Source organism: Ovis canadensis, chromosome 19 (genome assembly GCF_042477335.2).
Source record: "Ovis canadensis isolate MfBH-ARS-UI-01 breed Bighorn chromosome 19, ARS-UI_OviCan_v2, whole genome shotgun sequence".
NCBI classification, from domain to species: Eukaryota; Metazoa; Chordata; class Mammalia; order Artiodactyla; family Bovidae; genus Ovis; species Ovis canadensis.
The window spans coordinates 72492643-72621206 of record NC_091263.1 but is presented as its reverse complement, the minus strand read 5'-3'; the positions used below and the strand labels follow the sequence as shown (position 1 = coordinate 72621206).

General features: G+C 54.1%; 4 protein-coding genes and 1 long non-coding RNA gene across 11 annotated transcripts; 3 read left to right on the top strand and 2 right to left on the bottom strand.

The window, feature by feature from the left end:
* Positions 1-7708: 7708 nt before the first annotated feature.
* On the bottom strand, positions 7709-14431 carry CHCHD4 (coiled-coil-helix-coiled-coil-helix domain containing 4). Of its 2 annotated transcripts, XM_069561765.1 has the most exons (4): positions 13564-14431; positions 9449-9547; positions 8601-8778; positions 7709-8291 (listed from the first exon to the last, which is right to left on the bottom strand). In XM_069561765.1, the coding sequence occupies exons 1-4, from the start codon at positions 13583-13585 to the stop codon at positions 8219-8221; spliced, it is 372 nt and encodes a 123-aa protein (XP_069417866.1). In that variant the 5' UTR covers positions 13586-14431; the 3' UTR covers positions 7709-8218. The 2 variants fall into 2 exon arrangements, with proteins under 2 accessions (XP_069417866.1, XP_069417865.1); XM_069561764.1 differs by having other exon boundaries at positions 7709-8778; positions 13564-13733.
* Positions 13852-34159, top strand: TMEM43 (transmembrane protein 43). Of its 3 annotated transcripts, none has more exons than XM_069561762.1 (12): positions 13852-14096; positions 22870-23019; positions 23919-24053; positions 24597-24691; positions 25057-25106; positions 25339-25408; positions 26128-26198; positions 27129-27250; positions 27475-27549; positions 27988-28089; positions 28663-28780; positions 30666-34159. In XM_069561762.1, the coding sequence occupies exons 1-12, from the start codon at positions 14085-14087 to the stop codon at positions 30866-30868; spliced, it is 1203 nt and encodes a 400-aa protein (XP_069417863.1). In that variant the 5' UTR covers positions 13852-14084; the 3' UTR covers positions 30869-34159. The 3 variants fall into 3 exon arrangements, with proteins under 3 accessions (XP_069417863.1, XP_069417864.1, XP_069417862.1); XM_069561763.1 differs by having other exon boundaries at positions 13870-13942; XM_069561761.1 differs by lacking the exon at positions 13852-14096 and adding an exon at positions 22285-22670.
* On the bottom strand, positions 34127-57583 carry XPC (XPC complex subunit, DNA damage recognition and repair factor). 4 transcript variants are annotated; one of them, XR_011250875.1, is made up of 16 exons: positions 57402-57567; positions 51213-51408; positions 48788-48906; positions 46043-46166; positions 45106-45190; positions 44056-44213; positions 43670-43790; positions 42112-42201; positions 40459-41340; positions 39062-39222; positions 37879-37960; positions 36887-37021; positions 36636-36805; positions 36067-36316; positions 35624-35713; positions 34127-34866 (listed from the first exon to the last, which is right to left on the bottom strand). XR_011250875.1 is itself a non-coding variant. In XM_069561758.1 (16 exons), the coding sequence occupies exons 1-16, from the start codon at positions 57487-57489 to the stop codon at positions 34660-34662; spliced, it is 2802 nt and encodes a 933-aa protein (XP_069417859.1). In that variant the 5' UTR covers positions 57490-57583; the 3' UTR covers positions 34127-34659. The 4 variants fall into 4 exon arrangements, 3 of the variants coding, with proteins under 3 accessions (XP_069417859.1, XP_069417860.1, XP_069417861.1); XM_069561758.1 differs by having other exon boundaries at positions 36067-36160; positions 57402-57583; XM_069561759.1 differs by lacking the exon at positions 36067-36316.
* Positions 48649-50978, top strand: LOC138424586 (uncharacterized). Its single transcript, XR_011250876.1, has 5 exons — positions 48649-48929; positions 49134-49331; positions 49819-49905; positions 50293-50384; positions 50782-50978. It is a non-coding gene; the product is annotated as an uncharacterized lncRNA (long non-coding RNA).
* Positions 57402-66276, top strand: LSM3 (LSM3 homolog, U6 small nuclear RNA and mRNA degradation associated). The gene is made up of 4 exons (XM_069561767.1): positions 57402-57823; positions 58997-59107; positions 61632-61727; positions 65872-66276. Exons 1-4 carry the CDS (start codon positions 57803-57805, stop codon positions 65950-65952), a joined length of 309 nt encoding a protein of 102 aa, XP_069417868.1. The 5' UTR covers positions 57402-57802; the 3' UTR covers positions 65953-66276.
* Positions 66277-128564: the final 62288 nt, after the last annotated feature.

The window sequence follows — 128564 nt, the reverse complement described above, 5'->3', positions numbered from 1 at the left end:
TGGGTAAAATAAAACATGGTGTTTTTCATGGTTCAGCATAGGGATATTATCATAGATAAGCACAGGGGTCCATTTATCTGACTACATTTTATATGTCCTTGGGGAGAAAAGGAGAAATTTTTCTTTGCTATCTGGGGCTTCCCAGGTGGTGCTAATGGTAAAAATTCCTCCTGCCAATGCAGGAGATGCAAGAGAGTCAGGTTCAATCCCTGGGTCGGGAAGATTCCCTGGAGAAGGGAATGGCACCCCACTCCAGTATTCTTGCCTGTAAAACCCCATGGACAGAGGAGCCTGGTGGGCTACCGTCCATGGGGTTGCAAAGAGTCGGACACGACTGGGCGACTGAGTATATACATACAGCACCATCTCTTAGCTGATCTGTTAACTTTATTCTTTACTAACGCATAATCATGGAGGAGAGGATATGGAGTTCAGCTCCAGATACTATTTTAAAAGATTTCATTACATTAAATGTATTAAAGCCTCTAGAAATAAGACATTTCTTTGTTGTAGTCTCACTGAATTTTCTGTAATAAATAAGGAAATGTATCATAGTTTAGACAAGCTTATTTTATCTGTTGCTCAATAATAGTTTATCTTCTAAAGGATTTTTCACTGTTCCTTCCTCCCAAATTTTAAGTGATGATGTTCTCATTGAGAACTTTCTTCCCAAAATACTGGTTAAGTAGAATTTTAATCCAGTCATTGAATTATCACAGATTTCAAATTTGGGGTATGCAAATTAGGCAAATTAAGCATATTTTCCATTAAGTGATTTTGAAGAAGAAGAAAATGACTCAGTAGTACCAGTCTGAAGTGGGTGGGGAAAGATATATGCCAAGACCCCCAGTAGATGCCTCAAACCATGAATGGTACTGTTCCCTACCTATACTATGCTTTTTCCTATGCAAACATAACTATGAAGATGTTAAATTTATAAATTAGACATCAGTTCAGTTCAGTTCAGTCGCTCAGTCATGTCCGACTCTTTGCGACCCTATGAACTGAAGCATGCCAGGCCTCCCTGTCCATTACCAACTCCTGGAGTTCACTCAGAGTCGCATCCATCGAGTCAGTGATGCCATCCAGCCATCTCGTCCTCTGTCATCCCCTTCTCCTCCTGCCCCCAATCCCTCCCAGCATCAGAGTCTTTTCCAATGAGTCAACTCTTTGCATCAGGTGGCCAAAGTACTGGAGTTTCAGCTTCAGCATCATTCCTTCCAAAGAAATCCCAGGGCTGATCTCCTTCAGAATGGACTGGTTGGATCTCCTTGCAGTCCAAGGGACTCTCTAGAGTCTTCTCCAACACCACAGTTCAAAAGCATCAATTCTTCGGCGCTCAGCCTTCTTCACAGTCCAACTCTAACATCCTACATGATCACTGGAAAAACCATAGCCTTGACTAGACGGACCTTAGTCGGCAAAGTAATGTCTCTGCTTTTGAATATGCTATCTAGGTTGGTCATAACTTTTCTTCCAAGGTAGTAAGAGAATATCCAATTTGCCAGAGTATCACTACTTTTGCACTTTGGGGACATTGTTAACTATTATATAAGGGTTGCTGCTGCTGCTGCTAAGTTGCTTCAGTCATGTCCGACTCTGTGACCCCATAGACGGCAGCCCACCAGGCTCCCCCATCCCTGGGATTCTCCACGCAAGAACACTGGAGTGGGTTGCCATTTCTTTCTCCAATGCATGAAAGTGAAAAGTGAAAGTGAAGTCACTCAGTCATGTCCGACTCTTCTCGACCCCACGGACTGCAGCCCACCAGGCTCCTCCATCCATGGGATTTTCCAGGCAGGAGTCCTGGAGTGGGGCGCCATTGCCTTCTCTGATATAAGGGTTACTTAAACACAAACACTGTGATACCATAGATCTGATAATGGAGACTGCTAGGTAACCAGCATGGATGTGCTGGACAAAAGAATGATTCACGTCCTGGGCAGAAGGGAACGGGATGGTGCAAAATTTCATCCTGCTATTCAGAACTGTGCACAGTTTAAAACTTAGGAATGAGTTTTTTATTTCTGGAATTTTTTAATGTAATATTTTTGGACTGAGATTGGCAGTGGTAGCTAAAACAAAAAGTGAAATTTCAGATAAGGGGGAGTCGCTATAATGGCGTCATCATAATGGAGACTCCTCCCTTCTCGGTTCCAAATATGTGACCATACAAATTGGCAGAGAGACTTTATAGGGAAATTCAGAAAATCAAATAAAATGGGAATGTGTCCATTCTACAACTGAGTAGTTCTGTCTCTGGAGAGGCATCTGTGCACAGAGAGACTGTACCAAGGTGTCCTCACCAGCATGAACTTCAGTAGGTCAGAAATAAGATAGAAACCATCTAAAGCCATCGAGAGAATAAAGGCATAAAAGTTTAAGAGATATATTAAAATGTTACTAAGATACACTTACCTTATGTTGTAAGAATGCCATCAAAAGTCAGAGTGTTAGTCACTGAGTCATGTTCGACTCTTTGCGGCCCCATGGACTGTAGCCCACCAGGCTACTCTGTCCATGGGATTTCCCAGGCCAGAATCCTGGAGCGGGTTGCCACATCCTTCCCAGGGGATCTTCCCGACCCTGGAATTGAACCCAGGTCTCCTGCGCTGCAGGCAGACTCGTTACCGCCTGAGCCACAGAGAAGACCCGAAGAGCGCCGTGAGGAGCGCCGTGAGGAGCGCCGTGAGGAGCGCCGTGAGGAGCGCCGTGAGGAGCGCCGTGAGGAGCGCCGTGAGGAGCGCCGTGAGGAGCGCCGTGAGGAGCGCCGTGAGGAGCGCCGTGAGGAGCGCCGTGAGGAGCGCCGTGAGGAGCGCCGTGAGGAGCGCCGTGAGGAGCGCCGTGAGGAGCGCCGTGAGGAGCGCCGTGAGGAGCGCCGTGAGGAGCGCCGTGAGGAGCGCCGTGAGGAGCGCCGTGAGGAGCGCCGTGAGGAGCGCCGTGAGGAGCGCCGTGAGGAGCGCCGTGAGGAGCGCCGTGAGGAGCGCCGTGAGGAGCGCCGTATGCTCCTCAGAATGGCCCAGCAGTGCACAGACTTCAGTGATTGTGTCCAGTGTGTTGGTGCCAAATGTTTAAAAAGTTAGTATTGCCGACAGATGTGTTAAAAATAGATCGGAAGGTGTGCAGCCATGTCACAGCAGCACTATTCACAGAAGCCAAAAGGCGGGAGCCACCCAAGTGTCCATGTGACGACATGGATGAGCCTGGAGGACATCATGCCCAGTGCAATAAGCCAGTCACAGGAAGACAGACGTTATGTGACGCCACTCATGTGAGGTCCCTAGAGGAGTCAAAGGCAGAGTCACGGGCAGGGCGAGGGGCTGGTGTATCACGGGGACAGGGTTTCCGTTTGGGAAAATGAAACAGTCCTGGAGATGAACAGTGGCGTTGGCTACACAATGTGAATGGATTTCATGCCACAGAGTTGAAACAGGTTAAAATGACAAACTTTATGTTGTGTTTCTTTTTCCACCGTTTCTTAAAAAAGCAGAAGAATAGGGACTTTCCTGGTGCTCCAGTGGTTAAGAGCTGCTTGCCAATCGATCCCTGGTCTGGGAAGATCCCGCATACCACGGAGCAGCTAAGCCCGTGTGCCACAGCTACTGAGCCGGCTCTCCAGAGCCCGGGCCCTGCAGACCGCCGAGCGCGGGCGCTGCACCTGCGGAAGCCGGCGCGCCCTGAGCCTGTGGTCGCCGGCGCGCCTTGAGCCTGTGCGCCACAACGAGAGAAGCCTCCGCGGTGAGAAGCCCTCGCACCGCAGCAAAGAGTAGCCCCCTGCTTGCTGCAGCTAGAGAAAGCCCGTGTGCAGCAATGAAGACCCAGCACAGCCAAAAAAAAAAAATTCTAAAAATATCATAAAAATGTAGATTGGAAAGAGAGCCTAAACTATAAGTTACATCTGAAGTCGCAGAGGACAGGAATGGGGGCTAAAGGGATGTCAACCTGATCAGTATCTTTTTAAACGACTTTTCCCGTCAGCCTTGATTTGAAGCTTGGAGTGTTAATTATAGCGGAGGTCAGGCAGCCACCATGTGGGACAGAGCGATGTGGCCCTGAATCTCCCCCAGCATGGTTCAGCAGTGTTGCTTAGCCTGTGCCTTTTTAACTTTTTCCATGGAAAGTTTCAGACATGTAGGAAAGTAGAATGATTCAAGTGCCAGCACCTGGGGGCCCTGGCTCTGTTTTCTTCCTGCCCTGTTTGGATGAACTAAGTGTCCCCTTTCTCTGCTTTTCAGGTGAGCAAAGGAGGAAGTCTGTCTGCTTATCCCCGTCAGCTGTCTTCCAGAAGCTCTTCAGACCCAGCGGATCCTGAAAGTTATTGGTGAAACCATCCAGGCACACATGACTTTTCTTTGGTGCTTCCAGGTGAGTGAGGAACCTTTTATTTTACATGAGGTCTATAGTTTCTAATCATTTGAGACAATACGGGTTACTAAAATATTACTAAGTCAAAACATGTGCAGTCACATAACTTCCTGAGGACTTAAAATCCAGGATCCTGCTAAAAAGCCTGCCTGGTGCACTTGCCTACGTTACAAAATAAAACTGGCACAAAGCACTGGGCAACCGGCACTTCCAAGTCAGCTGGTCTTGAGCTGCCGTTCTCCAGAAACCAGTTGTTGTGCAGCCGGTTTGGTGTTGCTGAGTTCTCGTCGCTTTTGCTTTTCTGTATAAACTTTTGATTTCTCTATCAAATCTGAACAGGAGCCTTGTTGGGTAGAGAATTCTTGGTTGTAGGTTTTTCCCTTTCATCACTTTAAATATATTATGCCACTCCCTTCTATCGAGTTTCCCTGGTGGCTCAGCGGGAAAGAGGAGAAGGCAGTGGCACCCCGCTCCAGTACTCTTGCCTGGAAAATCCCATGGACGGAGGAGCCTGGTAGGCTGCAGTCCATGGGGTCGCTGAGGGTCGGACACGACTGAGCGACTTCACTTTCACTTTTCACTTTCATGCATTGGAGAAGGAAATGGCAACCCACTCCAGTGCTCTTGCCTGGAGAATCCCAGGGACGGGGGAGCCTGGTGGGCTGCTGTCTATGGGGTCGCACAGAGTCGGACACGACTGAAGCAGCTTGGCAGCAGCAGCAGGAAAGAATCTGCCTGCCAGTGCAGGAGATGGGGTTTTGATCCCTGGGCCAGGAAGATCCCCTGGAGAAGGAAATGGCAACCCACTCCAGTATTCTTGCGTGGAGAATCCCACTGACAGAGGAGCCTGGCGGCTACAGTCCACAGGGGTCACACAGAATTGGACACAACTGAGCAAGTAAACACCACCCCCTTCTAGCCTGAGTTTCTGCTGAGAAACCAGTTGTTAACCTTATAGGTATTCTCCTGTATGCTCTTTTTCCTTAGTTGCTTTTAATATTTTTCTCTTTGTCATTAATTTTTATTAACAGCAATTGATGTCTGTGTGTCTTGGAGTGTTCCTCCTTGGGTTTATCCTGCCTGGGATTATCTGTACTTCCTGGACTTGGGTGACTATTTCCTTTCCCAGTTAGGGCAGTTTCTAGCTATTATCTGTTTTGAGTATTTTCTCAGGTTCTTTCTCTCTTCTCCTTCTGGGACCCCTATAATGTGAACGCTGGTACGTGTAATGTTGTCCCAGAGGGCTCTCAAACTGTCCTCGTTTCGTTTTTCTGTTCTGCTCCACAGCAGTGATTCCCGCTCACGTGTCCATCCGGCTGCCTCATTTGCTCCAGCGATCCCTTCCGCTGCATTTTTCACTGCAGTTATTGTTCAGTTGTGTTTGCTCTTTAAGTCTCCTAGCTCACCGTTAGCCGTTTCCTGTATCTTCTTAGTCTGTGCTTCCATTCTTCTTGTGAGATCTTGGATCGCCTTTGCTATCACCACTCTGAATTCTCTCTCAGGTGGATTGCCTGTCTGCACTTGATTCAGTCATTCTTCTGGGGTTTTATCTTGTTCTATCGTCTGTCACGTATTCCTCTGCCGTCTCATTTGCGGTCTCCATTCTGCAGCCTGCAAGACAGCAGTTCCTCTTGCTTCTGTCTGCCCTCTGGTGGGTGAGGCTAGTCAGAGAGGCTTGTGCAGGCTTCCTGGGGGGACGGACTGGTGCTTGCCCACGGGTGGGTAGAGCTGGGTCTTGAGCCCCCTGGTGGACAGGGTCATGTCAAGGATTGTTTAGAGGCGGCTGAGGGCTCAGGAAGGCTTTCAGCAGGCTGTCTGCTGACAGCTGGGGCTGTGATCCCGTCTGCTGGTTGTTTGGCCTGAGGCAACCCAGCACTTGAGCCTAAGGGCTGATGGGTGGGGTTAGGTCAGTGCCTACTGGTGATCTCCAGGGCAGCTCAGACCAGTGAGCGCTCCCCAGTACCTGTGTCACCAGTGTCCTTGTCCCTGCAGTGAACCACCCCACCTCCCACCTCCCAGGAGACCCTCCGGGACCAGCTGGTAGGTCTGGCTCAGGCGCCTAGGAAGTCAGTTTTCTCCCCCAGGTCCCGGTGTGCATGAGACTTGTGTGTGCCCTCTGAGCGGCATTTGCTACCTCCAGTCCCATGGGGTTCCTGTGGTCAAGCCCTGCTGCTGCTGCTAAGTCACTTCAGTCGTGTCTGACTCTCTGTGACCCCATAGATGGCAGCCCACCAGGCTCCCCCGTCCCTGGGATTCTCCAGGCGAGAGCACTGGAGTGGGTTGCCATTTCCTTCTCCAATGCATGAAAGTGAAGAGTGAAAGTGAAGCCGCTCAGTCGTGTCTGACTCTTCACGACCCCATGGACTGCAGCCCACCAGGCTCCTCCGTCCACGGGATTTTTGCCCCTCAAAGCCAAATGTCCTTGGGGCTCCTCCCCCCACTGCCAGACGCCCAGGCTCTCAGAACTCTGACTCCTGTGGGAGAACCTCTGCAATATCTTTTTCATTTGTAGGTCACCTGCTCAGTGGGTGTGATACTTGGTTATATTGTGAATGCACCCCTCCCTACCATCTTGTAGTGGCTTCGTTTTCTTTGGACATAGACTATCCTTTTTCGTCAAAGGCTGTTCAGCAGTTATTTGTGATTTTGGTGTTTTCATGAGAAGGTGAGCTCAGGTCCTTGTACTTGGCCATTTTTTCCTAGCCCCTGGGATCTGCCTTTCTCCCTACTTTTCTGCTTTTAAGTAAATGCTGACTCCTGGCTGGACTGTATCTTCATGCAGTTGGGGACAAGACGGGTCACCTCCTTACGTCCCTAGGACATGCACCGTAGAGATTTCCTGAATGCATGGGATGCGTGGGGTCCAAGACACGGGCACAGATCAGTGACGCCTTGGTCAAAATGTTTCCGGAAAAGGTATGTCTGTTAAACGTGCAAGGCTCTGCCTGCAGTTCAAAGAAGTCCCAGGGCTTCTAGGTGTCAAGGCTTCCAAGCCTGGCCACTCCAGCTTCCGGCCCCCATGCCCTCGCCCTGAGCTGGGCCTGCAGGCTTACTCTCTGGTGTCAGAGGCAGCCTCCTGTGCCGTCTCCATGTCCCTTGGGCACTGTGGGCTGTTGACTCAGTTCTGATAAATACAACAGAAACATCGACAGCAATGCCCATGTGAGAGCATCTGCTCACAGACAGAATCACCTGAGCTTTGTTTGAATGCAACACGGAAAACCTGACTCAAACTGATCTACCTACCGGCGTCTTCAGAGAATTTCAGTTGGGTTTTTCACAACTCCTATTTCCTTGTATCAGAAATACTTTTAATTAGTAAACACAGACGACATACTCACAATCAGGTAAAAACCATGTTTTCCTTTTAATTGACAGTTTCATCTCTTGCCTCCCACTCTGGTAATGATTAGGTCCCCACATCTCAGGAGCGCTGCATCTGGACAGGCTGAGACAGAACCAGTGTGAACACGGTCCCAGAGCAGAGCTTTGGGAATAATAAGAACATCAAAAATCAGCCCTTCTTTTCACTTACACAGGGATTCACTCAGAGGGTCCAAAGCTCTGCTTTCTAACCGCAGAAAACCTGGAGCTCAAGGCAAAACTGGAAACCAGAAGGAACCGGAAATGAAGCATAGCGCCTCCTCAAATACTCGAGGCCTGATCATCTCACCTCTGCTCACAAGGAATGGCCCCACCCCAGCATTTGTAAGGGAAAACGTTTTGTTTCTATTTCACTTTCCAACTGGGTATAAAATCTACTAAAAGGAACACAAAGAATCAAAACAAATCAGCTCACTCACAAGAGTCCCTCCCAGATAGTGATTTGTGGTTGCTGAGATGATTCAGCACGTTATTTCCAGGTGGCAAAGTTCAGGACAATCTGAGAACTCAAAAAAGTGGCAGCTGTATTCACCAACAGGTTCCTGTGAGACACACATACACGCAACCCCATTTTTCAGTGTAAATACGGCAAGGGGCCAAGACCCCCGATCAGCACAATAACTTATTTTGTACATTACAGTGCACGGAACAACGGAGGGAAAGACACTTTCTTGGAGAGGTTCGTCTGGGCTCTGAAGGCGGCTGGAGCCCAGCGCCCCGGCCATCATTAGCTCGACGCCGCCGCCTCTTTGGCTGCGCTGGCCTCGGAGGCAGCTGCTTCCTGTGAGGGATCTGCCGGCCTCTCCTCCTCCTCCTCCTCCCCCTCCTCCTGGGGGTAGAGGTCTGGGTACCTCTGCATGCACTCCTGCATGGCCCGGAACTGGCCCACACAGTCCGACCCCTTGACGTCCTCCTTGCTGTAGTGGAAGCAGGAAAAGGCCGCCTTGAACTGCTCCCCGCAGGGGCCGCTGGCCATGCCCCCCAGGCACGGGCAGTTCCAGTTGATGTCTCCGTTTGGCAGGATCAGCCCTGGGGAGGGAAGATGGGCAAGGAAGCGAGACAGGTTTCATAAAAAGCACCTCACAGGAATAATTGTAAGATGAACTGCTGCCTGGCTGGCACTGGCCGGTGGCCCTGCCTCCCCCTCGGGATGGGGTTTACACTCCCGGCAGAAACCCACCGAGCGTTCTTGGCTCAGCTGAAGAGAAGTCACCGCGGGCGACTTTCTCCAGTTGCAGCTCTGCCAGTGTGCTAAGCCGGCCCCCAGGGCTGTGCTCAGGGCTGTGGCCGTGCCTGTGCTCAGGACTACACAGGGGAAACTGTTCAGTCCAAAGGCTTGAAGGAGGAGTCCTGGTCTCCCCCTTCCACATGGATGGTCAGGACCCCCCACGCCCTCCAAGCCCCTCCTGCTCCTCGACTGCTCTCAGCACAGCGTGAGGACTGGAAAGTGAGGCTGGACGGTGTCCAAGGGGCGCTGGGCGTGTCAGAGCACTGAGGCTCCTCTGTTTTGTCAAAGTGGAAAACTGTTCACAACTCAGAAGCAACTCCTAGGTTTGGCCTGATGGCCAGGTCAGTGCACGGCCCCTCCCAGCTGAGGGAGACGCACTCGTGTCCTGGGAGCAGTGCTGGCCGAGGCGGACACCCAGCTGTGGCCAGGAACATGGGACTGCCACCCGCCGACCCCGGCCCTCTCGCTCACCATGCTCCTCGTACGGGTCATTGGGGTCGTCGGCAACCAGCTCTGCGTTGCTTGGAGTCTCGTGGTCCTCTTTGGTCACAAATATGATTCGATCCTTCCCTAGAGTTTGGAGAACAGAGGGAGCCACGTTTCACCAGCTGTGACGCATCCTGAACCCAAGCAGCCACGGAAGCCTTGTCCCATCTGAAACCTTGATGCGCTCCCCCAGGGGACCCGCTCACTGCCGACCTGGGGGGCAGTCTAGCGGCACCAGCGCACCACGTGCCTGTGGCTGGAGTGGGGAGGCGGGAGACGCACGTCTCGGTGCCACCGTGCGTCCTCGGTGGGGAGACGAGACGCCCCAAGCCCTCAAGTGCAGCTGCCCTCAGCCCCCAAGCTGCTGGCGTCTCACAGGCTGGTCCTGCCTGGCTCAGAACTCCCACGGCTCCACAGCTTTGCTCCTTCCCGTGGCCTAGAGCACCTCGTCCAGGTCCCGAGGGGCCTGCCAGCGGGCGCCCTCAGATGACACTCCGCCTACCGGGCTCCCCCGACAGAGGCTTGGGAAGAGCGCCAGGGTGACCGTGTGGAGCTGAGAGGCGTGCGGGAGAGGGCGGTGCGGGGAGAGGGAAGGTGCGGGGCGGTACACCCTCCCCGCTGTCTCACGGGCGGGTGACAGCGGTGACGGCTGATGCTCCGCACACACAGGCCCACGCCCGCTCCAGCACCCCACACTGGACCTCAGAGAAGGCGGCTTGTCCCACACGGCCTGGGGCAGGACTGGGGCCAGGCAGCTAGGGCGTGCTGAAGAACCTAAAGACCTCGGGGACTCCGGCCAGAGTTCAGAACACTCGAGAGCAGTCCACAGAAGTGCTGCACTAAGCAGAAGACAGAAGCTGACACGACCGCTCGGCTCCGCTCTGACAGTTTTGTTCACCAAGATCTCAGCCAGGCCCAGCCAGTACAGAGGCTGGTGTCAGGCCCAGAGCCAAGGGGTCCAAGCCTGGGCAGTGACTTATCTTGTATCTCTAGCCCTGGTGCTCGATGGCCATGCTGGTTTAACAGACCAGCTGACAGGGCTCGACACGGTCTGCAGCAAGAGCACACGCGCGGCCCTGCGCGAGAGGGAGGGCCGGCTTGGGAGGCGCTGGCTCCCGGGGCCATCAGCGTGCCAGAGGCTCAGGACGGGGGTTCAGACTGGGGCTCAAGCACACAACAGCTGCTGAGCGCACGCCTACCTCGGGGACCTGCCAGGCCGTGCTGTCGTCCAGGAGCGCATTCAGACACCTCACAGCCACCTTTCCCTGACTTCAGACCTCCTGCTCAGATGGCAGCTTCCTTCATCCCTCCCCATTGCCTCTAACCCGCCTTCTCTCACCCACAATTACTTATCTGTTTACCACCCATCTCCTCGACTGACATGTCAGCTCCTCGGGGGCAAGGGTGCATCTGTTCCATTCACTGCAGTAGCTCAGAGCCTAGAACAGTGCCTGCGACACAGTGAGCAATCAGTATTTGCTGGAAAAGTGAGTGGGGAAATGAGCTCTGAGCTCAGACAAGAAGATCCCAGGCCCCGCTGAGTATGGAGGAGAGATGGCTATCACCATGAAGCAGGTCACAGGGACAAAAATAACACCTTGCTCGGGTGGTCTCATTTCCCCTAGAACACATCACCGCTTGCCACACCCAGCCTGCCCCCTCCACTGCCTCCACCATGCCACGGGGCAGACTACCCACCTGTGCCAACGGCCTCTGCCATGTGGTCAGGGCCGGCACATCACAGGTGCTCGGTAACTGTCTACTGACAGAACAGGAAAGAGCGAGGCCAGCTGGAAGGAGGACAGCGACAGGGGCAGGGCGGCCCCGGGCCAGGGAGCCGGCCGGCGTCCATGCTGCCTAACGCCCTGACTGACCCCAGGGCTGGGGGGCGGACCCCTGAAGTCAAGTGCATGGGCAAGTGATTCCCTCAGAAGAGAGGGCAGCCGTGTGTACCGGTCCACTGGGTGACGCTGCGGGGAGTGTGGCCCATCTAATGCTCTCAGCCTGCTGCAACGCAGACAAGCCGGAAGAGGACAAAAGTACACCAGGGAATTTCCGAGAGTTTAGGATGTGGAAGACAGGAAGGCAGGGAAGACCTCACTGAGGAGGTGGCATCTGCACTGAACCCTAAAGGATGAGGAAGCAGCCGTGAGAAGAGCCGGGGGAGGGACGCACCAGGCCAAGGGAATAGCCAGAGGCCGGCCTGGCTGCACAATGACAGGTGCGTAGAGACCAGCAGGAGCCAGGTCAGGCCTCAATCACACAGGCCTTAATCAGGAAGGAGCTGGGGTCAGTGCTCTAAGTCCCATGGGAAGCATAAGGAATCCATAGATAGAAAAACAAGAAGTTCGGGACTGAGGGGACAGTGGCGTGGATAGATAAAAACCAGGCAAGGCCTAAAGGGAGTGCTTTTAATTCTTATCCCCAAAGAAAGAAAGTGATCTTTGATCCAGGAAAAGATATGGGTCTGAACACTTACCTCTGCTTCCCAGATAACATGTGACTCCTAGAAACCCTCAAGAATGAGGATTATAGCCTCATTATACTCAAAAGACTAAAAAAAATCTGCTACATAAAGGAGTAAATTAGACTCAGGACGATGAAATAAAAAACTAGAGACCTACTCTCTAACAAACTGGTGAGGGCAGAGGACTTCTGCTCATGGCAGAGTTCAATATCAATCAATGGGAACTGCTTCTCAGAGAGAGACATCACTGTGTCGTGGCTTTGCGGCCCAGGGAAGGAGGGTTCCTGAGGCAGAATGGGGTACTGGGAAATTGGTCACTCAGTCGTGTCCAGCTCTTTGCAACCCCATGGACTGTTGCTCTGTCCATGGGATTTTTCAGGTGAGAACGCTGGAGTGGGTTGCCCTTTATCAGAATTCCATGGACTGTATAGTCCATAGGGTCACAAAGAGTCGGACAGGAGGGAGCCACTTTCACTTTCCTCCTCCAGGGGATCTTCCCCACCCTGTGACTGAACTCCAGTCTCCTGCATTGGCATCTGAGCCACCAGAGGAGGCCACTGGCACAAAGGCTTAGTGTTTTAAACTGAGCCGTGAGCTGAAGCTTGACACACTTCTCCTAATTGAAGCATGACCTTGGGCAGGTCACCTCCATCTCTGGGCTCAGGATTTCCTGAAATAACTGAGGGAGCTGGAGTATTCACTAGAGAATTTCCTGGGACTTCCACTTCTCTCTGGAACTTCAGTCTCAGATATCCACCCTCCCCCTCACCCGGCATGGAGAAGGTGCTTCATGAATATCTGCGGAATGAATGAAGACTAACTTCTCATTTTACAAGACTGGACAACTGGGCCTGGAGGGCCTGGGTGTCAGCTCAGGGACAGTTCGTGGTTGCGCGGGGAGGCCCGCGGACCGCGGCCTGGAGACTTCCTAGGTGAGAGACCGCAGGCGGGGACCAACTTTTGTTTTTTTCTGCGGGATGTCTTCCCAGCGGAGGGCTCCCTGGAGTCCTCTGGGCACCAGACGGAGAAGCTCTGGAACCAGACCGCGGGGCTCCAACCCCAGCTCCGCGAGTAGCCCGCCGCGTGGCTCAGCCAAGTCACCTCTGGGGTCTTGGTTTACTCTTGGGATAAGAGCAGGGCCTGATTTAGGAAAGTCGCTGCGAGACAGGCCACTCAAGGCTCCTGGCGCAGGGCCTGACCCGTGCCCGCCGGCGGCACTCCCACCGCCAGCGTCGCGCCCACCGAGGGGCGACCTTCCGGGTCAGTAAGAGGCGGTGCAAACGGGAACACGTGGTGCGTGGCGAGCGGCGTAGCAACATAATTAGTAATCAGCACATTTCCCGTTACCAGCCTCAGGCAGCGCGCTCGCGCCGCTCTAACCCCCGGGCCCAGTTTACGAGTCTCCCCACGTGCTGTTCCCTCCGAGGTCCAGGTTCGAGTCTCTCCGAGACCCGGGACAGCCTTACTGCTCCGTGGGCCTCGGTTTTCTCATCCGAAAAGTGCGGCTGGCGACCCCGCCGCCAACCCGCACCCTCCTCCCGAGAACTCGTGCCCCGCGCCCTCAGTGGGGGCGCTGCATGGACCGCGTGTCGCAGGGCCTCGGAGGCCGTCTCCACGCAGCCCGCCCTCCTACCTTCCTGCCGGCAGTAGGCCATGATGCAGCCCGGCGCTCCGACCTCGCGGCGGTCGCCTCACGCCGTGACCTCTCCGCGGCGGGGCGGGCGGCTCGGAGGCCCGCACGGACCCGCCCCCCAGGCCTGCCCGCCGCGCGCCTGCCTCGGCGCTTCCAGCTCGGCGCGCTCAGCCGGTAACTACATTTCCCGGCAGGCTGCGCGCCTCGCGGCCACGCCCCAGGCAGTAGGAACTACATTTCCCAGAATGGCTTGCAGTGCGCGGGCGCGTCTGTGAGGCGTCAGTGGGTGGCAACTTTCGGAACGCACCCAGGACTACGTTTCCCAGGAGGCAGTGCGGCACGGCGAGCGAGAGCCAAAAAAGCCCGGGCTCCCTGGGCGGTAGGTCTGTGGCGCGTCCCGGGCTCTGGGTTGCGCCGCTGTCTGCCGCTCTCGGGCGGGCGAGAGGTCGCGGACTCAGTGCTGCGGCGTAAACCCTACTCCGCGCTGAGCCGAGCGAGGCGGGCGGCGACCGGGCCCCACCATGGCCGCGAACGTGAGTGTCTCCTGGTCCGCCGGCCACACCCAGGCCTCCCGGTCCTCCGGCCCCTCTTCCCGCGGGCGTGTCGCGGCGCCCTGCCGGGTGGTCCCCTCCGTCCACTCGCCCGCCTCCCTCCCGCACCCGTGTCCGCGCCTTCCGGCAGCTGTGCCGTCTGTCTTGCTCAGCCCTGCCCGACTCCTTGGGCCCCGCGGTGTTGGGGATCGGGCCTCTGGCCCGTGGCTCCGGCTCGGGGGTCCTCTGGTGCGGGGCGCCTCCCCGTAGCCCTTCTCTTCGTTCCCGGTTCCCTCCTGGACCTTCAGGGTTGTCACGTGTGCGGACTTGGAGGGCCGGACGGGGCCGCAGAGAGGTGGCCAGTCCACGGGGGCGGTGGGGAAGCCGATCCGCCCTGCTGGAGCTGTCCAGCGACGTGCTGTACGGGGCGGGCGGTGAGCTCCGTGCCCAGCGGGGTATGTAAGACCGGGGCTGTTATGATACAGGAGCGCAGGCCAGGTGGGGAGCGGAGACTTCAGGGCGGCGGGCAGAGGGGGGCATTTCCCCACGGCCGGGCGCTCGTCCTCCTAGCAGGGGTTTAGTTGCAGAGCCCCTCGCTGAAGGTGGTGCCCCTGGAAAGGCTGCTGGCCTCCTGCCAGCAGCCAGCCTTTCTCAGGAACCTTTCTATTTAAGCCAAACATTCATTCAACAAACCGAGGGGCACCTCCCACCAGGGTGTTGGGAGAAGGAGCTGGTGACTCAGGCTTCGCTCCTCTGTGAAAGTGTCTGGAGCCAGCTCGGAGCCCTGCCAGCCCGGGCACTCCCTCCCTCTTGCTTTGGTTGAGCGTCCTAGCCACTCTCCGCTGCTCTGTTACACCCTTCCAGGCTCCTCCTCTGTCCCCAAGCGTCCTCTCTGCCTCCCACACCCCCTGAGAAGCCAGGGCTTTCGTCACCCACAGTCTCAGTACACCCTGCCTGGTGTAGAGTTGTTTGGGAGGCCGAGAAGCCTTAAGCGGTGCACCTAGAGGTGGTCCCCCAGATGCAGGGTCTGCCGGGGGAGGCCTGGGCTGTGTCAGGAGACAGGCGTGCCCTCAGACCACCGCCACCATACCTTACAGATGAGGGCTTCCCAGCAGGGGTACGTGCTTGCCCAGGGCCCCACAGCCAGCTCGGTGGGTCATGGGAAGGTGTGACAGGCTTTGGAGTCAGGCCCACCTGGGGAAAGATCCAGATTCTTCCTCAGTAGCTATGTGACCTTAATTTCTTGGGATTTTTGTTTCCGCATGGGCTCGCTTACTGTGAAGTTTAAGGAAGACTCTGCTTTTAGCACAGTGCCTGGTGCACCGCAGGTGCTTGCTATGTTAAAAAGCAGTTTATCTTCAGTCCTGATGGGCAGAGAATCTCCGATACATAGGGTCCTGATCTTTGCCAAAGAGTGTAGATGAATTTGGGTATCCTCTGGCACCAAACCTTCGTTGATTGACCCAGTACTGGGGTGCACATTTACAGGGACCAGAAGGCCCGGTGCCGAAGAAAGATCAGAAGATTGTGGGCTGGAGCAGGAAGGACACAGGATTCTTAATCACTCTAACCTCCATCCAGTAATGGAGTTACTGCTGACATCTGTGCTTTATAAATGAGTGAACAGGGTCAGAGGGGTAAAGCAGCTGACCCTGGGTTACACAGGAAGTGATTTTCAGGAGCTGTAGGTCAGCCCCTATCCCGCCACGCACTGCTCATCGCTTCTAAGCCTGGAGTAGGGCAGCGGGCAGAGGGGAAATCGCCGCCGCCCTCGTTTACTGGGAATCTGGCCTAGAAAGTGGGCCGGGTGTGTCATGCCAGCCTGAGGATCGCCTTCTTTCTTCTCTTCAAGGCCGTCTTTGAGCCGCTTATCTTGATGTTGGCTGTTAGGGGTGGCTGGGGGGAGGCCCAGGAGGAAGCCAGGCCTTCCAGGGCCCAAGTTGGGGACTGGCTTCTTTTCCCATCCTACGTGCCTACCTCGGGCTCCCCGTGTTCAGCCCCTGTTGTGGCCCCAGGCGTGAGGAAGGCAGTCTGGAGTGGAGTGGCAGAGAGTGGCCCCCAGTTGCCCAGATAGGAATCCTGCGTCCGCCTCTTAGAGGCTGTGTGGTGTGGACTGGCGCTGACGGCTGACCACTGTGTGCCCATCTGTGACGTGCGGTCGTGACGGTGCCCACCTCCTCGGGCTTGTGCAGGACTGGCGTCTGATAGACTGGCGTGCTTGCCGTTGCCATCATCATAATGGCTGATGCTCACCTACCTGCCCGCAGCGAATTGCTCCACTCACGTTTCCAAATGGCCTGGAAAGTCAAGACCGTCGGTGATGCTTGTGTTAGAGGAAGCTGGGCGTAGAAACGGGTGAAGTCCATTCAGGTGGAGGGGCCTTTTCAAAATGAGAGCCTGGAATCCATGAATGAATGTTCACTTTGAGCAGAGATAAGTTAACAACGGATAAAGCACTTGCTGTCTGTCGCGGTTGCAAAGAATCATTTATTTGATGTCCTTTTCAATAGACAAAATTTCTGTTATAATCTGTGATCTGTAGGGTTTTCTGGAAGCTGTAAAAAAAACTCGTTACCAACTTTTTTTTTTAAAGCGTCTCAATAAGACCCTGACAGTAATGTAAAGTGTCCCTTGAGCCACCATGGGGGAAAGTTTCCAAAAATACTTCTTTCCCCCAAGAGCCGTTTTCTCGGGTGCACAGTTAAAGGAGATTCGTGCTAGAGTAACGGCGGCTGTGCTCCAGGCGTGAGCCTTGTGTGCTTTAACTAGGTCTAAACCGGATTTGGGTGGTGGGGTCAAAGTCCCCCTTTTTGTGGCCGTGTCTGTCAGTTTTTTGAGCCTGTGAAGGAACGCTTTGCTGGGTTAGGAGCGTTCCCTGCGAGCAGCAGGCATTCTGGAGGCTGGACAGCGTGGGGATTTAAATCACGGCCTCAGCGCGCTGATTGCTTCTAGCGTCCATAGCGTTCACATTCGAACGCCCAGTGTTTTCAGCAGTTAACTGTTTTGGCAGTTGTATAACAATAACTCTTACATTTTTTTTTATTAGGTTGTCCTGAAGAGGTTAGTCACCTCTGTGTTTCCATAGCATTCCAGAGTCATGTGTCACCCCAGAGGCATGGGGTGTCAGTGTGAATATGTATCACCGGGTCCGTAGCTAGAGTTGGGGCAGTTCGTTCAGCTTGTGCTTTGTTTCCAGTAAATAAAAGCTTGTATGACGTCCACTGTGGGCGTTGCTGTATTTCCATCTTGGTAAAGTCCCTGCTCCTCCCTTCAACAGGACCATCTGTAAGTTAGATTAGATCAGCATAATCGATACGGGCTTCCTGGGAACAAGAAGACGATCTAACTGGTTCACAAAATGCAGTCGTGGCTGTTTTCTGACTGGCGCTGGCAGCAGAGCTGCAGGTCAGGGCTACCCCGTGGAAGCCAGGCAGCGCCAGGCAGCCACCCTCACGGGGAGCTGGGCAGCTCACCGAGCAGCGCTGCGGTTGGCGAGAGCGCAAAGGAAACGCAGCTGGGTGCAGGACCGAGAAGGCAGCCTGTTGCCCTTTCCTCAGGGCCTTCCGGAGAGCTGTGGCCGAAATGGCCCTCGAAGGGGAGGGAGTCCCTTGGCTGCCGAGTCTAGTTTAGTTTGAGAGCCTAAAGCAAGTCATGAAACAGTTTTGTAAAAGCGTCAGTTACTGTATAGACATAACTGTGTATAAATGACAGAAGACTTAAAATCTTGGTGAAAGACCTGGTTACAATACAGTTGTCAAGGAAACTGGCTATTTCTGTAGCATACAACATTTTAAGAGAGTACCCAGAATCATGACTGACACATACCAGGAGATTTCAAATTTTAGGAACTTCTTGCAGTTTCTAGAATGTTTATATTAATATATTTATCCACACAATATGACCTAAGAATTTATCATTACTCAGTGTTTCCTAGGTAATGTAACATACCAAATGAGCCCAATTAGCTTAATATTTCTCTTTGAGATGTTTAGGGGTTTTCTGAAGCATCCCAGAGTTAGCTGGAGGTCAAAAGAGCTTCATTAAGAATTTGATTCTAGGAAGTTTGTGAAAGATATCAAAAAGTTTTAAATGTTTGACTAAGTAGGATCATAAGTCACTGTGAAACAATATATTAACATTCATTCATTTAATTAAATTTAGTCTGATCTTAGTCAGTCCTGGCCATGTACAAAAACTTTTCTCAGGGTTCCCTTTTTAAAATTGATTTTTAAAAATATATGTTACTTTATAGTTCAGTCTTTGAGTAAAGCGCAGAGTGTATTTATTAATAGTCTCAAACACATTTAGTCTCTGTGTGTGTGTTGCTCAGTCGTGTCCGACTCTGCGACCCCACGGACTGTAGCCCGCCAGTCTCCTCCATCCATGGGGTTTTCCAGGCAAGAACACTGGAGTGGGTTGTTATAAAAGCAAGTAATTACAGACTTATTTAGCAGTGAATCTTGCAGTGTTTTCTTATTAAGAAAATGATCTAGACATTCAGTGAATTCCATCATTTGACTTAATTTAGCAGAACTCCAACTCTAAAATTTCAAATGCCCCCAAATTGGGAGAAACTGTTTTTAGGCATGAAAGTGAAAGTCACTTGGTTGTGTCTGACTCTTTGCGACCCCATGGACTATACGTTCCATGGAATTCTCCAGGCCAGAATACTGGAGTGGGTAGCCTTTGCCTTCTCCAGGGGATCTTCCCAACCCAGGAATCAAACCAGGGTCTCCTGCATTGCAGGTGGATTCTTTACCAACTGAGTTATCAAGGAAGCCCTGTTTTTAGGTACATATACCCTAAAACAAAATTATTCTTAAAAGAATTCACCCCAAATCTTATTCATTATTTATGAAAATATTACCATACCAAGTTAATTTTCTTGTTGACACATTTTATAACCACAATAACATGAGCATATTAACTTTCAGGAAACCTAAAATATTACACTGAATGGTGACTGTAAAGCCATGTCTGTATTAATTAGACCATCAATTTTAACTTGTTTTCTTCCATTAAAGATTAATCCTAGATTATGTGATCCTTTGACATTTTGGTCTAGTTTAAGTGAAATATTTGATTTGTAAACATTTACTTTTAAGTCCATTAAGTAGAACTCTTTTACATTAATGTTGATGGTGACAGAGATGGACCATACTTGTGTATACAGACATACACACAGATGTATACATCCAGATGCACAAAGAAATAGCTGTCCTGCTTGAGTTTCACAAAGATCTGTTTTCACACACAGATGCACCCCCCCTTTTTTTGCTTTTGAGTCTACTAATTAAGCCAAATAGACTCTAAAACTGGAAAGAAGAAAAAAGGTCAGTCTTCATCCCAGTTCCCAAGAAGAAAAGTACTAGAGAATGTCGAGACTATCGGATGATTGTTCTCACTTCCCTTGCTAGTAAGGTTATGCTCAAAATCCTTTAAGCCAGCTTCAGCAGTACTTGAATTGAGAACTTCCAGATGTACCAGCTTAGAAAAGGCAGAAGAACCAGAGATCAAATTGCCAACATTCATTGGGTCATAGAGAAAGCAAGGGAATTCCAGAAAAACATCTACTTCTGTTTCTACATTAAAGCCTTTGACTGTGTGGATCATAACAAACTGTGATAAACTCTGGAAAAAAATGGGAATAACATCTTACTCGTCTATTGAGAAACTTGTATGCAGGTCAAGAAGCAATAGTTAGAACCTTATATGGAACAACTGACTGGTTCAAAATTGAGAAAGGAGCATGACAAGGCTGTTTACTGTTACCATGCTTGTTTACCTTATGTACAGAGTATACCACACGAAATGCTGGGCTGCATGAGTTACAAGCCGGAGTCAAGATTGCCAGGAGAAATATCAGCAACCTCAGATGCACAGATGATACCACTCTAATGTCAGAAAGCAAAGAGGCACTAAAGAGCCTCTTGATGAGGGCGAAAAAGCTGGCTTAAAACTCTGGCCACCTGATACGAAGAGCTGACTCATTGGAAAAGACCCTGATGCTGGGAAAGATTGAAGACAGGAGGAGAAGGGGACGACAGAGGATGAGATGGCTGGATGGCGTCACTGACTCCATGGACGTGAGTCTGAGTGAACTCCGGGAGTTGGTGATGGGCAGGGAGGCCTGGCGCGCTGCGGTTCATGGGGTCGCAAAGAGTCGGACACGACTGAGCGACTGGGCTGACTGAAAGCTCAATATTAGAGAAACTAAGATCGTGGCATCCGTCCCGTCACTTCATGGCAGACGGAGGCGTAGGAAAGGTGGGGGCCGTGACCGACGTCCTCTTCTCGGGCTGTACAGTCACTGCGGATGGCGACCGCAGCATGAGGTTGGAAGACAGCTGCTGCTTGGGAGGCAGGAAAGCTGTGACAGGCCTGGAGAGTGTTTTAAAAAGCAAAGACGTCACTTTGCTGACAAAGGTCCATATAGTCAAAGCTGTGGTCTTTCTAGTAGTTACGTACGGATGTGAGAGTTGGAGCATACAGAAGGCAGAGTGCCAAGGAACTGATGCCTTCGAAATGTGGTGCTGGAGAAAACTCTTGGGAGTCCCTTGGACTGCAAGATCAGACCAGTCAATCTGAGAGGAAATCAACCCTGAATACTCATTGGAAGGACTGGTGTTGAAACTGAAACTCCAGTACTTTGGCCACCTGATGTGAAGAACTGACTCACTGGAAAAGACCCTGATGCTGGGAAAGATTGAAGGTGGGAGGAGAGGGGGGCAATAGAGGATGAGATGTCTGGATGGCATCACCGACTCAATGGACATGAACTTAGGCAAACTCCAGGAGATGGTGAAGGACAGAGAGGCCTGGCGTGCTTTAGCCCATGGGGTTGCAAGGAGATGGACATGACTTGGCAACTGAACCACAACAGTTAAGCCAACACTATAGACTCAAGGCAGTGTGGGCTGTGTTCACATTTCAGGAACATGAAAAGGGGTGTAACTTCAGGCTTTCTCCTAGGAATGCTTCTGTTCCTCAAGGTCTGAATTTGGAAGATGTTTTATCAAGCCAGCTTTCTCTATGGGGCTGGAACATCTAAGGCGCTCCCTCCCGGCCGTTTACGAGTTAAGTGTAGGCAGGCATTGGTTCTGTCAAGAAGCCAGCCAGGAGGCCTTTCGGCCTTTGAGGGGTGGTTTCCCGTTATTACGCCCAATTCAGATAGGATCTCAACAGCTTTCTGAGGCCCAGTGATGGGACGTACCTGGCTTCCTGAGGGGTTCCCCTGGGGCTGGCGTGACTCTCCGGTGTGTTGGCTTCTCTCTGCAACAGTTGAACCTGCTGCAGGTGCTGGGAGTGCCAGGTGGCCAGCTGCCACGGCGCTCCCCAGCAAGCAGAACTTACTTAGTGGCTGTAGTGGGCCCTGTGGGGCCGCTGCGCGGCACGTCTGCTAGGTCCCCCGCCGCCTGGGGGCTGCTCCTGGCTGAGGGAGCAAGCGTCCCTCTACCGTGGAGCTGCGCAGGCTCAGTCTCGTTCCACTGGCGGTTTGTTCACACCACATATACAGAAGTCTTTCCAATTTAAGTCAATCTGTTAAGAAAGACCAGTGAGCAGAGATCCCAGGTCTCTGCCTAGGAGACGGTCCAGTAACCCCTTTAAGACTCCAAGTCCCAGGAGGAGCAGCTTGAGTAAAACTCAGAGTGGGATTTAAAGCGATGATGTCCAGGCGTCAGGAGAACTCTCGAAAGCACTGAAGGAACAGAGAAGCCGGTGGTGCCCCCGGGGCCCATGCTGGCACCAGGCCCTGGTTTGGGCTGGACTCCAGCTGTCCGCTGGTGGATGCGTCTGACAGCCCCCCAACTACACCAGTCAAATGTGGATGAAAATTTAGTTAACAATCAAATCAAGAAGAAACAAGGGCATTTTATTTGAGCCAAACAGGATTATAGCCCTGGAGACAGCCTCCCGGAGGCTCTGAGAACGTTGACCTGCTGGAAGTTGAAGACACAGCTGTGTGCATTTCTGGGACGGAGGGTCACACAGGAAAGGGGCACACTGGTGGTTCACACACAGTTCACCAGGGACGCACAGTCCAGGGAGGCCCGTGGACAAAGCGAGCAGCGAGTCACCCTGGCCCCCTGCAGAGCTGCAAAAGAACGCTGCTCCTTTAAGGAGTTTCGCTGCTGACGTCAGAAGAGAGGGGAGCAGGTCCTCACGGCCTGCCGAGCAGGCGCTCCGCCTTAGAGAAGGCCTGGCCGTGATGCAGGTGTGGGCTGCGTGCTGGGGAGCGGGGAGGCCCGCACGGCACAGAGTTCTCTGCTCAAACTTTCACGTCCTGCCCTCAGATAGAAATTACATTTCACCAGCTTGTAAATGAGTGTTCCTAGAGGCACTGTTCATAATCGCTAGGAGCTGGAAGTATCCAAGCTATCCGTTGACTGGAGAGCAAACTGACAGACGTGGAATTCTGCTCGGCCATAAGAGGGAGCAGACTCCTGATGCCGTGACAGAGGCGGCCCCAGGCGTTACGCCGAGCCCGAGAATCCGGACAGGAGCTGGTGCTGTGTCATGACCCGTTCGCACCACGTTCGGGAGGAGGCAGGACAAATCGCAGTGAGACAGATTCAGGTCACTGTCACCTCTGGGCGATGGGGAGACGGGATATTGGCAGGGAGGGGCACAGGGAGCTTCTGGGCGAGAGACGTGTTTCGTGTGTTGACGAACTTGGCTCTGCACTTGTCAAAACCGAACACTCAGTCTGTGCATGTAACTGAGTGTAAAGGCAGTTTGGTTTTTATAAACGAGTTTCCTTTTTTGTGTTTTTCAGTATTCTAGTACGAGCAACAAGAAGGATCACGTCAGAATCACAAACAAGGCCCAGCCAGGCTTCTTGGAGCGGCTGAGCGAGACCTCGGGTGGGATGTTTGTGGGGCTCATGACCTTCCTGGTCTCCTTCTACTTAATCTTCACCAATGAGGTACGAGGTTTGGGGTCCCTCTGTGCAGAGTGAGGGTCCCTGCAGCATCTCCATGCAGAGGCTGGATATGGTAATAAGGGTCAAGGTTCTATGGGGACGAGGGTTGGATCAGTCAGCTTGTTCTGTTGTGCCCCGCTTCGTGACTGACAGAAGCAGGAGGGGAATGGGTCAATTCACATACCTGAAATGGGGTGAAAGAGCAGGTGAAAAGTGACAGTCGCTCAGCCGTGTTTGACTCTTTGCAGCCCCATGGACTGTACGGTCCCTGGAATTCTGGCCAGAATACTGGAGTGGGGAGCCTGTCCCTTCTTGAGCAGACCTTCCCAACCTGGGGATTGAACCAGGGTCTCCTGCTTTGCAGGCGGATTCTTTACCAACTGAGCGATTCACACTCTGAAATGGGGACAGCCTCGGCCGCAGGCGTGGCTGGATCCAGGCATTCACGCTGGGCCACCAGGAGCCTCCGTCTCTCCATCTGCTGCCCATTTTCCTCTGTTGTTCCGCGGGCTCTTCCCCTGTGGCAGCAGAGGTGGTCCGGCAACAAGCCCAGAGAAAAGAGGCTGCGTCTCTGTTCCTAAGTCAGTTTAGCCAGAGGCGCAGGGAGATCTCTGAGTGTCCTCAGTCCGCTCTGAAGCACTCCTGGGGGACAGTGGACACAGGATGTGGTTGGCGAGGCCTGGGTCACACTGAACAGCTATGCCATCAGCCCTAGTGAAGCACATGGATGGAGGGGAGGGGAGGGGAGGGGAGGGGTGCAGGGCAGAGGCAGCCGCTGTTCTTCCTGGCGCGGCTGGTGCTGCGTGGGTGCGGGGAGGCCTGGAGAGCGGGCATCCTGGGTCCTCCTCACCCCAGGCAGCAAGCATCCAGCAGTTGAAATCCTTGCTCTCCGGCGTGCACAGGGCCGCGCGTTGAAGACGGCGACCTCGCTGGCCGAGGGGCTCTCGCTGGTGGTGACTCCCAGCAGCATCCACAGCGTGGCTCCGGAGAATGAGGGGAGGCTGGTGCACATCATCGGGGCCCTGCGGACGTCCAAGGTAGGCTGGCGGCGCCCGCTGACCGCAGGGGCTCGGGCACCTCGTGGGTGTCATCTGGAGGCCTGGGCCTCGGAAACATACTTTTGGTGTGAGTCAGGCTGCACCGCTTGGTGGCTAGGGACCCGTCTCTCCAGGGCCTCAGAGGCTTCCTCTGTCGAATGGGGAGAAGCCTTGTAACAGCCCGAGTGGGCTCTGCAGATCAGCCCAGGTTCAGGAGCTCCCGTCCCGGCACAGTGGCCCTTGGCCGGAGCCTCACACGGAGGCGCTTAACAGTGATGACGAGCCTTCGTGCCTGGGGCAGCGTCTCCTGTCTGAACACCCTTCATGCTGCCGGATCCTGCAACCCTGGGCTCGCAGCCTGAGCCATGCGTGCAGCTTGGGTCACAGGCTCAGCTCTTGGGGCGGCGGCTCTGCTTGGCGCCCATACGAGCAGCGCAGAGTTCCCTGGGCTGTCCTGCCCTCTGGACCTGTTTCTCCCCAGCCTAGCTTCCCCTGAGCTGAGTATTCTTGTCCTTTGTTTTCCTGGTCTGTTTCTCTGTGAAGCTCCTGTCTGATCCTAACTACGGGGTCCACCTCCCGGCCGTGAAGCTGCGGCGGCACGTGGAGATGTATCAGTGGGTGGAAACAGAGGAGTCCAGGTGAGGGGCTGGCTGGGGCTGCGGGAGGCACGGGGTCAGGGGGACGCGCAGCCGGCCTTCACTGCGGCACTGCTGAAGGCCACCGTGGGAAGTTTTCCTTTCGGAGGAACGTCAGATTGTCCCTGAGGGACTGGCCCATGGTCTCGATTAGAGGCAGCAGGGGTCTTCTGCAGAGTGCCTGGGGGAAGAAAGTGGCTGGGCTAGTTCCCGGGGATCACCGCGTGTCTGGGCTGATGTGGACCAAGCCTGCGCCATGTGGGGAGAGTCTGGCCTGGGAGCCCCGAGGCCGCTTCAGGCTGGAGACGCCTAGAGGTGGGGCCGCCTTGGGGAAGGCGGGCTGACTCGGGCGCCTGTTTTCCCCGCAGGGAGTACACGGAGGACGGGCAGGTGAAGACGGAGAGGAAGTACTCCTACAGTGAGTCGCGGGCCCCTCCCTGCTCTCCGCAGCCTGTGTCTTTCCTCAGCCAGCATCAGGCCCCCGGCATGCTGGTCCTCGGAGCCCTGCTCCCCCGTCTGTCCAGCGAGGCTCCAGGAGCTGCCCTTTTGGCCCGCGGGTGGTCCCAGGCTTGGATAAGAGGACGGGCGGCCGGCGGGCCTCAAACCTGAGGCTTACCGTGGTTTCCCCATGTTCCTTCTGCTCAAAACAGACACAGAATGGAGGTCGGAGATCGTCAACAGCAGAAACTTTGACCGAGAGATTGGCCACAAAAACCCCAGGTAAGAACCAGCCCCTGGCAGGCTCCTAGCCCCGCGTCCTCATCTGAGTAATGGGGCTGAGTTACTTCTGTCTCTCGGGCTGATGAAATGTGGGCCAGGGTTCGGAGGCCCACTCCGGCACCGTGAGCAGAGGCGGGGCCTGGCGCCCCTGGCCCTAGGGCCTGGGTATGAGGCTGGGCCGAGTGCCCAGAGGGGTGGTCAGCGGTGGGTGTGGGGAGGCTGTCCGCAGGGCTTCAAGAGCGGCCGCATTTGACGCCCCCGCTCAGGGGTCCGGCAGAGGATTGTTAGCTCAGGGGCAGGGGTGAGGGTGTTGAGACGGGCGTGATGCTGGACAGGGCCCGTGTGGGCTGTGTGCTGTGATGACCTGGGCAAGGCCAGAAAGGGCCTTGAACGTTCCCAGTGAGGCTTGGATGCTGGCAGGAAGGGTCTGGAGGGGAGGGTGTGAAGTCCATGGCAGGGCCGTCTGACAGCTGCGGGGGCAGGGTGGGACAGGCTGGCAGGGGTCCAGGCAAGATTGTAAGAAGCTCTGGGCGACGGGAAGCCATCGGAAGCTGCCCTTCCTCGGCAGGGGATGGGATCAGGGGAAGACAAGACTGCAGAGCCGGGCTGGGCTGGGCTGGCGGGAGCCCCCTGGGTGCGGACCCTGCCGTACACCTCCCCTGGGATGGTGGCAGCTCCCCTGGTGCCCCACATCGCCAACAGCTCCCCCCTCTTCCCAGCGCGATGGCCGTGGAGTCGTTCACCGCAACAGCCCCCTTCGTCCAGATCGGCAGGTTTTTTCTCTCAGCGGGTGAGTCTCAGGCTGTTGGGTAAGCCACCATGGACCCAGAACCCTGCACTTCCACCCGGTTGCCTCCCAGGAGCCGGGGCCCTGACTCAGTCCTTGGGTGGTTGAAGGGGTCTCCTGCGGCCCTGGGCAGGGGCCAGCCAGCACTTCTCCAGCGTCATATTTTTGGGCTGGGGCCAGAGGGCAGGTGTGTTCCCAGGAAGGGGCCCCTGTGTGGAACCCCCCGAAACCTGTTCAGGGAGCAGCTGCCAGGTGTGGGTCCTTGCTGGGCTGAGCAGGCGGGGCTGAGAGCCCCTCCTCAGGCAGCCCTGGAGGGCAGCCCACATAAGGCCCCAGGCTCCACTCCTGAGCCCCGCGGGCCCCCGGCCCTGAGCCAGACCCCGGAGGGCCTCCCACAGAGAGGGGCTTGCAGGGGACAGCATGGCTGTGAGACTGCCATCGAAACTCCTGGGGCTTGTCCCTGGCCAGACCTGGCGAGGGAGCGAGGACACCTAGGGTCAGCGCGTCGAGGGGCAGGGAAGAGATCGTGTGAGCAGGGCCTGGGCTGTCGGCCGTGTGCTCTGGCCCTCAGCTGGTGCCAGCCATGCCAGGCAGCCCGGCCTCGTGCTGCGGGGCGGCAGGGAGCCAGGCTGGGACGCAGGTGACTGGCCTGGGGAGCAGAGGCCACAGGGCTGAGGCCCTCCCGGGCGGCCGTCACTGCCTGACGGGGTTGGCTTCCTGGAGGCGCTGGAGGCTGAAGGGGCTGGCCCTGTGGACGCATGGAGCTGGAGCAGGGCCTCCGGGTGGGAGAGCGGGTGTCCAGAGGCCCCGGGGGATGCGCCGGCAGGCGACCCTGCAGCCGGGCTTGTGGGGCCAGCTGGGAAGGCGTCAGGCTGCGGGTTTGCAGGCGGGGCTGCAGCAGACATGCACTGTTCTTGACCACCCGCCTCCCAGGGCTCATCGACAAAGTGGACAACTTCAAGACGCTGAGCCTGTCTAAGCTGGAGGACCCGCATGTGGACATCATTCGCCGGGGGGACTATTTCTACCACAGTGAAAACCCCAAGTACCCCGAGGTACCCAGCGGGTTCGGGCGCTCAGTGGCAGAGGTCGGGGCCCCTGAGTCCCGCCGCCGACAGCTTGCGCGAGTCCGAGCCGGCAAGGGTGGAGGGAGCGGCTGTCTGCGCAGTGGGGCTGCCTGGGCGCGGGTGGGGGTGATGTGACTCCCTCGTGGGCGGGTGGGCGTCCTGGGCCCCAGCTCAGACTCCCACCTCCCTCACGCGCCTCTCTTCCACCCCAGGTTGGGGATCTGCGCGTCTCCTTCTCCTACGCGGGGCTGAGCAGCGACGACCCTGACCTGGGCCCGGCTCACGTGGTAAGCGGCTCCCCAGGCGGACAAGGGGGGGCCTCCTGGGTGCAGACACCTGGGCCCAGGTGTGTGCTTAGGGCATACCCCTCCCCGTCGTGTGTGCGCACATCCACGGGCCCCAGGCGGGCAAGTGGCCCTGGAGGGTCTCAGCGCGGTGCCTGGAGAGGGTCTTCCAGCCCTGTGCAGGCGCTCTCCCTGGGCGCTGACCTCTGCTCTGTAAATGCTTGGTCCTGCGCCCCAGACCCTGTCACCCCCGCCCCGCCCCCGCCGGGTCCTCCCCGGGGCTGTGGAGGGAGCAGCCCAGCGGGAGCGCCTCCCCCAGGCCCGCGTGGCGGCAGGGGCTGGGGCGGCCCGGGGCTCCCTGCTGCCTTGGTGCACAGTGAGGAGGGCAATGGCCCCACGGGCAGATGGCCCCACAGCTCTGAGCCAGAGGTCTCTGACCAGGTCACCGTGATTGCCCGGCAGCGAGGCGACCAGCTGGTCCCCTACGCCACCAAGTCGGGGGACACCCTGCTTCTCCTACACCACGGGGACTTCTCGGCAGAGGTGAGCGGCCGCGGCGTGCCGCGTGGCGCACTGGTGCAGCTCCAGTGCTCTGGTCACCAGCCGCCCCCACGGAGGCAGAGCCAGGGCCGTGAGGCAAGAGAAGGCAATAGAGGGTGAGGTGTCCAGAGAGAGGGAGCGGTGAGCAAAGCAGAGAATCCCCCGGATGCCCAGAGGTGGCAGACGTGGTAACAGGAGCCTCCTTAGGCAGCGGGTGGCGAGCAACATCTTTGCTGAGTCCCAAGTGAAGAGCCGGGTGGGTCAGTCTTGTTGCAGCCCAGGGCCCCCATTGCCAGGGCCAGGGCGCCGTGTGGCCCTGAGCACAGAGGGGCAGGCAGAGGCCCCTTCGAGCTGCGTGTGAGCTGGGGTGAAAGAGTGAGTTTTGCAGGACCAGGTGAGTGAGAGCAGGCGCCCCCAGGGAGACCCGCGTACCCCCATCCTCAACATAGGGTCAGGCCTCACCCTCGCCACGAGGACAGGGTGCAGAGAGGGGCCTCTAGTCCAGCGCCTGCCGGCGGGGCGGCGTAAGACCCCTCGGTGGGCTGTGGCCACCTCCCCTCCCTGCTTGTCCTGCAGGAGGTGTTTCGTCGGGAACAGAAGAGCAACTCGCTGAAGACGTGGGGCCTGCGGGCGGCCGGCTGGGTGGCCATGTTCATGGGCCTCAACCTCATGACACGGATCCTCTACACACTGGGTAGGTGGGCAGACGGCCTCTTTGGCCCTCACCGCCCACTGGGTGCGCTCAGCCCCTGCTGTGACCTCAGGGCCTTGGGATGGGTGAGCCGGGGGTGGACGCTGACCCCCGAGGCTGCGGTCTCCCTGCCCTGCCCAGCATGCATCCCCTCAGCCTTCACCCCTTCACCCACAGCTGAGGTGCTGTGCTGCGGGGCTGGCCGGCCGGGAGATCTCCAGGTTCCCTTCCTGCCCCAGCCTCAGTTTCCTCACACCTAACTTGCTGAGTTTTGTGAAGAGCTTGGCAAATAGGAAACACTCAAGAGCTGTCATCCTTCACACCCCACCCCCCAAACCCTGAACTAGACTTGGGACAGCCCTAGCAGCTCTGGAACGCAGGGGAGGCTGTGCCAGGCTGCTCATGGGCCCCAGGTTGGCCTGCTTGAGCCCAGACACTCGGCTCCGGACCCAACCCCAGGGTGGGTGACTGGCGCTGGGCCTGGCTGCTGTGCAGGAGGATGGGGCTTCTCGGGGGACTGAGCCCTGTCCAGTCAGGTGGTTATGGTCCCAGAAACCCCTCCTCCGCTTAGCCTTTCCAGCTGGGAGTCTGGCTACAGCCCCCAGACGATCAGCCCATTTTACAGGTGGGAAGACTGAGGAGCAGTGGGGTGGGGGAGGCTGCTTCCCCCAGAGGGTGGAACCGCACCCAGGAGCGCAACCCGCGCGGTCGTGAGGCCCATCGTGGCCACGACCTCGGGTAGGCCCTTTCCTCTCGGGGCCCGGTCCCCCTCGTCAGGTCTGTCTTGGGGGCTGCCCTCTGACTGGTTCACTCCATGCCAGAGGCTGAGCCTCTAGGGTCAGGACAGAGTGAGCACACAGAGGGACTCGGTGCAGGGGAGGGGCGCGGAAAGCTGTCGGCGGGGCACCCGTCCACCCCGCTCCGCCCTCCGTTCCTGTGACAAGGACCTTCTGAGAGCCTGCTGCGTGAGCATGGGCTGTGGGCCCTGGAGGCCGAGCCGCCAGCAGGACAGGCAGGGGCCCCGTCCTGGAGGCCGTGCCACGAGGACGGGCAGGGTCCTGGTCCTCTGAGCTTAGTGTGGTGGCTAAGAGCAGAGGCTCTGCACTCAGACAGCCTGGATTTAAATTGTGGTTCTGGCACCTTCTGTCTGTACTTAACTGCCAGGCCTCGGCGATCTTGTGGGTGAACCGAGGTTAGGAATAGCACCAGCCTGCAGGAGGGCGGGGTTGGATGAAATGCGTGGTCCCCCAGCCAGCGCCCACACACGACCCCTGCTAGTTGCGGGGTCTGTTGCGCCTACGTGGGGCTGGACCCAGATGGGCCCCAGGAGGCCTGTGAGCCGCTGCACCTCGCCGGCCTCTTGGGAACTGAGTGCAGGCAGGCTGGCCGGTGCATGCCGGCCACGGAAGGCCTGCCTCAGCGGTCCGCAGGTGAGGACAGGACTGATGAAGGGCTGATGGAGCCCACGTCGGGTGGCAGCCTGCGGGGGTCTCCGGGTGGGCGGCTCCTCCAGTCCATCGAGCCCTCACAGGTCCTCCCTGGAGCTGGCACACAGGTGACTGGTCACAGCTTGGGTGAGCGACAGGCTCCTCCAGGAAGGGCTGGGCGGCCCAAACAGGCCTGCGGGGGGTTCAGCCCTGCTGCTTTGTCGGGTAGCAGAGAGGTGCTCGCCAGCATCTCTCACCTGCCCAGGACATGCTGGGGCTGGGCTGGGCTGAGCCGGCCGTGCGCGGGGCTCTTCCGCGTGTGTCCAGCCGCCGCGGGCCATGTGTCCCACCGCTGCCTCTCCCTCCGCACCTGGTCCAGAGACAGGTGGGCTGCCGGCAGGGGGAGCAGAGGAGCCGAGTTGGGGGCCTGGGAACCCTGACCGCTCTCTCTCTCTCCACAGTGGACTGGTTCCCCATCTTCCGAGACCTGGTCAACATCGGCCTCAAGGCCTTTGCCTTCTGCGTGGCCACCTCACTGACCTTGCTGACCGTGGCCGCCGGCTGGCTCTTCTACCGGCCCCTGTGGGCGCTCGGCATCGCTGGCCTGGCCCTGGTGCCCATCATCGTTGCTCGGACTCGGGTGCCGGCCAAGAAGCTGGAGTGAGCGGGTGCAGCCCCCGCAGACACCCCCGCGCCTCAGACCCAGGCCGCCCTCCCCCGAGCTGCCTGGGTCTTGGATTCCACACGCGCCCCGCCCCAGCCGCACACACGGGCGGCGGGTTGGTGTCCGTCGGTTAGCCCTTCACACCCCTTCTTGCCGCCGGCAGCTTTGCTGGCAGGAGGCAGCTCCCGTCTGGCAGCGTGACCTCCGCCCTCCTCTTGTCTCCTTTTCTCTCTGGGCACCGCGTGGCCGCCTGTGTCTCTTAGCTGATGTCTGTAGAGGTGGTGACGCTCAGACCAGAGACGGTGCCAGGACCCACCACTGCCACGCCAGGGTCCAGGACAGGGTGGCCTGGGCACCACAAACCCGCTCTGTGTGACTCAGCTCAGTGCTCAGAGGGCCACGGGGTGTCCCGAAGAGTGTGGACGTCTGTCCGGCTTCGCTCGCATGTTGCAGTTTGGCAGAATCCTTTTGGTGTGCAGGACCTTCCGAAGGTCTGGTTACTTAATGTTTCTTATCGCTTCGTGTCTCTGCATGAAACTCCCTGACAAGGGGATTGTTTGGGGGGTTGTTAAGTGGGGGTTGTTTGAAATAAGACTTAAAAAACAAAACCCCTCCTGAATGATTCATATCTCAGACTGTTACACAAAAGCCCTCTGTGATCTGTCTGTTGAAGTCAGTTCAGAGCATGGAAAGTTCGGTGGGGCTGTGACTTACCTGGTTGAGGAAGTTACCCGTCCATATTCTGGGCCCCTGGGAAGGTTGTCAAAGCTTCAGGTGCTTTGAAACCAGTGTTAGCAGAAGGCTTGTTTTCCCTCAGAGAGGAGATGGGTGTCTCTGCGTCTGAGAGAAAATCATTTCCTTTCTTCTCTGGCATCCAAACGCACTGTTTTCTTGAAGGTGATTTTGCATTATTCAGCTATCCCAAGTGTGTTCCTTCATGGTGACCCCCTTGCACGCGCGCACACACACACATCGACCACAGTCGGGCATCAGAGGCTGCGTGTTGGGAAGCTCTCACCCGGCTCTGCTCACCACACGCTTTGCCGTTAGCACCCGGCCCCAAGTGGCTGCTCCGGGGGCCTTATGTGCTCAGTGACCACAGCTTCATTCCTAACTCAAATCCACCCACACTTAGTTCACAGTTTCTAAGTTTCCTAACTGCTTTCACACCCTTCGAAAGATAAGTATGTCGATGTCTTAAGAGATGGTACGTCCTTTGACTATTGGAACTTGCTATGCCTTGCTGGGGAGAAGGCGATGGCACCCCACTCCAGTACTCTTGCCTGGAAAATCCCATGGATGGAGGAGCCTGGTAGGCTGCAGTCCATGGGGTCGCTAAGAGTCAGACATGACTGAGCGACTTCACTTTTCACTTTTATGCATTGGAGAAGGAAATGGCAACCCACGCCGGTGTTCTTGCCTGGAGAATCCCAGGGATGGGGGTGCCTGGTGGGCTGCTGTCTGTGGGGTCGCACAGAGTCGGACACGACTGAAGCGACGCAGCAGCAGCAGCAGCAGCAGCATGCCTTGCTGGGGTGGCTGCTTTAGTGAGTAATCTCTCTCAGTGTCCTAGGGGACTTGAGGTGTAAACTGAGCTTTTTCATGTACAAAACAGCCAGCCCCAGGGATGTTATCTGGGTTTAAGGACTGAAATCGTGTTCACTACTGCTTGTTAAATCAGTGGTTTCTTTTATCAACTCCTAAAGGTGCATCTGGAAAGCACAGCGACAACATTATGGCCAGATACAAAATCCTTGACATTCGTGTAACTTTTCTAGTACAGATTTTAAATTACTGCCAATTTCAAGTGTTCTTAAAGAACAAAAGAATGGTAATAAGTATTTCAAGCATTTGGAAAATCATAATGAAACTTTTATTACCTTTGTATTTTTGATAAACATTCAAAATAAACTTCTATCTTTTGATATAGAACTTGCCATATTCCCTTTTGCATTCTTTCTGAAATTTCTATCTCATAAGAATTCAGCCACAGAGTTTATTTAGAACCTATGAATTTTGCAACTTATGTATTGCTTTTAGTAGTTAAACTTGGTTTAAGTTTTTTAAAACAGCACCTCGATATTCGCTGCACTTGAAAACCTACCTTGTTCTGCGTGGACTGAGTGGCTCCTGAGGCCCCATCTGTAGGTGGTTCTAGGAGGTGGGAGGGAGTGAGCGGGGCCCAGCGCAGAAGGCGTCCCCGCCTGGGCAGATGAGCTGTGTGGCGCCTGCTCTGACGGTGACCTGAGCCTCAGCTTCCTCACCTGTGACGCGGGGGTGTCTCTACCCCATGGGTGGTGGCAGGCATAGAACGAGAGGAAGCCCCGAGCCCCTGTTCTGAAGCAGCGGACGGCCGCCAAGCGTCCATCCTGCCGTTTGAACTTCTTTTCCCCTTATTACAGGATTCGAGGCAGGTGCGTGCTAACTTGTCAGAACCCGAGGTTGGGCTCCATTTCCACGATGTGTCCCCAGGAGCTGCCTGCCGTCTGCCTGAAGAACAGGTTATTCCTGCAGAAAGCGGCAGTGCTCGACTCCACTCCCAGAAAACAGGGCGCTCACCTGCAGGAGGGTGAGACCGAGCTCTGACTCAGAAAGTGCCGGAGCTAGTGGTTTCCATGGCAACCGCCCATGTTTCTCAACAAGAGGCTTCCTGCCAGTTCCTGCCACATGAGTCACACTCCAAAGGGTTTTGTTTGTTTCCCTTGGATAAAACAGACTCTGATTTTTAATGGCTACTGTCAAGACTAAGTAATACCTCCTCAACTAAACAGAAAAATATTCCTCTGTAACGCTAAGTTCTCAGCCTGCGGGAAAACAAACTCCGGTCTTTAATGTAGTCCTGAGCTGTGTGCCCGCTTCACGGACCAGACTTGTGGAGCCGTGAGCCATGCCAGTCAGTCCTAAAGAAAATCAACCCTGACTGTTCATTAGAAGGACTGAGGCTGAAGCTCCAAGACTCTGGCCACCTGATGCGAAGAGCCAGCTCACTGGATAAGACCCTGATGCTGGGAAAGATTGAAGGCACAAGAAGGGGGCAACGGAGGATGAGATGGTGAGATGGCATCACCGACTCAATGGACAGGAGTTTGAGCAAGCTCTGGGAGACAGTGAAGGACAGGGGAGCCTGGCGTGCTGCAGTCCGTGGGGTCACAGAGTCAGGCGACTGAGCGACTGAACAGAGACAACGTGTGTGCAGATCGCCGTCACCCAGGTGTCCTCAGCGGATGTAAAATGTGAAAGAAAATGTGGAGCCAAGACTTTTTAGATAAATGCTTTATTTTTTTCTCAAAATGTTATAAAAGTTATTTCTCCTAAATATCTACAGTGTTTAGGGCTTTATACATGTATCCAATAATGAGTAGAATCGAGTTAAACACTGATCCATTCTTCCCAACTTTTAAGTCACGCCCTCCTCCGGGGATCTTTTTGACCTGAGGATCAAACGCTATCTCTTTCGTCTCTGCGCTGGCAGGCGGGTTCTCTGCCACCAGTGCCACCTGGGAAGCCTCTTAGTGACGTGCAGTCTCGCTGTTTTTCCTCATTGTAGCTCTTTGTTCTAGTCCTCTGCTGCCCTTAAGTGTTCCTGGCAAAGCAGGCAGCAGAATCGCCTGAGGGGGCCCGCGCTGACCCGCTCTGCCTGCACGCAGCGGCAGGGAGCTGCCTGGGAACCACAGGGGCCCCGAGGCCGGGCCTGAGCCGTCTGCAGCGGCTTGAGTGCATACGCGGGCGGGACTCTGCCGGGGAGCAGGGTCTGGGGCAGAGCCGAGCCACCCAGGAGGTGACTGCCCGCGTCACAGCTTCTCAAACGGGAACAGCTGGGCAGCCGCTTCCTTCTTCTCCCTCCTGGTCTTCCTGGGGCACTTTGGCTTCTCGGCCTCTCGGTTTTGGGGCCAGGAGGCCGCCAGGATCCTGGCCGCTTCCGCTTGAGAGCTGGTCCCCTCCTCCTCGTCTGATGAGAGCCCGCCTCCCGCATCCGTGTGGGGAGCGGCCGCCTCACTCTGGGGGGGCGGGGGAGACAGGAGAAGCGGCGGCATCAGGAAGCCCGCGAGTCCCGGAGCATGGCCGTGGGACGCAGGGGCCAAGGTCAAGGGACTGCCCACAGGGAGCTGAGCCCCACCCAGCAGGCAACTGCCAGGGGCACCCTGCACTTACTTCCTGGGTTTTGAACCAAAAAAGTGCCCAAATGCTTAGCCCTAACACTCAGTGTCGGATGCTCTGAGGAAGCAGCCCTGGAGGTCTCGAGTCTGGGGAGGAAGGGGCAGAAAGCTCGGGTGGGAGGAAGGAGCCCATGGGAACACGGAGCTGGGAGAGGGGGCATCAGGGATCTGAGGAGGGAGCAGATGCAGGTGGGGGGGCGGTCAGATGCTGCCAGAGCGTCTCCACATCCGTGACCCAGCACTGACGGACCACTCCATGTGACTGTGCCCCCGACGGGAGCCCTCGGGCCACAGTACTGCAGAAGGGCCTGAATGAGCACCCGGGGTGGGCAGGCCTGGGGCCGGTAGCAGCCCCAGGGGCAGTATGAGGCCAGGAGGTGCAGACACCTGTCCGCCCGAGTGGGCTCAGCACCGGGTCCAGCCCACGGTGGGCACCCTTGTGTAGACAGGGCAGAGCCCACGGCCTGACTCCGGGACACCTTTCTCAACACGGACAGAGCACAGGCCTGGGAGACACAGGTCTGCGGCACCGGGACAGAGCGGCCCGCGGTGCCCGAGCCCTCCCCCGGGCGCGCCGTCATGCGGGGGCCACACTGACCTGGGCCCCGTAGCGAAGCTTCAGCCGCTCCCGGATCAGCAGCCCTTTGACGAGCAGCTTCCAGTTCCCCAGAGCCCGCTTCTCCCTCTTCTGCAGAGGCGGACAGACAACGGGAGACGCTGAGCACGGCCACTCAGGAAGATATGGGGGACACGGTGGGTCGGCAGAGTCGCTCGGCCTGACTCACGAAGCGATACGCAGGAGAGGCACCAAAACCAAACCCCTCTCCTTAACCAGCACCAGCTCTGAGGTGTTTTGGGAGGATGAGGGGGGTGCCCTGGACCACCGCAGATGCCTTTAGGAGGCAGGTCGCTGCTCAGCGCCCCCAGGGAGGCAGTCAGCCAGAAAGCGTGCTGGGCCTGGCTTGCCGCTCCTCGCGGCCGTGGTGCAGGCGGCCTGGGGGGAGCAGCCCCGCCCTGTGTGCCCACGGCCCGCCCGCTCACCTCCTTCTCCTTCTTCTCTATGAGCGCCTGCTCGTTCTCCCAGGCGGTCAGGAGCACGTCTCTGTACTCCTCGCAGACCACGTAGCCGTCGGTTCTGCGGGGTCAGCACACGTGGTCCTTGAGCCCGCGCCTGCTCTGGCCTCTCTGCTCCCCGCCGCGGGGACAGCCAGCCGCCCCTAAGCACTCGGGCCCTGAAGGACTTCCTGGCTGGTGGTCCACCGTCCTGGCCAGGGCTGCTGGCAGACACCACCTGAGCGGAAGGCGGGGCAGTGGACCCTCCCCTCTCCTCCTCCACCGCGGGAGTGGGCAGAGGCCACCAGCCAGGAGGCATGCTGCTCGGTCGCCCTGAACGCCCCCAGAACAGTGTTTAACCCGGCACCTCAGGGTGCTGGTTTCACCGGCTTTACAGCCTCTGGACAGAAGCCCCAGAGAGAAAGTGTGAAAAGATCAAGGATCGAGGCTGACCCTGCAAATCCAGAGGAAAACCCTGAAAGTAAGAGCCGGGGGCCTCGCCCCCACGCCAGCCTGCCGCCCCGTCTTCGCGCCTCGGCGGAACGCCCCTCACGCACATGGGATGGCAGTAGCCTTTGTGGAAGTCGAAGCCGGTGACGGCCTGCGCACAGTCAATGTTCAGCTTGCGGGCCACGCGGTGCAGGTTGGGCAGGTTCAGCTGGACGCAGCCAACGGGCATCATGCTGGGCAGGAAGAGGTACACGTTCCCAAACTCGTTCCGGGGCACCTGCGGAGGGAGGTGCCCAGGTCCAGCCAGCCGCAGAGGGAGGCAGCCCGTCCCGGCCCCTGCGGACGCGGCCCTCCTTGCCTTCCCGTCCACGGCCACCGGCGGCTGGTACTCCTCGGTCTGCCATCTGCCAAACAGGCCCAGGTCGTTGTGGTCATGCAGCTGTGGCTCGGCCTGGCGGGCTCTCCGGGCACGGTTGGAGTAGCCTTTCACCATCTACACCAGAGCGAGTGGCCACCGCTCACACCGCCACTCCCGGCATGCTGGGCACTGAGCTCAGTGCAGCCTTTCCAGCAGACCCGGAGGTGGGGTGCGTCATTAGCAAAACCTCCGTACTAACAGGTGAGCAATCTAGGAGGTATAAGCAGTTCACCCCCCGTCACGGCCTTAAACCGTGTCCCGTGTCCATCACTGAAGGGCAAAGTGGCCTCGAGATGTTTCCGTGGCTGGTGAGTGACAGGCCTGCTTTGGGCCGTGACCAGCTCCCTGCGCCTCAACCCCTTCCCATGAACCAGGGGCCCGCTACCCGGCCCAGGTCTCAACAACCCAAAGGGCTCCTCCCAGGGATCTCTCAGAAGCGCCCATGGCTCACGACTGCCCACTGTCCTCTGCTGGCTGAACTGGGCCCCGCATCCTGTCCCAGCCTTGCAGTCTGTGCTGAATTCACATGTCTCTGGGCAGCCGACCGACCCGGTGTAGCACTGAGGCCGGGGCAGGGCCCTGGGGCCGCTGTCTCACTAGCTCAGGCCTCAGACAAGCTGCGCTTTCTCAGCTCCTGCTTTCCTTGTCTGTCAAATTCATGCGTGATGCCAGCTCCAAGACTCAGCAGAGACCGCAGAGCTGGTGTGGGCGTGTCCACACTAGGCAGGGTTGTGGCCTCTCTGAACACGCAGGGGACACCAATCTGACCCCAGGGCCTCAGGCACACACCAGGGGTCAGAGGGCTGCTTTCCGGCCCGGCTCTCCTGCGTGCCCACCTCTTACGAAGTCCTCGGTGCAGACGGACAACGTGCCCATGCTCCTCCCCCATGACCCCCAGGGCGTGCAGCCGCCTTCCGACCCGCAGCTCTCACCTTGTATGGCACTTCCCCAAGCCGCACCACACGCGCTTGTTTCAGCCACGTGTCCCTGGAGTGCAGGGTGTGAACGCAGTCCCTAAGGAGCGGACGGGAGACAGAGGGCTGCTCACACCCGCTGGAGCCTCAAGCGCCCCGCTGCCCCGCCCAGGGCACTGGGGAGGCCCCCGTCAGGCCCACGGCCTGCCGTCTTGTGGGGGACGCGTCCACTCAGACCCCAACCCCAACGGCTGCACACGGCGCCTCCTTCCATGGGGAGGTCCCGGCAGCCGGGTCAGGGGGCGGAGCACCCCAGCAGTGCAGGCGAGGTGCGTACCCCCTGCCTTAGGGTTTGGTTGGCTGCTCAACACCAGATAAAGAGAGGGACAAGCATCTAGGTGGCGGCTGGGGCCCCTGACCAGGCAGCGGACAGGGAGCTCCCACACAGACCCTAACCCCTGGGGGTTCACCCACAGGAAGGCGCTCCCAGGCAGGGGCCTTGAACCACCTACTCCTGTGCATTTCCCAAAGCTTCCTCTTCTGCCTCTTTTCCCATTTACCAAGAACATCCTCTATTTTGGGGGCTGGTGGGTTACTGTTTTTAAAAAGTCACTTATTTCCTATTACCATTTCTTAAATTTCTTCTGGTTGTTAAGTTTTACTCATGTTATTAAAACTTTGTTCAGTTTTAACTACATATATTTCATGTTCATTTCCCATGTTTATTTATCTCCTTGCTCCTTGGCCATTTCTCTTTACTGCAGAAAAGATACACATGACATAGAATTTACCCTGAGTCATTCTCAGGTCTGTGGCTCAGCGGCACCGTTACGTAACCATCACCACCATCGTCTCCTGAACCTCTCATCTTCCTAGGCTGAAACCCTAAACCCTTTAAAATATCCAGTCGTTTTGATTTTCACTATCAAATCCTTTATTCCTTCCTTTTATGTTTGTTTGACTTCAGTTTTGGGGTTTTTTTTTATTGCCCATATAAACCTTACCTGCCCTACTTATTTGTCCTCCTATAAAATCGGCCTGCCCCCGATCTTTTAATCCCTGTGGTTTTAACTTTCAGGCTTTAAGCTCAGTTACACACTCCCCCATGCCCCACCCTTGCCGCTGCACACGGCACGCACGCGCAGTCAAGCTCATCTCCCAGCCCTTGGAAGGCCGCAAGCCCCGCCGGGCGGCTCCGCACCTGGAATAGACGGCCTCCCCACGGCAGTACCCGAGGATAGCGGCCGTCTCAGGGTAGATGGCCTCGAACTTGAGGAGGTGCCTCTTAAGGGCGTAGAGAGGGTGGTTCTTATATGTGCCGATGACGGTGGGCAGAGGCTGGTCCAGGTGCTTCGCCCGAAACTGCAAAGGCCAGAGAGACAGTGCCGGGTATGCTATACGCGTGCTGACTCTGTGCGACCCCACGGACTGTAGCCCGCCAGGGTCCTCTGTCCATGGGATTCTCCAGGCAAGAAGACGGGAGTGGGTTGCCACTTCCTTCTCCAGGGGATCTTCCCAACCCAGGGATCAAACCCACGCCTTCTATATTGCAGGCTAATTCTTTACCACTGAGCCACTGGGGAAGGCCCAGGTTTGGCAGGGGCAACCCTCAAACAACTTGCTCGGGTAGCAGATGGTGGCAGGGCTTTCGGGGCCCCAGGCTGCTGCCCTGGGCTGTGCCCCAGCGCTCTGCTCTGCAGACGCCGATGTGTCGAAAGCGCTGCACAGTCTGGTGGCTTTGCAGCTCCCGGCGCTGGAAAAGTCACCCCTGCCCTTCGACAGCGTGGCCGGCCCGAGCAGAGCCTTCCTCGGGAGAAGGCTGCACCATAAGTGACACCATGATTCTGTGATGCGGGTTCCAGGGCCCGGCTCCCATAGAGACCAAGACAGTACCCACAGCTTCTCCATCCGCTTCGATCCACGCCTGTCCCCTCCGCGGCTTCCAGGGCCTGGCTCCTCACAGGCAACCGCACTGCTCCCACCCTCATCCCTCTCCCCCGCTCTCCTGCGCTTGCCCTCAGCGTCTCTTCAAATCCCCGACAGACAAGGAGGACCAGCACGTGGGGAGGCGGGAGCAAGCCCGCGCGGCCAGCTTCTGAGCAAGCCCATGAACTAGGTGAGTCACAGCAGGCTCGGCACGGATGCGAGACCCCGTCACCTCGGAGCCACTCCCTGAGTGAGCTCCTGGAGCGCCCTGCAACCGACAAGGCGCCTCCTCAGCACTCCGCGCTCCTCCCCGGGGCTGAGTCCAGGGTCGCGGCAGCGATGCTGGTTTGCACACCTGTGCGCGGGCGCATGCTGAGCGGGGGCTACTGAGTGTTTTCCTCTTTCACTCGGGACGACTTACCTGACTTACATCAAGCTCCACATTTGTTACCGGGCAATAACTGCAAGGTCACAGGCTTAGGAGCCAGCGCAACCTTGGTTCCCATACCGAGTCAGCTCATCTCTCAGAGCCTCAATGTGTAGCTGGTGAGATCAAGGCTGCAATACCCCAGCTTGATTTTAATAACCAGAGCGCCCCGGCCGCTCTGACCGTTAACTGAGGCAGCACTCCAAACCCCCCAGCGCGGGCCCGGCGCTGCCCCCGGTCCTCACCTCCTGGTCCTCCCGCTGCTCCCTGTCCACCAGCGGGCTCCGGTAGGGGCGCAGGGTCTCTGCCCACCAGGCAGCGTCCACGCGGCTCTTGCGAGTCGCCGTCAGCCAGGCGGGGTCGTACCTCTGCGTGACGTCGCGCACGCAGCCGGTGCCGTCGATGCCCACGACGTAGGTCACGGGCTTGGTGGCGTACTGGTAGCAGGTCAGGGGCTGGCCCACCACGCCGTGCACACAGTCCACACACACCCACTTCTCCTCGCGCTCCGAGAACACCTCCAGCCACTGGTCCACGCCGGGCGCGCCCTGTCCGCTGCCTGCCTTCCCACCGGCCCCCGACGGTTTCTTGCCCCTCTCCAGCTTACTGCCCGCAGCGCTGGCCGATGCTTCTGCGAAGCCAGGGGGCGGATGGCGGCTTCCGTGCTGGGACTTGGACCTGCTCTTGGACCCCGCCTTCGTTCTCTGAGGGGCGGGGGCGCTCCGCCGCCTGGGCAAGCCGGGCTCGGAATCCTCATCGGACGGGCGGCAGCTGTCCTCGCTGGAAGGCTCAAAGTCAGAGCCGCTGCTGCCTGCGCCGCTCCCGCTCTCCTCCTTGTAAGACACCCTGGCAGCCGCCCGCCGCCTCCGGGACTGCGCTCGCCTCCGGGTCCCCCGTCTCTGCCCCCGAGCCTGGCCCGCGTCCTCCCCGCTGGACGGGGACTCCCCCCGTGGCCTCCTGCCTGCGGCCGCCTTGCCCCCCTTCCCTCTGGCACGGGCCCCACCAGCGCCCCCAGAAGACACGTCGTCTCCTCGGCTTCCTTCGCTGGGCTTTCCCGGAGCGTGGCTGGAGGCTTCTGAGGAGCCCCCAGGCGCCTCTGTGGATCTTTCCTTGGAAGGTTTCTTTCCCTTAAACAGAACAGGAAATTTCTGCTTTTTATCTTTAGCTAATGATACGATAAAAATTCTGCCATCTAACAGGCCTAAGTCCTGCTGGAGCGCCGGCATACACCAGACGTCCCCAGCTCAGTGACGGGCTGGCTGCCCTCCAGCGGGGGTGAGAAAGCGCTCACTAAATTCTACAGCACCCGAGAGGAGCCCACAGTCTGATTCTTCTCACTGTCAAGTGAGCACAGGATGTGGGACCAGACAAACCCGGGTTCAAATCCACTTCTGCATCTTAGTTTTCTGTGACGTGGATAAATCATGTCAGCGCTGAGTCTCAGTTTCCTCAGCAGGAGTACCCATCTTACACATAAGGCACTTTGCAAGCACAATCGCATTATTAACAATTCAGAGATTATTAAAACTTGACTTCTGGACCAAATTTCAGACAGTGCCCCCACCCCCAGGGAGCACTGTTCATCCCCCTTCCTGGATGACGGCAGGGTCCAGAGGCTCCCCACCTCAGCCCACACCGCTGAAGAGGACGAGCAGCTCTCTACCGTACCATCCGCAGCGCAGAAACGAGCGCGCCAAGGAGCCCGGCCTACAGGCCCCTCTACCCGCCCTGCACACAGCTTCCCTGCACAGCGCCCGAGCCAGGCCCACTCAGGGGAGCCTGCTCCGCAAAGACTGCCTTTAAAAGTAGCCTCACGAGCAGGTCTGGCTAAATCTCAGGCAATTTCTCACTCCTCCCTGACCACCCATCCTTTCCTCTGGGAGGCCCGGGAACGTCACCTTCGCTGCTGATAACTTCAGAGGAATTGGCTGCAGAGACAGTACGAGGCGGGTAGGGAGATGCAGGGCCCGGAGAAGCAGTAAAAATATCTACAATGAGAAAGAAGAACATGCTTATCCTCGGGAAAGAAGGATCGGAGTGATCCCGTGTGGTGAATGAACGCTGAAGACATGGCAAGTCAAAGGAGCCGGACACGGAAGGCCACACGGAGCTGCCCCTCGGCTACTGCGAGGACCGCCCCCAGGACCCGCTTGGGTTCCAGAACCTGGGATGCCGCCCCACAGCCGGGTACAGCAGCCGGCCCTCTGTTCCCTCGGGGCCCGCCTCTGCGGGCTCAACCCCTGTAGGGAGACGTCTGATCGGCAGGCAGTGAGTCTGTGAACGCACGGGTGGGAGACAATGAGCGCTGAAGTATCCAAGCTGTGCAAACCCACAGACAGAACACAGGCCGGTGGCCGCCAGCCCCCGGGGAGGTGGGTGGCTGTGTGGTGGGCAAGGGGCTCCCTTCTGGGGCAGCAGCCGGAATTTGGGAACAGGCGGTGGCTGGACAGCACTGTGAACAGAACTGCTCACTTCTTTTTCTTAAAAAAAAAACAAAAAACGATTGTTTTTGCTTAATAAAACTGCAGGAAGAAAACGTGCACACAGATACACAGGAACACAGGCTGGGAGGATGCTGCTGAAACACCACCGTCCTCCTCTGGCTGGTGGGTAAACAGCACAGTTCCTGGCCAGATCCTCAGACGTCTTCATGCCAAACCAGAAGAGAAAGTAAAGATGCCGGTCATACGGTCTCTAAAGATTCAAAACGTCTGTCTCTCTCCCTAAACAGAATCCGAGGCTCGGACACAAGTGCATACGTGCTGACAGGAATCTTCGAGGACAAGACCACATTTCTACCTGTTTCACTGAGACGGAGCTCTACCTGAGGGGACTTTGAGCGTGTGACGAACCCTGCGTGCACAGAAGCTCTTCGCTACGGCTCCTGGACAGAACCCTCCTCGCCGCACAGCGGTCTGCCAGGTCACTGCCCAATGTGGACGGTACGGAAACACCCTCTGCAGGATTTCTGCAGCCAACATTAGGCCTTTTTTTTTTTAATGTTTATTTTTTATGGCTGCACTGGGTCTTACTTGTGGCATCTGGGATCTAGTTCCCAGACCAGCGTTCGAACCCAGGCCCCCTTCACTGGGAGCATGCAGTCTTAGCCGCTGGACCACCAGGGAAGTCCCTCCTTGGGACTTTTGAACACCACTTTTGAACACTGTAAACAACTGTAGGGCACCTGACCACGAGCTAAGTGCTTTACTCCAGGACGCCGAGTGGAGACGGGAGAGGGCCAGCTCTCAGTGCTCAGGCTGGCCCCAGGCCTGACTCCAGTGCTTAGACTGGCCCTAAGGAAGTCATTCCGCTCCTCTGAGCTCCGGTACCTGCTTTTATCTTACGAGACCTGAGCGAGGAAGCGTCTGTACAGCAGTCTGAACGGTGCACGGCACACGACTGCCACTGTCGCCGGCTCACAGACCCACAGAGCAGCGCTGCCAGGGCGGCACTCACGTGGACCAGCTCCTCATTGTCTCTTGCCGAGTAAATGGCGAACCTCCGCTCCAGCGTCGTCTGCAGGCCGTCCTGGTCGTTGGTCGAGAGCTCCGCATTCACTGTGAACGTCCCGATGAACCTGGAGAGAAACCAGGTACTTCTCTGTGTGAGAGGCCAGGGCAAAGAGAAGCCTTGTCCTCCTACGGCCAGAACTCACAGCGGGGAGCCTCGAGAGGGGCTCAGAAGCCCCCCTCCCCGTGTTCTTCTTCCCAGCCTGTCTGGCCAACTCCTGAAGACCCAGCTCAGACCTTCCCCTCAAGGAGGGTCTGTGGGACTGACCTGCACCCAGTCCCTGAGACCCAAATCCTGCCCTACGCTCTGTAGGACAGCCCGCAGGGCCCTACCATTTCACCAGGTTGGACAGGTAGGAGACGTCCACGTCTCGGGGTGGCACTTTGGTGAAACGCGTTGGGATGATGGAGAGGCCAATGGCTTGCAGGTCTGGCTGGTTGCAGATGCTGTTTCGGTAGAAGCCGTTTGCCAGCAGACACAGCAGGTGAACCTGAGAAGAGGGAAATGGGAAGCCTGAAAACCAGAGGGAGTGTGGCTGCCAGATTCGGAGACGTTTTGAGGACAGGAAATACCTGCCATCATTTCTATATACAAAAACATAGAGCTCCTAGCACAGCCATTTCCCAAGCCTCTTTCACCCTCCTCTTCTCTCTAGATGCTCCTTCCCTCAGAGAAACAGTCAAATCTCAAAGCTGCAAAGTACAAACTTCTTTTCTCTAAGAGGTCTTGCCTGTTGGAGGTGCATCCTGAAGGATCTGCGGATGCAACGTCAGGAAGCCTGGGGTCTAAAGGACTGTCGGTGCGGCCTCTCCCCACTCCGGCCTCCCCTGACCCGCCCCGACCCCTCTCCTAAGCGAGGCCTTCCTCAGCTGCTGGGGCCCGCACTCATCTCCCCTCGTTCTGCGTCCTGAGTCTCCCTGTTCTGAGGTCTCTCCCATTCCATCTGTGAGACAGAAGGTCCTGAACGGTAGGAGACAAGCTTCGTGCGAGTCTCTGCCCACAGCGCCAGGCTCCTCGCAAGGCCTGTGTGTGTCCAGTAAGTGCCAGCTGAAGTCAGGAGCCGCCACGCCTTCAGCTGAGGCCGGACCCAGTGTTACCGATCGGCCGAGCGAGGGGAGGGGAGGGGAATGCGGAGCTGACGCCTCATGCGCCCTCCTGGGCAGACGCCACTGTCAGCCCCTCATCACCCCACCTCGCTTCAGGAGAGCCAGAGGCGTGGCCGACGGAGCGCCGAGGGAGCACCAACGCCCCGCACACCGGCCCCTGGTCGGAGCGGCCGGCCTGTCCGCCCCGTCCGCCCCGTCCGCCAGCCCATCGTCCGTCAGTCGTCCACCTGACTGCCATCCGCCCATCCACCCCTCTGCCCGTCTGCCCCTCCTTACCTTGTGCGTGTCCTCGTGAATCTCCTTACTGAAACGTTTCATCATCCTCCGAAGATACGTCTCAAACTCCATTTTGATCTTTTCACTGCAACGCACATTGAACAATCCCAAAGTGGAGGGGGAAGCCTGACCCCACTCGCCCGTCCCCACTGATGTGTTTCGGGGACAATGACTCGGGCCGTGCTACCCAGCAGACCTGCTGCTGGCCGGTCCTACGCCTCCTCGCCCGCAAACCCCGGCCCAGGTCATTCCCTCCCCTGACCCGCACCTGCCAGGCCTCCCTTCTGACCACCCCGAATGCCCCACCTCCCGAGGCCCACTGCCTTGGCGTTAAGTCAGCACACGTTGCTTGTTTGTGCAAAGCTGTCCTGCCGTAAGATCCCTCTCGTCTCTGTCCCAAGCCCCTTTAAGAAAACCTCCTGAATGACTTCTTTTATCTCCCTCCTTGATCAGGCGCCTATCACGTGGGAGGCTCAAGACCAGTTAACTACCAGGAGATGCACTGCAGAGGGACCGGAGACCCCTGGAAGGAGCCGGGGAGACCCCCACCCACGGGGGGCACTGCCGCAGGCCCTGCAGCGATGCCGCGGGACACAAGCTGGGCTGTCCGGTCAGCCGGACAGACACAGATCGGGGCTCCCCCACTCGCAGCTGAAACGTTCCTTAGCCTGAGTCTCCGGGCCCTCAGCCACATGCTGTCCTGAACAGTCAATACGGTAACAGGCGCCCTGCACGGCCCTTGGCATGTCTGCACCCGCCTGGACACAAAGGTTTCGCCTTCAAGTCCTCAAGGTGAGCCCAGGGCTCTCTCGCCTAAGGCTCCTGACAACCTGGACACTCAGCCCGCGAATCCTACGTGCTTTGCAAAACCTTTCCTGGGGAGCAGCTGCCGATGGTGAGACATGACGGAAATCTGGAAGCAAGTGCTTGATCGTACCTTCTTTCTCTGGCCTTCAACTGCTCCGGTGTCTCAATCTCTATCTCCACTGGCTTCACGGGCAGAGCAGATGCAGAGAAGGCTGCGCTTTCCCCCACGGCACCCGGCACGGGCTCACTAACTTCTAGCAACAGTAATTTTTTAGATCAATGATAACAATTATTGTTATAAGAGGCAGTGTACTGAACAACAATAAGGTTCTGCTGGGGTGGAGGAAGTGAGGCAGGAAAACCGTCGAGACCCCTGCTCTGAGTTCCTAGGAGAGGCCCTGAGCACGCACGTCTAGGTGTCTCACTAACCTGCATGAGCGCCGGGAACAACAGCCCTGGGGGAAGATCCTCAGACACAGGGATGGGGGTGAGTCAGACACAGACCCTGGGGCCGTGCGGCCGGGGGGCGGGAGCACTGTTCTCCGAATTACTACAGTAAAGCCCCCGTGGCTCACTTTGTAGAGGCATGGCTTCAGACTAGCCTGTAAACGCACACACGGCGAGGCGGGCACCTTTCTCATCTCCTCCTCCACTACGCTGCTTGTAAACACTGCTGCTGCTGCTGCGAAGGCGCGTCAGGCGTGTCCGATTCTGTGCGACCCCACAGACGGCAGCCCACCAGGCTCCGCCGTCCCTGGGATTCTCCAGGCAAGAACACTGGAGTGGGTTGCCATTTCCTTCTCCAACGCAGGAAAGTGAAAAGTGAAAGTGAAGACGCTCAGTCGTGTCTGACTCCCAGCAACCCCATGGACTGCAGCCCGCCAGGCTCCTCCATCCATGGGATTCTCCAGGCAAGAGTACTGGAGTGGGTCGCGGGCCAAAATTAACTTTGCTGAACTGAATGTAACAGGCTCTGGACCTAGAGGCAATGACCACACCCGGTGCTGAGACCCTGGTTTCTGTGTGCCGGCTCCTACTAGAATGGACGGGGCCGATTCCAGCTCTGCCACAGGGAGACCCTGGAACACCACATGCTCACTGCGCCAAAGAACAAAACCATTCTCAGACACTACTGAGGCCACATCAGCCAGCACAGCACATCTGCTTAAAGGGGCTCCTGCTCGCCAAATGTGGGGGCAGTCTGAAGGTCAAAAGGCTAAAGAGGATAGTTGCTGACAGAGTTAAATTTTTACGTCCACGGTGATGGCCAAAAGAAATGACCAAATAAACACAGGCCTTAAGAGGGAGACCTCTGCTTTACGGATCAGTCAGCTAACGATTATCTGTGAAAGGACAATCAAAATAGTGCCACTTTGTAATGCTCACTAGAATGATCTCTGACTCAGTCGAGATCACACCGACACCATTAAGTAGAAGGGACTGGGGCACAGGGTCTTCACAGAGACTCAGAAGGACAACGAGCCTTTCCACTGGCACAGCCAGGCAGGGCCACAGACACGGTCGGGCTTAGCATCGCCAGCAGGACCACCCGACGCCAGGCGCCTCTTACTGGATGCGCCAGGCAGCACAGAGCTCAGTGATAATATGGAGCGTTATCACTGGCAGTATTCCTGCCAAAGAATGTTTACTCTAAAGGCAACCAAGTCTTTGGACTCACGGTTCATAGGACATGCAGGAGGGCATTCAAATAAGCTAACCACCATTATAAACCAGAACATGAGACATTCTACAGAACAAGAGGCCAGGACTCTGCCAAAATTTAAAAAAATAATAGTGCTACGAATTGGAGCAAACTCCAGGAGATACTCGAGGACAGGGGACGCTGGCGAGCTGCTGTCCATGGGGCCACAAAGAGTCAGACATGGCTTAATGACTGAAAAACAATGGAAAGCAAAACAGTGAGGCGGGGGACGGGCCGCTTCCCTGGTTGCCCAGTGGTTAGAGCTCCTCACTCCCATGCAGGGGGCACAGGTTCAGTCTCTGGGCAGGGGACTAAAATCCTGCGCCCTGTGCAGTAGGTGGTGGGTGGAGTCTCTGCTCGAGATTAGAGAGACCGAATACCTTGATTAGATCCTGCACTTGGGGTGGGGCGGGGGGAGGGGAGACAGGAAAAAAAGGCAGCTATAATGGACCATCTCACAGTAATCAGGGCCTTAATTGCGTGATGACAGCATTTCCTCAGGGAGGACAATGCCCTACTCTCAGGAGATAGACGCTGAAGCATTCACGCGTGAAGAGTCAGGATGTCTGTGACTGACCTCCGCGCAGCCCCACCAGCGGAGTTACGGAGAGACTCGGCCCCTACGGCGCAACAGTCAAGCCAAGGCGTCCAGGCGGACGGAGCCTGGACTCCAGGCTCCATTTCTCTGTAGGTCTGAACACTTTCAAAAGGAAAAGCTGGGAAAAGCCCTGCCAGGCAGCGGGGCTCAAGGACGGTGACCCTGGCCGCTGTTTACTCTGAGTACAGGATGTGCCAGGCCCGTCACGCTCTCCCACAACCACCCGGCTCACAGGGAATGTGCGGTGTTTACCGACAACCATTCTGGAAAACAAGATCAGCTCGCACTGCTGGACACACTCACGCACACGGCTGCACGAGGGGCAGAGCTGGACCCGAGGCTCGTGTGAGCACACGTGTCTCTCTCACTGAGTGCCTCCAGAGGAAGAGGAGGCACAACCCTCGGGGGTGACCTGGCCGTGAACTGTCCCTTACATCAAAAGCAAGTTCCTGCTGCGGCCTTGTCTTCGCCTTCCTTGTTTTCCAAGAAAAGAACAGGGCTGCCGGGACGTGACCCGGAACAGAGCCCAGCAGGCAAACAGGACGACTGTTCTGGGGGAAGGGGGGCCGCCTTACCTTCCACCTCTTCCCAGTCCTCCTCGCTGTCTTCCTCATCGTCCCCCTTGCAGCTGCCTTTGTCCGCAGCGGCCTCTCGCTCCGGGGGCTGGCCCTTCCTGCGGGCGCTCGGCAAGCCCCTGTGCAGAGACCACAGAGGAAGGTGAAGAAAGCGCGCACGTCCCGGTGCCACGGGGAAGCTAAGCTCCCCTCTCAAGGCTCCTTCTCTTTACTGTGAATCTGCTGCCGTTAGTTGAAGATGGTTTGGGAGCTCTGAGTCTCACGCCCTGCATGTTCCTGGGCCTCGGGTTCCCACCAGGATGGGCTCTGATCAGGGGTCTAATACTAGACGTGTCTTCGGAAACAGGAGGAGCGTGAACCCGCACCCTGAGGCTGTGCGAAGGGAGACAGCTGTCTGCAAACAGATGGGGAAGGGAGACGAGACCACGAAGAGAATGCAGGTCCCAGAAGGAGAAGCCACGATGCCTGTGGGCACATGTGCAGCCAGACGCCAGCAAGAAAGAGGGAAGGGTTCGCACTTGCTGCCCCTCGCGGCCTCTGAGAGGTAAGATGAAAGGCGACTGAGGCCGGTAGAATTTAACTCCTAGGTGCGTGGGGGTGCGTCATGAGGAACACGGACGGCTGGAGCGCAGGCACAGAACTCTGCAGATGCGAAGCTGGCTACACGCTGGCTCAGGACTCAGTGCTTGCTCACACGCAATGTATTAACATTTCTGCAAATTCACACGTGAAACATCTTTAGAGCCCCGAGTTACTTTTAGCTTTTGTTAAGATTTGACACATGGTGTCCAGTGAGAATATTACCCAAGATTTTAGCACAAACACTTAAATTAACTAGCTTCAGACTTCAGTTCTAAAAAGACAAGACACTCCCTTTTTAGCCTGCCGCTTCCTTTCAAAAGCACAGAAACAAAAATATCCCCTTAAGAGTGAACGTGGGAGAAATGTCACTTCCCAGCCTAGAGGCAAAAAGGGGAGCCGGGCTTTCCCTGGCAGCGTCCTGGCTGATCTGTACATGGACTTTGCTGCAGAAAGAATCCAGCAGGTGGGAGCGGGAAGCAGGAAGCTCAGCGGCGCTGCGAGGAAGAGTCTTAGGGAAGAGGAGGCGAATGACGGTGGTGAGTCCACGCGCCCGCCGTGCTCCTTCCCACAGCTGCCCTGTCCTGGGCTACCTCCCAGCCAGCACTGGGGGATGCCGGGAGAGCTGACACCGAGAGAGGCCTCATCTCTGACGTAAAGCGGCAACTGCGGCCTCTCTGTTGGTCCTCTTCCCTGCACCCCCCACCCCCTCCCGCAACATTCCCCGGAGGCAGATGATCAAGTGATCACGAGGTTTACAGGCATGGTTCACCAAATTGTCAATACGCTCAGGCACTGTGAGAGGCCCTGCCCTAGATGCCACGGGGCATACAGAGGTGAGCCGGCGTGGTTCCAGCCGTCTGAGAGCTCACAGGGGTGTGTGGCTTGGACACGACTAAGTGTAACAGCCGTCTGTGCACTCACAGGAGGGTATGATGGAGACACAAGTGAGTGTAACGGCCGACTGAGAGCTCATGGGGGTGTGTGGCTTGGACACAAGCAAGTATAACACAAGGAGGTGAGTTACACTCTTCAGAGATGCGGCAAGAAGCCAGAGGCGGAGAGGGGGCCGAGGGGCGGGTGAGCTCTGTTCTGCATCGTCAAGGTGGCAGGACACTTCTAGGCTGCAGGCAGATGGTGAGCACGTGTCGAGTGAAGGGGGGCGTCCAGTTGGGCAGGAGCAGCGCGAACGCGAGGGGAGCAGGACAGGACGCGGCTGGGACGCCGGGGAAACGCCTCATGTACCTAACGTCTGTGGGGTAGAAACAGCGCTGGGCCAGGAGCTGAAGCCCTGCGTCTCATCCTGGCTTCTGCCACCATCTAGCTGTGTAGCCATGAGTAACTCACTCTCTGCAAGCGGTGGTCCTCATCTGCAGAGGCTGGGAGGTGACCTACAGTCACCACGACTCTTCCAGTCTTACAGTGGCCCGAGCGCTATCTGCTGCTGCTGCTGCTGCTAAGCCGCTTCAGGCGTGTCCGACTCTGCGCGACCCCAGAGACGGCAGCCCACCAGGCTCCCCCGTCCCTGGGATTCTCCAGGCAAGAACACTGGAGTGGGGTGCCATTGCCTTCTCCAATGCATGAAAGTGAAAAGTGAAAGTGTAGCCGCTCAGTCGTGTCCGACTCTTCGTGACCCCATGGACTGCAGCCTACCAGGGTCCTCCGTCCATGGGATTTTCCAGGCAAGAGTAGTGGAGTGGGGTGCCATCGCCTTCTCCACGAGCGCTACCTAGATCTGTTTAAAGATCCCACTTTTTCCACAGACCCCAGAGACGAGCAACAGGAGCAGGTTTCCTTAGTCACACTTCTCTGATGGACCTGGTCAAGACATTTTCCGCCGTCTCACCTGAAATCTTCCCCTTCGCTGAGGGCTTCATCCTTTACAGCCTGGGGCTCTTCAGATTTCACTGAAACCTTGGCCGCCTTCCTTGTCACTGGACCGTCTGCTGAGCTCCCAGCATCACCGCAGCCTCTCTTCCGCTTTCCTCGGGAAACTTTTGTGGGAGGGCTCTTCTTTAGTGGTTTCTCATCTTTGACGACGTCTGGATGACCACATGGAACACGAGAGAAGGGACACAGGAAAAGCGGAGACATTGCAGGTTCGTGGGCAGGGTCACAGAAGTCCTCCCTGGTGACCTCTCTCCAGACGCCCATCAACATCCCATGTTTGGTCAAAAACCAGCGTTCAGCCCCTTCCACCTCCAGCTGGTCTGCAGAATACACGCTTCCTTCATCAGTTACTCTGTTCTACCTCCTAAGGCTATAGAGACACCAGCACACGACCCATAAAACCTAAACTGCAAACCTTAAATTTTACCTAATGTCCAGCAAGGAAAACGCATCAATCCATTAACTAACACCTTGCTTGTTACTACCTGCTGAGACTAATTATTTTAGGGATAATCCACCCCTACTAAGTGAAAAGCTTCAAGTTTATAAACATGTCTGAGCGTGAAGGACAAGGAAGCCTGGCATGCTGCAGTCCATGGGGTCGCAAAGGGTCAGACACGACTGAGCAACTGAACAACAATGATTTCCCCTAATCTAAGCTTCTGCTGTCTTTTGAAACCAAACGCTGCTCAAAACACACACTTTATGAAGTCTATCCAGTCTAACCCAAATGCCACTCATACGAGCTTATGTGTACGCTAAGTCGTTTCAGTCGTGTCCAACTCTGTGCAACCCCATGGACTATAGCTTGCCAGGCTCCTCTGTCCATGGCATTTTCCAAGCAAGAATACTGGAGTAGGTCGCCATGCCCTCCTCCAGGGGAGCTTCCTGAACCAGAAGTTGGACCTGTATCTCTTATGTCTCCTGCACTGGCAGGCGGGCTCTTTACCACCAGCGCCCCCTGGGAAGCCCCTCAGCAAGCTTCAGGTTGGAATAAGTTAGCAGTAACTGAAAAACAACTGTATTTTAATAACTAACCATTATTAATAATTAATAAATAAAATAATAAAATTTTGTTAAAAGGAAATATAAAAAACCCATACACTGTTCATTTTAGCTCCACTAGGGTATCTAAAAGCATGGTCTCTTAACACATAACTATATTACATATGTTATAATATATTAATACAACAGGGGAAAATATTTTTCTATTATAAATATAGCCAGGCAAATTATCTTAAATCTGAAATAAATCATCTTTTTTCCTCTGCACAACTCTGCTTCAGGTAATATTGCAAAACAAAAATACTCTAACCTTTTTTGAGGTCCCAGAAGGAGCTGAGGTAGTAACCTAAAGTTTCAAATTAATTAATTCCTTTCATTTATGGTTTGAACTGCTGACACCCTGCATATGTATTTTTAGTCCCCAAGAATACAATTTTGCATGGAAGAAAGAGACTCTTCCTTTTGAGCTAAAAACAACAACAACAACAGATTTCACCTTTTAGCAGCGTTTGTTTCAATGCTGGCTAAAATCACTGACTGGGTTCTGTTTCTTCAGATTTCTTATTTCAAGGCCAAAAGTTTATTTACGACCTGACAATTTGGTAGGGCATACTGAAAACCAGGATTTCTAGATCCTACAATGGTTTTTAGCCCTCTGTTAATAAGATGCTCAATACTTGACTAATCTAAACATGCAGGTGGGCAGTTGCTTCAGAAGTCCTGTTTCTTCCTCTCTAAACTTGGTTGGTTGGAAGGCAGAGGTGTGCATTTCTGTGCTTTGAATAGAGAAGTAGAGAAGTTAACAGTGAGAACAAGGGAAGCGAACTGTGACTCTAAAAAACGTTTATAGTATCATTATTCAAAGTATCCAAAATTTTAAAAGTCTGAATGCCCATCCAGTAAATGGACATTGATTAAGTCGTTAATTATGGTGCAGCCACACAATGATATATGATGTAGTCATCTCTTAAGACAAAGGAAGAAGACGTGATAAAACGCTGAGAATGCAAAGCTGTCGGCATAGTTTCTACTACACAAAAAGACGCAGACTAGAAGGGAACATAGTATTATTTGGTGGTGGTGGTTTCTGGATGGGAGACGTATGGTAACATTTTTCCCCTAAATTCTTTGTGTGTGCCCCAGGGCATCAAAGAGGCTATCATCTAGATATTCCAAGCAAACGGAAGCTAAAATATAGCTCAGACAGCAATAATCGTATCAGGCAAGATAGACCATAAAACAAAGTCTATAGTGATAGACAAAGACATTATATAATGATAAAGGGGTCAATACAAGAAAATGATAACACTGATAAACATATATGCATCTAACACAGGAGCATCGGAATATATGCAGAAAATATTAACAAAAACAAGGGGAGAAGCTGACAGTAATACAATAATTGTAGGTGACTTCAACACCCGAGTTACGTCAATGGACAGATTATTCAGAAAGAAAAATCAATAAGGTAACGGTGACCTTAAATGACACACTGGACCACATGAACTTAATAGATAACTTCAAGACACTGTGTCCAAAACGCAGAATACACAGTCTTTTCAAGTGCGCATGGAACATTTTCCAGGATCGATCGACCGCATGCCAGCCACAAAACGAGTCCCAACAAATTCGAGACTGAAAAGGTATTAAGTGTCTTTTCCAACGACAGCAGCAGGAAACCAGAAACCAATTATTTTTCAGGGGAAAAACGAAACACAGACACTCGGAGACTAAACAGGACCCTACAAAAAGCAGACAGCCAGTGACGGCTCGCGCCGCCGCAGAGAGAACCAGAAAATACCGCAGGACAGCGAAGATGAAAACCCAACTTTACAAAATCCACAGGGCACAGCGAAAGCAGTTTCAAGAGGAAGCTTAGAGCAATACAGGCCCACCTCCAGAAACAGGAAAAGTCTCAAAAAACCTGAGCTACCATCTAAAGGAATCAGAAGTATCAGTCATAACAAAGAAATCTTGCCATTCGCAACAACAGGGAGGATATTATGCTTGGTGAAATAGACAAAGACAAACACCATGTTTCCCCTTATACACAGAATCTAAAAGACAAATGAACAAATTAAAACAAAAACAGACAGAGAACAAGCCAGTGGCCACCAGTGGGGAAAGGGGTAGGGGGACAGGCAAGACAGGGGAAGAGGATGAAGAGGCACCAAGTCAGTAAGTTACAGGGATGTGACGTACAGCACGGGGATGTGGTCAATACCGTGGAATAACTTTATACGGAGTATTAAGTGTGAAAGTGCTAGTCGCTCACTCATGTCCGATTTGTGACCCCGTGGACTGTAGCCCGTCAGGCTTTTCTGTCCATAGAATTCTCCAGGCAAGAATACTGGAGTGGGTGGCCATTGCCTTCTCCAGGGGATCTTCCTGACCCAGGGACTGAACCCAGGTCTCCTGCATTGCGGGCAGACTCTTTACTGTTTGAGCCACCAGGGGAGCCCTTATCTGGAATATAATCCAATATCCAATATCCAATCCTTGTTGTCCATCTGAACTAATGCTATAGTAAGTCAACCAGAATTTAAAAAGAGGCCATTTTCCAAGACTCTCCAGGATCTAGAGCTGTCTGCTACAGTCACCCCTCCGTTCTGGATGCCCTGGTTCCAAATCTGTGGATTTAACTAACCTCGGATTGAACTTTGCTTGAATCCACAGATGTGCAACCTGTGGAGGGCTGACTGTACTACACTGTTATATAACCTGGGTCTTTCAGCAGGGCAGGAATTAACCACTGGGCTTGCTCAGCCAGCTACCAATTTAACAACCACCAAAAAACCCCATCTGCTTAGAACTGCCGGCAGCGCCTCACAGCACCAAGAATAAAACACAAACTCCTTAGTCTGGTCTCCAGCCTAAGGTTCCCAGTTATTTCTCTCACCTCAATTCTAAAACATTCCTAAGAGTTTTAAACTTACTGATTCCTCTGCCCACATCCTACAAAACACCCCTCGTTACAGTCAGTAGTTGCTGGAAGCACCAGGTCCTCGGACGGGACTTCGAGGCCACCGATTCTGATTCTGCTGCATCTTCCCTGTGCCCGTGCCAGGTTTGTGACAGAGACCTCTCTGCCTTCTTCCTGGCTCCTGTCACCGTGGGAATTTGTTTTTTAACTTGTTTGTCCGACCTCCCCTTCCCCAAAGATAACAAGCATCATGAGAGCAGAACCTTGCCTGTCCTGTTGACAGCTGCTACCCTTCCAGTGCCTGGGCCTGAACATAGCCAGGCGCTCAGTAAGTATCTGCTGAAGGAGCTAATGATGAAGGAGCAAATCCACGAAGCAATGTTGAGATCCAAAGGGTAGAAACTAGAGGGGCCCTAATAGAAACAAAGATATAATGGGAAGCCAAATACTTGGCTGTTGAAAGCAGCCAAGTGTCTCCATTATTTGCATGCACGGTGGTGCTGTTACACGCTACACTGACGAGTCACCAAATCAACGTCAGCTGCAGCCGAAACCACAGCCAAATTGTTCCTCCACCAACCACAGCAAAGACGACAGCTCTTCCTGGAAGCTGCCTTGGAAACGTACTGCAGCTCCACTGGCTCCCAGAGTGCAAATGAGGCTTGAGTGCAGTTAGCCCATCTGGTCACCTCACCCAGACCAGGCCCGGAGCCTTACGTGCCATCTCACTGAAAACTCACACCCACCCTGCAGAATCACAGAATTACTCAATCTAGTGTCACAGGGGGCCTCACTAGTGATCTGGTCCGATCGTCTACTCCGTTATATGAGGGACCCCGGAAGTTCCTTCTACCGCATGCATCCTGCAGATATTTATACTGTTTATTGAGCACTTATTATATGCAGGGAAGTGGAGAGGACCAGATGAGATACAGCAAAAAGACAGACATGTTTTCATAAGCTCATCTGGCTAAGACAGGCCAAAAAGGAAGCAAATAAATTACCAAGATCCTCTGTGATGAGGTGTGCCTGGGAAAGACCCCCTTAAGCAAGACACTCAAGGAGTGCCTGGGTTGAGACCTGCAGGAAGAAGAAGGCAGCCGTGCCAAAAGCTACGACGAGCATTCAAGGGAGAAGGAACATCAGGGGCAAAGGCTCAGGTGAGAGATAAGGCGGGGTGCCTGAGGAACCGAAAGGAGGCCACGAAGGGGGTTATCTGGGAAAGGAGAGAGCAGCGCGAAACCATGCAGCGTCTTGAAGGCCATGTGAGGGATCTAGATTTTATGCCAAGAGCAGTGGCGGCCAGAGCGTCTGAAGCAGGAGCGTGGCAAGACCTCATTTATTTGTTTCTTAAGATCACTTGCTGCCGCATGGAGAACTCTTGCGAGTAGGTGAAAGGAAGTACAGACAGGTAAACAGACGACCGCAGTCGTTCAGCTTAAAAGTGAAGGTGGTGTGGGCAGGGGGTGTGGCCAGGAAGATAAAGAGAAGCGGAGAGATTTGAGACAGGGCTCTGAGGGGGAACTGACAGAACCTGCTGAAGGATTGGCGGGGTTTGTTCTAACAAGTGATGAAGGGATCAGTGAGACGGGGATAAGTGGGGAAGGGGCAGGTTCAGTTTGCCCGGGACAAATATAAGAAACTTATTCGATATGCACGTGGAGAAGTCGGCTGGGATCCGAAATCTGGGGCTCTAGGGTGGGATTTAGCTGAAGGTACCGTTAAGGAAGCCTGGCGTGCTGCAGGCCACGGGGTCGCAAAGTGTCGGGCACGACGTAGGGACGGAACAACTACTATTCAGGAGATCAGCACACTCCCGCACGCTTAAGTACGGGTCCGGTGGTCTCGTGGGGGCACAAAACAAGTGCCTATTGCCTATTCGCCCTCAGCATCTGCCAGGAGACCGGACCTGACCCTGCGGGCGGCAGGGCGCAGGAAGAGACCGCGCAGGGGAGCTCGCGGTCCGGCCAGGATCGGCGGAACCGCTCAGTGCGCATCCGGCACGGAGGGCAAAGGCGCAGCGACGTCGGGGTGGCCCGGGGCGGGCGCACGCCGCCTGCCTCCCGCGGTCACCGGGACGCGGTCTCCTCCGCGCAGGTGGGCGCAGGATTGCCTACCCGCACCCCCGGGAGGCCGGCCTCGCCCTCCCCGCGCCCGGCCCGCCTCCTGCCCTCCTCCAGCCTCTCCCCGCCAAGCCCGGCTCGGCCTCGCTCTCACCCGCCTCCTCCTCCTTGCGCCGGGCTTTGGTTTCGCCCTTGGCCGTCTGTCCGCGGGGGCCCTGGCCAGCCGCGCGTTTCCGAGCCATCTCTGCCCGGGCAAGACTCGCCTGGCACCGGACGCACTGCGCCGGCGCCGGACGCTGCCCGCGAACTGGCTCCGCCCCGAGGCGGGGCGAGAGCGGCCCCGCCCCCTCGCATAGGCCACACCCCCACCCCGCGCCCCCGATGAAGCTCCGCCCCAGCCCCGAAGTACCAATGCCAGTTGCCGGAAGCGAGAAGCCGCAAGACCGATTTCTTTCTACTTCCGGTGCGTTGCGTTCTCGCGTTTCCCGAGACCCGAGGCGGGGGTGGGGTTCTCGTGCTCTCGCGAGAGGCGGGAAAGAGCGCAGGGTTTGAAAGATGGCGGACGACGTGGACCAGGTGAGTGTCTTCCGAAGCGCCAGCTCCGAAGCAGCTTACTTATTCCCGGGCCTGGTTCTGCCCGGCTTTGCCTGCCAGGGTTGCTTTTTCCAGTCTCACAGGAAGGTGGCCAGTTGTGCCGCCTCTTTCTGGGTCTTCACGGCTTCAAATCTGCCTTTTGGCTAACCGCGCCCCCTCCGAATATTACGCCAGGCCTTGACACTTTTTACTGTTCGAAACCCGCTGAAAACTATTCCTCACTCTCGTCACTTCCTTTCTCTTGAGTATATTTGTTTGCCAGATACTGTTTAAAATACATCAAGTTTAATACATGAGCCCCTTTTTATTCCTCGCAATAATCATGAAGGGAGAATGGTGGTAAGTCGTGTCCGACTCCTGCGACCCGTGGACTGCAGCCCGCCAGGCTCGTGTCCATGGGGTTTCTCAGGCAAGAATACTGGAGTGGGTTTCCGTTTCCTCCTCCGAGGGATTCTTCCCGACCCCGGCACCGAATCCGCGTCTCCTGAACTGCCAAGCGGATTCTTTACCAGTCATTTGTAAACAGGGAAACTGAGAATTAGAGATGGCACGATTTTTAATCCCAGTTTATAAGTGTCAGAATCACGAGTTGAGCCCACACTCCGAGAGTCACAGGCAGCGCTTTCACCGGTTACTCTATACTGGATGCTAAATACTGGCTATTCATCTTACCGGCCAAATGGCTCCCTAAACTCAGCCTGCCCTGCACTGAATTCATGATCCGCCTTCAAACATTCATCTCTACTTAGCATTCTCTCGTATGTGGAAGTCATTAAGTGTATGGTCTTCAGGCTACTAAATGATACTTGAATCAAAGGAGAAGTCCCTGAGAGAGTGACTCCCTCCACCCTGAAATGGGGTCAGACACTGGGGATTTTGAGGGAACAGAGTCGTGATTATTTTGTCCTCTCTGTCTTCATACATTTCAGCCCCCGTTTATCCAGCACTTAGTGTCAGGCGCTGTTCTGCAGCTTCATACACTGTCCCTTAAGCCTCCCGACAGCAGTGTTAGGCAGGCACTGTTGGTGCCCACGTGTTACAGACTAGGAGGCTGAGGCACAGGGATTGCGTGGCTTGCCCGCTGCCACGCGGCGCGGGGGGCTCCGTTCCTTCACCCTAGTCCTGTAGCATCACTCAGCCTGTTTCTTTCATCAGCAACAAACCACCAACACTGTGGAAGAGCCCTTGGATCTCATCCGGCTCAGCCTGGACGAGCGCATCTACGTGAAGATGAGAAACGACAGAGAACTTCGAGGCCGGTTACACGTAAGTAGCTGTCTCCTTGAAGTTGTTTCCCTCTCCCTCCTCTGAAAGGTGGAAACCATCTGCTCTGGAAGAGAGTGTTGACTGTTGACCAGAAGGGGGTGGAAAGTCACCCATATTTCTAAAGGCCAAATGCGATGGTATTTTATTCATATTCTTAACATTTTTTTTCCTCTTAATGGAAATGGTGTATTTATTAAAGAACACTTTCACTTCTTTTATTTTTTCCTGTTTTTTTGTGAATAACATTTACTTGTTCTCCATTCTCATTAAAGTGTTCGTTAAACTACTGACATATATATATATATATATATATATAAACTTGTGATTTGTTGTGAAAAATTTTAGGTAGCACAGACATACGTAGAGTAAAAGTAGAACGCTATTGCTTCTACCGGTAGCCATTCCTTCTATTGGGTCTATGGTCTTTCAGGTCTTTTCTCTATATTTACGTACATGAATATGTGTCTGTGTGCACATATTTGCACTGTATACACTACTTCTAAAAAAAATAAATGACACCTTTCTATACCTTTTAGGAGAACCGTTCTTTTCCACTTAATCTTTCTTGGAAGTTATTGGTCATGAGTACATATTAAAGCTTCATTATTATTATTTTTTAATGACTTTGCAGAATGCTTTACTTGGTAGTAGTGATACCAATGGAGAAGGCAGTGGCACCCCACTCCAGTGTTCTTGCCTGGAGAATCCCAGGGACGTGGGAGCCTAGTGGGCTGCCATCTGTGGGGTCGCACAGAGTCGGACACAACTGAAGTGACTTAGCAGCAGCAGCAATGATACCAAAATCGTCTTCCATTTCTTGCTGCTAAAAGTAATGCTGCAATGAGCATTTTTATACGTAGACCTTTGTTTATATCTGCAAATATAAATATTTCTATAGGATTGGTCCTTTGAGGTGGTTCCATTTATTCATAAAGAGAGTGTATTAAAGGTGTTGTCTCTTCTTGGTAACTTATTTTTTTGCTGAGTGTGTTCTTTTCATTATTGCCATTCTACCCTAAGTGATTAAACATAGCTAGTTTTTATCCCAGGGACGGGGGAGCCTGGTGGGCTGCCGTCTCGCACAGAGTCGGACACGACTGAAGCGACTTAGCAGCAGCAGCAGCAGTTTTATCCAGCAGTAAACCAGGTGCTGTATTCTAAGTGCTTTGCCTGTAATATCTCATTTATCTCTATAACAACTCTGTGAGTGCAGATACTCATTATCCCCATTTTGCACTTGAAGAAGCTCAGGCTCAGAAAGGTAAAGTTGCTTGATTAAGGCGACAGAGCCAGTGGAAAGCAGGGCCAGACTAGGAGCCTAAGCCGCCTGACTGCCAGTCTCTTCAGGACCATGATTCTACCTAATGTGAAACCTAAAGGCAAAGAACCTCCTGTGCTTGGAAAGAAGGTGGAGACCTAAATCTTAAATTGCAGAAAGGAAGATGAGCCCCAGGACATGGAATAGTGGCGACTTTGCAGAGAAAAATAGAACTGAGCTTTTTGACCTGGGCCAGCGGCACATAGACAGGCCCTCCCGGACAGACGCGTTGCCCTAACTCTTGGAGGCCTCTTCAGTTCTCTGTGTGGGCTCACTTCCCGCTGAATGACCCCTCCACCCCCGCAGCCGCCCGGGGATCCTTGCTCTTGTTTGTGTGCTTTGCCTGGCATTTCCCTGTGTTGCTAATTGGCTGCTTTTATTTTGATGTGAGCTGGTGAACCATTTAACACTTGACTAGAAGTAACTCAGGTGGGTTCTAAACAGGACCCTCTGCCCCTGGCTCTGGAGGTTCGCCATTCGGTCAAATGCATGAGCTTTGGAGCTTAGATTGAGGACATCTCTGAATATCTGAGTTGCACTATTTGTTGGTTGTGCTGAGCAGTTAATTCTGGCAAGGCTGTACAATGTGCAGGGTGCTGCTCTACTCGAGTCTACTTTGTGGTGTTTCGTCTGGGACAGGGAGGTTTGAGTGACAGTGTCTTGTGCCTTCAGGAAGCTAGTGCTGTCATCTTAGCAGTTAAAGAATTTGTTTTCCTTTCCCGTGAAGTGAAGTGAAGTCGCTCAGTCGTGTCCGACTCTTTGCGACCCCATGGACGGTAACCTGCCAGGCTCCGAGGTCCGTGGGATTTTCGAGAATACTGGAGTGGGCTGCCATTTCCTTCTCCAGGGGATCTTCCCGACCCAGGGATCGAACGCCAGTCTCCGGCGTTGTAGACGCTTTACCGTCTGAGCCACCAGGGAGTGCCTCCTTCACTATGTAACTTCAGATTATTTTGAGTAAATCCATCTTTGACCATAAACAGTTTTATATTTGTGTTACGTCAATTAAGTAATCATGGGAGATGATCTGCAAAGAAACAGTGTATTAGTACAGCAGGGTAATTTTTTATTTGCATGTAAAAGTTTGTGGTTTAAGTATTGATGTTATATGTTACTTGTAATTGAGCCATTTGCATATTGTAAGCCCTGTTTATTTTTTCCTAATTTGCTTATTAAATTTCTTGGTCCCCCACCTTCCCACTTCAGGCTTATGATCAACATTTAAATATGATATTGGGAGATGTGGAAGAAACTGTGACAACTATAGAAATTGATGAAGAAACATATGAAGAAATATATAAAGTAAGTCATGCAGTTCTAGTCAGCACTTTGAAAATGTCAATTCTCAGAATACAACAACTTAATACTTATTTATGGAAAGCCTTTCATGTTTTGATACCTATGCATGGGGCTCAGTAGAATGTCACAATTAAAAGCAAAGGCTTTGGAGTTGGACAGACCTGGGTTTCCAGTGTTGGTTTGGCCACTTCCTACCTGGGGTATGTTGGGCAGGAAGTACCTTTGCAGATGTAACTTCCTCACTGGTGGGCAGGAATACTGGTCACTTCTGTTTGGCTTGCCAGGATACATTGAGATATGGCTGTGTAAGGGGCCGCTGTGTGCTGTGTGTAACGGTGATACAGGACAGTGTTTTGTTTGATGTGAATTTATCTGTCAGTACTTGTTGGAAACTAAAACTGAGAAATTTAAAAACTATTAACTCATTAAAAACAATAAACCTATTGCACGTTGGCATACGTAACATGGATACTGACTGTGTTTTCTGAAACAAAACGTTTAGTGAGGAGTGTCTCTTTTATGTTTTGCAAATGCTTGACTTAATAGACAGCATTAATGGCATCTTCGCTTCTGCATTTAATCTGTTGTGCTACGTTATGGTTGAACATCACACAGATAGGTTAACTGGAATTGAGAGAGTATTTTTGTGGATACTTGCCTGTGATGCTGCCTCCTAACTGAACAAGCAGTGGTTTCTTAAAGATCAGTTGTAGTGCGGACTGTGAAACTGCATCGGTGAGCTCTCCGTACTCTTGGTGTGTGTGAGGTCACTGGTACCTCGCGCTTGGAGTGGACCTTGTATACATGCACGATTTTGTTACATCAGACTCTGGTCATTTGGGAAACACCAGCTCACTGAATCATGCAGGCCTTCCGTATATCGGCGCACTTTATTCTTCAGTCTTTTAGGGACTGAGAGGCCAGTCTCTGACCCTCCTCTAGCAGAGTGCTTTGCTGTGGAGGCTCAGGCCACAGGGCCGCCTGTCGCCTGGATTCATGTCTTGACTGTTGCTTGCCAGCTCTGTAATTTTATCCATTACCCAGCTTGTCTGTGACTGAGTTTCTGTGCCTGTAAAATAGGGATGGTAGTACCGACTCATCTAATACTACCGTTGAGGATTCATTGAGAGATTCCATGAAAAGCCTTCAGACGGCGACAGGCACATAGTAAGTGTTCCAGTGTTAGCCTTTGTTGGCTTTTGTGCTTCTGCCTTACCCCGGCTCTCCTCTTTTCAGGCACTCTTGACTCCTTGGCTAGTGTTCTTTTTCCTTCTGAACGTGGATTTGTCTTTGTTTTACTATGCATTTTTCCCTCTCGCATGTTAATTGGCAGTCACTGTTACAAGCCGTCAGTCTGTAATGACAGTGCAGCATAAAAGCTTGAGCTCTGGGTGAACAGATGTTTGTTCACATCCTGGCTGCTGATGATTAGTTTTGTAACCTTGGGCAAATTCTAGAAATTTTCTAAGCCTCGAGGACCTCCTCAGTAAAATGCCAGTGCACTGGATTTGGTGCTTGCAAAGCTGGCGGCAGGTGATGGTTGCTGGCCATTATGATTGTGGATAAATCTGTGTCTTTTCTGAGCATCACTCTTTTCTATTATTCTTACTGCATAAATACGCACTTTGGATGTTATCTCAAACTCAGTACATCTGAAACTAGACTCCTGGTGTTCTTCAAAATGAGGTCATTCTCAATTCCTTGTTTCTGGTCATGACTTTCTTAGTTATCTGGACCCTTTATCTCAGAATTTTAACAAGTCAGCCCAAACCTTAGTGTCTTAAAAGCACACCCACTTAGCAGCTCACAGTTTCTGGGGGTCAGGTGTCCAAACTCAGCTGGGTCTTCTGTGTTAGGGTCTCTCACGAGGCTGCACAGGGTTTGGGGTCTCATCTGGAGACTACAGTTGGGAAGGTTCCGCTGCTAAGCTCACTTTGATGGTTGTTGGGAGGATTAATTTCCTCAAGGGTTTTGAAATATGGGCAGATCCAGAGCTTGTTAGAAATGCAGGTTCACAGGCTCCACCCTGGCCTATGGAGTGAGGATCTCTGGGCATGGAGCCAGAAAACAGCCTTAAAAGCTGTTAAACAGGTGATCTTACGCATAGTAAAACTTGAGAACGCTGAGATATACAAAGAGTTAGATACATTCATGGCTGACAGGTATAGTCAATTTAACATACTAAATTTGTAGGTATTATTTGAATTTACTGTTCAGGGTTCTCTTTTTATGTTCCAGTACCTAAGCTCATAAAACCTAGTTTTTACACGTTAAAAATCGTTCTGGAAACCTAGCTATTACCAGTACTTTCTGCCTGGCACAGAAACAGTTCTCTGTCAGAGCTACACGTGGTCAGTTGTACAGATTCCTGTAAGCGAAGAAGGATGAATTGTCGCCGTCCCTCCCGCCTGCACTGTAGCAGAGCCAGGGACAGGATATCCACGGCCGTAAACGCCCCCTTTCAGAAAAGGGAAGGACCCCAAGCAGTCACTGGTCCTCCTGTGACAGATCCCCTGGGAGCTGTGAATAGTAAGAGAAACCCTGCTTAGGTCAAGTATGACCTGTGCCATATTTGGGGCACACTTATACTAAAGAAACCTTATTCTTTCTTTGTATGGAACTCTTCCTTGGTTACCTGGATTTTTATTGTTAAATATGGGGGCTGCAGAGTGTTGACAGAAACACTCGAGTATGCTGGGATATTCAGTTTGTCAAAGGCTTTTGTTAGCCAGTCACTGGATCCTTTGTGAGAGCCATTTCTTTAAAACTTATGACTTCTTGTGTTTCCCGTCTGTTTACTTCCAACCAGTTCTTTGGGCCAGTAACCTCAAAATCCTTCTCTAGATCAAACTTGCATATGCCTTTGTTTCTTTAGTTACCCACCTCTAACATGGTTCCTCTTGTACAAAGTAATGTTGGCTACCCTGGGTCACTTGCTAATATGAACTTGAGTGGGAAGGCCACACCCTTAATCTCATCTTCCCCTCAGGGCTGAGTTTGTTTAACTGAGACCATTGACAGGGCTGCTTTGTGCCTCAGAGCTGTTTTTCTTGTTTTTGTCCACAGTTTGGAGTCTAAAAACAGTTGGCTTTCTGACCTTATGAATGTTGTTTCTTATCATCACTGCTGGAAAACCTGTTAGTTATCGCCTAAGCTCATCTCTTCCTTACACTGCCCTGCCCAGTGCATCAGATTAACAGCAACACTACCGATGTTTGGCTTTTTCGAACCTTTTCCCCAGAACCTAGGTTTGGGCCGTCTTCATGCTACTCTTTAGCCACTTTCTAGGCAACAGTTTTGGGACTTCCCTGGTGATTCAGACGGTAACGCGTCTGCCTACAGTGCGGGAGACCTGGGTTCAATCCCTGGGTCGTGAAGATCCTCTGGAGAAGGAAATAGCAACCCACTCCAGTACTCTTGCCTGGAAAATCCCATGGACAGAGGAGCGTAGTAGGCTACAGAGTCGGACACGACTGAGCGACTTGGCTTCATTTCACTTCAGGCAGCAGTTTTACTGAGGCATGAGACCATTTCAGACCTTCCTTGTCTGTGTCCTTACTGCCTAAGGCTCGTCCCCTGGCTCACACAGAAGATAGCCGTACGTGAGTGGATTAGTGCCACAGTGAAGCAGATGGGAGGGCTTTATTGGTGCCCACACAGTCTCTGGCGAGGTTTCAGCTCAGTGCGCCAGCTGTCCCCCTCGTGCTCAGTCAGGGACCCCGGCTTACTGGCTCTGCCATCCCCAGGGCTCTCCGCAGTCTGAGCCCATGTGGTGGGGGAGACCCCAGAGGGGCCTTTGTGGGAGGCTCAGGGTCAGCCGCCACTCCTGCTCACGCCTCGCTGGTTAGGACCCCGTCCGTGGCGCCACGTGGTTGGCAGGGGGTGTGAGGAGTGTCTGGCCGTGTGCCGGGAAGCGGGGGGAGCGGCTGCGTGGGCGGCTGCTGCCCCTCCCCTGGCTGTGTGCCAGGAAGAGGCGCTCAGGAGATGGCTCCTTGTGCCGCAAGGTGAGTGACCAGGGTTTTAAAGCCATTTGTTTGTGTTATGATGAGTCTGGGTTTTTCTTCTCAAATTTCTATCTCAAAAAATGAATACTACCGCTACAAATTTGTATAAGTGGGTTCTGTGTTTTGTTTTTTCCCTCTTCCAGTCAACAAAACGGAATATTCCGATGCTCTTTGTGCGGGGAGACGGCGTTGTGCTGGTTGCCCCGCCGTTGAGAGTTGGCTGAAACGAGAATCCGCCGCCTGTGGGAGACGGGCTGTGCTGTGCGGTGGCCTCTTTGAGTGTGGAAGATGTTCCAAAGAGAGACCGATGTGCATCTTGATGCTGAAAATAAGCAAGAATTCTTCCACTCCTGAAATAAGTTGATTTGTAGATAACTCACAAATACTTCAGCTAAACGGCATTTTTATTTTTCTCCAACCCTTCCAATAAATGTGATCGCCGCGATACAGAGCTTTTCCAGGAATTGATTTGCTCCACTGTTTTTTTTGGACAACTTCTGGGTTTCTTCCTTTAAATTAAATGTGTCGTTTCCTTTCTTGGTTTTTAACGTGGTCTCCTGTCTTGTGAATTCTTTGAAATAAGCACGTCTTCCATCCCCTTGCCCACTTGTCTTGCGTCTGCTGTGTTTGCAGCACGAAGTTGAGTCCTGGGAACTGCAGCTTTCGGTTTGCGTCCCTCCCTGGACCCTTCTGGGAAGGCACTTGTTGAGGCGCAGTGACTGCAAGGCAGGGAGGGCCGTGCTGATGGTGGCGTACGTGTACGGGATGCCGTGAGCACGCAGGGGCCAGCACCCAAGCCAGAAGCACCTGGCTGGGCGGGTATGGTGCTGGTGATGGGGTCTCAGCGGAAACACTAGCGCTGCAGGGGCCGGTGAAGCCCAGTGCGCTGCCATCTGTCTGGCCTGGTTTCCTAAGGTCGGGCTTCATTGTCTAGCACACTGTGCTAACAGGCAGTGTTTTAAGCCATGTGCAAGAAAGATGCTTTCATTAGACATTTTATGAAGTGGTTTCATTTTCTTTATTATGCCTGTTCCTACAAGTTAACGGAGATGAGGAAAGCAAGTGTGGGCAAACGGACAGAGGCTTCATCTGCGTCAGAGCCGGGAGGGAGCTCTTCTGCCGCCCGCACGCTTGTCCTGGCTTCAGGGAGTTCCAGGAGCGGACCTGCTTACAGCGCCTCTTCATGGTTGAAGAAGGGGGACTGTGTTTCTGATGGTGGCCAGTGGTTGATCCTTGGGATTATTCTTCCGGAACAGAACACTTGTTTCAGAGCTGCTGTTGTTGGTCTGCGTGATAATCGCCATCTCCTGTCAGAGTGCACCAGGCAGAGGCACTTGGTGCCTGTCTGCTGTGCCATCCGTGTGGCAGCTCTCCTGCAGGATGTTACGAGAAGCTGAAGCTCCGTGAGCTCTCAGTTCTGGCCTGTGGGTCCCAGGCAGTTCCCGGGGGAGCGTGCGGGCAGCCCTGGCTCCTGATGTCCACCACAGGCTGGTGTGATGGCCACTCCGATTCTCTCCCTGTGGCATCCGAGATCTGTGCTTAATTCTTGAATATTTCTCCTAGAATTGATAGGTTACATAGAACTATTTTTGGCTGTGAGGACTATTGTCTACACAACTATGTTTCTAAACACCATGAACCTTACCATCTGACCCAGTTGCCATTGTGTGCACATAAAACCCAGTTGCTCTATACAAACGTCTGCTTAGTCCTGGCTGCTAAGATAATGGGATAGGGACTTCCTGGTGGTCCAGTGGCTGGAACTCTGCGATCTCAATGCAGGGTGTGTGAGTTCGAGCCCTGATCAGGGAGCTAGGTCCCACATCCCACAACTAAAGATCCTGCGCACCACAGCGAAGATCGAACATCTGAGTATTCAACCAAGACTTGGCACAGCCAAGTAAATATTAGAAAAAGTGTACCTGCAGGATAATCCTCTGCATGTCCCCAGACGGGGGTTTTGTGAGCCCTTAAGGAGCTCAGGCTGCCTGCCTAGAGGGTTGGAGCTGGGGCCCAACCCACAGTAGGGGCCATTCAAGCAGCGTTCCGCCACAGTCCCCCCTCCAGCCTGCTTCTCCAGGCCGCCAGGGGTGCTGCCCTCTGAGAATGTGCAGTCAGAGGGCCCCGGAGCCGTGCCTTGGATTTCCAGGGCTACACGACACCCTGAGCTCCAGCCAGCTGGACGGCCCGATGTCACTGGAGCTGGGGACTGGTAGTTTCTGCGATGTGGTATCACATCACTCAAGGGGGAGCCTCTCAGGCAAATGCCGTAGTTGGATCCCTGTGTTGGTGGCTTATGGTCCCGACTTGTGGTTTCCCACGAACAAGGATGGACAGACAAAACGTGCGGCTATATACTCAGCATTGAGATGACACGTGCCCCAGCTGAAACCTGGGTAATTTGAGCTTCCCGAGTAAGACTAAAAGCATCAGCTGCAAATAGGCACTTTTCATACATTTTAAATAGTGGTTTTTAAAGATCTGCCCAAACTAGGCTGGTTCACACATCCTTCTGTGACAGATGCAGGCACATTGTGGAGCTATTGCAGGTTTGGTTCCAGACCTCACAGTAAAGCAGATCACCATAACAGTGGAAAAGTTGGGAATGGTGCAGGAATTATCGAAACGTGACAGAGACATGAGTGAGCAAACGCTGTTGGAAAAAACGCTCCAGGAGAGTTCATGCAGGGTTGCGCAAACATTCAATTTGTTAAAAAAAAAATAAGAGCAACAAAGTGAAACACAATCAACGAGGAATGCCTGCAGTACATCCCTACGTTTCAGCCTGCAGGCAGAGGGGAGGAATGTTCCCCTGGGCGAGCGGCTGCCAGCTGTGAGCAGTGCTCACCTGCACTGGATGGAAAGCCACTGAAAATTCCGGGAGTCGCCCTGGCAGGCCCCGGAGGCTCAATGACGTTTGTGTCCCTCGGCTCTGGTGAGCTTCGTGGATTCCATTCTTGGGCAGGCCCTGCCAGTAGCAGGTCCGGGATTACAGCCTACCTGCTTGCCAGCTGCCGTGCTCTCGTTCTCGACTGGCTCACGTGCTGGTCCCTGCCTAGCCCTCGTGGCGAGGAGAGCCCAATAGACGTTAGGGTCAGAAGAGCAATGGCCCCCGAATCGCTCGCTCAACTATTACGTGAGCTCACCGTTACAAGTGTTTTGCAAAGAGCAGGGGAAAGAGCATATGTAGAGGGCTTCCCCGGCGCTCAGAGGCAAAGAATCCGCCTGCAGCGCAGGAGCCGCGGGAGACTCGGGTTCAGTCCCTGGGTCGGGAAGATCCCCTGGAGGAGGGCGTGGAGACCCGCTCCGGTCTTCTGCTTAGAGAATCCCAAGGGCAGGGGAGCCTGGGGGCCGCAGGCCAGAAGGTCAGAGTCGGACCCAGCCGCAGTGACTCGGCAGGCGTGCACCGTACGTAGAGGCCTTCATGCCATTGCAGCTGGGGAGAGGGAGTCAGAGGACTTCCACCGTTCAGCGCAGAGATCTGAGGGGAAACCCAGCGGGGCGGCTGGACCAAACTTAAGATTCCTGAGGGGAAACCAAAGGGCCATCAGAGTTTCTAGAAATGATTTATCAGGTTTACAGGTGCTACACAGGTAGAGAGCCTGAGGCCCCTGAGAATGTAAGGATGACAAACATGACCTTCATCAGGCAAAGTGCCCCAGAGGTTACAAAATTATAGAAGTTAGATGGCGTATGTGAAATGGACCCTTCTCAATTAGTAGACGTCGTTTTTAAAGTGTTCAGCAACAGGGAACAAGGGCTGAAGCAAGGAGATGAGAGGCAGAACGCAGCTATCGTGGCAGCAGCGCTGAAAGCGAGGAACCTGAAGGACGGCCTCCCGGGTGACTCCGCGGCAGAGGATCTCCCCGCCAGGGTAGGGGATGCGGCTTCCGTCCCAAAGTCAGGAAGATGCCCTGGAGAAGGAGGCGGCAGCCCACTCCAGCGTTCTTGCCTGGAAAATCCCGTGGATGGAGGAGCCTGGCGGGCCACAGTCCGTGGGGTGCCAAGGAGTCGGGCACGACTGAGTGACTGACCACACTGGTGGGCTGGGCCTGAGCCACATGCCCATCGTGGAACTAAGGGGCAGATCATCCACCTAGGGATAATCTGGTCTGAGTGAGGAGAGGGGTACTTCTCTCAAAGGAACCAGGGGAAAGTGGGTGGGAGCTGGAGACAGAGTGCCTGTTATGTAAGAATAACTTGCCATCTCCCCTAACTTACACGAAAATAAACCCTTTGACTATTAATGGATCATTAGTGGCAAAGTTTTTGGAACACACTTCATAGCAGAGATGTTATGATTTGAAGTCACTGCTCTGGAATCTAGTAAGAGGCCCTTGAGTACCCTGTGGGGCGGGGGGGGCGGGGGAGTCAGTGTGGATGGAGCTCAGACGTGTTTCATGACTGGGCGTGGCAGTAGCTGGAGCCCTCTTCGGGGGCTGAGCTGGGGGGGGGCCTGCAACATGAGTGTATGGGGCTGAAAGTAAGTACTGGGGTCCTTGGAGCTCTGAGGAAGGCGAGTTATTTGCACGATGTGAGAATGAGTCCCACCCAACAAGTGGCTTCTTGTTAGCAGGTGCCATCGTCTCAACCCCTGGGCCCAGCGCCTGGCCAAGAGCATGTCCCCAGGAAATGCTGAATGACTGAGCAAGTAAACTGTAAGAAAGCCAGTGACAACCCTACCGTTGGAAAGAATAAATGGTACTTTTTTTTTCCGCCTTATTGAAGCGAAATTGATACAATTGTGAGGTATTTCTCGTGGGCATTGTAATGATTTGACGTATGTATACGTCAGGGTGGGGAGGGGATTCCCACCTTCTGGTTATGAATGCATCCATCACCTCCTGTCCATCTGTGTGTGCGTGTGTGGTGAGAGCTTTCTACTTTCTCAGCCGATTTCAGTGTGGTCAGCTTAGCCACCGCGGTTCACACTCAGTCGTCGGGTTTTACTCAGGCCTGAAAGTCTGTACTCCTTTTCTACCGTCTGTGTTTCCCCCATCCTCCAAACCTAGAAACCATTTTTCTAAGAGTTTGACCTTTTCTTTTTTTTTAGGTTTCACATATGGTGCATGCAGTGTTTGGCTTATTCCACGTAGCATAATGCCCTCAGGGTCTGTCTGTGTTGTTGCAAATGGCAGAATTTCTTCTTTCCTCCGGGCTGAATAACAGGGCATCATATTCATACAGGCATATATCTCTACTTCTTTATCCATTCAGAGCAAACGGTTCTTTCACAGGTGAACTTTCATACTGCTTTCCAGACACTTGTGATGTCCTGCCCACAAGTGGACACTTGCCCTTCTAGCCATCTTGTCCCATTACCATTTACCTGAGCACCACAGTAGACACCTCACTAGTTAGTAGATAGCCAACAGTAGATCCCTCACTCAGTTCAGTTCAGTCGCTCAGTCATATCCGACTCTTTGCGACCCCATGAATCGCAGCGCACCAGGCCTGCCTGTCCATCACCAACTCCTGGAGTTCACTCAGACTCACGTCCATCGAGTCCGTGATGCCATCCAGCCATCTCATCCTGTTGTCCCCTTCTCCTCCTGCCCCCAATCCCTCCCAGCATCAGAGTCTTTTCCAATGAGTCAACTCTTTGCATGAGGTGCCCAAAGTACTGGAGTTTCAGCTTCAGCATCATTCCCTCCAAAGAAATCCCAGAGCTGATCTTTAGAATGGACTGGTTGGGTCTCCTTGCAGTCCAAGGGACTCTCAAGAGTCTTCTCCAACACCGCAGTTCAAAAGCATCAATTCTTCGGCGCTCAGCTTTCTTCACACTCCAACTCTCGCATCCATACATGACCACAGGAAAAACCATAGCCTTGACTAGAGATACCTCACTAGTTACCAATTTACACAGAAAACTAACACCAAGAAATTAAAGCACCCTAGTGTTTTAAATTCATTTTAGATCCATTGCCCAATTTTCGTACCTGGAACATGTAGATTCTTGTTTTCTTGACTGCTTCTAGAAGCCTCCTGGATGTGGCAGTAGCAGGCCCCACTGTAGCTTCTGACATACATTGTTGTTGTTGAGGCCCCAAGTCGTGTCCGATTCTTTTGTGACCCCATGGACTGTAGACCGCCAGGCTCCTCTGTCCATGGGATTTCCCAAGCAAGAATACTGGAGTGGGTTGCCATTTCCTTCTCCAGGGGATCTTCCCACCCCAGGGAGTGAGCCTAAGGCTCCTGCGCTGATAGGCAGACTCTACCGCTAAGCCGCCAGGGAGGCCCCACATCAGATAATCCCGCTTCACATCCCAGCTGTGCCACGGACCAGCTGGGCCAGTTACTCACAGCCTAACGTCAGCCTGTAAGGGCTGGGAAGCGTTTAAGAAGCCAGGACAGATCTCAGAACGTCACTGACACATCGCGGACCTTGGGTTTGGATGTCATGAAGGGGAGGCAGTCCTGGGAGGCCCATGCAGTTTGCTCAGGTCACTCACTCACTGTATTCCAACTATCCCCACTTTTTTTTTTCTCCCCAGATAGGTTTCAGGAGGACCATGAATGTGAAAAAATTTAACTCAATTAAAATTTATTCTCAAACGAGCTCTCGGTGCCAGGCTCTGTCAGTGGGGCACTGACCACAAACTGCCCAGCGCCGGTGCTGTGCAGGACGCGGCGGGCGAGGTGCGGGGCTGAGCCGATGGTGGCGGAAGCGGGTCCGGTCTCAGCTGTCCTCTGAGCAGCAGCAAGGGGCGTGAGTCCAGGGCCCTGGGAGCCCCGCCGAGCTCCGAGGCGGGAGCCGTTTTCGCCCGGTCAGGGGTCTGCAGGGAGGCCAGTGACTGGAGGAGCGAGGCCGCACACGGGCCCTGGCGTTAGTGACGTGGGGTCTGCACGGCCCCTCCTGGTCGCACGCAGACTTTTTCCTCCCTGCCTCCTTTCCTCTCCCCTTTCTCGGGTGCTCAGCACGTGTTTGTCGGTGGCTGCCCACGCATCCTGGCTCAGCGTGGTTTCGGTGGTCCGTAAGCCCGGCTTTCCCCCCGTGGCCTGGTGAGGGCAGGGGAGCGACCAACGTGCAAAACCGGCGCGTGCGCGGCCCCAGTCCGTGACTGCACGGAGATCCGGGGCACTGCGGGCATCTCACACCCGCGGGTGAGGCAGGCCCCGGGGCTGTGCCCCCGGCGCTGCCACCGCAGAGCGCCCACCCGCCTCAGAGGGCGGGGGTCTCCCCTGGGGGGGGTCGGCTGCGAGGAGCAGCGTCTGCAACCAGCTCTCGCGTCCGCGTCGGGCGAGTTCCGGCGAAAGGGCCTCCGCGTCCCGCTTCCGGCCTCAGCGCCTCGCCTGCAGGGACGGCCGAGGAGGGCCGCACCCGGGCTCGCGCTCCGCCCGGCTTCCGGCCCCGGGCTCGCCTCACGGCCGCGTCCGCTGGCGGCAGCAGGTGGCGCTGCGCTCCGTGCCTTTCTGCCGCCCATTTATTTCCTTAAACCCGGACAGCGTGCGGAGCTCCAGCCTAACAGTATCTGTCGCTACCAGGAGCAAAGAAGGAAAGAAAATCGCGAGCTGTTCAGGCCCCAGGGAGCAAGTCGTCGGGTAAAACGCCCTGCGTGCCCACATACTGCTGAGTTAAAACGAGACCCATCGCCGGCCCGGCCACATCCCAGACAAGATGCCTCGGGTCAGCACTGTCCTGTGCGCGCCTGTAGTTGGCGGGCGGTGGAGCGCCCTCGTTGGGATTTGAGTCAGGAGGCTGCCACCGTTGAGGGGATGTTTTCACCTCGCGGCCTCGGGGCCTTCAGCTGTGCACTGTCCTTTCAGCTTAAGCTCTGTGTGTTGCCGGAAGGCCTGCGGTCATTCTGTTACTGATTAGCAGAGCCTCGGCTTGGAGTTCTGGAAAAAACTTCTGGTGATGGTATTTGCAAGCCAGCAGTGTGTGCTCCACGAAGAGGAGAGATTTGGAGCCCAGAGGCCTTGTGTTTGTTTGCCAGCACGACTGCTTAGTGGCCCAGCCTCTGAGCCTCAGTTTGCTCCTCCCTGACCTGAGGGTGGTAGCTGCGCTCAGGAGGCTGAGCCTTCAGTGACGTTCGCGCAGGATCTGGCTTAGGGCCAGCGTGCAGTGGAGTTCAGAGTATCTCTTGTTTTCCTAATTAAACCAGTGGTTCCATGCCATGTGCTCCCTGACTCCTGACTGTCAGGCCTCTGTATTCCTCCAGAGTACAAAAGACCACTTGTGAACACTCCTCTGTCTTGTAATAAGGATCAGAGCTCTTCTTTATGAGGTCATAGTTTCTACCTGGCTGACTCTATTATAACAATATTTTAAAAGTAATCATCACATTGACATCTGCCGTGGTTTTTCCTTTAAGACTTTCCCAGGCTGAGGACTGCTAGCAAGTGGGTTGGATAAAAGTGAATCGATGTGGATTTGGAAGTCAGATGAAGGGCAGGGGTCTTCCCCTGTGCAGAGTTTCGACCCCCCTCCCTCCTTGCTTCAAGGCGGTGTTTCTCTCATACAACTTTAGGATCCAGGGGAAACGAGTGGAACTAGCTCTTTGAACAAGGTCACCCAACAGCATCACGAGGTGATGATGTCAATGTCAGCTCTTGCCCAGGAAAAACCTAGGGCTCAAATAACAAGGAGAGGACAGGTCATCTCCATGGCAGGTTGGCAGAGCTGGTTGCAGGCCACCATCAAACATCAGGCCCGGAGTGTTGTTAAAATGACCCGGGGCCACGCCTGGCTCTGCTCAGTCTGCCCTGGGTGGCCTTGCTGCCCTTGCTTCCTCAGGACAACTGAATATCACCAACGGGTGGCTTTTTTGGTTGTTCTATTTCCTAGAAGAAAGGTTACCAAGTGCCAGAATCAAAATAGAATGTGGATGGTGTCCCAGGAATCCTGTGCAATCCAAGCACACTCATATTGTCCCCTCCGGCCTGGAGGGGACGGAGCAGATAAGCGAAATCGCAAAGTTATTATCGCTCTGTTGGAAGTGACATCACGGAAGGCCTCTGGTCAGCCTCTCTCTCCCAGCTGGTCATGTTTCCGCCAGGCTGTGTGTCAAAGTGAATCCTAGTTTTAGCGCCCTAGAGGGACACTGGTGCAAAATCCCTTACCTAAGGAATCCTTTTGTTAAAATGAGCAGTTATGCCCAACTTTATCCATTTCCCAATTCATCATTTAGGCTTTTCTTTTTCTCCTTGGCTTAAATTTTTTATTATTATTAATGGTATAATAGCGTTTTCCAAATGGTAGTGAAATACCCATGATAGCTTGCCTGAAGAACAAAAAACAAAAATTAAATTGAAGCATTCAGAGCTTTGTAGACTTGTCTTTCGCACATGTGGTGGAAGTTATCTCTTTTTTAATTGTAAAAACCCAGTGTAGTGTCCTGACTGTAACCGCTTCTAAGCGCACGGTCAGCAGTGTTAGGTATGCTCACGGCGTGCCGCACACACTGCGTGTCTTAAAGCGAAGCTCCTGGACGTCTTTACCAGCAATTAGAGACATCCCCTATCTGGAGCATTTTTCTCCCCTGACGTAATAATTTATTACTGTGCCTAAACTTACTTTCCCAGGATATCAAAGCCTCAAAAACTAGCTCTAAGCAAAGTCCATAGGCAGTGCTTCAAGTGTGGGAGCACTAAGAGAAGGCTGTGGGGCTCCATCCTCGACTCACCGCCGTCCAGACACGCTTGGTAGAAAGCCTCTGGACCTGCATAAGGAGAGCTGCCTCGGGACTGGCTGGTGAGGCTCATGGTCAAGGCATGCAGGTCACAGCATCCTTGCCTAAAGCCTCCCGTGGCTGCCCATCTCACCAGAGTAACCTTGCGCGCCCAACCTGTCTCCTCCCCTCCCCATCCCACCCTGGCCCACCTCTCTGATCTCATTTCTTTCTGGCCTCCTCACTGGCCCTCGAAAATGGCAAGCTCACTCCCTTTCAAAGGCCTTTTTATTTACTCCTACCTCTTTCTAGAATAATCTCAACTTGTGCTGAGCAATAGGAACCCTTATGAAACTCACAGCATTCTCAATGCCCAAGCCACATTCTGTACCAATTAAATCATCATCTCTGGGGTGTAAAAAATAAAAATTCCACAAGAATTCCAATATAACCACGTTCCAACAGCAGTGTCCTGGTTCAGTGGTTCTAAATCAGAAATAGTAGCATCACCTGGGAAGCCCAACCCTAACCTTACTGAATTGGAAACTTTAAAAGTAGACCCTGGGAATATGTATTTTAACAAAGCCTCCAGGCCCCGGTGCCTGCCGAAGCTTGAGAACCATTGTCCCACGTGCCAGTGCTCGAGAGGTGGCCTGTGGGCCAGCAGCGTCAGCACCCCTTGGAGGCTTGTTCAGCTCAGAAAAGCAAAATCTGACACCAGCTGGTGAGCCCAACCCGCTGAGCCAGAAACTGCTCTTCGCATCCCAGCGCCTCCTGCACGTTCCCGTTTGAGAAGCTGGCTAGCTCCATGCCCCAGGAGACCCAAAGAGCAGTAACTCCCTGGGAGCAGGAGCCCCCAGCACCTAGAGCTCAAGTTCTGAACTGAACACCCAAAGGCTTGGAGGAAAGGCTGCTTCTGGCAGTAGTGGATTGTAACCTGCTGGATAAAATCAAAGCTGATGAATTTGTTGTACTGTAAGGAAATGACAGGGTGAGATGGTTGGATGGCATCATGACTCAGTGGACGTGAGTTTGACAAACGCCAAGAGTTAGTGAAGGACAGGGAGGCTTGGCATGCTGCGGTTCGTGGGGTCGCAGAGTCAGATAGGACTGAGTGACTGAACAACAAAGGAAATACATGATTGTATAAATATGAAAGAGAAGGGAAACTCCTCCTTGTAGTAAAATGCCAGCTAATAAGCATGGAAGGGAAGATGGGGCAAGAAAACCACCCACAAATGCTAAAGCTGATGGTGAAAATTTGAGGAACAGGATGTTTCTCTTCCAAAAGTGCCTCCCCACACATGATTTATTAATTGCAAAGTGGACAATAATAACTTTTTAGTGGAGAAACCTGGCAGCGACCCCCTTCATCCGGCAATCTTAGCATCGTCCACCCTGGGACAGCCCGGCACCACCCGCCTCCTGCTGTGAGGGGCCGAGGAGGGTGCAGTGTCCCTCCCGTGGCATTCTTTCCTCAGGAAGCATCAGGAAATCCAAATAAAGCAACAGGTCACAGAGTAACCAGCCCGCATGCTTAAAAAATGCCAAGGTCAAGACCGACAAAGGATGGCCAGGGAACTGTTCCAGATTGAAGGAAACTAAAGACCCGTCAGGAACCCATGCAGTATGAGATCCCGGACCTGGAAAAATATATGTCGTTTTAAAAGAAGCAACTGACAAAATTTAAATATGGACTGTGGTTGTGTAAGCAAATATTTTTATCTTAGAAATTATAGGGTAATGGGGCAGGATGTTTGCAGTATTTACTCTCAAATGGTCTGCAAAAAAAGTGTGTGCATGAGTGAGTGTGTATATGTGTGTAATGTTGCTATATATGCAGAGAGAAGAGGGCAAAACAGTAACAGCTGGTGGTGAGTTAGAAGACGGGAGTTCCTTGTACTGCTCCAGAATTTTTCTGTGTGTTTAAAACTATATCAGAATAAGAGTCATGTCCCCTCCCCTCAGGAAAAGACCCGTGAGAACAAGCGACATAGAGCGAGGACGCAGCAGTGACTGGAGCGCCCGGCCTCCGGGCCCAGCCCGCTGGCCTCCGGGTTGTTCAGGCCTCCTCCATGGATCGCTCTGTCCAGTGCAGCCCAGCCGCCACTCTGCCAGTCAGACCCTCCCTCCCTGTGGTCTCACCCGCACTCCCCTCACAGCACTGCGCTGGCACATAGAGTTATCCTTGTCCATCACCTGTCTACTCGCTTACGTCTCTTTCCCCTCGGATGTGAGCTGCGTCAGCACAGAGACTGTATCTGTCCTGATATACCCCCAGCACAGAGCCTAACAGCTCAGAGGCACCTCCTGTGTGTGCCAAGTGAATGAACAGACATCGGACCTCAGTCCCCTGGACCTGAGGATGAGCGAGGCGCTGCTCTACGACGCAACAGCAGACCCTTGCCCGGCCCTGAGGCTGGCAGGAATCTGACAACGTGTGAGCTGCTGTTTAAAGAGCACCTGAACTCTCCCAGGCTTTTAGCTGCCTGCCGTGCGTGCTAAGTCACGTCAGTCGTGTCCGACTCTCTGTGACCTCGTGGACTGTAGCCCGCCAGGCTCCTCTGTCCGTGCGATTTTCCAGGCAAGAATACTGGAGCAGGTTGCCATGCCCTCCTCCAGGGGATCTTCCCAACCCAGGGATCGAACCCGTGTCTCTTAACGTCTCCTGCCTTGGCTGACAGGTTCTTTTCCACTAGCGCCACCTGGGAAGCCCTTTTATTTACAATCTCTCGTTTAATCGTCGCAGTGACCCTTTTCCGTTCACCTGTTTAACAGACAACATATCGAGTGCCTGTTCCTCACTGGGCACTAAGCAAACACTGGTTATGACAGGCGCAGCCCTTACCCCCAGGGAGCTAGCCGGATTAGCCAGAGCTGGCTGAGAAGGCCAGGACTCAGAGAGGTTGCCCAGCTTGCTGAAGCCCACAGCAGGCTCAGGGCGGAGCTGGGAAGGTAACCAGCGTCTCGCCCCAAAGCCCTTGCTGCTCTGCAGTGCTGGGACTTGGCCGCCCCCCGGGAGCTCCTGCTGCTTCCAGCTGGCCCACCCCTCGGACTCCCCCAGGGCGCCCCCAGCCCCCCGTCTCCCGTGACCTCGACTCTCACCCTCACGGTGCCCCTTTCCTCGGAAAGACATAGAACGTGCTGTATCTCAGCCACTCTGATTGTGTTTCTGATTACTCCTCGGCTTCTCGGTGCCGTTTGCTTCAGATAAGCTAGAGCCTGTTCTGCCTCACTGGGCAAAGGTTAAGTTCAGTGTAACCTAAGAAATAATCTAAGCAGGAGATACAATCAAACAGCCTTACCAGAAAAAAATAACTGAAAAAAAAGCAAAAACCAAGAAACAAAATAAAAACCCACTTCAGAAATGTTTAATGAAGAGACCAAGCATGAGGAATTAAAACAATGTAAGAGAGTGGGGAAACTTCCTAAAAGATGTTTGATTTTTCTTCAACCCATTGATCTTTCCCCTCCTTGAAAGCGTTCTCCACCAATTAATCACTCAACTTATTACCCGGCCCTGTTTCCCTGTTTATAATTTTGAGGCTCAGGAATCCCTGTGAAAAGACCACAATAAATCTCGCTGGTCAGCAAGACAAACATTTATCTTAAAGGATCAATTACTGAGCCGGGAGGTCTCGGATTCCTGGGGCTTGGTGCATGCCTCCACCCTTGATTTGTTGGGTGGCCTTCGCCTCTCTGTAACTGGGTTTCTGAAGCTGCACAAAGGAAACTGCTGCCCCCCTGAGTTGTGTTCTGAAGTTTCCCTGGGTCCCCTGTTGGAAAGTAGAAGAGGGTATTTGGCCAAGGACATGATTTATCTATGCCCATGAACGCCTCTCCTCCTCCTCCTGGAAGCCAGCTAATTATGTTCAGAGCTGGAATGCATTCTCTGTGGGCACCTAAAGTAGATTCCTTGCGGGAATGTCTGGCGAGTGGGTGCCTAGAAGAGACACATTAACGGAGGCTTGTCATTCTAGAGAAGAATGTCCGATCTCCTTTTCAGTGGCCACAAAGTTCAGAGTTAGGGAGGGGGGTGGACAGGAAAACAGTATTATTCTTTGGAACCACGATTTTACAGATAATTTACCCACGAGTAGCTTTTTGTTGCCATGGGGTGACACTGTTATCTTTTTCAAGCAAGCCAGGCAGCTAATTGGCAACCAAGTGGGTGATGAGACGATCACCTCTGTGTTTAGTGAGCTCTCCATCACTGGAGGTAACTAAGGGTAGGTCCAAAGGAGCCCTCCGCAGAGGGTGGAGCAGAGAAAGCTCAAGCACCAGAAGAGAGTTTCAGCTCAATGCCATTCATCCCCTCCAACCCTGAGATTTGGGAATTCTAGTCCCTTTCGTGTCCTGTGCTCTTCTGAACGGACAGTCTGAGCTCCGCAGCTGCATGTGGGACAAAGGGTGGTTCGGGTAAGATCATAGGAAAATTTGAGATTCAAATCTCACAAAGAAAGATGACTTTATATCTGCTACAAAGCATGAGCCAGAATTAGAATTCCAGAACGAGAGGGTGAGTAGGGCATTGTGTGTTTGAGGACATACCTTTCAGTAGAAAGTGTTTCCTGGACCATGGACTGTCCAGCCTAAAAGGAATTCGAGGCAGCCTCTGGGATACCTCTGGATGTAGCTTTCAGCCATAGAAGCCTCATCTCTGATTACAGACAGAAGGCACCCCAGCCTCTGAGACCCAGAGACGGTGAGCACGGTGGTGGAGATTGGGGATGGTGTCAGCTTTTAATCAGGCACTTATTTTAGAGTAAATAACAGCCACAGTGATAATGGGAGCTGCCAGTTCTCCTCTGCATCTCCTCTGATCCTCTGCTCTGTGCAGGTATGATGCGTGATCTGCCCCACTCACCTCTACAGTGCTTCGAGGTAGATGCCATATGCCTATTTCATAGACGAAGAAACACAGGCTTCCAGAGAGCGGAAGTGACTTGTCTTGCAAACGGTGATGCCAGTGTTCACAGTCAAGTCCGTCCGACTCAGCATTCATGTTCTCTCCACTGGGTCAACAGTCTTGATTGAAGAGTAGGGATTATTAACCCCAATTTTGCAGATAGAAAAACCGAGCTCTGAAAGTGGAAGTATCAGGGAAAGCTGAGTTTTGACTAATTCCCAATCTCTGCCAGATGTCCTGTGAGAAGAACCTTGTAGAGCCTCAGAGGCGGGCGGCGCATGCAGGGCGATTGGGATGATCCCTTCAGTCTGCAGAGGAGAACCCGGCTCGGGGTGGGGTGGAGGTGAGCAACTCGAGGGCATGAGGCAGGATGGTGGCTGGCCAGGCAGGACGTGTGGGTGAATGCCTTCCGATGGAGTGGGATGGGCCTGCGCTGACCACGTCCCAGGTGCCTTTGGGCTAGCAGGGATGCCTGGCTCTGAGGCTGCAGGAGGTCTGTCTGTGACCTTGAAGAGCATCCATGGGGCGGGGGCCGCAGGGGCTGAACTTCTGGCAGGAAAGCTGCCTCCCTGTGTGAGGACGTGGACCGGCAGACTAAGCCCCAGGTCAAAGTGTCACCAGCCCGGTACCTGTCCCTGTCGCAAACCTGAGGAAAGGCAGGGAACATGAGTGGGGCTTTCTCTGAGGAGGCGGGTCTTCATTCCCAGGTGCTGCAGCTCATTCTGCACCTTCTTCAGAGGCTCTGGGGGTAATGTGAGGATTCCCCGCATCCAGCTGAGCTCCCTTCTTCCCCTCTGGCTGCAAGGGCCACGATCCTGACTGCCCTCTTCAGAAGCCATTCAGGTGCCAGGCCCTAGGCTTGCTACTCCACGTGCAAAATCTGACATAGAGCTTTCCCAGCTATCCTGTGGCCCTGCCCTAGTGAGCTAAGGCTCAGAGACAGTGAGTGACTTGGCCAAGCTCACACAGCTGACATCACAGGGCCAGGATGGCAGCTCTGTCAGGACAGGGATTTCCGACTCTTGACTCACTGCTGTATCCCTGGTGCGTGGCACAGAGCGGCCACCCGATGCGTATTCCTGAGACCGTGTCTGACTCCAGGGCACGCCACACCTCGCTGCCTCTCGAAAACACCGTGATGAGAGAATTCAGTTTTGAGTGAAAGTAGATTTAAAGGCCGTCATTCAAGAATGAATCCATGAAGTCCTTTCCTTTGTGTATTTTTTATACTCAGTAAAATATGACAGTGAAGAAAGCTCCCTGGATAGAATGTAAGTTGCGTTGTGTGTTTTTATAATTAGTAATCAGGGCTGCTGAAGAATTAATTTCCTCCCCAAGAAGGTTCAGCAAGATGCTTGTGGGTTCATTTTGCTTTTTTGCTTCCCTGCAGACATCATGCGTGCTAACAGGCAGTTGCTTTTCCTCTCTGAAATGGTTCAAGGTCCTTTGATTTTACAGCTCAGAGTCTCTAGGTCACTTTCTTCAAGCCACAAATTTGTGACTTTATATATTCCCAGACTCTGGTAGTGCAGAAAGGGTAGCCTGTATATTCTCAAATTTCCAAAGAGGAAACTTGTAGCAAGGTCGGCTTACAATATCACTCCCTCTGTTGACTGGCATGGTCCAAGTTCACTGAATGTTTTGTTTACTGGATCATAACCCTCAATCACTCTTGGGCTCTTTCATTTTCAGCAACTGGAATTCGATAAATCACAACTGAGCGCCACCTAAACTTTGCTGACTATTAATTATTTCTCTCCTTTCATGCTTCAGCATGCATTTAGCATATCACAGAGCCCGATGCCGAAACAGTGAATGTTGAGTGAAAACCTCTCACAGTTGAAAGGGATCCTGCACATCCCCTAATCTAATTTTTCCCAAATTCTGTTTCACAAAGCAGCTTCCCCATAAGATAGTGTAGTCAGAAACATTTCCTCTGTCAAGTAAGGTTGGCAGCTGCTGTGTCCTCTGCCCTCCTGTCCGAGAGTCACCATGTGTAGGAGCAGCTGAAGCTCCCAAGAAGTCCAGCAGCACGTTGCTGGACACGTTGCTGTTTGACTTTGTCCTGCCCAGCGTCCCCAGAATTACTGGACCGGGCTGGGGGGAGGCTAGGGGGATTTTTTTTTAACCTCTGAAAACTGCGTACTAGAAAACCCCTTGGGAAATGTCAGAGTCTAGTTAGACTACACACATACACACACACACCTGCCAACCTTACAGATGTGGGAAGTGAGGTTCAGAAGGGGAAGGAAGTGGCCTGAAGCTGTGCACGGTTGATGGCAGAGCTGGGCCTGGAACCCACATGTCTTAACTCCCAGGTTCATAGTTCATATCACCTATAATGCCCAGGTGAGATTGGTGGGACAGAGATAGCCAGGTAATAAAGTATGGATTGGCCCAGCTTTTATTGTACTTAAATAAGCAAGTTTTTAAAATTTTGTTGAAGTATAGTTGACTTACAATATTGTGTTAGTTTCAGGCATACAGCAATGCGATTGAGCTGTGTTATACATACGCACATATTTGGGTTTCCCAGGCAGCCCTAGTGGTAAAGAATCTACTTGCTAGCGCAGGAGACGTAAGAGACGCGGGTTCCATCCCTGGGTCAGGAAGGTCCCCTGGAGGTGGGCATGGCACCCCACTCCAGTACTCTTGCCTGAAGAATCCCATGGACAGAGGAGCCTGGTGGGCTGCAGTCCACGGGGCTGCACACAGTCGGACACGACTGGAGTGACTGAGCGCACACACACACACAGAGGTTCGTTCTTTTCCAGAGTCTCCCCTCACGCAGGCTATCCCAGAGTACGAGTAGAGGCCCCTGCACTGTGCAGTAGGCCCTCGCTCGTCGTCTCTCTCCTGAATCCCAAATTCCCAGTTTACCCCTCGCCCCTGCCTCTCCCCTTTGGTAACCACAGGTTTTTGATATCTGTAAGTCTATTTCTATTTTGTAAATAAGCTCATTTGTATAATTTTTTAAACGTTAGATTACACCCATGAGTAACACTGTATGCATCTTTCTCTGACTTACTTCCCTCAGTACGATAATCTCTCGGTCCATCCATGTTGCTGGAAATGGCATCACTTCCTTCTTTTTATGGCTGAGTAATAGTCCATTGTGTATATACATATTTATATATATATATACACCACATCTTTATCCATCCACTCTCAATGAACATTTCACTTGCTTCTGGGTCTCAGCTGTTAGAAATAGTGCTGCTCTGAGCCTTGGGGTGCATGTGTCTTTTTGAATCATGGTTTTCTCTGAATACATGCCCAGATAAACTGGCTTTTTGAAGCTTATCATATTGGAAAAGATAGCTGTGGAACAAGGAAACTTTGTGTCCACCCCAGGTGACTTTCTCCCTTCTGGAGTACGGGTCCTCACATGGCTACTTTACCTCTTATCCAGCAGTAGATTATTTCTCATAAAGCAGACTGGAGTAGTGGGAAGATGGAGCGGGGCCAGCAACCAGGCCATCGTGTGGCAGCGCCCGATTGTCATTGTTAGTAACAAGCGTCACAGCCACCTACTGACTGGGGACAGGACGCTTCAGCGTGAACTGAGCTCGGGAGCCACACACCCTAGGTATGAGTCTTGGCCCCATCATGAAATAACTGTGTGATCTTGGGCAGGAAATTTAATCTCCCAGACCCCTGTTCCCCATGCGAAAACGCGGATAATAATAGCACCTGGATTTTCCTGGCGCTGTGGCCTCAGAGGATTTTGTGTCACGGTTCCTTCACTGGGAACATTGAGTAACAAACACAGTAGTTTCTGTCTTAGAAGAAGGAGGTTTTCCAAAAGACACACAGAGGCTCACGAGGCAGCTGTGTCATAAAGCTGGAGGCGCTGAGCAGGGAGCCCAGGAAGGGCCTGTAGGGTGGCGTGCAGCAGTCACAGGGAGGCAAAGACGAGAGGAGAGATGCTCCATCCACGCAGGAGATAAAGGCATATTTTCTAGCAACAACTGAGGCAAAGAACAGCTTTGGAAGACAAATAGGCCATCTTAACCAGGACGTTTTCATTGACAGCTGACATAAGCAGCTCCAGCTGGCGCAGGAAACGGGGGCAGGAGCGCTGACCAGACACGGCTGGTCCGGGGGCCAGAGCCGTGTCCGCAGGAACCTGTCTCGCTCCATCCTTTGGCTCTGCGTCGCTTCTGCTGACTCAGCTCTCAGCCCGGCCTGCCCTTCATGCTGGCTAGACGACCACAGCAGCCCCAAGGGGACATTCCATGGCCTAGCCATCCTGCCTCCTTCCCAAATTTTCACACAGAGTCCCAGGATTCGTTATGCTGGGCCTGGCCCAGGGCACATGCCCCTTTCGGTCGCTGGGTCTCATTGCCCGAGTCACTTGTTTCCTCCTGGAAGTGAAGCAGATGTGGGGCTGGGACCCTCACCTTCTCCCCCTATTTCCTCCCATTTCTTTCGGTTTCCTGACCCTTGTCTGTGTCTTCAGTTGACTGACTGCTTCCCAGGCTTCATGACCACACCTCATCTGGCCCCAGAAGGAGGTGGCCACCCTCCTAGAGGAGTCTTCTGGATTGAGTTGGGCCTTTCTGTTGGCTAGAAGTAGATTTGGGGGATGCCAAGATCATGGCATCTGGTCCCATCACTTCATAGGAAATAGACGGGGAAACAGTGGAAACAGTGTCAGATTTTTTTGGGGCTCCAAAATCACTGCAGATGGTGACTGCAGCCATGAAATTAAATTTGTTTTAATTTAATTTAATTTCCTTCCTTACTCCTTGGAAGGAAAGTTATGACCAACCTAGACAGCATATTCAAAAGCAGAGACATTACTTTGCCAACTAAGGTCTGTCTAGTCAAGGCTATGGGTTTTGCAGTGGTCATGTATGGATTTGAAAGTTGGACTGTGAAGAAAGCTGAGCACCGATGAATTGATGCTTTTGAACTGTGGTGTTGGAGAAGACTCTTGAGAGTCCCTTGGACAGCAAGGAGATCCAACCACTCCATTCTAAAGGAGATCAGCCCTGGGATTTCTTTGGAAGAAATGATGCCAAAGCTGAAACTCCAGTACTTTGGCCACCTGATGCAAAGAGTTGACTCATTGAAAAAGACCCTGATGCTGGGAGGGATTGGGGGCAGGAGGAGAAGGGGACGACAGAGGATGAGATGGCTGGAGGGCATCACGGACTTGATGGACGTGAGTGTGAGTGAACTCCGGGAGTTGGTGATGGACAGGGAGGCCTGGCGTGCTGTGATTCATGGGGTCGCAAAGAGTCGGATACGACTGAGCGACTGAACTGAACTGAACCGAACTGAATTCAAATAAACAGAGGCAGTGTGGTGTGTGACGCTAGCACAGCAGAGGAGTTTTCCTCCTAAGTACCAACCATGATTTAGAGTGGCTGCCTCGCAGAGGATGGTAAAGCTGAGCGCAGACTCAGAGGGAAAGAAACAGTGTCTGCCAGGAGCACTGGGGTGGGTGCCGGTGGCAGACCTGCCGAGTGTTCCCCAAGCCTCATTAAAGAAACAGCGCGGATCACGGGGTGTAACAGCCCTGTTCGCGGTTGCTGCCTCCTCTTAGTCTTGTGATCGCAGGGCAGTGACTCAGCCTTACAGGCAACAGTTCCCCGACTTGCACAGTGAGGACGTTCACCCTCAAGAGCATCTGAAAGGATCCACGGAGAGTGTGCACAGGCGCTAACCGTGTTACACCATGAATGGAGCTTTGTTTTTTGATAGAAATAGAAAGATACCTCGTTTTTCCAGGGGTCCCCTCCCCAAAGCGCCAACATTGCCTTGCCTAGGATACCTCAGGTAGGAAGATTTTCACGGGTTAGAACTTCTGTTTTGATAAATGCACTGTTGGTTCCTCACCCTCATCCCATCAGACCTTCATAGCACATTGAATCCAGAGCCAGCTTCCCGCAGGGCGGCCAGGGCCTGCTTCTCATCGCCTCTGCTGCCCGCAGTGCCGCAGCCAGCACCACCATCTGAGCACTCACAGAGGGTCTGCCTGATCTCCATAAGATCCCACATCACCAAAGAGACTGCAAGTGTTCGTCTCGCAGTCGGGTCCGACTCTTTGCGACCCTGTGGACTGCAGCCCGCCAGGCTCCTCTGTCCATGGGATTCTCCAGGCAAGAATACTGGAGTGGGTTGCCATTTCCTTATCCAGGGGATCTTTCTGACTCAGGGATCGAACCCATCTCCAGCATTGCAGGCAGATTCTTTCCCCCTGAGCCACCGGGGCAGTCCCACCTCACTCAGGGATGCCCTTAATGACAAAGGGTGTGTGACAATGGGCACATGATCCAGGACCCACTGATCTCCACAGGAAGGCATCACCAGAAGCTGCCGTGGGCCCTCTAGAATGTTGGAAGAGCCTCCTAGAAGCAGAGTTAAGGTGCCAGCCTAGGGGTGATAGACTACAAGATTGGAGTGCCACCTAACCGAAATGCTCTTCTATCCTTACACAATGTCTTTATCTCTTGTTATAATTTATGTCTTAAAGTTTATTTTGTCTGCTTCAGTATCTGGCTTAGTCACATGCAAGAGCCGTGTCTGACTCTTGCAACCCCATGGGCTTCTCTGTCCATGGGATTCTCCAGGCCAGAATGCTGGAGTGGGTTGCCATTCCCTTCCCCAGGGGATCTTCCTGACCCAGGAATCGAACCTGAGTCTCCTGCATTGCAGGCAGATTCTTTACCAACTGAGCTACGAGGGAAGCCCATATCAGGATAGCCACGCCAATTCTTTAAGTTAGCATTTACGTGGAATATCTTTTTCCATCCTTTCACTTTCAACCCATTTGTGTCTTTGAATCCAAAGTAGGTCTCGGTAGACAGCATATCGATATTGTTATTATCACGAATTACATCTTTATGCACTGTGTGCCCGTTAATATATTTAAAATTGTTGTTTTATGTAGTTGTGTTTTAAATAATACAGGAAAAAAAAGAGGAGCTACAGACCACAAATGCTTTAAAATTGGCTTTTATGTTTACTGATGAGATTACTTTTACTGCTGTTCTTTCTTCTTTCTGCAGATTCAAGTCACCGTGTAGTGTTCTTTCACTTAGCCTGACGGCTCTCCTTGAACAGTCCTTATAGGGAAGGTCTGCAGGCAATTAACTCTCTGTCTGTTTATCTGAAAGTCTTAATCTCTCTTTCATTTTTGAAGGATACTTCCCGTGGGTATAGAAATCGTGGTTGACCATTTTATTCTTTCAGCACTTTGAATACATCTTCCCACTACCTTCTGGCCTTCATGATTCCTGAAGTGAAATTAGTGATTAATCTTATTTAGAATTTTGTACATGCTGACTCACCTCTTGCTGCTGCCTTTAGGGCTCTGCCCTTGGCTTTCAACGGTTTGGTGACAGTGCCTCTCAGTGAGGATCTTGAGATCCATTGAGATTCTTGGATGTTTATGAAACATAAATTGGATGTATGTGAAACATGTATTCATATGTTTCATCAAATCTGCAGCATTTGGGGCCATTATTATTTCAGATATTCCTTCTGCTCCTTTCTCTCTCTCTGCTCTCCTTCTGGGATTTAAATGCATATCTTTGTATGCTTAATGCTGTACTATAAGTCTCCTAGGCTCTCTTCATTTTTATTTTTTTTTTCTGCTGCTCAGACTACATAATCTCAATCAATCACCCTATATCTTTAAGTTTGCTGAATCTTGCTTCTGGCTGCTCCAACATGCTGTTTACCTCTCTAATAAAAATTTCATCGTAGTTATTGTACTTTTCAACTTCAGAATCTCTCTCTAGTTTCTCATAGAGCTTCTGTCTCTGAATTGATAGCTTCTGTTTACTGACACGTTATTCTCAATGCTTCCTTTAGTTTTTCTGAACACATTTTTAAATAGTTGACTTACAGTCTTTTCTAAAGTGAGTTCAATGTCTTGGCTTCCTCACGGAACATCTCTGTTCATTTCTTTGTTCCTGGGTACGAAGCATACTTTCTTGTGTCTTTGCATGGCCCCTAATTTTTTGTTGAAAACTGGACATTTTTAACGATCGGTTGACTCGTCTATGGCTGCACTGGGTCCTGGTTGTGTGTGAGGGCCTTCTCTGCTTGCAGTGAGCAAGGGCTGGGCCCTAGCTGTGACGCGCAGGCTTCTTGCAGTGGCTTCTCTGCTTGCAGAGCGTGGGCTCTGTGGCGTGCAGGCTTCAGCGGTTGTGGCACACGGGCTTAGTTGTCCCGCAGCATGTGGGACCTTCCTGGACCGGGAATCAAACCCACGTCCCCTGCATTAGCAGGTGGATTCACCACCACTGAGCCACCAGAGAAGTCCCGGAAACCGGACATTTTTACTATAAAATTGCTGTAACGGGGCAGCCCTGGAAGCCGTATTCTCCTCCCTCTCTAGCGTTTCCTGTTGCCGCTGTTGTTGCTGTTTGTATGCTTGGCCCTCTTCTCTGAGTTGAGTTTGTAAAGTCTATATTCCTTGTTGTATACAGCCACTGAAGTCTCTGTTCTGTGAGACAATGGTCAGCTAATAATTTGACAAATCTCAATAGCCTTACATGACAAAAAAATATGTTTGTATTCTTTGCTTATAACAACAACAAAATCTCCCAGTTTATGCAAATAGACTCCATGTATGTGTTGGGCCATACCTTCAGATCTCAGCCAGGTATTTCACAATTATGCCGTAATCTTTGCCTCCTGCTTGTGGAGCGCTTCAAGGTCAGCCAGAGGTGAGGGTGAAAGAGGAGAATGAAAAAGCTGAGTTAAAACTCAACATTCAGATAGCTAAGATCATGGCATCTGGTCCCATTCCTTCATGGCAAATAGATGGGGGAAAAGTGGAAACAGTGACAGATTTTATATTCTTGGGCTGCAAAATCACTACAGACAGTGACTACAGCCATGAAAATAAAAGATGCTTAAACCTTGACAGCGTATTAAAACGCAGAGACATCACTTTTCCGACAAAGGTCAGTATAGTGAGAGCTATGGTTTTCCCAGTAGTCATGTATGGATATGAGAATTGGACCATAAAGAAGGCTGAGCACTGAAGAATTGATGCTTTTGAAATGTGGTGCTGAAGAAGATGCTTGAGAGTCCCTTGGACAGCGAGGAGATCCAACCAGTCAATCCTAAAGGAAGTCAACCCTGAATATTCATTGGAAGGACTGATGCTGAAGCTTCAATAATTTGGCCACCTGATGTGAAGAGCCAAATCATTGGAAAAGAGCCTGATGCTGGGAAAGATTGAGGGCAGGAGGAGAAGGGTGACAGAGGATGAGATGGTTGGATGGCATTATCGACTCAATGACCATGAGTTCGAGCAAACTCTGGAAGATAGAGAAAGACAGGGAAGCCTGCTGTGCTACAGTCTGTGAGGTCTCAAAGAGGTGGACCTGACTTGTGACTGAGCAGCGACAGGCCTTTCCTGAGCTTGCACCCATTCCTGGGCATGCCGGTGACCTTCTCGATACCCAGCTTTTAAAACCCTTCCCTGAAATGTCTCCGTCGGTAGCCTTTCCTCCTAAGCTGTTTTATTTGTCTATAGTTTGTCCCAAGTATTATCCTTTGCCTAAAGTGGCAGCAGTTAATACATTTACCTTTACATGGTTTTGACAAATGCCCTGTGGATAACAGTTGCCTCAGTCCTTGGAGAGTTTAGTGGTAGCTGGAATAAAGAATTGGTCCTTTAGGGAGCCACAAGACAGGTCAAAGCGAACAATCACAATTCTTTGGGAATTGGATTTATTCTGTTCCGTTATATACTAGACACTATACCAGGAATGTAGGTTGTTGTTTTCAAGGCCGCTGCTGAGTTGGGGTAAGTCAGAACACCACGAGGCTCTGTTATCGAGACTCTGGCGGATTTTCCCTTGATTAAGCATTCTCCTGGTTGCTGTGAATTTTTCATTAGTTTCTCAGGTCCCAATACATTTGGTTCTCTTGCCAATTTATTTGCTCCTTTTGTGGATTAATGAAATTTTATAGTTCCCTACTCCGCCATTTTCACTCTGGAGTGCTGTCTTTTAAGATGCAGTGTGCACTTTGAAGCAGTGGCCATTATATGAGAACCAAGTTTTAGGAGAAGAGGCCCTGTCTGTCCCCATTTCTTCAAGGAAGCTTCATGTCTTGCTTCTGACTGTTTTCCTTTCTTTTCAAACATAAAATAGTGAGTGCTTAGATGGACATAATGGTTTGCTCATTGAGTGGCTGCCCATTGTACCTGGAATGAAAAATAAAACCCAGCGCCTTCTCTAACAGTCTGCAGGACCCTGCAAAACCTGACTGCAGCCTCCCTCCAGCCTCCCAGAGGCCCCGTCCTCCCAGTCTCCCACCAGTCTTGCAGCTCTCAGTGGTGAGATACCTCAGAGCCTTTGCGCACGCGCTTCCACTGCGGCGGTCTCCCCATCGTTTGTTGCATGGCGGATTCTTCCTGACGTTTTAGCTTTAAAGCCACTTCCTGAGAAAGGCTTTCTCCAAGACTTCTAATATAATCATTTTCCTCCATTATTCTCTTTCAGAGTACACTTTGTCCATTTTGTGCTTACAGTTAAGTTGTCTTGGTACCTTTGTTGTATATTATACATATGATTGATCTCTCTCTCTTGACAACCGCACAGCAATGTTGCGATGGGCCCTGACTGTCTCCAGAGCAGATGGGTGGCAGTGGGGAGCCTCTGAGGGTTGGGTGGGAGTGAGGAGGCCTTGCTGGGAGCACTCCGAGCTGGAGCCTGGCTTCTCTCCTGGCCATGGGGATGTGGGATCCGGGGGGTGGGGGGGAACCGTATTTCTAGTAACGTTGAGAGCTGTCTCCTGTCTTGACCCTGTACCCTAGTGCTAACCCTAGATAGCAAGAGTCTATCCTGTCTCCAGGTGGTGAGGACCTCCTCTCCTCCTGTGTCTCTTCACTGAGACCATCCACCAGGGCCAGCAGGGGCGCCAGTGGTCCCTCCTCTCTCTTTCCTGACCACTCCACAGCAGCGGACAGGGCCTTGAGGCCCTCTCCTTGAGGCACTCTCTCCCCCAGCCCCTCTGCTCCGGCCACACTCACTCCCTTGGTCATTTCATCGTCTCTCCTTTTAGAAGGTTTTGTTATATCTCGTAGATGGTTTTAAAGGCCTCCTGTAGGTCAGCAACCCCCAAATCAACATTGTCAGCTTGGGCCTCCTCTGCACGCTGTATTCAAGCTCACTCCTGCCTCAGGCCCTTTGCAGGGTTTCTGTCCTGCCTGCACAGCTCCCCACAGTGCCCCCGAAGCTTGCTCCTTTATTTCTTCAGATTTCTGCTCAAACGTCAGCCTCTCTGCAGAACCTCCCTTGGCCACCCTGTGTCAACAACAACCCACGTCCTCCGAACTCTCTGTGCCTTTAATCTGCTTTATTATTATTTTTTTCAAACCACCTATCATCATCCGAAATTCTATTTTCTCTACATTCTCTGTTCTTATTTGCTTATTACCCACCACCCTCGTGAGTTCTGTGAGAGTGGGCCCGTCTGGTTCACCTCCACAGCCCCTCTGCCCGGAGCAGGGCTGCTGCAGGAATGGGTGGGTGCGCTCAGCACGCAGTTATAGATGGACCAGTGGGCATGGATAGGTGTCTCCCTTCCCTATGGGTCTCACGGGTACACATTTGAGCAACTCATCTAGTCATCAGAGTTGTGACCTGGGAATTCTCTGTTTTTGTTTTCAGCATTTATCATGAAAATACTCTAACATAGTTACTCTAAGTATGGGACTATACAAACCTTCATATAGTTAATATTGCAGCTTATTTGGAGATAACTATGAAGTCTGTGTATGCTACTGCTGCTAAGTCGCTTCAGTCGTGTCCGACTCTGTACGGCCCCACAGACAGCAGCCCACCAGGCTCCCCCGTCCCTGGGATTCTCCAGGCAAGAACACCGGAGTGGGTTGCCATTTCCTTCTCCAATGCATGAAAGTGAAAAGTGAAAGTGAAGTCACTCAGTCATGTCCGACTCTTAGCGATCCCATGGACTGCAGCCCACCAGGCTCCTCCGTCCATGGAAGTTTCCAGGCAAGAGTACTGGAGTGGGGTGCCAGTGCCTTTTCCGATCATGATTATATATACCAATAAAATTTTTACACGTGTTACCACCTCAGAAACAGATGACATTTTTTCTCTAGAGTTGCACTTTAAATTTACAGTCGCCTTCACAATACTGTCACGCATATCGCCTTTGGCTGAATGAACATCAGTGAATTGGATTGGATTTTTAAAAAAACGAACATCAGAGGAGTTAAGCGGTTTTCCGTCTGACCCGTGCGGTGCCACTGATATAAAAATGACCGTCTCTTAGCAGTTCTCAGGGTACTTCTCATGTCGTTTTATTTTTATCTGTACACAAGAAAATCTGAAAACGAGTGCAGTTATTATTTTTTAAATGTGAAACCTGCGTCTGTCTGTTCATTCATCTTTGGCTGCGCCGGGTCTCCGCTGTGGAGTGGGCTCCTCCCTCATTGCTGAGCGTCCAGGCCGCTCCCCGTTGCGGCGCCCAGGCTCTCGTTCCGGTGGCTTCTCTTGTGTGGAGCATGGGCCCCAGAGCACAAGCGCCAGTGGTTGTGGCACGCGGGCTTGGTTGCTCCAAGGCGTGTGGGATCTTCCCAGACTGGTGGTCAAAGCCCTGTCCCCTGCACTGGCAGGTGGGTTCTTTTACCACTGGACCACCAGGGAAGTCCTGAGTGGAATTTTTTCAATACAGACACTTGATGGGAATGAAAAGTCCTGCTTCAAGTGGGGTTCTAAAGAAGCAGCTCGCTCCTGACTTCCTGCTGACCTGCAGAAAAGCAAGGCATTCACACCCTCAAACCTCCTGCTCCTCCTTGGAAGCCTGACGCTGCTTGCAGAGGGCAACGGGGCTCTTCTTCTGTGGACGCAAGTCTCTGACCTGACCTCTCTGCAGAACCCTGGACAAGACCTGTCCTCACGCTGGGTCTCCTTCCTCCCTCCGTGAAGCCTCCCTGGGCATCCAGCTCTGGCCTTCTGTGGTCTGTTTCCATCAGGGGAGATGGCGTGGCGCTGGTGTCTGACCTCACTGGGAAAGCACGCCAGATAAGCAAGCCGGCTGTCTCCACAGCCTTCATCTGCACCTCTGCCCCTCCACATGAGCCACGCCAGAGCTCCTGGCACAGCGGCCCCCATTGATAAAGTGTCCTGAAACTTCTCAATGAGTCCACACACTGTAACCGCAGCGATAACAGGCTATATCTGGCTCGCTCGGAACCCTGCCCGTGTTCCACACGGGGCCATGGCCGCGGTTATCTGCTGAGCATGAATGGCCTGAGGCAGAACAAGCACAGGGGCCTGTGCGGCGAGAAGGGGAAGTGATGGACTTCTGTGGCAGGCTCCAGCGCTGGCCTCAGCAGGTGAGAGGCCGAGTGGATGTTGACAGCCGCCTCAGAGCTCACACCCGGCGTCAGCACCGTGCAGGAAACAGATGGCTTCAGGGCCGCTCTCAAGCCTTTCGACAGCTCGTGTTCTCTGAGAGTGTTGTCAGAGAGCGACAAGGACAGGCCCAGGAAGTCAGCGTTTCCTGGCCGTGGGGTGCTCTGGTGGAGGAGGGCAATGGAGGGGAGGCGCTTGTGGAGGAGGTGCAGGCGCCCGGGGTGGGGAGACCGCATCTGTCCCATCAGCGCTGCCTGCCACCTCCCCCCTGCTCCGGGGGCTCGGGGCCCGGCTTACCCACCAGCAGTGAGGGGTGAGCAAGCGAGGCCAAGCCCGAGAAGGAGAGCCAGGACCCCAGAGTCAGGACGGGCCAGATCTGGAGACCATCAGAAAGGGGGAGCTGCTCGGGGCAGGAGGTAAGAATTCACGATAGGGCAAGAGAGGTCAAGTGAAAGCAAGTGGGAACCAAATAGGCGTGGTGGTCAGAGACGGGAAGCAGTCGCTCATGAGCCTGCTGGGTGACGCCCCGTACAGCGGCCCGGCTTTAAAACGCCCCAGAGCGGGCGCTCTGCTGACACTGCCTGGTGAGCATCAGTTCAGAGGAGCAGACTCTTCAGGGTCGTCCCCAGCACACGCCTGACACAGAAGCGCCTTTGTTGTCTTCTCACCTCGAGTATCTGTGTTATGCAGCGTCCGTGAGCCGGTCAGTGCTACTTTCAGCCACGTTGGCGTTACTCTCCAGGCCGATCGGAGAAGAAGCGCTAAAGCGGCAGCTTTCTAGTCTCTCCCCCCAGTGCAGCCAAGCCGTAAGCTAGCCCCACCCGCGAGGGCTGCCCACACGGCCTCGGCTCAGCGCTCCAGTGTCGTCGAGTGCAGCAGCAGAGGACACGGTGAGGTCAGCACAGTGAGGTCAACACGGTGAGGTCAACACGGTGCTGTCTACATGGTGCGGTCAACACAGTGAGGTCTATGCAGTGAGGTCAACACAGTGCCATCTACACGGTGAGGTCAGCACGGTGCCGTCTACACAGTGAGGTCAACACGGTGCCATCTAAACGGTGCAGTCAACACGGTGCTGTCTACGTGGTGCGGTCAACACAGTGAGGTCAGCACAGTGAGGTCTATGCAGTGAGGTCAACACAGTGCCGTCTACACGGTGAGGTCAGCACAGTGAGGTCTATGCAGTGAGGTCAACACAGTGCCGTCTACACGGTGAGGTCAGCACAGTGAGGTCTACACTGTGAGGTCTACACAGTGAGGTCAACACAGTGCAATCGACGCAGTGTCATCTACACAGTGAGGTAAACACAGTGCCATCTACATGGTCCAGTCAACACGGTGAGGTCTACATGGTGTGGTCAACACGGTGAGGTCTACACGGTGTGGTCAACATGGTCAGGTCCACGCAGTGCGGTCCACACGGTGCGGTCCACACAGCGTGGCTACACTGTGTCCTCTGCTCTGTGCCCTCTGCACTGTGCCCTCTGCACAGCCACACAGGTGCTCACAGCGCCAGGCTGCCACTCTGCGTCCCGATTCCCCCGACAGTCAGGCCAGAACGAGCCCTGAAAGCAGTGTGTCCCACACCCCACCCGCCTCCACTGCCAGCCCTGCCGGGCTTTGGCGTCAGTCTGAAGAGATCACATTCTCTCTTTCTGCCCAGAGTGCGTCACTGCGAGAGCCCGATCTGGGCCGGGTGACTGGAGGAAACTGGATGGGTTCCCGGCCTCTCATGAATCAGGTGTTCACAGCCTCATCCTTTCGTTCAGAATGAATTCCTGGAACATAACCTGCTTTCTGATCAGACAGAAACACCTCCACTGACACATGGTGTCCTTTGGGATCACGTCCGTGGACCCTCAGGGCAGCCTGTCTTCAGAAGGAGAGTTGGGCGGGGAGCGGCAGGCAGCTGTCCGCTTGGGCAGGGCCTCTGGCAGCAGAGGAGCTTGGACTGTGAACAATAGGAGCCACTAGAGGGTTTCAGGCAGTGGCAGGGAGTGACCAGATAGTCACCGTGAAAGTCTGCTCTGTCAGCAGAGGGCTGTGGGGTCCTGGGGATGGAAGGATGGGGGAAGCGGCCTGGGAGGCTGCTGGGCTGCCTGTCCATCCACTCATTTCTTCCTTCTCCACAGAGCACTGCCCTCCAACCCTGTGTGCAGACCCGCTGGACCTCAGGTTCCCTCCCCTCTGCCAGCTTGTGGGAGAAGGACCCCGGGAAGGTGAACGAAGGGAAGCGATCATTCCGGAGTGCCCGGATGGCCCAGTGGCCCAGGGCCTGAGCTCAGCCACAGCCTGAGCTCCGTCTGTGCTCAGGGAACATCCTGCAAGCCATGAAGTGCAGCCAAAAAATTTACTAAACAGATAAATAAAACTAATTAATTAATTTAGAACAGAGAAGAGATTCATTCAGATGGTGGCACCTGCTACGCAGAAAATAAAACAAGGTGTTCCGACAAAGAGCTAGCAGGGGGCTTCCGTGCTGGCTCAGTAGTAAAGACTCTGCCTGGGCATGCAGGAGACACGGGTTCGATCCCCGGTCCGGGAAGATCCCATGTGCCACCGAGCAGCTCAGCCCACGCGGCACAACCACCGAGCTTGTGCTGCAGAACCCGGGAGCCTCGGCCGCTGAGGCCCTGCTCCGCAACAAGAGAAGCCCGAGCAGTGAGGAGCCAGGCGCTGCAGCCAGAGAGAAGCCCCCAGAGCAGTGAAGACCCAGCGCGGCGGACAGTGAACACACTGTACATTTTAAAGAGCGAGCAGGGAGGGAGCTGACGGTCACTTCGGAGGGCTGAAAGAATGGTCTTTGTGAGACCTCAATAACAGGAATGGTGAGTCATGTAACAGTGAGAAGTTGGCCCCTGAGTGCTCTAGGCAGAGGAAGCGGCCAGCACAAAGGCCTTGAGGCCAGAAGGCGCTTCTTGTGGCACTGGGGGACCCACCTGCCCTGCAGCTCCTTGCCGCCCACATCAGGAGCTGGGTTTGACTCTGCGGGGATGCGGAACCATCACAGGGTTTTGAACAGGGGCACCGATGAGCTGCCGACCACAGCCTGAGGTCAAGCTTGCCGCCTCTTTTTTGAAAATAAAGTTTTATTGGAACCCAGTCTCGCCCATTCATTTCCGTGGCGTCTGTGGCCTCTCGCAGGCTGCATCAGCAGAGCCGCATGGTGGTTGGGACAGAGGCCGCCTGGCCCCCGAGCCTTTGGGTGTTTCTCATGCTTCCTCTCTGGCCCCTTTAAGGGTAACGTTCCTTCCGCTGGTGCAGTTGATGCAGGCAGAGGCTGTTCTGGCCCCCGGGCGGGTGGTGTCTTGGAGGAGAGCTACAAGCTGCCGCAGGGCCGAGGACAGTGAGGCCTTCCCCCAGCCCCTGCGGGTGCATGCGGCTTTAGCACGGAGACCGTGTGTGCGGGGCGAGCTGCCTGGCGCACGGCAGCCAGCCGAGCCGGCCCTGCCTCGCCGGGGGAGCTCGGCCGCTCGGGGGCCCTCCGCCCAAACCGCAGCTGCCTGTCTCTTGTCTGCGGCACCTCGTCACCGATCTGGGGCTTCGAGCCGCATGCAGGCCAAGCAGCTGCTTCCCATTACCTGCTCGTCCCCTTTCAGCAGCCCGTGGCGACTGCCGAGTGTGCCCACCCCACTCCCAACAGACAGAAGAGACTCTGTGGGAACGGATCTCATTTCCAGACTCCAGGGCAGATTGGTTTTGTTCGGTTTCTGGAGAAAAACATCAGCTAAGGAAAACAGTTGAATATCGTGTTAGAAGCCTAAACAGCAGGGGTTGTTCATACCATGGGATCTTATTTTCATTCCTTTGGTTGTAACTGATAAATATTCACAGAATAATTGAGTTAGTACTTTTTTCAGAAGAAAAATCTTTTGTGTACAGAAAGTGATGCTGCGGGCAGGGACGAGACGACAACACTTGAGGTGACGGGTCAGCTGTCCCTAGGCAGCTGTCGGTTGTGGGGGGTGGGGGGGGTCAGAATGTACTTCAGATTTATCTGAACAAGCATTTATCGAGGCGGCACTAGTGGTAAAGAACGCACCTGCCCATGCAGGAGATGTAGGAGACGTGGGTTCGATCCCTGGGTCAGGAAGGTCCCCTGGAGGGGGACAGGGCAACCCGCTCTAGTGTTCTTGCCTGGAGAATCCCCACGGACAGAGGAGCCTGGTGGTCTGTGGTCCATGGGGTCGCAGAGAGTCAGATATGACTGAGGTGCCTAGGCACACAGGCCCACTGTGTGCTGGGGAACCTGAGGCCCCTGCTGTCAAAGGCGCCGTGACGACGTGGCAGGCTGGCAGGAGTCGTGCACCGGCAGGAGCCCGTGCGTGCCCACAGCGCCCTCCTGCATGGTTCTGTTTCCCGTTTTCATCAAGATTTGACAAGTAAAGTCAGCTCTGGGTTATGAAACCAGATCCGCTTGCCCTCAGAACCCTCTGCCACCCCTCGGACTGGCAAGGCTGAACCAGTCAGTGAACGCTGCAGCAAGGCTTTGTTTCAGCTCAAGAACAACAGGGGCTACTCGGGGACGTAAGAGCTGCATGTCGCGGGCAGTGCAAACAGGCGCTTACAGAGCCTTAGAGGAAACGTCAGTAACCAGTCTCTCTCTGTGCCTTAGCTCCGCTTCCCTCGGGCGTGGCTTCCCTGGCAGGTGGGTCCCTCCCCGTGGGGGCCAAGGTGCCCCCAAGGCTCCAGGCTAGTGTCCTGTCTGCCTGGTAACCTCAACAGCAAGAGGGCCCACTGGCAGCAGCCCAGGATTAGCTCTGACCAGCCGGGCATGGCCGAGCCAGTCCCTGGGCGTGGGTGTGGACTTGCACTGAGTCAGCTGCCCCGGCCCGGAGGACTGGGGACGGCCGGCCCTGGTCCCCCTCTCCTGAGCGCCCCCAGTGCCGCTCCTCCCGTTGACGCAAAGGCGCAGGCTCCTGGAGGTGTGTGGACGGAAGGTCACAGTGGCCAGCAGAGCGGGAGGAGGGTGGAACCAGGGCTCAGCCACCCGGGTCGGTCACGGACGTGAGCGCACTCGCCCCCCCCATCTGAGCCCCATCGGTAAACTGGGGGCTCACAGCCTCTCCCTTGCTGGCCACAAGCGGGATGAAACTGGTGTGTTCACAGTGCCTGGCCCAGGAAACGAAGCCCCCCTTTCCTCAAGGAGGGATTTATGTGAGAGGGGGTTGCGGAAAGCCAGGGCTAGTCTCAGGACCAGGATGCAGGATGAGGAAGGTGTAGGGGGGTGGCCAGTGATTCAGCCAGGCTGACAGCCGCAAGGCCACATCCGGCTGCACAACGGACACTGGGTCTCAACAGGCTCTGGGATGGGGCTGCTCAGATGGCTGCTCGTAAAGGCCCAGCCAAGCCTGTTTCCCTCTCTAGCTTCTCAAGCTCCAGCCAGATCACCAGCAAGCACTGTTCCCAGAACCAACTGGCTGAGCTGCTTGCAGAAATGCCTCCAGGAAAGGACAGTCAGCTGTGGGCCCTGGGCTTTGGTAAGGGTCTGCATTAGACCCAGCTGACTGGGCGGAAACGCACTCAGGGTCTTCTCTGCAGTGCCATCAGAAGGAAGGCCTGGCTGTCTGCAGGTGAGCCCAGCTGTGCCCACCGCCAGCCACCTGACCAGAGGCAGGACGGCCCTTTCGCATCTGCGGAGTGGGGCGCCGGTGGTGAATACGGTGTCTGCCTCAAAGGTCGGCAGTAAGGATCACGCGGGTCCTTTTTATCTCCGGCCGGTGTCGGTCAGCAGCTGGTCACTCAGCAATTTCACCCGGTGCAGGCTGAATGTCTTGTTACCGAGCAGGTGGCCACGATGGGCACGTGCCTTCTGCGGACATCACGACAGTCCTGTGGGGAGGGCACCACTGCCCCTGTGCGGTGGGCAGGCGGGGAGCTGGGAGCCTGTGGCCCCTGAGACAGGAGGGCGCTGCAGACGCGGCCCGCACCTGAGACCCCGCCTGACCGTTCTTCTTGGCTCACTCGTGGCTGGCCTCCACAGCAGGACTGAAGACGTGGTCCTTTGTTCTAATCGGAGTCCTTATCTGAGGATCCAGGTGATCAATTTCTCTTAGAAGTCCATGCCAGGGGGGTAAAAAAAAAAAAAAAATCTGTCTCTGCTAATAAACTGGTGCAGGTCCTTTCATCTGAGAAAGCCAGGGGGTCGGAGCAAACACCTGGGCTGGATTTCCAGAGATGGTGACTTTTTCTTATTCTCTTTATCGTATCTGCCACTGTTGTGTGAGTCACTCAGTCGTGTCCGACTCTTTGCGACCCCATGGACCATAGCCGTCCAGGCTTCTCTGTCCACAGGACTCTCCAGGCAAGAATACTGGAGTGGGTGGCCATTTCTTTCTCCAGGGGAATCTTCCCAACCCGGGGATAGAACCTCCGGCATTGCAGGCAGATTCTTTACCACCTGAGCCACCGTGGAGCCGGTGGAAGATTAATTATGAGCAAGCCGTGGCGTTGGGGGCACCGCATGAACGATCCTGGCTACTCAAAGTGTGGTCATTAGACCAGCAGCAACGGCATCAGCTGGGAGCCTGCCGGAAATACAGCGGCTCGGCTCCTCCCGAGACCTGCTAAGTCCAAACCTGCATTTTAACAAGATGGCCGTGGGTCTCGTAGGTGCAGTGACTGGGGCATCCTGCACCGTGGCACAGTCCCCGCCCCATCCGGGAGGTACAGATAACAGTCCGCAGAGTGAGCTGAAGCCCCTGACTCAAATCACATCACTGGGATTCTGCCTAACCCACAGTTTGCATCTTCGCTGCTGCCCAGCCCTTCAAAAGTCGGAGGAAACACTGTGAGCAAAGCTGCAAAGGTGGGCAGGACTGAGAACCTTGGGATGGCCAGATGGTTGAGGGTGTTTCTGAGCCAACTCAACACTCTGGGCAGCTTTCCCAGAGGTTCAAGGAACTCAGAGCTGGCAGGACTCCTAGGTGCTCACGGCCAGGTGACAGTTGGCAGCCCTGGAACCAAACCCTAGTGTAGAGGGGAAGAAGCTTAGGAGTCAAATCAAAACCCACTGCCGAGCATCCTCAGGCCTGTTGATACAACCTCGCTGAGCCTCGGTTTCCTCACTTACAAATGGGGTCGAGTGTATCTGCTGTATTCTTTAGTTTCATATTTTGAATAATTTCAAACTAACCAAAAGTTGCAAGAATAGTTCACAGAACTCCCATATCCCTGCCACCCAGGCCCGTCAGTGGTCATGTTACGCCCCGTCTCCTTACCTTTTCTTCCTTCCTTCGTTTCTCTGTCTTTCTCCCTCCCTTCCTTTCTATATAGCACGTATTATATATTTAATATATATCACTTTATGTTTTATATGTTATTATTTACAAATTGCCATGTACAACTTTGTGTCTTAACTGTTTGAGAGTAAATCACAGACCTGATGCTCTTTACCCCTAAATGCTTCACTGTTTCTAAGAATAAGAACATTCATTTACATAACTACAGTACAATCAACATCGAGACGATAACGTTATCTAATCTGCAAATGTTCAAATATCACCAGTTGTCCCAATAATATTTGTTTAGCAATTTTTTTTTTTTTGGCCCAGAATCTAATCTGGGATCGTGTACTCTATTTAGTTTTCATGTCTCTTTACTTTCCTTTGATCCTGAGAACAGTTTCTCAGCCTTTATTTGTCTTTCTTTTGTAAAAACCAGTTTTGTGAGCGACTGAACTGAACTGAACTGATTCATCTTTGGCCGCGCTTCTCTCTGCGGTGGCTTCTTCTGCTGCGGAACGCAGGCTCTCAGTTGTGGGGACAGGCTCGGTTGCTCCGCAGCTCGTGGGCTCTCCCGAGACCAGGGATCGAGCCCACGCCTTCTGCGTTGGCAGGCAGAGGATTCTCTACCATGGAGCCACCAGGGAAGCCCCTATTTGTCTTTCCTGAGAGGAGTCCGGGCCAATATTTCACAAAGCGTCCCCCAGTTTGTCTGGTGTTTCCTCCTGACTGACTCAGATAATGCCTTCTAACAAAGATTCCTCTGCAGTGGAGTTGTGTCTTTCTCCAGAGACCTCATCAAGATGTGAATTTGCCCCATTATTGGTGATGTTCACTTTTATCTCTTGGCTAGAGTGGCGTCCAGGTTTCTCCACGTAAAGTTACGATTTTCCCCTTTGTAATCAGTAAATAATTTGTACGGTGAGACTGCTCTCCCATCATGCAAATATCCTCTGCCTCATCAAATGTCCCCCCACGAGGTTTAGCGTGCTTTGATGAAGATTCTTGCTCAAATCGATTGTTCCTGCCATGGTTGCAGAGGGTATCTCCTCACTCCAGTCATCCACTCTACATTTATTAGTTGGCGTTCTGTTGAAAGGATGTGGTTTCTTCTTGTGGGCCCTTTTCACTTAGAAAGTATTAATACCTATTTCAGCATCTCAGTGTAGGGCCGGCACTAACCACCTAGAGATTCCACCAGTAAAGGGCACAGCTGCCAGCAAGACTGCCTTACTACGGAGGCCAGCTGCACTTTGGGGTTCACTAGGTCACCATTCTGACCAACTGTTGCTAAGTCGCTTCAGTCATGTCCAACTCTGCGAGACCCCATAGACGGCCTCCCACCAAGCTCCCCCGTCCCTGGGATTCTCCAGGCAAGAACACTGGAGTGGATTGCCATTTCCTTCTGACCAACTGACTCGCTGCAAACTGGGGAGGCTCTCACAGTCCCCTTGGCTTGATAACTTGCTTAGATGACCCCTGTCCCTCAGGAGCATGTCCTCCTTGAGATCACAGTCGGGTATAGAGCATCTCAAGCAGGGCCAGCCCCACGGAGTGACATCTGGGAGCATCTTCTCCCGACAGGTCTTCAGGGGCGTCTGCTTGCTGCCAGGTCCCATGCCGAGTGGGGAGAGACCCGTGGCCTGCCCGTGAGAGGCAGGGCAGACCCCCCAGGCAGAGCGATCGGCCTTGCGGAGATGCAGCGTCTGGAACGATGTGGTGGGTCCCCAGCAGGATCCGAACCCCCGGGCACAGGGTTGTGGAGAGGGAGGCTACCCTGCTGGGCTGCGCCCCTAAGTGTGCACCTCATTCTCTGGGCCGTGCGGAAGCAGAGCCTGGGGCGGGGAATGAGCAAAGGCTTCTGCACGTGGTGGGGGTGGGTCACAGGGAGAGGCTGCAGACGGCAGGAGCAGGCTTTCAGAGAAGAGGCAGGAGGCGGAGGTAGCCGCTGAGGTGGGAGCTGTGGGCGTGCAGAGCAGGCGCGGATCAGTGGGAGCAGAGAGGCTGCAGGGGGGTGGGCGTCAGGGACCCCCATGAGGGCTCTGAGCACCCGCTCCCACTCCGGGTCCCACCAGTGAGAAGCCCGGTCGTGGGCATCAGTCTGAGAGGATGCCTCCTCTTCCTGCCCTACCTGGTTGCCAGTCTCCCCAAGACAGGGGAAGCCTAAAGAAATTCAGACAAAGTCACGTCGTAATTAAACTGCTGAAAACCAAAAACAAAGGAAAATTCTGAAACTAGGTCAGATGCAGTGTGGCTGATTTACAGAGTCAATAATACTCCACTGTGCACACACCCTTCGTTAGCATGCTGTTTTTGCCAGGTTTCGGGTATCAGAATCATGCTGGTTGCATAAAAGGAATTTGGAAGCTTTCCTTATTACTCTACCCGTTGAAATGCTTTAAATAACATTGGTGTTATCATGTCTCTATGGTTTTGGTTGGACCTGGTGATTTTCATTTCTTTTTTCCCCTCCCTTTTTAATAGCATCTTTATTAAGCTGTTCCTCTGAAACCATCAGCACAAGCAACATGACAGACAGCCCCGTGCCCCTCAAAAGTTTCCTTGTGCCCCTTTGCAGTCTATCTTTCCCCCAACCCTGCCCCCAGGCAACCCTGACCTGCTTTCTGCTAGTCTAAATTAGTTTGCATGAGTTTGAATGGACGCCGGGAGTTGGTGAAGGACAAGGAGGCCTGGCGAGCTGCATCCCATGGGGTCGCAGAGTCGGACACAACTGAGCGACGGAACAACAAGACATTCAGGTCCAAGTCTGAGGTTGGGTCATACGTGTTATTTAACGTTTTAAGAAACTGCCAGACTGTTTTCCAAAGGGGCCGTTTCGCGTTGCATCCCCATCAGCAGCATGCAGGCGTTCCCGTGGCTCCACGCCGTCTCCAGCGTTACGTGCGGCCGGTCCTCCTCCGACTCTGAGTGGTTGCGGTTTGACCCCTTGCTGCTTCTTCTCCTGTCTTAGGCTGGGGTGCCTAACTTGGGTGCTGCTGTTTCCCTGCAGAGTGGGGCGGGGAGTACGGACAGGGAAACCGGGAGAGAAGCAGGACGGAGCGAAAGCAAACACAAGGTGCGCTGCTGAGCTGCTCACAGCTGCGAGAGAGGAGGGGTCACCGAGCCGCGGGAAGCACCCAGGGCAGCTAACGGGAGCCACAGCACCTGGGTGGCCAGAGCGTGCGAGAGACGACGGCAGAGGAACTGGTCCCGGAACTCCTCCACCGCCTGTCTCTCACGGGTCCAGATTTACCCCCCGCAGCCAGAACTCCCCTGAAAGTGCGTGCCCCCTTCGGATGACTGCTGGGGAAGCCAGAAGCATCACCCCAGGGCCCAGCGCTTCCTCTGAGTCTGTAAGCTAGAGCCTCCGTGCATCCAGTCGGGCTGGACCAGGGCGTGTGGTTCCCCCTTAATTAATGGAACCGTGATGATAATGGTGGTGGTCCAAGCTTGGACCACTGCTGGGAACACAAGAAAAGGCGGTTACCCCGACCCCTGCCCTACAGGAGCTCATGGCGTGACACCACCCAAGGGAGAAGAAAGACAATGACCTCCGGAGAAGGAAGTGGCACCCACTGCAGTGCCCTTGCCTGGAAAATCCCATGGACAGAGGAGCCTGGTGGACAACAGTCCATGGGGACGCAAGGAGTTGGACACGGCTGAGCGACTTCACTCACTCAGTCTACCACGAAGGGCCCTTAGCAGGTTCTAAGCGGGGCATGATGGGAGTAGGGAAGACCCTGCGGGGAGCAGGAGGGTCAGAGGGTGGCACCGCGAGGCAGGGACGCAGAGCGACACGTCTGGCCCTCCTCACCTCCCAGCACTGCTGAGGCTCCACAGGGCTGGCATGGCTGCCCTGTGCCCGCCGAGTCTCCCGCCCGGCTCTCACACTGTGCCCCCACGCAGGGTTCTCGTGGTTCCTCGGATGCGCCCTGACCCACCTGTCTCCCCACCGCACACACTGCCCTCTCGCTTGCCCTCCCTCCCCACGCCACGCGAGCTCATCCTTCCGATCTCTGTACCCCAGCTGTCGCTGACCCCAGGTCACCCCGATCACCTGCCCAAAGACCCCGCGCTTCTGTCCCGCGGCAGATGCTTGGTCCATCCCGACGCCTGTAATGCGCGAGCGATGGCCTGGGGGCGCCCATCTCCTGCACCAGACTGTGAGCTCCACTGGGTCTGGCAGGTTCCTCACTGTGCCCCAGAGCATGGCCCAAGTGCCTGGTGAGTAGCAGGCCTGGACAGGAGAGTTGGAAAATGAACAGACGCCCGAGAGAAAACACTCTCTGGGGCAGAATATCCAAAACCTCTCCATCCTGAAGCGGCAGGGAGGAGAGAGAGGTCACCGTCTTTCTTAGAACTCTTCCCTCGAGGACAAACTGGTCCCGCCCCGGAAGCCCCCAGGACTCTAGCCTGAGGACACGTTTAATTCCACTGACAGATAACCCATCCCGCCAGCCCTGGCTGAGCGGAAGGTTCGTAAGGAGAGACCAACACTGACCTGGAACACTGAGTTCCCAACACGGACTTCTCCTGCAGGGTTTTCATCATCCGTGTGAGCAAGGAATGCTTTTCACAAGCCTTGCTTCATAAACAAGTCTGTGATCAGAGGCAAACAAACAGCCCCTGTGTGGACATCTGACATCTGGAAGGCCTCATCTGAGCAGCCCCAGGAAGACTGCGCAGAGAAGCAACAGGGAGCTGGAAGCAACCAACACCCTGGCGGCCTTATTTTACTGCCCCGACAGTCACTGGCATCCCTCTCCTCCCTCTCCCAGAAGCCCTCCTCTCACGCGGAGCTCCTGGCGTACCCAGAGCTGTCTGTGGGCTCCTGTGTCCGTCTGTCTCTCACTCCTGCTACTCACAAGTTCAGTGAGGGCGAGGGCAGAGCTTGCTCACCCACTGTGTTCCCCTGGAGCTCAGAGCTTGGCACAGAGTTGGCTCCATCGGTGTCTGCTGATTGGATAAGCAAAGGTGAAAGGTCGTGCTCTAAGTGCAAATGGAGAGGGCAGAGAGGCTGCGAACGGGCTCTTGTACCAGAAGGGTAAAGCTGAAAGCCTAGCAGAGAGGCGGAGTGGAGGCCGGTGGGATTGTGAGCCTCTGGACCAAGCCACACCTGAAGCCTTTGTCATCACTGGGGTTTTCAGCCATTTGTATCAGAATATTTCCTTTGTCCTTTAACCCAGGTCCACACAAAGACTTTTACATAAACGTTCATAGCATCTTTATTCATAATAACTAAAAACTGAAAATAACCCAAGTGTCCATCAACAGGTGAGTGAAGAAACCAATGGAGACATACCCACGCAACAACTTTATCTGATAGAGTACTACTCGGCAACTCAGGAATAGCAGGAGCAAACTACGGATGCGCGCAACGGTGCTGAGGAATTGCGTGAACCGCGTGCTGGGCTTGAGAAGCCAGATTCACCCGGTTACATGTTGTGTGATTTCATTTAAAGGAATCTGTAGGATGGCTTAACAACACTGTGATGAAAGGACTCAGATCAGGGGTTGGAGTTGGGAGTTGACTGGAAAAGGACATGAAGGAACTTTCTGAGGAGCTGGAAATGTTTTCTATCTTCATCTGGTTGGCAGTTACATGCATGTACACATATGTAAGAGCCAGGAAGCGGTATATTAAAAATATATTCATTTTACTGTGTGTAAATTATACCTTAAATTTTCTTATGAAGATTGGATTAGATTCTATCTGAAATCTTTCTAATTCTCTTGAGTTTAGGGATTTCGGTGCAGAGTACAGCTAATTACTTATTTCTCTGGGCTCCTTTGGAGGCAGGGGTCTGTAGCTAGAAAGACAGAGACGCAGAGAGACAGGGACAGAGATGCAGAGAGACAGAGACAAGACAGAGACCCAGAGAGACAAAGGCAGAGACCCAGAGACAGAGATAGAGACCCAGAGAAACAGACGAGGGAGCGCAGGTCGCGGCCTGCTGTGCCCCCGCCGGGCGCTGGGCTCCCTGTAAGGATCGCCTGGGCACCGCACTTGTCCCTGGGCCTCCCTGGCCTCCCGCTGCGCCCGCCCTCTGCAGGAGGCCCTCCTGCACAGCCCAGAAGGGGCCCGTGATGTGCGCTCACTCCCTCCAAGCCTGTCGGCCGCCCCCAAGCACCGGGAGCGTCCGGAGGCCAGCACCTCATCACCAGGCTAGTCATCCAGACGCCACACTTGGCCCTGGTGGGCCTGAGTCAGTTGGTTGGGTGCATTTGTTAGTTCATTTTTCCTGCCAGGAAGCGTCTGAGGCAGCCCCACCCTCTGGCTGTGCCTGGGACGATGCCCCCAGCCTGGGCCCCCCTGGCAGTTAGTTCCTGCTTGTGGGGCTGGGGGACACCAGTGTGGGTGCCATCTGCACCTCCGGGCACCGTGCCATCACACAGGACAGGCGCAGCACTGAAGCCAGGAAGCCCAGGTCGGAAACTGAAGGAGGGGAACCCTGTGTGCCAACCAAAGCATGTGGGCCCCACACAGGAAAAGCAGTCTGCCGTGGACCCCGAGGCCTCTGGAGACCAGAGTTCACAGGGTTCAGACTGAACCGAGCCAAGGTGTGGGAGGACCAGGGCCTGGAGTGCCAGAGAGACCGGGCGTGGGCCTGGTATGTGTGTTACACAATTTTCCAGGGGGCGTTGAACTTGGGCCAAGTGACCAAAACCAAGATCCCCTCGCCTCCGCCTTCCCTGCAGGCGTGCGGATGGCCCAGCGTCCCAGCTGCGCGGATTAAGCCCTAAGTCATCACAGAAGTGGCCCGCCAGTCTCAGGGACGGCAGCAAGTCTGGGCTGTGCTAGACCTCTCTCATCCCCTGCCAAGCCAGCTTCTCTTGAGGAGAGCCCTAACCACAGGCTGGCCGTGCCTCGGTTCAGCGTCTGGGGTGGCGAAGCCCACGGCCTCTCCAGGGGCCCTGAGATCGGGGCCTTTTCCACCGCTGAGTTCCCAGACATCCAGCCCGAAGCCCTAGGCCTTCAGGAATGTGTTTTGCCTGGGCCCCGGGGGTGGGGCTCCCGAGGTCTGAGTTCCCTTCCGCTCCCTCAGGATGGGATGTGGTCCTGAGTGTGGGTGGAGGAATTCGCCAGCTTTTCTGCATGTTTGTCCAGCCTCAGGCAAGAAGGCAGGCCGGGACTCAGCGTCCTTTCAACAGGAGCTGCGCTGGGGGTCTCTGTCTGCAGGGAGGGGCTTCTCTGGAGAGGCGGGGAGGAAACAGGGCTGTTTTCGCTTTTCCTCCCACCTGCCTGTGTTTTCCAGGCCTCTGCGTGAACAGCTGTCTTGGGGGTAGATAAAATGTTATTTCTGGGTGGGTCTGGTCCACCATCACTGTGTGACTGAGCCACTTCTTGCCAACTTGGAGCCTCTCTCAGCTTGGTGACTGAGGGACCTCTGAGCCCCAAACCCACCAGTCCTGTGAAGGAAATCACAGCTCTCCCCGCTTCTCAAAAACAAAGGACAGGAATGGATTGCATGGTTTCTCAGGGGCTGAGGGTAACCGGTGTGATGATCCACCCTCTCCCCAGGCTGTAGAGGGCGAAGTCCGAGTTTACACCAGAACCTGCCCAAACCTGCCCAGGTTCCAGGTCTGCATCCTAGCATCCGTTTGGCCCCGGCACCCTCTGCCCGTCAGGCGTGTCCTCCCCCTGCAGCGCCGCCTCCCCGCCTCCCTGGCCCTGTCCTCCCAGGTGGGGTGAGCCTGGTTCCCGAGGGCACCTGCGGGGAGTCCCACGGCCTGCGCCGTCCTGGGTCTGGCGTCTTCAGGGCAGCGTATATCGCCAGTGAAATTCGTCCCTGTGGTGTTGAGAACAGCTTTTCCCTGTCGAGGTGTGGTCAGGTGTTGCCACCACGGACTCGTCCCTTCTCTCGCGGGGGGCCATTTGGAGCGTCGCCAGTCTGGGCCGCCAAGGAATAAAGCTTCTGTGAACAAGGCTTTTGCGGACAGAGCGCTGGTTCCAGAGGGACGTCCCCCCGGGGAGAGTTTGCCGGCTGCAAGCTGTTTCTGCACCCGTGGCTCTCAGCAGACGCCGTCAGACCGTGCTCCGAAGGGGCGGTAAATTCCGAGCCAGACGGCACTGCCTGAGCCTTCCGGCTGCTCTGAGTCCACGTCCTCCACAGGCCGGTGCTGTGATGGAGAAAGGGAGAGGGGTCGAACGGGCCAGAGGGAGAAGCTGGTGGGCGACGCAGGCCAAGGCCCCATCCGCCGGCAGGGAGCCCCGGGGCGACCCTCCCGTCGCAGCAGCTGCTGCGGTGGAAACAGCGGGCCTCGCTGCAGCGCCGGGCGCGGGCCGCTCTGCGGGGACCGTGGCCTCCGACGGGGCGGCTCTCTGGAGCCGAGGCAGAGGCGGCGGGGCGCTTCCCGGAAGGGAGGCCTCTCGGGTCCAGCACACGCACCTGCCAGCGGGGGTGCCGGCGGGGCCGGGGGGTGGTGCCCTACTGAGACTTAGCCAGCCTGTCCATGGCGGCCGTGACGCGCCTCTGCTTCCTGGTCGTTCGAGGGTCTCCTTCCTTGTGGTGGCTGTGCAAGGTTTTGCTCATTTTTGGAGCTGGAGTGTTCTCCAGTTTCTTACTAATTTATAAAAGTTCTTTGTGTATTCTAGATGTGAGCTCTTCTTCGCAGATACGCTGCAAACATCTCCCAACCTGTTTTAAGGAATTTTTGCATGCCTCAGGGTCATGAAGATATTCTTTTTTTTTCTGGGAGAATTATCATTTTACTGTAGATCTAAGGCTAAATTAGTATTTGTGTGTGGCATGAGGAAGGTTCATTTTTTTTCCCCATGTGGTTATATCCAACTGAGCTAATACTATTTACTAAAAAGACCCTCGGCTTCCCTGGTGGCTCAGAGGGTAAAGAATCTGCCTGCAAGGCAGCAGACCTGGGTTCTATCCCTGGGTGGGGAAGAACCCCTGGAGAAGGGAATAGCTACCCACTCCAGTATTCTTGCCTGGAGAATTCCATGGACATATAGCCTCATGGGTACACTCCATGGGATCGCAAGGACTTGGACACACTGTATGACTAACACTGCTACACTACCCAGTTTTGAGCTTCCCTGGTGGCTCAGAGGGTAAAGTGTCTGCCTGGAATGCGGGAGACCCGGGTTCGATCCCTGGGTCGGGAAGACCCCCCTGGAGAAGGAAATGGCAACCCACTCCAGTACTCTTGCTGGGAGAATCCCATGGAGGGAGGAGCCTGGTTGGCTCCATGGGGTAGCAAAGAGTTGGACACGACTAAGCGACGCACCTGACCTGCCTCTTGAGAAATCTGTATGCAGGTCAGGAAGCAACAGTTAGAACTGGACATGGAACAACAGACTGGTTCCAAATAGGAAAAGGAGTGCATCAAGGCTGTATATTGTCACTCTGCTTATTTAACTTCTATGCAGAGTACATCATGAGAAACGCTGGGCTGGAGGAAGCACAAGCTGGAATCAAGATTGCCGGGAGAAATATCAATAACCTCAGCTATGCAGATGACACCACCCTATGGCAGAAAGTGAAGAGGAACTAAAAAGCCTCTTGAGGAAAGTGAAAGAGGAGAGTGAAAAAGTTGGCTTAAAGCTCAACATTCAGAAAATTAAGATCATGGCATCTGGTCCCATCACTTCATGGCAAATAGATGGGGAAACAATGGAAACAGTGTCAGACTTTATTTTGGGGGGCTCCAAAATCACTGCAGATGGTGACTGCAGCCATGAAATTAAAAGACGCTTTTCCCTTGGAAAGAAAGTTATGACCAACCTAGACAGCATATTGAAAAGCAGAGACATTACTTTGCCAACTAAGGTCTGTCTAGTCAAGGCTATGGTTTTTCCAGTGGTCATGTATGGATGTGAGAGTTGGACTGTGAAGAAAGCTGAGCGCAGAAGAATTGATGCTTTTGAACTGTGGTGTTGGAGAAGACTCTTGAGAGTCCCTTGGACTGCAAGGAGATCCAACCAGTCCATTCTGAAGGAGATGAGCCCTGGGATTTCTTTGGAAGGAATGACGCTGAAGCTGAAAGTCCAGTACTTTGGCCACCTGATGCGAAGAGTTGACTCATTGGAAAAGACTCTGATGCTGGGAGGGATTGGGGGCAGGAGGAGAAGGGGACGACAGAGGATGAGATGGCTGGATGGCATCACTGACTCGATGGACATGAGCCTGAGTGAACTCCGGGAGTTGGTGATGGACAGGGAGGCCTGGTGGGCTACAGTCCGTAGGGTCGCAAAGAGTTGGACATGCCTGAGCGACTGAACTGAACTGAACCTACTGAATGGCATCACGTAGCCTAGCCTACCGTACACATGCCCAGAACACTTACATTAGCCTGCAGTTGGGCAAAGTCATCACACAAAGCCTATTTTGTGATAATATTTCTTGCGATTTATTGAATACTACACTGAAAACGAAGAACACAACAGTGGTGAGTGTATGGGTTGTTCGCCCTCCTGACCATGGGGCTCACCAGGAGCTGTAGCTGCCGCTGCCCAGCATCACGAGAGAGGATCGTAACCAGATCAGGCTAGCCTGCAAAGAGATCAAAATTCAGGTTTCTACTGAATGTGTATTGCTTTCACAGCAGTGTAAAACTCAGCATTAAAACACTAAGATCGTGGCATTTGGCCCAGTCACTTCGTGGAAAATAGAAGGGGGAAAAAGGGGAAGCAGTGACAGATTTTATTTTCTTGGGCTCCAAGATCACTGTGGACGGTGGCTGCAGCCAAGAGATTAGAAGGTGCTCGCGCCTTGGAAGGGAAGCGTGACAAACCTAGACAGCGTGTTCAAAAGCAGAGACGCCACTTTGCTGACAAAGGTCCGTACAGTCAAAGCTGTGATTTTTCCAGTGGTCGTGTATGGATGTGAGAGTTGGACCATAAGGAAGGCTGAGCGCCGAAGAACTGATGTTTTCCAACTGTGTTGGAGAAGACTCTTGAGAGTCCCTTGGACTGCAAGGAGACGAAACCAGCCCATCCTAAAGGAAATCAGTCCTGAATGTTCCTTGGAAGGACTGATGTTGAGGCTGAAGCTACAATACTTTGGCCGGCTGATGTGAAGAGACAACTCATTGGAAAAGACCCTGATGTTTAGAAAGATTAAAGGCAGGAGGAGAAGGGGGTGACAGAAGATGAGACGGATATAGCATTGCTGACTCAACGGACATGAATCTGAGCAAACTGTGGGAGACAGTGAAGGATAGCCTGGCGTGCTGAGGTACATCGGGTCATAAAGAGTCAGACAAGACTTGCTGACAACAACAAAGTCAAAAAAACCCTCAGTCAGGACCGTCTGTATACAAGTCTATCTGGGGAGAACTGCCATCTTAATAATATTAAGTCGACCAGTTAGTGAACACAGCATTGCCCTCGATTTATTCCGGTGGTCTCTAGTTTCTCTGGGCTTCTCCAGTGACTCAGGTGGTAAAGAATCCGCCTGCAACACAGGAGACCTGGGTTCAATCCTTGGGTTGGGAAGATCCCCCTGGAGAAGGAAACAGTACCTACTCCAATATTCTGGCCTGGAGAACTCCATGGACGGAGGAGTCTTGCAGGCTGCAGCCCATGGGGTGGCAAAGAGTCAGACGTGACTGAGCAGTTTCTCTGCAGTGTGTATTAGTTTTTAGCGTTGGGTCTTGCACATCTTTAATTAGATTTATTCATAAGATTTGATGATTCTTGATATTATTATAAATGACTTAAAAATTTTCATTTTCTAGATGTTGCTAGTTTATAAGAATTCAATTAATTTTTGTACGTTGATTCTATCCAGCAACCTTGTTAAATTTGCTCATTCATTCTAGTATTTTAAGATTATTTTGGATTTTTCCATGCCCAGTTTCCTCGTCTGAAATAATGACAGTTTGTATATTTCCATTCCAATCCTTGTTTGTTTTATTTTTATCTCTTGCCTTATTGAGATGACTGGGTCCTGCCATACAGTCTGGAGTAGAAATGTCAGTGATGGACATGCTTTTCTTGATCCTAGGAGAGTCTTAGGAGTAAAGCACTCAATATTTCACCAGCAATGATGTTAGCTCTGTGTGTGCATGTGTGTGTCTGTCTGTCCGTCAGGATGTGTCTCTGTGTTTGCCAGGTACCCTTTATCAGATTAAGGCAGTTCTCTTTGATACTATTTTTTCCTTAGAGTTTTTATCTTGAATAGGTATCAACTTTTCACAAATATCTTCCTCTCTGTTGATCTCTGCTCACTTGCAGCTACAGCTCTGGAAGCTGGGAAGTGGTCTGTGTCTGGTCCCCGGCCGGAGGTTTCAGAGGCGGTGGTGCCCTCGCGGGGGCCGGGTGAGATGGCTGTGGGGGTGGGGGGCGGTGTGGAGCCCTGCAGAGCCACGGCAGTGACACGCGAGCTGGCCCACCTCAGTCCTTGTGAGCTCCTGCCCTGCTCACTCCCAGCAAGGCCTTGGGCTCTGTTTTCTGAAAGATAGTTAATCCCTTTTGCACAGCCCTGTGCCAGGCCCTCTTGTTGGTCATCGTGAGGGACACACGACCCTGGTGCTAACCGTCTGGGGCCCGCAGGGTTCGCGCAGCTCCCAGGAGCCTGATGTAGGCCAGAAGCAGGGGCCGGCCCGCGTCTCTCCCTTCCGCCCCCACAGCATCCCCCTCCCTGACCAGAGGCCCTCGGGGGCAGTCAGACGATGCCCGAGCGGGCAGAGAGCCGTGGAAAATGCTCCAGCTGATCCGACCCTCAGCATTTCATCCCCTGCCCAGTTGTCTTGTGGAGTCTTGGCCTTCCCAGTGCGGTCTGGGAAGACTCGGAAGGCTTCCTTCCAGAGCCCCAAGAAGCCAGGAATGGGAGCTGCCCCAGGCCATTCCCGTCCCTGGGTGTCCTTTCAAAGGATTTCTGCATGGATGAGAGAGACTGTGGCCTGTGGGCAGTCAGGGGAGAGGGCATTTCTTAGTTTCAGATTTCTGGGTTGGCTCGTCTGTTCAGACTCTGCAGCTCCCACACTAGATGCTTCGATCCTCTGGGAGTAAGAGTCACGCCTGCAGGAAACGGTCACCACATTCGCTGCTCTGCTCAGGCCCCCTCCCTGCGTCCATGGCAAGTCTCTGCCTCCATCCCCTGCGCCCCCGCCCAACCCCAGGCTAGCGCGGAGTCAGAAACCTGGAGCTCACAAGCGTTGGGAACAAATGGCAGACTAGCCCAGTCCTGAAAAGAGGGGACATTTATTGGTTCACAGATCTGCGACTTCGAGAGGGAAATGACTTCAGGTGTGGCCAGATCCAGACGCTCCGACACGGCCCTCCTGACTGTGACCCTCTCTGTCTTCCACTCCGGTTTCTCCTGCGCAGGTTCACTCTCAGGCTTTCCCTTTGCTCTGGCAAGGGAGGTCTGGCTCCAGTGGAAAGGCAACACCCTCTTCAACAGAGGAGGCAAAAAAGGGCAAAAATCCCAGGAGAGGCTCTCATTGGCTCAGACCGATTCATAACGCCCGTATTGCGAATCGGCCTCACTGCGAACACGGAGAATGTGGGAAGGGTGAATCCTGAGAGGGAGAGAGGATTTGCTACCAGAATTAAATGTGCCACATCTGTGCTCCCACGTTTTCCTTTCTGGAATGTTGTGCTCTTTCCCATGATTAATGTGTCCATCCTTCTGATCCTCACCTACCTAGAAACGCAGACTTCCAGACGCACCGGCCTCTCCCTTCTTTAAATGCAGCGTGTGCCAGTAATTACACTTGACTTTGTTTTAAAATGTTTATAATTTGACTTTCTTCTCATTATAGCACAATACCACTTGCTCCCCCCAAATAAATCAGGAAATGCAAAGATGAAGTTCCATTACCTCTGGGGAGGGAACACTGTGCCCAGGCCTGGACTTTGAGGTGACGTTTCAGACGGGAGAGGGGCAGAGCCAGGCGTGTTTGAGGGCCGGGGACCAGCACATGCGAAGCCACAGGGGCTGGAGGAAGTGACAGCAGCTCAGCAGGTAGGGGTGGAGTGCGAGGGCCGGGGCTCTGAGAGCAGGCTGGCAGAGGGGGGCAGCAGCCTGCTGGGGGATTTTATGGGAGGCGGCGTGCTCTGGCTGGCATTCGGCATCGCTCTCTTGGCTGAGGTGAAGGCAGAGGTGATGCTGGCTCTGCCCAAGGTGGTAGCCGTGGAGATGGAGAGGAGCAAGGCAATTGGAGCCGGGGGAGAGGTGGGGGAGAGGCCTGAGTGAGTGCTGGGTTCTGGCTCAAGCCGCGGTGTGGATGGGGAAGATGTACCAGCCATTCTCTCTTGGAGGGACCCGAGGTGGGTTTGCACTCGTGTCTGCATAAGCTGCGTGGGGCTGCTTTGATGGGGGTTCCTTCCCCTCTCCCCTGAGCATCCCTCCGTATCCATAGCACATCTTCATGGCACCCTTGGCAGCCCCTGCACGGTGAGTTTTAACCAGTGCTCCGTGGATGGGTACTGAAGTTGTTTCTGTCCTGCCCGTTTAGTATCTGACCAGCGGCCAGCTTGCTCTGCGTCTCCGTTATCCGCCCCCGTGTCTCATCTTCAGTTCTCTCAAGTCAAGGAGCTGACCCCTCCTGGCTCTTCTCAGCGGCTTGCATTTTGGCCACTAGACGGCGCGATTGCATAGCATTCCCGGGAGGCTCCAGCCCCGACTCCAGTCTCAGGGCTGAGAGCTCAGAAGGGCACCCAACCTCCCAGCTCTGACCTCCACCCGCAGCGGGACTGCCCGGCCTTGCGCCGAGACCCCTGTATGGGTGGACCTCGGGTTCTCAGTGCCCACAGAATTGCCCTAGGGGGCAGCGATCTGCTGCCCGCTTGCAAGTGGGTGTTTCCACGCTTCCTTCCCTGCAGGAATGAGGGGTTGGCACTTTGCGCAGCGGCTTCTGAAATGTGGTATCCAAATTGCCGGTGGTGCCTGGGGTGGTTTGAGGGGGTGCCAGGATCTACATTACCAAAGCTTCTTTGGTATGTTTTTAGAAAAGTAGCAGTTCGTACATCAAATCCACGATTTCACAGAAACCATCATTATTTAGAATGAGGTGAAATTAAAAGAAAAAGGTTTGAATTTTAGTTTTATTTAGGTTTAAAGAAAAATCACAGTATGGGTAGCATACAAATAAGTCACTGACTTCACTGCATTTACGAGGTTCCAGCTATGAGTCTAGATGAGAAAGGACATTGGCCACATAAAATCTTACGAGGACGGAGTGTAAAAGCTTAGACCCTGGAGGACGAGTCTTAAACCCTTGGAGCCTAGAACTGGAATCTCTGAACCACAGTATCTTTGTGTGATTTTCAAAAATACCATGGAAAGACAATATTTAATAAAGAATCCTTAGAATTCTTGGAGTCCATGAGAATCCTGGGAGATTAGACTTAGGGGATTCTGAACGCCCAGGACCCTTGTGTGAAGGGGCTGCCTCGGGAAATGGCAGAGTCAAAAGGGACCCTCGGGGACGTGCAGGGAGCCTGCTGAATGGCAGCCGTGGAGGCTCGAAGCCCACCTGAGCCTCACCCTCCCTGGTCCCTCGGTCCCCCTGTACCCCGTGGCGCTCAGGGCTTCCAACAGGTTTCTTCAGGAAGATCCCCTGCAGGAGGGCGTGGCAACCCACTCCAGAGGAGCCTGGCGGGCTACAGTCCATGGGGTCACGGAGTCAGACACGACTGAGCATGTCTCATATTCAGAGGCAAACGAGCAATCTGTGTGAACACATGTCCCCCCCGCCCCTCCCGCGGCGAGTCACGTGTCCTTCCCGCAGAATGCTGCAGTCTCCAGGGCGGTGCTGATGGTGGGATCTGAGGCAGTGTGGCCCGTCGGTGAGGACAGTGTCTGGAGGGCCCAGTGTCTTTGGATGTCCTTCAAATCCCTGCCTACTTAGAGCCCCGAGTTTGCTCTTTGTTCTCACCTGGAAATGAGGTACCTGGATTGGGGATGGCAGAGATTGGGAACCCAGGGAAGGCACCTTGCTGTTGTGTCCTTCCTGATCTCAGTGTTCAGATATCCACCTGGAGATGAAACTCAGTACCTTCTAGAGTCCTGGACATTTCCAAATCTGTCCTGTCTTTCAAGACTCAACTCAGGGTCACCTCCTCTGAGAAGCCTTCCAGGATTACCACCTCCCCCCACCTCCACGGAGCTGAAGTTCTCCCATGGGCTTCATCGAGGTGCCGCCCCTCATGCGCCTCCCGGCTGCACACTCCTCTTCAGACAGTCCCAGTGGAGTGATCATTCCCCAGTCTCTTTTGATGTCTTGAAATTAGTGACCCAGACTTTGCCAGCTCAAGGGCCCCAGGGGTCAGCTCCAAACGTGGAGGACTGCAGGGAACGAGAGGATTTACCAGAGTAGCTGTTCCTCACCCCGCCCAGTGACCGCATCCGGGAACAAGGGTTACCAGTGTTACCAAATCTTACAGGTTTCCTAGAAATCTGGATTTTTTAAAAGTAAAACCTACCATTCAAGAAATGTTGGTCATTTTTCTTTTTACATGAAAATCTCTCTGTTCAGGCTAAATCAAACACTTCAGCAGAGTAAGCCCCTGAACAAACACTCAGGGGCTTCCGCCTCAGGCCCTTGTGGACTGGGATTGGTATCGTCTCAGACGACAAGGAGGTTTTCAGCCACCATGATGGCCAACTGTTAGAGCATCTCAAACCCCATATTCTCTAAGACTTGTCCCAGGGGTTAAGGATGTCAGTCTGGAGACACGACTCCTGGGTTCTTTGTCAGCCCTTCCATCAGACCCTTGGTGTGACGTGGACCCTCCTTCCCCTTGAACCTGGGCTCTTCTGCGTGTCCAGCAGAGTCTGGCAGAAGGGACACTGGGCTGGATTCTGGGACTCCAGCTCTGGGAACCTAGCCTCTGCTCCCTGAGGAAGCCCCCACAGCCCGTGAGGAGGAGATGGGGGGAACCCAGGACCCCGCCCGCCCCTCCTGCTGAGCTCCCCTGCAGCACACACCCACCATCTTGGAAATGCTTCTTCCAGGCCCCCACTTCAGCGGAGCCAGCCGACACCACCCGGAGCAGGGACCGCCCTTCCCCAGCACAGCCCTCTGGCAGAGGAGCAGCGTGAAGGTTAGCGAGGCCCCGTGGCTCGCGCCAGGAAATGCAAGGGAGACCACGTGGAGCTGGGGTTCTGGGGAGAAGGGGGCGGCCTTTGTGTCAGACTCTGCCCAGACCGCCGTCCCGTCTCCCCAGACCCCGTTCCTCCCGCCCAGCCCCCCGGCCTCTGGGTCCCTGCTGCAGCCAGGGTTCTTCTCCAGGAGGGTTTGGGCTGCACAGGGCTCAGGCCAGATGGACTTGGGCTGAAGGGGCAGGGGGTCAGGGAGCCAGGCCTGGGGAGGCGGGGTGCAGTCAGTGGAAGCCCCAAAACCCCACAGGTCTGCTTATGGTCCCTGGGATGCTGCGAATGCCAGGGCTGTGGGCCTCACACAGACCACCCTCCACGCCACCCCTGGTTTCCTTCCCCGAAACGTGACAAAGGACCAGCTCACATTTGCCGGGAGCCAGCACCCCATGAGAATCTGACACCTGTTAATGGATTCATCCTCTCCGCAGTCCTGACCCAGTCTGTCCTGGAGTTACCCCCATTTTTCAGATGAGCACACTGAGGCCTAGGAAGGGTAGGTCACTCCCCCAGGCCACACAGGGAACTGCAGAGCCGGAATTTCACCCCCCCCCCCGAATCCTGGCCTGGAGTCCACACCCTGAAGGACACAATGCAGCCCTGGCCTCACAGCGGCGTGGCCTGGAGGCAGGGCTCCGTTCACCCCGCGATACAGATCAAGAGACTGAGGCTGGGCGGTTCTGCCAGAGGCTCCAGGTTCACTGTGGCGTCTGGACCTGAATCTAGCTGCTGGCGGGGAGTGGGGGTGGAGGAGCTACAGGGCAGAGAGACTGGCCCAGAAGGAGGGGTCTGATCCTCCCAGGAGGAGAGCTCCCCACCCCTTCAGCACAGCGTCAAGGGAGCCCAGAGGAGGTGGTGTGCCTGGGAAGGCATTGAGAAATCTGCTTGGTGAGACCGCCGCTCCCAGGGGGGCTCCTGCTTTACCCCCAGCTCTGGCCTGAAAGCAGAAGGGTGCAGAGGAGAAGGAACACAGATCCTCCTACCTTGGGCTGGGAGGAGAAGTCTGTGGCCCCTCGCGGAGCCACAAGAGCTCTGACACCTTCACCGCTGTGAGCCGGCCCACCTGACCTGCGACCCTCCCCAGCCCTGCAGACGCGGCCACTGCTTCCATGCTCTCGCTGGGGGAGGAGGCCCAGGCTCGGCGGGCCCCGGTCTCAGGCCCCCACTTCCGATCCAGTTAGAGGCCAGTCCGTGTTCCTTTCACTGGCTTGCTTGATTTTGTTGTAGTTCAGTCGCTCCGTCGTGTCCGACTCTTTGCGACCCCACGGACTGCAGCACGCCAGTTGCTCAAAGTCACGTCCATCAAGCCTGTGATACCATCCAGCCATCTCATCCTCTGCCGTCCCCTCCTCCTCCTGCCCTCAGTCTGACTGTGGGAAAACAGATACAACTTGAACTTGATCATTTTAACCGTGTTGCGTGTCCGGTTCAGTGGCGTTAGGTACACCCACACTATGGTGCAGCCGGCAGCATCAGCATCTCCAGAGCTTTCTCGTCTTCCCAGACTGAGTCTCTGCCCTGTTAACCACTGATGCCCCCTCCGCCCGCCCCTTCAGCCCCCTGGGAGCCACCGTTGACTCGCTGTCTGGATTCGACTGCTCTAAGGACTTCATATCGCAGGACCGTGCAGTATGGGTCCTCTTGTGACCTGCTGGTTTCCCCGAGCACCGTGTCCTCGGGGCTCACTGATGTTGTAAGCATGTGTCAGAGTTTCCTCCCTTTAAAGGCTGGATAATATTCCATTGTACGGGGAGACCACATTCTGCTCACGCACCCTTGGGTTGCTTCCGCTTTTTGGCTGTGAGTAATGTTGCTCTGAACAAGGGTGTACAAATATCTCCTCAAGACTCTGCTCTCCGTTCTTTCGGATATACGTCCAGAAGTGGAACGGCTGGATCACATGAGAGTTCTGTTTTTAGTGTTTTAAGGAACTGCCATCCCGTTTTCCATTCCCCCCAGGGCTGCGCAAATAAATGTTCCAGTTTCTCCACGTGCTCCCGACGACGGTTTCTCTCTGGTGCTTCTTCTTCTTTGGTCCTGGCATTTCAGTCGCCGTCCTGATGGCTCGGACGTGGTATCTCACTGATTTGCATTTTGCTAACAGTCGGTCCCGCTGAGCATCTCTCCAAGTACTCTTTGGCCATCTGAGTATCTTCTTTGGAGAGCTGTCTACTCAACTCAACTCCTGTGACCATTTTTAAAGTCTGGTTTTTGCTCTTCGTTGTCGTTGAGTTGCAGGAGTTCTTTACGTATGCTGGATATTGACCCCTTATCATACAGGTCATTTGCAAAGACTTTCTCCCATTCTCGCGGTGGCCTTTCTTTCTTTCTTTCTTTCTTTTTTTTTTTTTTAAAGAAATCTCTGTTTCATAACCTTTTGTCTCACATGCATAAAGAAGAGGGCATGGGACACAAGTGCCTGGGGCGTTGAAGATGCCCACACCCATGTGGCTGCCGCTGGCTCCTCCTCCCCCCTGCCCCCAGCCCCTTCCCCTCCCCTCTTCCCGAGAGGCCCCATGATGCTGACTTCTCCCCGCTTAGGTTAGCTTTGCCTCCTTTCAGGCTCCGGACGGGGAACAGCCCAGCGTTTGTTCCTTTTTCTTCGAGGCTCTCTCTTCCCTCTTGGCCGCTTATCCCCACACGGAGGCCCAGCTTAGTCTCCCTCACTGCTCTGGGAGGTCCCGTGGACGCCCCATCCCCAGTCCCCGTCCGCCTGGTGACGGACAGGAGACCCGGACGGCTTCCTGGAGCCGAGGTCAGCCCGGGGCCCACTGTCCGAGCCTGCGGGGGCCGTTCATCTCAAATGCTGTCTGCCCTAAGCTTCCCCAGCAGGCTCACGAGACAGTACGGAGGCGGGCGCTGCCCACCGTCTCCACCCCAGCCCTGTCTCTCTCCTCCAGCCCAGGAGGCCTCCCCATCCTCACCCTGGGGCCCGGCTCAGCGTCTGCCCCGTGGATTCTGGCCGCGAGAACCCAGTGCAAGTCTGTCTGGTTAGGGCAGGAGGTCCCGGGTGTGTAGGGCTGCAAACTCCATGGGGACCCTGAGCAGGAGCTCCCAGCTTCAAGAGGGTGTTGCTGCGTGGGGACGGGGACTCGTGGTGCCTGAGAAGCAAGCACTCCGCTGAGCAGCCTGGCAAGCATCCGCCGTCGCGGGGGCCGCGTGTGTCCACTCCACTCCTGGTTGTCATGGACACGAGGGTGGCATCGCTTCCCAGCCCCGCCAGCAGGAGCGGGTGCCCTCCCTGCCCGTCAGTTCCTCCTCTGTGTTCCCAGCCTCCCGTGAACTCAGTGGAATAGCCACCTTGCTGCTAAAGTCTTGGTCCCCAGGACACTGCCGCTCTCCCTCCTGGGCTGTCCTTGGAGCCTCTTGGAGGCAGGCAGGCAGCTCCTCTCCCCCAGGGCCTCAGATCCCACTCTCAGGTTTCAAAAAAACGACTTGAAACGTTGTAAAGGGTGAGAGACAGCCGCAGCACGAAAGGCGGGCGCTTCCAGAGGAAAACTGAACGGGCAGGTCTCCCCCGCACCCCGCAGCCCCGCCGCCCAGCTGCCCTCCGCGCGGCCCCAGCATTCCCAGTCCCTGTGTCTGTTTCCAGAAATACCGCGTTCTGTCACCGACAGGAATCCTGCATTCACATCACACAGATGGGCCTCGCTCCACATGCATTCTTTACCTTGTTGGTTTTTTTTTCTTACAGCAAAAATAGCAAATTGAGCCAAGTAGCCCCCAAACAATACTACTTAATTTTTTTTTCCATTTTGAGATACTTTAAGACTCACGAGAGGTTGCAAAAATAGTACAGCGAGTTCCCATGGACCTTTCCCCTGCTTCCCCCAGCTCCCCACTGTGATAACATCTTACATAATCACGGCGCATTGTCAAAACCAGGAAACTGACATTGGTGCAGTATTATTAACTCAAAATCAGACCTTATTTGGATTTCACCAGTTTTTACATGTAGTAATTGTTTTGTTTTTTGGTACATAGTTCTGTGAAATTTTATCACATGGATAGATGTTGTAACCGTCAGGATATAGAAATGTTCCAATCCCCACAAAGAAATTCTCTCACACTAAACGCTTTGTAATCACATCCTTTCCCAGCCCCATGCCCTGGCAACTACTGATCTGTTATCTCTGTGATTATATCACTCTGACAGTGTTATAGATGGAATCATACAGTACGTAACTTTCTGAAGTCGGCTTTTTTTTTTTTTTTTTGCTCAGAACAGTGCCTTTGAGACCCATTTAACTGGTCGAGTATCACTAACTCATCCCTGTTGATTGCTCCACAGTATTCCATTCAATGGCGCACCCAGGGCATTTATTCAGTCACCTGTTGATGGGCAGTTGGATGGTTTCCAGATTCTGGTTCTTACAAATCCAGCTGATGTGTATGTTCGCATACAGATTTTCATATGAGCCTAAAGTCTTGGCTTTCCTAGGAGAAATACCCAGAAGTGCAATTGCTGAGTTGTATGTAAGCCTGAGTTTAATGGCTGAGAAACTGCCCCACTCTTTTCCAGATTGCTGTACCTTCTTACCCACCGGTGTGTGTGAGAGTTCTGGTTGCTTTGTGCCCTTGTCAGCCCTGGGTACTGTTACTCTTTGTTTGTTTCTTTCTTTTTTTAAGCCTTTTCGGTAGGTTTCTAGTACTATCTAATCAGAGCCCCATTTTGCGTTTCCCCAGTGGATAGCAATGTGGAACATCTTTTCTCGTGCTTATTTGCCATCCGGCTTTGGAGAACTCTGTGTTGAGAATCTCTGCCCACTTCCCAGTTGAGCTGTTAGGTTTCTCGCTGTCGGCCTTAGAGTGTTCTCTGAGTACTCTAGATACAAGTTCTCCTAGAGACGGGGTTGGAAGTCCTTTCTCCCGGCTGGAGGCTTGTCTTTTCATCCTGGAGGCAGAGTCTCTTGCGGAGCACACAGCGTTCATTTTGCTGAGGTCCAGTTTATCCCTTTTTTCTTCTTAAGGAACGTGCCTTTGGTGTCCTGTCCAGCAGATGGCTCAGTGGTAAAGAACCTGCCTGCCAGTGCAGGAGACTCGGGTTCAACGCCTGGGTTGGGATCAGCCTCCTGAGAAGGGAATGGCAGCCCACTCCAGCATTCTTGCCTGGAGAATCCCATGGACAGAGGAGCCTGGCAGGCTGCAGTCCACGGGGTCTGAAAGAGTCGGACGCGGCTGAGCGCGCGCACACTAGACGCCTTGCGTTTTCCTCATTGCGCCTTGTGGATCGGTCCATATCCGTGTGTAAAAGGCTTCCACAGTGTGTCTCTGTGGCCACACGTATGCCAGCGTACAAAGCGAGCACCGTTTACTTCACCGTCCCCCGTGGGGACCGAGCCGTGAGCCACGAGTGAGGGCCAAAGTGAAGAGCCAGGAGCAGACCTGCTGCTGCACTGCAGCCTCAGAGCTGCGGGTGCGGTTCCGGAGCGCGGCTGCCCGTGCAAGCTCGAGCGTCCGTGTGCCCTGGTGTCTCCGCCGGCCCTCCCGCTCCGACTCCTGCCCATCGCTGCTGTTCCCCCACCTGTCACCAGCTCAGGACTTCTATCAGACGGCGGAGCCCTCGCCAGTGTCAGGAGGGAAGGGCGGTCCTCCAGGTGGCCTCCGCTGCGCTCTCTATGAGCTCCCTGTGTGTTCTTTCTGTGTCCCTTTGGTTCCTCTCCTGGGGGCGCTTTCCTCCCGGGATCCTGTTCTGATTGGAGAGAGGAGCCCAGCCGTCCCCTCCGAATGGGGTGTGCACATGGGGCTCCATCCCAGGGCAGTCCTCACTTGCTCACTGCCCCTGCCCTGCTGCCCTGAGTCTCTCTGCCGCCACGTGGACTCAGTGTGCCCCTCTGTGAAATGCGGATAAGAGCCGCACCTCCGCAGAGGACTGTGGACAGGGTGTCTTCAGTAAATGCACAAGAAAGCACTGAGAGCTCCGCCTGCCTCGGCGCTAAGGAGGCGTCGGCTCTGTGCTCATCTGTAGTTAATAATGTGTATTGAATGTGATCTTAAACACCGTCATCACAGGAGAAACCTCGCAGCTGTACGTGGTGATGGACTGATGGATGTTGTCTTGTGGCGGCGATCACATCACAGTGTATACACGCCTCAAATCATCAGGTTGGATTCCTGAACCTGATACGCTGCTACCTGTCAGTTATATTTTAATTTCCTTTTTTTTTTTCTTAAAAAGAAGTGCTAGCCCTTCTATTATTATTATCCTCTATGAGGACCAAGAGTTCAAACAGGTGTCTTCCTGCCCTGGAAGTGGTTATCCTGCCCGGCTGGACTCTTCCCAGCAGGCTGTCTGCAGACAACCACAGGTGGTTCCACGTTGCCATGGGAACCTCTGTGAAGGCCTCGTCCTGATACTGGCTGTACAAGCCTTCCAACTGCCCCCTTCCAAGGGAGACCCCACTGGACATTGCCTGGTTCTGTGCTGCAGGAAAGCCTGTCTGAAGCTTGACCAAGGACATGGTGGGGATGGGGAAGCGTGCGGTCAGAGCCAGCGAGAGGAACTGCGTGGCCGGGGCCCCAGAGACCCTGGGTGAGCGGGATTGCCTGGGTGGCCTGCACTCGTCCTCCCGGCCCTGGCCTGCTTCTCCATGGCCTCCTGCACCTCTCGCCACCCCGCCACCCCCAGAGGTGAGGGAAGGGGCCCCAGAGAGGACCAGCCCGGGAGGCCGCCCAGCGTCACCACCAGGAACACGGGCCCGGGCACCTTGATTTGAACCTTGGCTCTTGGCTGTGTGACCTTGAGAGAGTCCCTTAACCTGTGTGAACCCGTTTCCCCATCTGTAACGAGGATGGACAGAAGCTTGTGCTTCTTATAGCAGATGGGAAAGCTGAATGGGACAGAGCCGGTGAAACGCCTCTCCTGGCAGGGAGATTGCCTGCACAGGGGCCGTGGTGGTGCTGGTTGCTGGTGATGGGGAGGCCTTTGTGCCTAGAGCACCCTCTACCTGGAGGCGCTTTCTGCTCCCTCCATCTGGCCAGCCCTTCCCACAGTAGGCGGCCAAACCATAGCAGGCACACAGCCTTTTCCCCGAGTGGTCCTATTGGGCCAAGAGATTCCCAAACGGCCCTCACAGGAGCCTGGAAATAGAACGGCTCTTTCTGGCACCTGCCCCTGCTCTGCTTGCGGAAGGGTGTCAGCGGGAACACCCAGGCCTCGCTAGCTCAGGAGGCATGAGCCTCGTTCCATTTGCCGGAAATTCCTGCCCGCCCCTTCCCCAAGTGGTTGATGTCACGGGAAGCTATTACAGTGGCCTCTTCATCACGGTGAACCTTCATCTCTAGGACCCAAGCGTCTGAGAAGTCCCGTCCTGGGGTCCTTCTAGCCAGGCAATGAGAGGTGTGGGCTCACGTCCCAGCTTCTCTGCTACACAGTTGAGTCTCCTGCCATTTGCTGCCTGTGACGGAAGACCAGGCTCAAGCATAGGGGCCCTTGTTGATTCCTGTAACTGGCAAGTGCTGGGGTTTCAGGCGTGGCTGGAGTCAGATGCGCAAATGTTGTTCGATACTGACAGAGGAAGCAAGGGAGGCATACACTTGGCCTGAGGGCACACAGCAAGGCATTCCCGTCTGTTGGCTCTGATCTCCTCTGCTGCTTCTTTCTCGGGCAGCCTCACCTGGGCTGATGGGAAGGTAGCCACCAGCAGCTCCAGGCTGCACTGGACCAGCCCAGAGAACGCCGATGTCCCCCAGCATTTCAACATAAGTGCCACCAAGGCCTGTCACTGACCACGCTTGGGACACCTGCCCATTCCTGCATGAGGATTGTGCCGGGGGTCTGGGCTGCGAATGGTCTCTCCTGGGGCATCCACTCCCCTCTGATGCAAAGGCAAAGAGCTGCCCTGCGTGGGTTGCCCAGATGGCTACACTGGAGTCAGTGTCAGAAACACAGTGGCGGAGTCCCTGGGAACTGGCGTCCTTGGGCTGGCTGTGCAGGACAGCAGAGGCCGCGGGCGACCGGGGAGGAAGGGGACTCTGCTGGCCCCGTGGCTGGCTTGGGCAGAGGCAGGTGGGGCGACGGGGTCGTTCCTGCCAGCCCCGCACCGCCCTCTCACACAGGCTCACCGACCCAGCACCCCTGAGCCAGCTTTAGACTCATTGCCGCTGGGTCTCTGGAGAGACCTTGAGAGACTTTTGCTGAAAATGTTTCCCCTGATATCTGCCTGTTTTTTAGATGATGGGACCAGTCAGTTGCTGTTGTTGTCATTGTTCAGTTACTCAGTTGTGTCCAACTCTTTGTTACCCCAGGACTGCAGCACGCCAGGCCTCCCTGTCTGTCACCAACTCCTGGAGCTTGCTCAAACTCATGTCCATCAATCAGTGATCCCATCCACCCATCTCATCCTCTGTCATCCCCTTCTCCTCCTGCCCTCAACCTTTCCCAGCATCAGGGTCTTTTCCAGTGAGTCAGCTCTTCACATCAGGTGGCCAAAGTATTGAAGCTTCAGCTTCAGCATCAGTCCCTCCAGTGAATATTCAGGGTTGATTTCCTTTAGGATGGACTCGTTGGATCTCCTTGCTATCCAAGGGACTCTCAAGAGTCTTCTCCAACACCACAATTCAAAAGCATCAGTTCTTCAGCACTCAGCCTTCTTAATCGTCCAACTCCCATATCCATACATATCATAGCCTTGACGAGATGGACCTTTGTTGGCAAAGTGATGTCTCTGCTTTTTAAAACACCATCTGGGTTTGACATAGCTACTCTTCCAAAGAGCAAGTGTCTTTCAATTTTGCGGCTGTGGTCACCGTCCACATTGATTTTGCAGCCAAAGGAAATGAAATCTGTCACTGCTTCCGCAGTTTCCCCATCTGTTTGCCATGAAGTGATGGGACCAGATGCCGTGATCTTCGTTTTTTGAATGTTGAGTTTTAAGCCGGCTTTTTCACTCTCCTCTTTCACCTTCATGAAAGTGAACCTGTCGGGAACCTGTCAGTGCTCATGGTAAGATACCGAAACAGTTCAGGAAGATCTCAAGTGGTTAGTAAGACTCTCCTGCCTGCCTGGCCCCCACAGCCCACACAGAGGTGCCCGGCCAGGTACCGCTCGCTGGTTCTGGGCCCTCCCCTGGGGCGGGTCGTGCGGAAGCGAGGCTGGAGAAGCGTGTGCTTGCTTTGTCTGCAAGGGGCCCTGGTCTACGTGCGGATTCCTGCCCGGGGCCTGAGCCAGAGGTGCGGTTCCTAGAGGGGGGTGCGGGGTCAGGGGGGACTGGGAATCTGCCTCGTAATTCGGGGAATTCCCGCGGAACCACTGGCCTGGGAGCGTCTGGGAGTTTTTCCGGACCCTGAAGTTCTGGGAAAAGCATCCGTGTCCGGAGGCCAGGATCAGCCACAATTCCCCAAGAGCTGCTGGGTCCTCCCCTTAAGGCAGCGATGCAGGAGGCACCGGGGCCAGGCTGGCATGAGCCTGGGAGGACACTGAGGGGCGAGGGGAGGGGCCTGGGCGGGTGGTTGGGGGAGGCTGGGCTCCCTTAACCCTGAGTTAGCCACTGGGGAGGGATGGGGGTGCTGCTCGGGCGCCCCCCACAGGGATCGTGGGACTAGCCCTGCCTTCTGGGGACCGCAGGTCACGCAAACAGTTAGGACCACCGATGCCTTTACCCAGCGTGGCTAACGGTGCACTTGCTGGCACCCTGACAAGCCATTGCAGGATCAGCTGTGGTCCAGGGGCCTGATCCCTGCCTCTGACCACAGCTGGACTCTGGGGCCCTGGGGCCAGGAGGCCAAGCTCAGGGGGCACCCAGCCGCAGCTCATGGGGCCGCCCAGCTTGGGACCAGCCCCCTGGCCGTGAGGGCAGCTGCGCAGCAGGGAGCAGGGCTCTGGCCAGCGCTGCTGCCTGGGCTCGGCCTCTGAGCCTCAATACCCAGCGCCCAGCAGCCTCCTCCAGGCCCTGGACATGGGCTCCCGAGATGGGAACCATGGCCAGGCCTGTGTGCCATCCGAGACGGCCGCCCCCAGACGTCTTCCCGGCAGCAGAGTCCACCGTGGCTCTGGATGTTAGGGATCTCTCTCTGCCCACTTTCACCTCCACTTGACTCCCTCCCCCGCCCGCCTCGGACCTGGGGCCAGGCACGGACGTCTCCTGCATCCTTGAGGAAGACATGCATGTCTTGACCCAACCCCAGGTCGCGGCTCAGGGCGTGCGGGCGGTGCATCAGGCCGGGCCGGGGGGGCCCCCACACGGCAGCAGGAAGGGAGGTGGAGAGGCGCTGGGTGTGGCCCCGGTCACGACCATCAGTGCCCAGCGCCTTGCCTCCGTGTCCCCTTGGATAACAACGGCCTCTGCACGAACCCCTTGGAACTGGGCGCAGAACTGGGTGGGCTTGTGCCCTGGGGCTAGGGGTGGGGCTCTAAGACCTTGGTTTTTAAAATCAGATTCTTAAAACTGTGTGTGATTCTCAAAGGAACAGAGGTGCTAATTTGCTTTTTCCTGTGTGCTGTGAGCCAAGCATTTCATGTGCTCTGATATGGGGTGGGGGGTTAGTGTGCCTCATGGGGTCAGCCCGCTGGGTTCAAATCCTGACTCAGGAATGTGTTTACTGTGTGACCTGGAGCAAATAGTGTCACCTGAAAGCCGTTCATAAGTGTTGGCTGTTGTTATGGTCTCATTTCTTCGAAAGAGCCCCACACCGGAGATACCGTAGTGCCAGAGAAAGTGCTTTGACTGCA

Bases quoted from the DNA above. Each gene is read 5' to 3' on its own strand.
- TMEM43 (XM_069561761.1), top strand. From the start codon at position 22,611: ATGACCCGTTCGCACCACGTTCGGGAGGAGGCAGGACAAATCGCAGTG. The intron at 24,054-24,596 runs GTAGGCTGGCGG...TTCTCTGTGAAG, and splicing joins GGGCCCTGCGGACGTCCAAG to CTCCTGTCTGATCCTAACTA. The intron at 28,090-28,662 runs GTGAGCGGCCGC...CTTGTCCTGCAG, and splicing joins ACGGGGACTTCTCGGCAGAG to GAGGTGTTTCGTCGGGAACA.
- LSM3 (XM_069561767.1), top strand. From the start codon at position 57,803: ATGGCGGACGACGTGGACCAG. The intron at 59,108-61,631 runs GTAAGTAGCTGT...TTCCCACTTCAG, and splicing joins AACTTCGAGGCCGGTTACAC to GCTTATGATCAACATTTAAA. The intron at 61,728-65,871 runs GTAAGTCATGCA...TCCCTCTTCCAG, and splicing joins CATATGAAGAAATATATAAA to TCAACAAAACGGAATATTCC.
- CHCHD4 (XM_069561764.1), bottom strand. From the start codon at position 13,585: ATGGCCTACTGCCGGCAGGAAG. The intron at 9,548-13,563 runs GTAGGAGGGCGG...TCCAAACTCTAG, and splicing joins GGCCTACTGCCGGCAGGAAG to GGAAGGATCGAATCATATTT. The intron at 8,779-9,448 runs GTGAGCGAGAGG...TTCCCTCCCCAG, and splicing joins TGACCCGTACGAGGAGCATG to GGCTGATCCTGCCAAACGGA.
- XPC (XM_069561758.1), bottom strand. From the start codon at position 57,489: ATGGCTCGGAAACGCGCGGCTGGCCAGGGCCCCCGCGGACAGACGGCC. The intron at 48,907-51,212 runs GTGAGACGGCGG...GTCTCTGCACAG, and splicing joins AGCGAAGGGGAAGATTTCAG to GGGCTTGCCGAGCGCCCGCA. The intron at 46,167-48,787 runs GTAAGGCGGCCC...TACTGTTGCTAG, and splicing joins GGACTGGGAAGAGGTGGAAG to AAGTTAGTGAGCCCGTGCCG.